General features: G+C 46.6%; 16 protein-coding genes and 2 pseudogenes across 18 annotated transcripts in view; 10 read left to right on the forward strand and 8 right to left on the reverse strand.

Moving 5' to 3' along the window:
* LOC117857806 (phospholipase A1 PLIP3, chloroplastic) overlaps window positions 1–2192 on the reverse strand; it is a 3635-nt gene extending 1443 nt beyond the window's left edge. The window contains exons 1-3 of the mRNA XM_034740674.2: window positions 1191–2192; window positions 121–630; window positions 1–5 (exon numbers count right to left, since the gene is read on the reverse strand). The exon at window positions 1–5 is cut by the window's left edge and continues 55 nt beyond it. Coding sequence (XP_034596565.1) covers window positions 1–5; window positions 121–630; window positions 1191–1793 — 1118 coding nt within the window. The 5' untranslated portion in view covers window positions 1794–2192. The remainder of the gene's footprint in view (window positions 6–120; window positions 631–1190) is intronic.
* A 2318-nt stretch (window positions 2193–4510) lies between these two features.
* On the forward strand, window positions 4511–5551 carry LOC117854910 (uncharacterized). Its single transcript, XM_034737172.2, has 3 exons — window positions 4511–4691; window positions 4785–4876; window positions 4962–5551. Exons 1-3 carry the CDS (start codon window positions 4604–4606, stop codon window positions 5322–5324), a joined length of 543 nt encoding a protein of 180 aa, XP_034593063.1. The 5' UTR covers window positions 4511–4603; the 3' UTR covers window positions 5325–5551.
* A 2914-nt stretch (window positions 5552–8465) lies between these two features.
* LOC117854837 (E3 ubiquitin-protein ligase RSL1-like) lies at window positions 8466–11807 on the forward strand (annotated as a pseudogene).
* Window positions 11808–12824: 1017 nt separating this feature from the next.
* Window positions 12825–15484, forward strand: LOC117854839 (replication protein A 14 kDa subunit). Its single transcript, XM_034737091.2, has 3 exons — window positions 12825–12932; window positions 14084–14341; window positions 15159–15484. The coding sequence occupies exons 2-3, from the start codon at window positions 14086–14088 to the stop codon at window positions 15221–15223; spliced, it is 321 nt and encodes a 106-aa protein (XP_034592982.1). The 5' UTR covers window positions 12825–12932; window positions 14084–14085; the 3' UTR covers window positions 15224–15484.
* A 995-nt stretch (window positions 15485–16479) lies between these two features.
* LOC117854838 (uncharacterized) lies at window positions 16480–18209 on the reverse strand. Its single transcript, XM_034737090.2, has one exon. It carries the CDS (start codon window positions 18034–18036, stop codon window positions 17122–17124), a length of 915 nt encoding a protein of 304 aa, XP_034592981.1. The 5' UTR covers window positions 18037–18209; the 3' UTR covers window positions 16480–17121.
* A 1599-nt stretch (window positions 18210–19808) lies between these two features.
* On the forward strand, window positions 19809–24965 carry LOC117856730 (uncharacterized). Its single transcript, XM_034739105.2, has 3 exons — window positions 19809–23853; window positions 23956–24227; window positions 24352–24965. The coding sequence occupies exons 1-3, from the start codon at window positions 23656–23658 to the stop codon at window positions 24758–24760; spliced, it is 879 nt and encodes a 292-aa protein (XP_034594996.1). The 5' UTR covers window positions 19809–23655; the 3' UTR covers window positions 24761–24965.
* Window positions 24966–25038: 73 nt separating this feature from the next.
* Window positions 25039–30527, reverse strand: LOC117856729 (importin subunit alpha-1a). Its single transcript, XM_034739104.2, has 11 exons — window positions 30186–30527; window positions 28467–28563; window positions 28270–28361; window positions 28055–28186; window positions 27764–27949; window positions 27521–27684; window positions 27329–27407; window positions 26972–27100; window positions 26027–26154; window positions 25551–25920; window positions 25039–25444 (listed from the first exon to the last, which is right to left on the reverse strand). Exons 1-10 carry the CDS (start codon window positions 30384–30386, stop codon window positions 25557–25559), a joined length of 1572 nt encoding a protein of 523 aa, XP_034594995.1. The 5' UTR covers window positions 30387–30527; the 3' UTR covers window positions 25039–25444; window positions 25551–25556.
* Window positions 30528–31376: 849 nt separating this feature from the next.
* On the reverse strand, window positions 31377–33489 carry LOC117858629 (uncharacterized). Its single transcript, XM_034741740.2, has 2 exons — window positions 33047–33489; window positions 31377–32737 (listed from the first exon to the last, which is right to left on the reverse strand). The coding sequence occupies exon 2, from the start codon at window positions 32655–32657 to the stop codon at window positions 31743–31745; it is 915 nt and encodes a 304-aa protein (XP_034597631.1). The 5' UTR covers window positions 32658–32737; window positions 33047–33489; the 3' UTR covers window positions 31377–31742.
* A 2135-nt stretch (window positions 33490–35624) lies between these two features.
* Window positions 35625–36956, reverse strand: LOC117859009 (uncharacterized). Its single transcript, XM_034742177.2, has one exon. The coding sequence runs from the start codon at window positions 36494–36496 to the stop codon at window positions 35942–35944; it is 555 nt and encodes a 184-aa protein (XP_034598068.1). The 5' UTR covers window positions 36497–36956; the 3' UTR covers window positions 35625–35941.
* A 2389-nt stretch (window positions 36957–39345) lies between these two features.
* Window positions 39346–49622, forward strand: LOC117857318 (uncharacterized). Its single transcript, XM_034739917.2, has 9 exons — window positions 39346–39786; window positions 42095–42574; window positions 42825–43199; window positions 43938–44150; window positions 44757–45128; window positions 45282–45525; window positions 45609–45756; window positions 45994–46360; window positions 46999–49622. The coding sequence occupies exons 1-9, from the start codon at window positions 39747–39749 to the stop codon at window positions 49605–49607; spliced, it is 4848 nt and encodes a 1615-aa protein (XP_034595808.1). The 5' UTR covers window positions 39346–39746; the 3' UTR covers window positions 49608–49622.
* Window positions 49623–52694: 3072 nt separating this feature from the next.
* On the forward strand, window positions 52695–57607 carry LOC117859309 (uncharacterized). 2 transcript variants are annotated; one of them, XM_072294263.1, is made up of 6 exons: window positions 52695–52859; window positions 53551–53886; window positions 54495–55005; window positions 55472–55770; window positions 56747–57074; window positions 57292–57607. In XM_072294263.1, the coding sequence occupies exons 2-5, from the start codon at window positions 53572–53574 to the stop codon at window positions 57059–57061; spliced, it is 1440 nt and encodes a 479-aa protein (XP_072150364.1). In that variant the 5' UTR covers window positions 52695–52859; window positions 53551–53571; the 3' UTR covers window positions 57062–57074; window positions 57292–57607. The 2 variants fall into 2 exon arrangements, with proteins under 2 accessions (XP_072150364.1, XP_034598430.1); XM_034742539.2 differs by having other exon boundaries at window positions 56747–57607.
* Window positions 57608–58149: 542 nt separating this feature from the next.
* LOC117859307 (uncharacterized) lies at window positions 58150–64053 on the forward strand. Of its 2 annotated transcripts, none has more exons than XM_034742533.2 (20): window positions 58150–58460; window positions 58543–58577; window positions 58653–58774; window positions 58914–59003; window positions 59119–59238; window positions 59346–59429; window positions 59521–59598; window positions 59742–59867; window positions 59932–60021; window positions 60666–60701; window positions 60777–60832; window positions 61027–61174; window positions 61271–61724; window positions 61806–61897; window positions 61984–62536; window positions 62660–62783; window positions 63019–63060; window positions 63157–63325; window positions 63617–63700; window positions 63795–64053. In XM_034742533.2, exons 1-20 carry the CDS (start codon window positions 58210–58212, stop codon window positions 63888–63890), a joined length of 2850 nt encoding a protein of 949 aa, XP_034598424.1. In that variant the 5' UTR covers window positions 58150–58209; the 3' UTR covers window positions 63891–64053. The 2 variants fall into 2 exon arrangements, with proteins under 2 accessions (XP_034598424.1, XP_034598426.1); XM_034742535.2 differs by having other exon boundaries at window positions 58355–58460; window positions 58889–59003.
* A 333-nt stretch (window positions 64054–64386) lies between these two features.
* Window positions 64387–68099, reverse strand: LOC117859308 (probable glycerol-3-phosphate acyltransferase 3). The gene is made up of 2 exons (XM_034742536.2): window positions 67242–68099; window positions 64387–65410 (listed from the first exon to the last, which is right to left on the reverse strand). Exons 1-2 carry the CDS (start codon window positions 67986–67988, stop codon window positions 64532–64534), a joined length of 1626 nt encoding a protein of 541 aa, XP_034598427.1. The 5' UTR covers window positions 67989–68099; the 3' UTR covers window positions 64387–64531.
* Window positions 68100–74713: 6614 nt separating this feature from the next.
* LOC117855624 (uncharacterized) lies at window positions 74714–76099 on the forward strand. The gene is made up of 4 exons (XM_034738012.2): window positions 74714–75174; window positions 75273–75461; window positions 75607–75658; window positions 75756–76099. Exons 1-4 carry the CDS (start codon window positions 74744–74746, stop codon window positions 75900–75902), a joined length of 819 nt encoding a protein of 272 aa, XP_034593903.1. The 5' UTR covers window positions 74714–74743; the 3' UTR covers window positions 75903–76099.
* A 5197-nt stretch (window positions 76100–81296) lies between these two features.
* LOC117858630 (benzyl alcohol O-benzoyltransferase-like) lies at window positions 81297–83243 on the forward strand (annotated as a pseudogene).
* A 3228-nt stretch (window positions 83244–86471) lies between these two features.
* Window positions 86472–92787, forward strand: LOC117854716 (protein AMEIOTIC 1). The gene is made up of 11 exons (XM_034736942.2): window positions 86472–86607; window positions 86989–87072; window positions 88365–88521; window positions 88633–88709; window positions 88813–89864; window positions 90015–90081; window positions 90620–90682; window positions 90940–91002; window positions 91160–91243; window positions 91357–91974; window positions 92128–92787. Exons 2-11 carry the CDS (start codon window positions 87007–87009, stop codon window positions 92254–92256), a joined length of 2376 nt encoding a protein of 791 aa, XP_034592833.1. The 5' UTR covers window positions 86472–86607; window positions 86989–87006; the 3' UTR covers window positions 92257–92787.
* A 2251-nt stretch (window positions 92788–95038) lies between these two features.
* On the reverse strand, window positions 95039–98059 carry LOC117854718 (zinc finger CCCH domain-containing protein 3). The gene is made up of 5 exons (XM_034736944.2): window positions 97578–98059; window positions 97342–97421; window positions 97157–97235; window positions 96489–96584; window positions 95039–95386 (listed from the first exon to the last, which is right to left on the reverse strand). The coding sequence occupies exons 1-5, from the start codon at window positions 97711–97713 to the stop codon at window positions 95283–95285; spliced, it is 495 nt and encodes a 164-aa protein (XP_034592835.1). The 5' UTR covers window positions 97714–98059; the 3' UTR covers window positions 95039–95282.
* A 137-nt stretch (window positions 98060–98196) lies between these two features.
* On the reverse strand, window positions 98197–102316 carry LOC117854717 (shaggy-related protein kinase alpha). Its single transcript, XM_034736943.2, has 12 exons — window positions 102159–102316; window positions 100896–101089; window positions 100693–100785; window positions 100434–100493; window positions 99963–100235; window positions 99704–99778; window positions 99419–99616; window positions 99267–99317; window positions 99085–99180; window positions 98921–99004; window positions 98693–98795; window positions 98197–98579 (listed from the first exon to the last, which is right to left on the reverse strand). Exons 2-12 carry the CDS (start codon window positions 101004–101006, stop codon window positions 98497–98499), a joined length of 1227 nt encoding a protein of 408 aa, XP_034592834.1. The 5' UTR covers window positions 101007–101089; window positions 102159–102316; the 3' UTR covers window positions 98197–98496.
* Window positions 102317–107991: the final 5675 nt, after the last annotated feature.

Consider the following 107991-nt stretch of genomic DNA (forward strand, 5'->3'; position numbering starts at 1 on the left):
GAGCCCTGCAGATTACATAACAAAATACCACAATGGCGCAAGATAAGCAACAGGACTAAAAAGCATGAAAAAAGAGAGAAAACAGTTGAACCATCACGAGAATTTGGGCATGAGCAGTACCTGAACCACAAAGTATCTTGTGCTGTTTTGATCATCGTCACAAACGAACCACTCGCAGGGGCAAGATCTCGAAGAATTCAGATCATCCGCAACGGCTTGCCTTGTCTCTTCCTTCGCCGCAACCATGGAAGTTACCGAATTTGTTGTGGCCACAAATGAGGCTTCGTCCATGGTTAAACCTTCACCATTCTCACCGTTCACAAATGCCATGATGGAAGCTGGATCATCCTTGACATCATTCCTAGAACCAAATGGCATAATGCCCATGGCCCGGGAATGCAAATAAGATGCAGCAGATGACACGACGTGGTATGCACCAAAGGGGTTTATTCCAAGGCCACTACGTTCCTCCTTGCTCGCCAGTGCAGCATTGTCGACAGCTTCAGATACTTGATCTTGAGATTCATCCTTCGCATTGCTATGCTCCTGCTTCTGATCAGGGCTACTTCTGGCCTTGTCTTCAAACGAAGAAGTCACAAACTGCAAATTGTACCTCCGGAGACATTTTGGCTGAGATGGGAGGTACGAAAGCAAACAATTCCCTAGTTAGGCAGGAAAAAATGGGAAACGGGTAGGATATTTGCAGCAGCAATTCTGTTACATTAGATTAGTAAGGTCATGCTGCAACTAGTAAAAGGGAACCACATCAGAACCAAATAGGAGCTCTGAAGGATCACATGCCTAATCTCTTTGGATCAAATTTATTCATCTACCCATAAGCCAGAAAAGCAGTTCAAGGCAAGTAACCAATCGGCAACAAGACAAATGGAACTCAAGGATGGACTAATCCAAGACGAACTTATGGAAAATTACACTCAGAGAAAAGTAGGCAGTAAAATCCAAAGCAGACCAAATCTAGCTTGAACATTCCTAGAAAAATACCACCATCCGGCACCTGCATTGACGCTGAAAATTCACAGCATGAACAAGAACACGACACCTGTCTGGCACAGCCAAATGCTCATGAGCCAAATTTTACCGAAAGTAATCACAAATGGACCAAATTCACCAACGATGAACTGCGATTGACGCGTTGAAAAAAAAAACAATATCTGCAATGTAGATGGTACCTGAATCTTGGGGATCATGTAGGCGATGTTGCAGAGGTAGGACATCATGGAGTACTCCTTGGCCTCGCCGAGCGACGCCTTCCGCAGGAGCCGCGAGAAGGAGGCGCGGTCGAACACCTCGCCCTCGTCGTACCCCACGGCGCAGCCTTCGCCCTCGCCCCCACCGCCGCAGGAAGCGCACTCATCGACGCCACCGCCGGCCTCCTCCTCCGGTTCTCTGCCTCCGCCGCCGCCGCCGGTGGCCTCCGCGTCCGCCGCCTCCACCCACCGCGGCTGCACCCGCAGCATCTGCAGCACCCAGTTCGAATTCCCCTGCCCCTGCCCGCCCGCCTCCGCCTTCCGCTCCTCCTCGGGCGGAGGGCTCCTCCGCTCCGCCCCGCGAACGGCGCCGCCCGCCGCGGCCGGCCTCTCTCCCCCGCCCCCGCCGCCGCGCGGCCACAGGCGCAGCAGCGGCGCGTGCAGCGCGGCGCGCGGCGGGTGTTGCAGAGGCGGCTGGTGCTGGTGCCGCCGCTGCTGCGCCGGCATCGGCGGTGGCACCGAGGCCGGCGCCACCGGAGGCTGCGGCGGCGGCGCGGCGCCGCGCACGAACCTCAACGCGTCCATGGCCTTTCGGGGCCTCCGGGCGCGCGCGCCTCCGGGACGTGGCCTCCTCGCCTTTAAGCCTCGCGGAATTAGCCGCGGATTAATAATAGCCCGGTTAAGTTTAGGAATTCCCCGACGGCTGACGGGACTCGAGGTCGAGGCGGCGGCTGACTGACGCCTGGTGGGGCTCGCCGGCTGGTGGTTAGCCCTTCTTTATTCGTCTACCTCAGCTCACCTGCTCAGCTGAGTCGATCTTGATGATGGGCAGGGCAGTGGCGGCTGCTGTGATTGTGAAACAGGCAGGCGGCCGGGGAGGTGGGGGAGAAGAGGGATGCGCATTGGAGGAGAGCTCCTCCTATATACGTGGAGACGTGGAGCAGGGGGAGGTGGGTGGAGGTAGGCGACGACCGGGGATCGTTTGCGGGAGGAGGAGGAAAAATCTCTCGGTTGCTTTGCTCGTGAGGGATCCTTTGACATGGATATTTCTCGCTTTCTTGTGGCTCTTTTTGGCCGCGGATTGCAGTTGGTGCCCCGCACAGTTTGCTCTGTATTTTTGGGACGCAACGTTGTGTGCAGCAGCAGCCGCAGCACCCAAACAAGCGTCAAATTTTGTAATGGAGATATACGAATATAATGATCGCAATGCCACTTTGGACTTTGGAGTATTCACCTGGGTTTGACGTGTTTCACGCAAACAGTTTTAAAAAAGGACCAGAAGAAAAAAGAAAAAGCGGCGAGAGCATTAGCGTCGTGGTTTCCCGACTGGAGTTTTGTTGTGTTACAAGACCTCTCTGTCCGTGGCACGAGATTGCAATGCCGTGACGCGATCCAAGCCCAAAAGATAAACACTGGCTGTCAAACCACGGGGCGGCAGCGTGACACGGCGAGGTCGGCAGCGACGCGTCGGCCGGGCGCAGAAGATCCGAGAGTTACTTCCGTGGACGCGTCGACCGCGGCGGGGGAACGGGGCGACACGTCAGCGGATGAGACCGCTGGCGCGGACGTACACGTGCTGAGCGCGGGCGCCATGCAGGATGCAGCGGGCTCAAATTCCGTGACGAGGCGGGGACGTCCAGAAGCAACGGATGGGTGGGCTGGAGATGGGCCGCAGCCCGCAGATGTACTTAGTGCCGTACTAACCAGGCCTATTTGTGGAAGGCCGGAGGTTTGGCCCGCGAAATAGGGCCTAAATATTTTCTTCTACCAGGCCTTATAATGTGTTTTAGGCTGGCCCGCCTGTGTCGAGCACACGAGTCCAGTCCATGTCCAACAAGCTCATTGTACCGGTTTCTCCGGAACAACAGACGCCAAACCTGTGCAATGTCAGAAAATTGTGCGGCCACCTTCGAGAATGACAATTTTTTTTAAAGTAAGAACATTTCTACACCTCAGTAGTATTATAGATCGTCTTATGCGGTGCTACGTAGTGTAGTATTATAGATCGTCTTATGCGGTGCTACGTAGGATTTTTATTGATATGGAGGAGAGATGGTGAGGAGAGAGAAAGAAGTCGTTGTTTCATGAAACAACTGCCTCATAGGCCAGATTTTAGGATTATGAGGTGACTACTCCACCATTGTACGAGTTGTGGTTGCATTGCAACTCAAAATATATTTTTTTATGCGGAAATAGAATTACTATGAGACAACTTAAAACGATAACCTATTGTACAGATTATTTGTCAATGCATAATGTATGAGATCGTTTCACCTGCTCAAGGTACTGACTATTGAGAACGTGCAGCAGGCTAATCTCTATTCGTTGATGAAACAGTCAGTCAGAGATATTAGCTACTCTTACCGCTGGTGCTGGTCGGCGTTGGTGAGATTTTCCTAGGTAGCCCAGCAGACGGTGAACCGTGTACCCGGGCTCGCACTGGCTGGCTGTTGGTTACTTGCAGATGGGTCGCATCATGGTTCGCTTCCCTTTCCACACCCCCGAGAAAACGAACCTGGACACGACGACGTCAGGCGTGCATATGGGTAGGTTCCTCTCGAGCCACCAGATCGACCCTCAACCACACCGCCCACACATCCAAGCCGAAAGCACACGCATGCACGAATCAATCAGCGGCGAAGCAACATGTCATTTCAGGAAAGACAGAAAGCGGATTCAAGGGAAGATGGTCCTGCCTCCTGTGTCGAGCAAGAAAGAGAACGGATCGAAGAGCTCTAGATCGTTGCAGTGAAAGGGACGTGAGTGAGGCAGCGATCGATCGAGAAATAAAAGATGGCATGTGTGTCCGTGCGATGAGCATCTCCGCGCTCTAGAAGGTAGTTGGCCTGCCCGTTGAGTTTCGCAGCAGCTTTAGAAGATCAAACAAACGGTAATTTTTTCGTACAGCTTCCAGTGGAAGCTTAAAAAGTAAGTTTGTATGGAAAGTTGGAAAGTTTAGTTTTATAACTTTTCGTGACTTTTTGAACTTAGAAAGCTAAACACATCTTCTAAAAGTTATTGTTAACCTTTTAAAGTAAAATGACATCAGCAACTTTTCAGAAAAGATCAAAAGCTGCAGCTCCAAGCAACTTTTCAGAAAAGATCAAAAACTGCAGCTCCAACAAACATGGACATACCGGCCGGAGCAGAGGCTCGGTGGAAACGGTCGTGCACTGACTGGGCGGCCGCGCCTGCACGCACAACTGAAAACGAAAGGCAAAACATGCGTGCATTGCTGTGCAACCCCCCACATTATATATTCAGATCAACGGTGTTGTGTGCTCACCCTTCTTCTTCCTCGTACGCTGGCCACACACTACTCCATTCCCCTCGCCGCCGGGCCCTCGACATCGGTCGAGAGCTTGCATCGATCGGGAGCTTGTCAGGAGCCTCCCATGGCGTCCGTTCCCAGCCGGCAGCTGTGCTGGTTCCTGTTGGCGTGCGTCTCCTACTGCTTGCTGATCCCTACTTCCTGCACATCAGGTACCAGTATTACTTCACTACTCCTGCTCTCTTCTCGATCTGTTTGTTTTCCTCGATATGGCCTCACTTCTTGATTATTGCTCATTCATGCAGATGGAGCAGTAGCAGCAGCCACCCTCCATGGCCAGAAGAGAGACGCCGTCGACATAGTCGGGAGAGCCCTCGTCTGCTTCAACGACCGCTACGTGAGTGCATCATCATCATTTCACTATCATGGCGTGTGTGCGTGCATGCGTCTGAAGAATGATCGATGCGACGACGCTGTTGCAGATCTACAGCGGGTGCCAGGGGTCGTTCCGGCTGGGCCCGCAGGGCGCGCTGGACGTGCCGCCGGGGTCGGCCGACGCCTTCTGCGGCGGGCCCTGCCTGGCGGAGACGGAGCTCGTGCTCCGCTGCGTCGACGGCGTCATGAGCAACTTCCGCTTCTACAACGGCGCCACCGCCGCCGACGTCCGCGCCGCGCTCGACCGCGGCTGCGGCCACTCGGGACTCCGCGGCGACTTCGGCGTGCTGAGCCGCCTCGGAGGGGGCGGCGGCGACGGATACTTCTACGGACGCGGGGCCAAGGTCGTCGGCAGCCTGGCGCCGCCGCTGCTGCTGGGCGCGGCCGCCGGGATCCTCGCCTGGGCGTGATCGATCGTATCAACGAAGCGCATGTAGTTTGTCAGTTGGTCAGATCATCAAGTATAGAGTAGTCCTAGGGTATGGGAGTTGATGCATCGAGATAGGAGACCTGTCAATCGAGAACTCGATCGATTTGTAGCAGAACGAGAAGAACTGCTGCTACTGCAAGGCGCCAAGGCCCAAAGTCTGCAAATGCTAGTACTTGTATGAAAAGTCACGAACCGAAGTTCTCTATTGTTCTCTGCTCCATGTGTTTAACACCCTCCTGATAATTCTTATTCTAGTTACTCTTATTTTTGTTGGGAGCTTTCTGTAGCAAACTTTTATCGGAACTAGTCGTACTTAGCATCATCTGGGAGTCTTTGCGTTTCACATAGTTTGATGTCAACCACACGCAGATCAGCACCGAGACCAATTCGAGGAAATAGATGTACTGGTTACATAATTTAGTGATGGGCGGCAATCTCCTTCAAATTCAGTAGGATCACCTAGTATCTAGTATATCTATAGCGCTGTAAGATTTGATTGGTCACCTACAACCATTTTGGTAATTTGCAGCCCACTAGCTTGCAATTCATGCCCAATAGCTTGGTTGCAGCTTCCGCTCCAAGCTGCAGGTAGCTGCTATATATGTCCAAACGAACATAGGGGTGATAAAAGGGTCCTCTAAGTTAACCTAGCAAATTTAAGGATCGGGTCGTAATATTATAGGGTTTTGAACTAAAAATAGATAGGGCTGAGTTGGATCGTGAAGGAGACATGAGAACCGTGATCCATTACCATTAGTACCATGATAAATTAGGCTCCTGTTGACATGCTATTTACAGATTTCAGTGTTCTGATCTGCTTTATGAAGTATTCTGCATATAGTTGATTTTATCCATCTTTGACCTGCACAACTTAGGTTTACAGGTTTAGCGGCAAGGAGAGGTTAGCAAAGTGCTGTACATAAAGCAACACCACGATATAGTTGATTTTAACCACGCTTTGATCTTCCAAGATCTTGATTCTTTCCTCACAAAGGGGCACATTGATGAATCTTCATTCCATTCTTTACCAGAGATGTCCTATGAGAAACTATGACACCAAGTTGTTCTGATTCCATCAGTGAACCTATTCTTGCTAAGAAAAGCCAAAATGCATCAAGATAACTGAATGCTCCATAGTGTACACATCAACTTTGTTACAGTTACCAACAAAAAGAAACATATTGTCAAAGCATGAAAACAGGTTACCTCGATTCACTCCATGCTGATGCTAAATCTTCAACTTCTGCACTTCCCGTTTTGAGGATGCACAAGTATATTAGTATATGTTTTATAACTTCCTTTCATTTTAGACTGATTAGCTGCCTTAAGCCCTGAATACAACTATCATCCTACCAATCCAGCAAGTTCTTCAGATGGGCTCAGAGTTCCATAGAACTAAATACATCGTTTTCCTAAACTCTTTCTAGATTTGAAAGCTATCTAAGGCTCTTTCTATACATATTATATTTTTCTGGCATATCTTTATTTGTCCAGCTGACCATATTTACCGGCTCTACGATGACCCGATCATATAGATGGACCGTGTTATGTACTGTCATTTCTTGCACATTGTTTCTCTTGGTTTTTACCATGGAGATAATGTGCCAACCATTTACTAACTCATTTCATGAAGAAAACATTAGCTTACCTTTTAATAATAACTAACTAGGGTAACATTACTGTCAGTAGGCCGAAGCCTAAAATTGCACCTGTAAATTTGATTATATATTTTGTACCGCTGGCTGTTCAGTATTTTATATGTGATTTACCGATTACCTTCCATGCAGCATTAAAAAAAGTAGTTTTCTACCTTTGAATTATTAATAGAGTTCTTTTTATTACTGAATAATTTATCAACTGGGATACTTCTTTGCTCCCTTCAATGTTTCTTCCTTTGCCTGCATTAGTGAGGTTAAAAAATATTCCAGTGCACTTATTGCATTTTGTTATTACTGAAAACCAAATCAGCTGTCATTCATTCATTCTTTCCCTCCTTTTCTGTTTCCAGGGTTTAGGTTCCTTGGGTACAACCTCTTTGAAGCTTTGGCTGCCTTCCTAAAATAACATAGCGCAGATGGCAGCGATTTGTATGATACTTACTACTGAACATATCAAGTGATATCTCCAGTATCGTGCAGTGTGCTTTTGCCTGAATATCCCATCTTATCTATGAGCCTTCAAAAATATATTGAATTTGTTAGTGCCGGCTTAAGCACGAACAAAAATAAAAGATGGCATCATCATTGCATACTGGCGCGGCGTAGCGCGCCACTCATGCCAGTGGATTACATGTCTCGAACAACCAATCCAAAAAAACATGAACACGTAATTGAAATTCTCTACCTCCAGCATTAGAACTACCGGTTAAACCAAGCACACGTTTGATATGGCATAAGGATCGGATGTGTTAGATAAGAGCTATCCATGATACAATAATTAAAGTGCACCAAGAAAGGTTCCCTGCGGTAGGGCTTTGACTCGTTCTAAAATATGGAGGAGCCAGAGGAGCTATTTTTTTAAGCTTCGCCTTCTTAGTAGAAAATGGTTTTGGCTCCTCTAGTACTCCACACGTGGAGTCGCTTTTGGCTTCTAGTAGGACTCTAACAGAAACCGCTGAAGAAGTTGGAGCCGGACACTACCAAAAGGATAAAAGTTTGATAGTAAATTTCTAAACTGTGCATATTTTAATATCACATCCAAATTCTAAAACTAATTTGCCCTTGAACTATCGTCGGTCTTATTTACCATCATACGACTGACGTGGGGCCACATAAAACAGGCAATGTGGCGCCGCTTAGGCTAAATCCATCATTAAACCTTACCGATGGGGAAATTTTGTTGTTGTAAAATTTGAGGAAGCACGAGAACTGTTTTTTTATGGGGTAAAAAATCAGACTTTAACGATCGTTGAGGAGGTCAAATGGACCTCATTTCCATCTCACAGTGGTTTTCTTAGAGCATAAGGGCCCAAGCCCAACCCAGGCTTGCCCAGCCCAGCCTTTCAGCTCCTGCTCCAGCTCTGCTCGGTGAGCAGAAATTTGGCAACAGCGGCGGCGGTGGTTCCCTTCCCGGAAACACAAAAGCCTCGCCTTTCCGTCCCCACTCCCCATACCGAATTCCGATGACGGCCGCCGGCGACGTCGACGACCTCGCCGCGCTGCGCGAGCAGGCTGCCCTCGCCTCCGCCGCCGCGATTTCCGCCTGCGACCTCGACCATGCCTTCCAGCTCCAGCTCGCCGAGGCCATCCAGGCCTCCCTCCGCCTCCATCCCTCAGTTTCCTCTTCCAATGCCGCCTCATCCTCCTGGACGCAAGCCGCCCCCACGCTCCCCGAGCCCTCCTCGGACGCCGCCTACGCCCTCGCGCTGCAGGCCGCCGACCTCGCGCTCGCCGAGCAGGACCGCCGCGACGCCCTGGCCTGCCGCGCCGCCCACTCCCGAGCTGCAGCCTCCGCCCGTATCGCCGCGCACGACGCCCTCTTCGTGCGCGAGCTCGCCGCCGTACCGGAGGACCGCTGGGCCCGCGACGGCGACTACTTCGAGCGCCCCCTGGACCTAACCACGTCCTCGTCCTCGTCCCGCCCGCTCTTCCGCGTCTTCTTCAAGGGCATGGCGAGCAGCGAGGCGGTGGGGCGAGGGACCGGGACCCCGGCCTGGCGGTGCTGGCAGTGGCCGTGTGCGGGCCGCAGGGGAACGTTGTGCTCAGGACACACAAGCCGGTGGAGGAGGTGTTTGTGGGCGACGGCGAGACGCTGGAGGCGATGGCGCTGCTGGAGGGCCTCCCGCGGCGCTGGAGCTGGACATCCGCAGCGTCAAAGTCATCACCGATCACACGATGCTGCATAACCATGTATGTCATCGTTCCCGAGTTGCCCAAAGCAAAGATTTTTTTTTTAGAAAATGGATAAATTCCCGGCCACCGCACACAACCAGCCCAATGGTCAATACTCAAAAGAGATGCTCTGATTGAACTGATGTCGAGTAGCTGCTGTATTTGGCGATGTTGCTTCCATATGTTTAGGATATTCGCTGTTAAAGTGGCTGTTAGTTTTGTGAATTGTATCTGAACTTTAGCAAATAGGAGTGGAATACAGTATCGTGATTTATACAGAACAACATCTGGGAGGTCACATACCTCAACTTAATTAGACTTTAGCTCACTTGGTTCAAATCTGGTATCTTGGTGTGCTCAGATGCGGTCTAGATAGAGCCTAATCCACTTTGTTTGGCTATTTCCTTTGCTTCAAATTCTTGGTCTCTTTTTTAGCCTATCCTTTTGGGTTGGCACAAACAAGAAATAGGAACAAGTGGGTCGAGCTTCTTTATCGTTCCTGGAGATAGCATAAGGACCATGTTGGATGCCAAGCTTGAGCCACATTAGCCAATTAGGGCGCAATCAGTGTTTTAGTGGGGATATTCGACATGAATTGAGACTTGGAGGTGGTTGACTGGCGTCTTCGAACTTGGATAGTTTTTCATTTTCTCCATTTTTATGATAACTACTTTTGAAATCTAGTACCTTCACTAATGTAAATATCATAAGTAAAGTTGTTATTGGTGACAAAACTCTGTTTTTTTAACACATAGTTTAGGAACACATAATAGTAGAGTGCTGATATTGATGATCTATTGATGATCAAAGTTGTTTATTGGAGACTGTCTAGTGTCGAAAATGCAATGTATTTTCTTGAACAGATCATCTCGGAGTACTTGGTACCGACAAACACTTCGATGTAGTTCAAGACTAAAATGTTGCATCTGCAGCTAGACAACTTTATGATGATTTGGAGTTTCATTATTCCTTTTTTCAACAAAAAATTGGACCTTGAAGGGCGATATCACAGTTTAGTGTCTAGTTCAGTGCCGTTCTTGGTGTTGGGCATTTACATGTTTGTTCTCCTTGTGCATCAGCTGTGGTCTGTGAATACATGAATGTCATGTAAATTGAACTCCTCCAATGCTTGAATCTCTTCTTCTATCTCCCTGTGTGTTCTCCTAGAAATAATAATGAATTATTATGATCATTCCCTAATATCTTTCCAATTGCAGATGCTTGGGATTTGGCGTCCATCAGGGAAGAAGCTAGCAGATATAATCAATCAGGTTCTGTCAGTGCGTAAGAAATTCGTGCAATGTGAAATCTCACTTGTTGAGCCTAGCCAAGTCAGCTATGTGGTAAAATTAGCAAGAGATTCAATAGCTGTTCAGATTGCCAAAGCTCTTGCTGCCAATGCCAAGAAGGAGAAAAAAGAGACTCGCACCATCTGCTTGGAAGATGCTGACGTTACAAAGATTCATGCAGTTGAAGGTTGTGCACATCGCTTCTGCTTTCCATGCATGAAGGAGCATGTGAAAGTTAAGCTACTCCATGGAATGCTCCCAGCTTGCCCACAAGATGGTTGCCCCACAAAGCTAAGTGCGGAGGGATCAAAGATATTCCTATCACCACCGCTGTTGGAGATCATGGTGCAAACGTGTCAGGGAAGGACAGATAGCTCCAAGTCAAAAGATTTATGTCCATACCCCAAGTGTTCAGCCTTGATGTCCTTGAGTGAAGTAATCCATCCAATGCAAGAATCCTGCTCAAAGTACACAGTTGCTGATGCTTCCACCTTGAGGAAGTGTGAAATGCAGAGGCACTTTCTGCATGAGTTGTAAGGTCCCATGGCATGACAGGATGAGTTGCCATGAGTACAAGAGACAGTATCCCCACGCTCGTCCAGAAGATGCAAGGTTAGAGAACCTCGCAAAGCAGAGGTTGTGGCGCCAATGTGTCAAATGCAGGCACATGATTGAGCTTGCAGAGGGTTGCGACCACATGACCTGCGTGTATGGCCCGTTCTCTTTGCTCTTGATGCATAATTGCCGTAGTCTAGTCGGCACCGAAAGATTTCTGAACTGATATGCTTTACAAAGTCTACTGTTGACTTCAACTTCTGAAAAATTTGCTTGTTTGTTTCAGGTGCGGCTACGAATTCTGCTACACTTGTGGGAAAGAATGGAAGGAGAAGAAGGCAACCTGCTCGTGCTTGCTGTGGGACGTACGCAATACCATCAGAACTCGGAGATGATTGCATATGTTAACTAGGCTGGAGAAGGATGCTCTGATTAATTTCCTTTTGGTGATGGAGGGTGTCCTCGCAACCACCACCCCATCTTGCAGGGTTTTAGGTAGTAGAAACTGTCGAGTTGTTAATTGCACGTAGTAGTATATTTAAGCAGTCAACTAGTTGCATGCAGTAGATGAGCAGGACCTTTACCATAATGTCTGGTGGTTTTAGTTGCGTCGACTGAGCAGAATACATTGGGATGATGACATGCATGCTTTACCGTTTGAAACTACTAGTAGTATATGTTATGTAATGACTGGACTCCAGTGAGAGCCCAAGTTACTACCGTTGCTGCTTATGTGTGTACCACTGACACTGAAGAGGCCACGGCGATCCCATCATCTACTGATCTTTCTTTTGTAATTTTGGTTGCACAGTAGAATGCAGCCTATATATGCTTGAAATGACTAGTACACGGTGGCATGATCCCAACTTAGCTGAACTTGCATCGGTCATCTTGCTTGTAATTTATTTATTTATTTTCCTTGATAGACGGCTCTGAAGAGAGTGTCTGTTACCGATGATTCCCCTCTTTTCCATAACCAGTTTGAGCTAAAAGTGTCTGTATTGTTTGAGTTCATGTCAAAAGCAAGGTTTGGGTCAGGGGTGAGAGGTACAGGATATATTCCCATTCATTATGTTCCCATTCAGGAACATACAAAGTCTTTGAATTCATTATGTTCCTGGCTGCTTGTGCTCCCAAAATCTAATAGCACATTTTTCTCCTGATTATAGTCTCTATCTTTGATGTGGTCGACTCCTTAGTCCTTACTGTACTTGTGTTGTAAACAAACCTTTTATTTCATTTTTTTATTAAAAGAATACTAGTGCTACTTGCGTGCGCACGGTCACTGATCAACCGAAGTTTTTGTTTAACCTTTGTTGACAAGTAGTCCCTCCGTCCCAAATTATAAGTCATTCCAAAAATCTTGGAGAGTCAAAGCATCTCAAGTTTGATCAAAATTATAGAGAAAAATATAAAGATTTATGACATCAAATAGATATACTATGAAAAATATAATTGATAAAGAATCTAATGATACTTAGTTGACATCATAAATGTTATTATATTATCATATAAATTTGATCAAACTTGAGATACTTTGACTCTTCAAGATTTTTGGAATGATTTACAATTTGAAACAGAGAGAGTAATTGATAAGGATTGAGTGTGCGAAAACATGTTACGAATTTATATTTGGCCGTCTCCCTTCGGAAGAGGAGGGAGGAGGTTTTGGCGCCAAAACGGTCAGTAGTGCGCGGCAATTGCGGTGCCTTTGGCGCCATCCACATTTTGGCAGGGGCATTCCTGTAATATCCACATTTTACTCTGCCAAACCCCGCACCGGCGCCGCCTCCCTCACCTTCCTCGCCCATATTCCCGCTCGATCCAAGCCCTACCCCCACCCCGCCCCCGCCCCCGCCGCCGCCGCCCACTGCGAGAGGAGGTCGCTTCGTCCGTTCGTCCGCCCTAAGGAAGGTAAGGCCGCTCATTCTTCCTCCGTTTTTGATCCCCGGTAATGGTTGCGACCTGTCGTTTTGGAGAACGGATTTGGGGGCGGGATCGGGGCCCCGATCAATTCAGGCGCTCGGATCTTTGCCCTGGTTTTGTCTCCATGGCCGGGCCTTAGCTTCGCCCCGCGGTCCCGGTGGCATGGCCGAGCGAGAGTCCAGTCCTGACCTACTGGTTGCTGCTGCCATCGCTGTGGAAGAGGCGGAGGCAAGCGGGCACTAGGTTCATCAACGATTCGACGCCCACTCGTTGTCAGGAACTTGAAATTCTGAGAAATTTGTTTCTGGGGATTTTTTTATGGCGATCCTATATTCCAGAGCCACTAGTTGCTGCCGCATCGCCATGTATAGGGGTCGGGCGTTAGAAGAAGCAACCGGCGCGCGCTAGGTCATCAGGGTGCGACGTGGGCATCTTGTTAAAATCGAAATTCCCAGACTGATAATTTTTTTTGTAGAGGATTTTTTTTAATCGTGATCTTTATACGGAGTATGGAAAAACTACCTTAGAAAGTGTTCTAATGTTCCATCTCAGCCGTGAACGGTTTGACTGTAGATACTTGTAGACTGTATATGTTTTTTTCACTACTCGTAAGGCGTCTTGCATGCTTTTCCTATACCATCTACTAGTGTGCTTTTGAACAAGCATGTGTTGTTGTACAAAATGTCTTGCTTTGAGTTTCACACTAATAATGTTGGCAGAAATTCTGAAGGCTGTTCTTGTTAATCTTTAGCAATTACAGATGTTATTGGAGCACATCCATAAGGACAAAAAAGTTTTAGCTCAGTGCTAAGGGTGCATGAATATTATAACCCACTTCCAAGTCGCATCATCAATGCTTTCATCAGAGACTTAGTGGTGTTATGGCCAATGTGACAACACCAAGAATCCCATACATGTTTGGCTGTAGAGAACCTCTCCAAGAAGTTGTTCATGATACTGCAATCTTTGACATGATGGTTTTATGTGACAAGAGCAACTAGATGATATGTATAATTGATTTGCTTCTCTGTTTGCTAGATGATAGTACTAAATTACACTGACAGTTCCTCAAAAATTATAAAAAAAATCCTAAAAAATTACATTGACAGATCTGAAATTCTGAATCTTAACTTTTGCAGAGATGGACACATCAAGCCCTGCAGCAATCGTCAATGGAGAGATTCTGAACAAGTTTGTTGGGCGAAGAGTTCGCACGGTGGTTCAAGTCCAACGTAACGAAGGTGGAATGGTTTTCGGGCAGTCCACTGACGGGCATCAGTTGACTATCAAAAGTGCCATGGACATTCCTGTATCGCACTTCATGGAGGTTTATGGAATTGCTGAGCACAACCAGACCATCCGTGCTGAAGTTTGCACAGATTTTGGTCCCAACTTTGGTGAGATTTGACATGCCTATGGTGGTCGCTTTGCCCCTTTGATCATAATACTGTGAACTGTTAGCATATTCTGCTTGCTGCCATGGTTTAAACTTTACCACATCCAAGTTCGTTAGCTCATATATTTTCCATGACATAACATGAATGTAGTTACCTATTTTCATTCATTAGAGTGCCCTATGAACAATAAGGAGCAACTGAAAAAGTACTCTGTCCCCATTTTCCCTGAACTTGTTAAATGTTTGGGTTTGCTATTCCCGTGTAGGATGAGCAAACATTTGATTTTCCATCCAGAAGTTGATCTGATTTTAGAATATCAGAGCAGCCTGAGTGATTTTGCGTTTGCACAATTGCAAATTAAGATTTTTCCCCTCAATTATTCAATCTGCTGTTAATAATTGGGTATATGGAAATTTGATTTACAATTAGATTCTGGGTGTTTCTTGACCTAGAGCAAAATTTACTTAAGTCGTTACAAGGAATGTTGGATCTTTGTTGTTATTTTTTTCATGTGTTCTAGCTACCTTTAAATGGTGTTAGTCGTATCCCCCAAAATGGTGCTAAATCTGTCAACCATCATCTTAGAATGTATTTGAGGATGAAAACCATGTTGGTTGGGGGAAAATTTAATCATGTTATCTCCAAGAACAATAAAAGAAGCTCATTAATGGCGTGAAGTTTGTATAGATGTATTTGGTCTGCACTTCAGATGCAAATAAATTATTGTACTTATGCTCTCTTTATGCTGCCCCTTAGACAGCTTTATTCTACACAACATTCCATGCTCATTTATCTCATCACCATGTTTATCTGGCAGATGCCAAGGCATTTGATGGGCTGTGCAAGCTCGCGAATGACAAGTTCAAGCACCTGTTCCTGTAGAGGTCATCATCGTATGGAGGACCTTTGGCCAACTAAAGCTTTTTTGAAGCTGATGATATTGCTAGATTTAAGATCTGGCTAAATGTTCCTGCATTCACCCCAGTACTTTGTTACTTATAGTCAGTATTGGACACCTATTAGTATGCATTAACCTAAGCAGTGTTATGACTACGATGACAAGCAAATTCTATCATGTAGTTGAAGAACTTGTGCTCATTCCTGCTTCTAAGCAAAGCAAATCTAAGCTTTATGTTGCTGTCACTTGCATTTGGATCCTGAGCAGTTGCTGTAATGGTCATGCAGCTTGATGAGAGGGGCAAATAATTCTAATGTGCTAATTGCACGCCTTATCTGAAATTTTTGTGGTCTGAAGTTATGGTCTAGCACCTAATTCAGACAGGTAAACTCTTCATTTCAGGTTCAGCTGCTATGAACTTTCGTGGTTTTGACAAGGCATGCAATTATTGGGTTTTCATTTCAAATTATTGGGTTTAATGCTTGTGATTTAAGTTTTCATGCAAGTGATTCTGCAAATGTGTCCCTAAACATACTCCAGTACACATGATGGTTACTCGGTGGCAGCATATATGATGATGCTGGTAAAACTTTGCTTGGTTGTTGGGGTTGTGGTTTCTTAGTTCAAGAGTGTTGTTTTGCTGAGGTCCGTAGCTACTAGTGTCAGCTAGTTTGGTGTGGAAGGCTTTTGCTATTTGGATTCTCCCTGTTTGAGATAACTAAACCGGTGCCAATTCTGTGACATCGTTCTGTTATCTCTCGGCACATATTCTTAGTTGTGATGCACCCACAATTTGTCGCTCTGTGCAGATTTCCTCGGATTGAAGCAAAGTAAACATTGCTGATGACCACTGAGCTACACTGAATGATTCCTATGAATAGATCCTTTGAAGTTTCAACACTAGGATCAAAACCGCCTGCCTTAACAGAGTGGATGGATTGGTGGCATGTAGCTATCCAGTTAAAGATTGATGGCATGGATGGATTGGTGACAATGGATTGGTGGCATCTTACCTATAAAAAGTGTAATCCTGTGACTGTGATACCCCATCTTTCACCTGATGGCACCAAGAACAAATTCAAGAGGCATAAGAACAAAAAGGTCCCTTTTGTACTCTATGGCTTCATCTGGAGTCTGCATTTGTCGCCACCCAGTTCTGCTTCTGCAACAGAGTACTTTGCATTGATGCCCAAAAGAAATAAACAGTAAACTTTGCAGAATAATGGTGATGGCGATAACGTGGCTTAACAACGTTCAGGTCGTGCCTTTCACTTCATTTATCGAGACTACACAAATGGAGTTTTTCAAAAAAGACTACACAAATGGAATTGGTCTAATTGATTCTAGAAACAATCATGCACCGAATTGCACCCAAGCTACAGATGTCTTTGCGCCGTGACAAGTTTATCAATCCCTCCCTCCCGTGTTTCCAACTCCCTTCTAGTCGCCATTTGTGGGATGAGTACGTATTAGCCTATTAGATAGTGGAGCAAGTGTCAGCAGAAGCATTTGTACCATAATTTATCCTCAAGTTGTTGTGTAGGTCGTCTCACTTACTGACCAATCAATTAGTGAAGAGACTAAAGCTTCATCAATCCAAACGAAACAAGAACAAATGGAATTTTTTAGGAATCACCAATGGACAACACAATCCCTTCTAAAATGGAAGACTGATACTCAATAGCATATCATGAAAAGAACAAAATTTCACTTTACATAATTGTTTTTTTGGTCCCATTGTCATGGATAAGAACTACTTGAAATCGAATCATTTTCATGGAACCCTTGCAATTTCTTGAAAACACCGTGAAATGCGACACGCCATGATTTTTTTTTCTTTTTCTTTTTGGCCTAAACACACTTCTTCACCTTCTCGTTGTTTTCACCGGGAGGAGAGGGGATGCATGGACTTGGCGAGCCCGTAGCTCCGGGCCCCGAAGCCCAGGCACCCGAGGACGAGCCCCTGGCGGTACGGCAGCGACGTGGTGCGCCGCGCACTGCCGCCGGGCGGCGCTCTCTTGGCCGCCGGCGCCGCGGCCCGGTCCGACGACGTGGACCGGCGGCCCGGCTGCGGCGGAGCCGGAGCAGGCGCCGGGCAGGGCAGCAGCGCCTTCTTGGACGACCGCGACGGCCAGATGGACGGCGGCCAGAAACCCGGCCTGCTGATATCGGCGCTCGTGGCGCCTGCAGGTGCCTGATCCGCCGCCCCTGCACAATCGCCGGCCGTGCGGCTGAGCAGATCCCGCAGCGATATCCGCCGGCGAATGTTCTTACCCGAGGACGATGAGGATGAAGACGACGAGGATGAGGAGGAAGAGGAGGCGAAGGGATCGGACGGCTCCGCGCCCCCGGCCGCCCGCGGGCTCCGCGGCGGGGAGGCCGACCTCGCGCGTCGAGCCCGCGGCGAGCGCCCGTTCCGCTCGGCCTCGTCGCCGCCACCACCCTCCTCGTCCTCCTCCCAGCAGTCCCCGCCGTGACCCTCGGCCGCCTCCTCATGCCGGATCGGGGAGAGGCATCCGACGCGGATGCGGCCGGCGACGAAGAGCTCCTCGGCGGAGCTCATAGCCGCGCCGCCGCCCGCGAGGCCGCCGCCGGTGCCCGCCGCGCCGCGCGCGGCGAACTCGAAGTCGTCCCCGGCCGCGCAGCAGTCGCCGTCGGCGGTGGCGGCGGCGAGGTGGTGGGCCGCGGCGGCGGTGGAGGAGGGCGGGGACCGGAGGATGTAGTGCACGGGGCTCGCCGGCGCGCTGAAGAAGAAGTAGTGTCCCGCCTCGTCGTCGGCGTCGCCCTGCATCATCATTCCGGGGCGAAGGCCAACGGGCGGAGCGGGGAGTCACTAGTCACGGAGGGAGAGAGAGAGAGAGAGAGAGAGAGAGGCAGCAGGTGGGGAGGCGTGCGGGGTTTTGAAGGGAAGGGATCAAGGGAGGGAGAGCGGAAGCCAAGCAGGCGGAGGCGCGGGCGGGGCGGGGCAGGCGGCGAGTGGGTTGAGGTGCATGGGGTGGGGGAGGGAGGGAGGGAGGGAGGGGAGGCCACGTGTAACCGCGCGGATGGTTTGCTTTGATGATCGTGTGCCGGGACGTGGTCTCCTGGTGGGTCGCGCGCGTTAACTTCCCCTGGACTCCAGGGAGTTTGCATGCAGTTTTGGGTCCGGCCTGGCACGAATTTCGTCAGCTGGCAATTAAAATTACTCGTCAAATTTGCAACATGTACGTGTAGAATATTGCGCGCATGGTGTGCTCCTGCACGCTGCCTCGTGTCAGGATCCTGAAGTTCCTCGCGGCTAGTAGTTTCCTCAACGTTTAAATGGGAGCAATCGGTGGCACCGGGACAATGCGCAGGAATTTCCTCGCAGGATTATTTGAAGAAAAAAAAATTCATCGAACGGAGAGCTACAGCTAGCTCATAAAAGTGTTGCCTTCATTTGCTCGTTCAAACCGCGCGCGGTTTGAATTTTCGAATTCAACTTTCTCCCTGCAACGGCTACGGCTTAATAAAATCTTAATGGATCGCGGAGATTGATATCGCGATTTGACGCACCGGAGGGTCAACAGTTATTTTATTGCCTGACGACTCCAAATCTCCAATCATCGATGATCGATGATACAACGTGAGGAGCACCAGCACCTGCTAGCTAGCCTCCTGGTTGGACGGCACCGTGCGCCGTCCAGAAAATAATGCAATTCCTTTGAGGTTTTCCTTTTAGCTGGTCTCCTTTTGAGCCTGCTACTGTTAAGTGTTGACCGATGCATTTTGTGAAAAAAAAATTTCCTGCACACGCTTCTCTCTACGTACGTCTGTCCATTTGTTTGTCGGCAAGATAAAAGTTGTTATTAGCCTCTTTCAGCTTTCCGGGAGACTCTGAACCCCCAACTGATGATCTTAGCCAAAGTACACACTCCTTGGATTGCAAGCCCGAAAAGGAGCTCCTGCGTGCCGGTTTTCGCTTCAAGAAAAGAAAAGGGATTACGGATCCAAGAGAAAGTCCATTTGGATTTGCACGAGACGACGTCGTTGTTGGCTCGCTCTCGATGATCTCGGGCCCTGTCGGCTTAATGGCGGTGCCGCCGGCATGTTTACTGGCCGCCTGCTCATCAAGCATATATACTATAAATCAATGAATAATCGTCCCCCTAATCTCCATGCCACGACGACGGAGAATCCAAACCACTGCTAATTAGTCCACCAATTTATGGTTCCGTGTTCCCTTATATAATTTTCCGTGATTGTTCTCATTGTATTCTTCCTCTTCCTCGACATCTCTCCTCTCTCCTGCGTGTTCTAAAAAAGAATCCATCTTTTTATATAAGAAAGCGGATAATGGAGCGACGAGAATTTTGTAAAGGCTTAATTGTATGATTATGATAAGCTGGTTGTTGGAGGTCATGGGTTAGATTTGGTTGCGACCTGCTCGCAGCCTCACATCCAGGAGTGAGTCTACGGGGCAACTGCTGGTATAGTGATGCACACGTCCTCTCCAAGCTAACCAATCGATTGGTGTGGGACCAGAGCTTAGAGATAAAATGGACAACCAACTCATCTCTATCCCCCACAAGCATATAAAGAGAACTCATCTCTATCGTCTCTCATTTTACTGGAAGAGAAATGATCTTCCATCCAGCTTCGATAGGGCTCTTTAGCCGGTCAATAATACCAAGAGCCCCTTTAGTCCCAGTTGTAATAGCTAGGAACAACGAGGGAATTTGATGGGGCATTAAGTACCGGTTGGTGTTACCAACCGGGACTAAAGGCCATTCATTTAGTCCCGGTTGGTGTTTCCAACCAGGACTAACCAACCGGGACTAAAGGATGATCTTTATTCCCGGTTGAAACCAACAACCGGGACTATATCCTCTCTTTTTTTATTCCCCATCGGCGGCCTCATCTCTCTCCCCACTACCTTATCATCTTTCCCAACCACCACCAGCCTCTCTCTCTCCCTCCACCGCTTCCTCTCCTCCCTCTCCTCCTCTCTCTCCTTCCTCCACTGTCTGCTGTCGACGCGCAGGGCCTCCCCGGCCGGGGCCCTGACCACCGGTGCACGGCCCTCCCTAGCCTGGCTGTCGGCGCGCAGCCTCCCAGGTCGCTGGCCACGCGGGCGTGCAGGGCCTCCCAGCCGGCCCCTGGGGCTGCCGGTGCGCAGGGCCTCCCCAGCTCGCCCCCTCGGGTGCCAGCGGTGCGGGGCCGGTGGCTCCCCGTAGCTACGGTGGCGAGTGCGAGGACCGGTGCAGGGCCTCCCAGCTCACCCCCCTAGGTGCCAGCTGTGCGGGGCCGGTGGCTCCCGGTAGCTGCGGTGGCGAGCACGAGGACCGGGATGAGGAGCGGCGCGGGCTGGGGCGGGGCCGGTGGTGGGTTCGGCGGAGCATAGCCCCGAGGTCTCCTGTGGGCAGCACGTCGGCAAGGTTGTTGCCTACCAGCTCAGTGCGCCCACGCGGCCGGCGCTCATCCTCCAGCTCGAGTTCTTTCACATGCGTTATCCGTGAGCGTGTGTTTTCTTCTTGGTTCCTGCTTGGTCGTGAGTTTCTTATTACTTTCTCTTTTTTTTTGGTTACCAACTAAACTTTTTTGTTTTTTGCCCCAGTTCCTCCATCTGTTTTTGGATTGTGCCTCGATGGTTATGCTTGTTGCAAACTATTCATTTTCCTTCCTCCCATCTTCTTACTTTTTTGGTGAAGATGAATGCCAATAGTGTACAATAGGTTCTATCATATTTGTACAAATCTCTTGAGAAGTTGTTTTATGAAATATGTTCATAATTATTGGCTTAGTGGAACACATAAGTTGATCAGAATAAAATTAGAAAAAGAAAAGTTTATGGTTGTTAACTCGGTTTTTGCTTGTGTTTTTTCCTCTATGTTAGCAGGTTGTTTTCTTCTAAAGTGAATGTTTTCTTATTTCCTATCTGCAATAATTTAGAAAGGGGGCCAGTATTTTAATTTTTTTTGAGTTCCGGGTGAATGACCCAATACTAAAGAGGGGACCTTTAGTCCCGAATGATTAGTTCCAATTGTTTTTTCGAGAGATATGAGGCTTACCAACTGGGACTAATGCTCATATTTCCACAGTATTTCTCAAATTCTCAATGAACGAACACGGAGCACTAAGAGAGCAGTGCTCAGTTGAGAAGTATTTGGAGTAAATTCCCACAAACCTTATCTGCTGACGAACCGACTGGTGGTATTAAAACGTTATAGATCGGTGGTTAATGAGTGTATGTATGTGTTTTGGTATACTTGATTGTTTTCTTTTTTGCGACTGATATTACAGTAAGGAAATCACCTCCTAGTGCGGTGGTAGAGACGTGAGTAATTCCACCCACGTGTTGAAATCCTGATGTCCACTAATAAATCATACACAAGCGGCCTGTGAGAAGAGAGGCACTCGCGGGTGTGTGAGTGTGACTGTGCCACTGTGGTATGCAATCGTGTATTAGTGTGCACGTACGGATCATCTTATAGTTAAAAAAAAACATAGAGGGATGCAAGTGTTTGAGTTTCTTTACCTGGAATGGAAACGTGTGCGCATTTTGAAGCTTTGTGTTGGCCACTAGCCACAAGCTCGACTACACGACACAGCACGCACGACGGCACGAGTGAAGCTAGAGCTGGGCCCAGACGAACCATTTTTCGTTTTCTGTGGGCCGGCGATTCATGTCGGCAGCTATACAGAGCAAATTGGGCCAGCCCGCAAACTTAAACCAAGCAAGCTTCTCTCCAAAAAAAAATTCTTCACGAATTTTTTTTATTTTTTATTTTAGCATTTTGCAAAAATATATATCCAAATAAAAAATTACAAATCTATACGCATACCGCCGTTTGAAAAGGTTATAGCCGGTTCAATCGGTGAAATGTGCGCTGTAGCAATCTCACCATCGGTTCAACCGGCGGAATTTCCCTTCTCTGAACAACACATTTTTAAAAAATCATAAGTAATTCATATCAAATTGGATGGAGATAAACTTTATATGAAAATTGTAGTTATCGACAAGATCCATAACTAAAGTTCAAACTTTTTTCATTTAGAATCATCTTGGTGCTCCAATAATCAACACAATGTTCAGATCTAGTCTAGATCTGAACATTGTGTCGATTATTAGATCTGAACATTGTATCGATTATTCGAGCACCATGATGATTTACATTTTTATTTGAACATATATTTTTGCAAAATACTAAAATAAAAAATAAAAAAATAAAAAAAATCATGAATGAATTACCTGCGCTGCCACTACTATTCTCAGTGTCCCCCAGGGCCCAGGGTAGTTAGTAGCTCCAGAACTCAAAACTAGTATGATGTTTGATATGTACTAATTAGGACTAGTTAGGACTAAATGTAAAACTAATTCTTAATTGATGATAGAATCTATAGATCCTAATTAGCCTATGATTAGCTCATGCTACACTAAACATGTTTATAAAAAAAGATATTACAAATTTACAATCAAGCATAGCTTTTACATAAAAAATCAGGAATAAAAGGCACGTCGAATATGTGTATCAAGAAAGGTGCCATGATGAGCACGGATGGTTTGCACGTAGTCTCTCCGAGGGTAACTGCACGGGAACTAGCTCCGGCTGGACTGCTGCCGCAAGCCATTTCAGCATGGAGAGCGTGGTGCTGCTCAAACGGCACCTTGCTTTAATGTTCTGGTCCTCAGTATTCTGCTTCATGAATCACCCACCGCATCAGCTTTGGCACGAACCGGAAGGCACCGCTGCAAGTCCCTCCCGTTCCAAAAGCGCAAAAGGCGCTGCCCGATCGCGTCGCGCCTTTGCATCATCGTCCCTTTCCCGGAAAGCTTAGGTACGCGCCGCGGCATCGTCGACGGCGATCGACGGCGAGGATGCTGCTTGCTCCGTGCGTGCGTGCCAGGGTCGTGCCGGCCGCGGGTAAAAGCGGCTGGCTGGCTAAAGAAGGCGCGGGTGAAAGGCGCGCGGAAGCGAGGAATCGGAATGTCGCCTCCAGCAAGGCACGCACGGGGAATTCCACTCCACCAGACCACCACCACCCCGGCCTCCCCCGTGGATTATATTCCTCCCGTGCTGCCTCGTCCAAGGCCTCCTCACTCCTCGCGGCCGGCACTGCAATTCCTTCCTCTCCCCCGATGCAACGCCATATTCTCACTTGCCTCGCCACCTCTGGGCTGGGCGCATCCATCGGCAGGCGTCGCCTGCAAGTAGGTAGCCCATAGCCGAGTACTAGCTGCGTACGTACAGATCCAGTGCCCCATATATACCGACGCCCCCGCCCTGAAAGTAGCCGCAGGTTCTTCTTCTCCATTCATCTGTTAGGTACTAGCAGGCTAGCAGCCATTGATCGATCGGGTAAGCTACCTGGTTGGCGAGGTTGTTGTTGCCTGGCTATAGTGGCTAGGGAGTCGACGGCGGACGGGTAGGTTCGTCAGCTCCGCCTCGCTTCATCCATGCACGCGGCGCCGACGACGGCGGCGGTGGCGATGCCGGCGGCGGTGACCCACGACGACCTGTCCCTCCGCAAGGCGCAGGAGCGCCGTGCCGCGCGGTCCAGCGGCCAGGTCGCCGTCGCCCTCGTCGCGCTCTCCGTCATCTGCGGCCTCGTCGCCTTCATCCTCTGCCTCGCCGCCGAGGGCTCGCGCTCCGAGGCACGTCGTCGTCGCGTCGATCACCGCGCCACCACGCCTGCTCTGCTCAAACTCTCCGCTCTCCATTATTGCTGACAAACCGTGGTGCCTGCACTGCTGCAGGTGTCGTACTACCTGATGAGCGTGGGCGGCAGCCAGGACCAGCTGGACGTGTGCTTCTACAACAGCAGCGGCCGCACCGCGCTCGCCTACGCCGTCGGCGCCTTCATCCTGCTCGCCGTCGCCATGTTCGCCGAGCACGCCTACATGCTCGTCGCCGTCGCAGTGCCGGACTCCGCCTCCGCCGGCCTCGCCGTCGCGCAGGACCACCCGCGCGTCGCGTCGTCCGCCGCCACGCTCACCTGGCAGACCTGCTGCCTCTTCTTCCTCACATGGTAACGGTCACTACTTACTACATCATCAGGCTGCTTCAATTCGTCGAACACAATGCCGCTCGGCTGTTGATTCCAAATGGCAAGGTGACATACCCACCCGTGTGTCTGTCCAACACCCCCGCAGGATCTGCTTCGGGCTCGCCGAGGTGCTGCTCATGATCGGGATCGGCATCGAGTCCGGCCACATCAGCGACTGGCGGAAGCCGCGGCCAGTGTGCCACCGGGTGCGGCCGGGGATGTTCGCGGCCGCGGGGATCCTGGGGCTCATCACCGTCGTCGTCGGCTTCGTGGTCTACGTCACGGCCGTGCAGGCGCAGCGCCTGCGCGGGCAGCAGCACTACGGCGGCGGCCACTTCGTCGGCCACGGCGCTCCCTACCCGGGCGTCCAGCACCAGCACCTCCGCCCGCCGATGCCGCACCCCCACCCTCATCCGGCGCCGACCGCGCCAGGCGCGCCGGAGATAACGGCGGCGCCGTGTCAGGTGGAGCCCAGCCGTGCGTCCCTCATCACCAAGGAGGTCGCCGAAGTGTGAAACACTTGCGAGATCAAACGTCAAGCAGAGCAGTAGCACAGCTAATGCTACATTCTTTGCCGCCTTATGAAGTTTGTTACGCACTAATATTATTTCTTTGTAAATGTAAAAAAATCATTTTCAAGTTGGGAATAGATTCGCATTGAGTTGTAAAAGGCTTTGCATCAACCTTTCCAAGAATAATCGTGAGATTACAGTACTCCAATAGCATCAGCTACCGCATTGTTTTTGTTACGCATTTAAGCACCAGCTAAACTTGAATAACGCAAATGTGAAAGTAAAGCAAAGTGGCAGTTTATAGAATATGTAAGATACTTTGGGCAACGCAGCCCATTCCTGAAGAAACTCAAAACCAAACCATTCAGGAATGTCTTGCGGACGCTTCGGCTCGGGCTATACAGTAGCCAGATATAACACACCAAACTAAACGAACAAACCCTAGAGAGTAGCCTTCTCAAAAATCCAGACTCAGGTTGACAAGTATAATCCTGTTACAGACCCTGCGATACTGATATCCATGACTCACATGGGAATAATGTTAACCCAGCTCCCTCGAAAACTCAAGCTTATTGTACCCACCACAGCCATTATCCCAAACATGGAATCAAACGTACTACATTGACTACTCATGACAAGCCAACTCCGAAGCCATCGCCAGGGAATTGCCACCCTTTGGTTAAAAGACTGCAGAGCGAATGTAACAACCATTAGTCTGTTTGCAGAAACAATACACATACCGAGTGTTGGTCAAGCGCTCTTGGTACAACAAGCAACTGAGTGTTGGGAGCACCTGTATTTAATTGAAGCCAGCTGGAGGGTTGCCACCTTGGCCAAAGTCAAAAACAGCGGGAGCAGCTTCCCCAACAGTTGCCATTGCGTCATCTTCCTCCTCCATCCAGTATGCCTCAAGAAGCTTCACAGCCTTTTCATAGATTTCGTTGTTATCGTGGCTCTGTAGGTTCTCGATCTTTTCCAAGCCTTCGTGTTCATCAATCATCTGAGCAAAGACATTGATGTCACCTGTTGCGCCCGCGGTCTTGTCATGCTCACCAACTTTGAGGATGTTCTCAAGACCCTCCAAACACACTGTTACAATTCTTGGATCAGGGCAAACAAGAAGGTCACACAATGGCTTGATGCAGCCCTCAGACACCAAATACCTAGACAGGGAATACAGTGTAAGTTCTCAATGATGCTTAAAATAAAAGTAAAAAAGTTGCAGTGCACACAAGCTGAATAACAGTGCAGCAAGTTGAGAGAACATACTTGATTTGCTCATGGGAACCACCTGAGGTAGCATTTGAGATGGCCCAAGCAGCCTCTTTCTTAATATCAAACTCTGCTGTTTGGAGCAGTTGCAACAAAGGGGCGATAATTCCAGCATTTATCACAGCCTAAAAATTCAGTATAGTAATGTGAGTAATCAATGCTTGACATTTAGAACATATGTTATCAACAAGATTTATGCTTGACGTATGGCACGGGCCATCATGGAAAATATGATCTAATAATTAAATTATATTAGCAACGCCATATATTTTTCTTCTTACATAGGCCCCGTTTGGAGCCCTCGGACTAAAAATTAGTTCAATATTTGGATGCCAATTAGGATGACTAAATATGAGCTAATTGCGAAACTAATTGCATAAGTCATAGCTAATTGATGAGTAGAATCCATTGATCCTAATTAGAACTTGATTAGCTCATGTTGTGCTACAGTAAACATGTGCTAATCAAGGTCTAATTAGGATCAATGGGTTCTACTCATCAATTAGATGTGACTTATGCAATTAGTTTTGCAATTAGCTCATGTGTAGTCATCCGAATTGGCATCCAAACATCCGACTAATTTTTAGTCCATGGTCTCCAAACAGGGGCCATATTAGGATGTACCGACTAATAAACAATGCTCAGATTAAGAAACATTATGCTAAGTGCTAGTTTCCAGTTAAGATCTACAGGTCCACACAATTTGACAAAACTGAATTTAAAAAATCTCCAGGATTGGCTAGGCAGTGCTTACGCACTTTTAAAAAAACATTAGCTACTCTAGCCTAATTGCATTGCAGTATGAAAGGCCAACCAGACAAATATGTGGTGCAGCCACTAGGGACACTCATTCGCAATATACTACCCTACAGAATTTTTTGGTCGCCCACTGTGTGGTTTCTGAAAAAACAAACAAGTTGTCTAGGGTTCTGTATGAATAACCTGTATCTGGTCTTTGTTTCCAGCAGTAATATTTGAAATTGTCCAGCAAGCCTCTTTCTTAATGCTTTTCTTGTGGTTCTGCGTCAATAGGTTCAGGAGGCAGGGAAGAGCTTGATGATCAATTATGCACTGCATGAGTACAATAAAAGTTAGTAAACTGTAGAAAATGCCCACATAATTGCAATTTACTTTCATGCTGCTTCCTTAAGCACCACAGTACAAAGAACACAAATTGACAGATCGACTTATCTTATGAAACATGCAAGATGATGAAAGATAGCATGACATGAAAATAGATCTTAATGTGAGATTGAAAGGCTATAGTAATTGCTTGCACTACCAAAATTAGTGTCCAACCTGTGTTTGCAAATCATCTCCAGTGACAATGTTTCCAACAGTGCGTAGAGCAGGTATAAGCACCGACGGTGATGGATGGCTGCAAGGTAAAAAAAAAACACACATCACATAAACACACAAATCAATGTAAACTACAGAAAAAAAAACTATTTGGAGTATTTAGCATAAAGTTGGTGTGCAAGATTCACATACAGGAGGAGCTCTACAAGGCGGGGACAAACACCAGCTTCAATCACAGCTTGGATCTTGTCATTAGTGCCATCAGATAAGTACGAAAGAGCCCAGCAAGCATCGGTGAGAACTTCCTCATCATTGGAATGGATAAGTCGAGCAAGTGCTGGCAGAGCAGGCTTAGTCTGCACAACCAAAAAACAAAAGGCTTAGTAACCATTGCTAGGCACAAAATAAAACAATATAATAATGGTTGTCTAGAACCTGATCAAATGATGGCTGCGGCTTTCCCCTGCAGAAGTTTGACAGAGTCCAGGTAGCATTCCTCAACATGGAGAGCTTAGCATGCTCATTCAGCTGGGCTAGCAGAGGCATCAGTGCACCATTGGCGAGAACAAGGTCACGGCACTTTGGAGAATCACCAGCAACATTGCCCAAAGCCCACACAGCCTTTTGGATTGTTTGAAAAAGGAGACTCATTAATGTCCAATGATACACTCCACAACAAGAAATAAAAAGGCATAAAGCTTAGCAGCCAAGCAACAGAACAAATACCTGTTCACGAACGTCATCACTAGCAGACTGAAGAAGCTGCACAAATATTGGAACAGCCCCATGATCAATTACAACCTTCGTATTTTCCGAAGTTCCAGAAGCAATATTTGTAAGTGCCCATGCTGCTTCAAACTACAAAAAAAAATTACAAAGGTCAATGATAAGAAATCCATTTTCATATAGCAGCAACAAGATTTAAAACTATATCAACATACCTGCAGTTGAGGGAAGTCCTCTCTGGTGAGGGACTGCACAAATCTAGGAACAACACCCGATTGGATAACTTCTTCAATCGGGGGGCTCCTCTCTGATTCAGAAATAATGCAAGTTCAACAGGTGTTTACCAAATGTCAGTGATGGGTCGTCTTTAACTAAGGAACAAAAAAAAACTGAAAAGTAAAAAAGCCAGTACCTATAGAGAGCAACTTGCGGAACTGTGTTGTGGCCTCAAGCTGAATGTTGTTGTCATCCGAATAAACTCCACTAACCATAGCTGGGAGGCTTTCAAGCTACAAATTCAACACGCCACATGTCAAATAAAGCATTACCAGTACCAAAACCACCAAAACAAAATAACATATGCAGAATGCAAGAGGTGAAGCAAGATATTTGTACAACCACTACATCAGGGACAATGAAATAAACTTGACAAGGATACAAGCAGCATGGCAGCATGCTAGCCTTTTTCACCTAAGATACAAAGGGAGTACAAACTAAAACCTCAAGAAAACATTGATGCCAATATAAATTGTATCAGTGTGACAATGCTAAGACATGGTTAAGCACAACCACAAACAGAACAGAGTTATTATTTTCAAAGGAAGTTATGAAATATTCAAAAAACTAAAAACTAGTTTCAACAGCCACGTGAGGCTAGCTCACCGAGGGACAGAAGTAATTTCTAAAATAATGTGAACTGCAAGATAGGCATCTGCAGTTATAGAAGTATAACTCCAGTTTCAGTTGTCAACAACAAGGATGATTTCTTTTGTCATCCTTGCTCACATTACTGGAAAAAAAAAGTGTGACAAAGCATTAGACCCACTAGAACACTCTTGTCAGCTCAGCAAGAAAAACAAGCCCCTAAAAAGCAGACAAGTGACTTCAGAACCATGATGTTAGCTCATAACAGTAAGCATGCATCAGATCATGATAATACATAATATGAAACTGAACAAAATGTGCACAATGATAACAAGCAAATAAGCACAACAGTAACATGGTAAGGATGAGTTCGACTATACAGACTGATTGCAAACATTAAAACAACATCAATTATCAAGTGCTGTAAGCCCAACAAGATAATAGATTAATAAAAAACACGAAAGCCAAAGTTCTGTGGGGTGACTGTCAATGACTGCAACAACATAATAAAGCGTATAAAAAAAAGAGTTTTAACCCCTTGGTCTAGTAATCGAAATCGAGACAGAGTGACAGACTCAGAGATGCAGAAAGTACTGGTCACAAAGTGCAAAGCACGCATTCATGACGCTAACAAGAATAAGAAATCCTGCTTAAATAAATTAGATATTTGAGACACTAACAACTTGGCAAATCAAATATAACATGTTCTACCGAAATACCACCCTAAAATACAAACAATCCACATCTCTAGAACCAAATGCGTAAATGCTTTTTCTCCTGAAAAGTCATAATGCTTTGGGTAATAGGTAATACCGAACAAATCACAAGCATGAAGCAATAATAGCCCTAAATCAGTACCAAACACTTATGAAAACACCAACTAACCTTTTTCCTCTAAAATCTAATTTCTAGAGAGGTAATTCAATCATCCAAATCCCCATAGTAGGATTCCGGTAGCTCAAAATTCAGCTGCAAGCACCGAATACTATCACATACAAACTTGCGAGAATAACAAAGAGAAAGTAATCAGATCAACCAGTGGGTATAGCTTAAACGTCGAACCGATCTACCACACTTGTACGGAACACCTGTCCAAGCGCAACACAATCCCAACACTCCAATACTCGTAGCAGTAGCGCAACTACAAATCAGAACGCGGAACACCGAGATGGGAGGCAGTTGGAGTGGGGAGCAGCGCAACTACAAATCAGAACGCGGAACACCGAGATGGGAGGCAGTTGGAATGGGGCGCGCGGCGTATCCTCACCTTCTTCTCGACACCGGAGGCGGGGACGGGGACCTGGGCCTGGAGCCCCTCTCGGCGCTTCTTGAGGAGGCTCTCCTCGCGGCGGTTCTTGCGGATCTCCACCATGTTGTCCTCGCGCCGCCGCCGCCCCTCCTCCGCGTCCACCGCCACCTTGTAGCGGTTCCGCCGCACCTCGACCCGCTCGCTCGGGCGCAGCGACATGGCTGAAGCTCCGCTCGCTCTCAACCCCTGGGTCTCGCTCGCTGCAGCGCCGGCGGCGGCGGCGGGGAGGAGGCAAAACCCTAGCGGGGCGTCGGGGAAGTGGAGGGGGAGCACAAGGAGGGGAAAAATAGAGAGGAGAAACCCTAGCGGCGGGTGGGAAAGGGGAGTTAAAGCTCACACCACGATCGAAATATTCCCCTTTATTTCGTTTCTTTTTCTGAGGCCGCTAAATTGCGTGCCCGAGATTCGGGGAGAAAAACGCGGAACTGAAAGCCCACCAATTGCGTGGCCCAAAGGATTCGGCCCGGCCTGTGCTCAAGGGATGAGGTGATAAAATCATAATTAGCTACAAAAATAAAATCAATTGTTTCAAAAACATAAAATTAGGATTACGAAGATCCTGAGCGAAACCGTCACTTCATCAGTTCTCTTTTCTAAGTTCGGCGGTTAGTATGATTCAAACCATCGAGATTATTGGCTTAAGCACCTTTGTGTTTAAGAAATACTTGGCCAATAGGTAGTCTGCCGGTGCCACCCACAACTCCTACGGATGTCAATGTATAGGCCAGAGCCAGACACTTTTTGTATCAAGCAACAAGCATGTTTTCTTCGTTCTGCGAGTCTAGTTCCAAAGTCCATGGCATCCTAGGTTCTTGAACATAGCTTTCGCTGAAGAGCAATTCAAAGAGTTTCAGTAGCATCCTCCATGCTTCTTTGACCCATTTGCATTTCTGGAACAGATGATGAGATGACCCCAATCACCGCTCACTCCTCGGAATGGAAGAAGTGGAAGAAGACTATTGTGCCCATATAAGAACAATTTCACTTTGCTTGGTGATTGTAATTGCCATATTTAGCCCTGGCTAGATATATTGTTTCCTAGACTAATCTGTAATCAGTTTTCTGGCCAGCAATTTAGCTGAGCATGTGAACATGTTTCCACACACAAAAAAGGGCATAATAAACCAACAACGGGGCAGCCAAAACGCCGGAATGTGTTTATATATACGGCGATCATTGTCCGTATGGCAAGATGATTAAAGGCCAAAATCTGGTTGGGAGAGAGTTAGCTAGAGTACAACATGATCATCATCAGATGATCCTCTTTTTTGCAGAACCTGAACCGTGATTCAGATTTCAGTCTGAACCAGAAATGTACATCCCACCTCAATGCGCCTCTTCGTTTCAGAGACCAGACTACAACACACATTGTACGGCGATCAAACTTTTTTCAAAGCAAATAAACTCAGTATAGCGCATCAATGTCGCGCGAGAGCACGCAGCGACAACCGCGCGAGCTATTAGAGGGCCCACCGGGCGGCCGTGTCGTCAGCCTCTGAGCGATCGAGATGATCATCAGATCATGTTGGAGAGCGAGCGGCAGTTCTCGGACATCTCGACGAGCGACTCGTCGAAGCGCTCCATGGGGTTCTTCTCGCCGATCTGCCTGAACTGCTCGTCGCAGTTCTGCATGTCCTGCGCCGCCATGCCCATGGTGGCGCGGATGGTGACGGCGTCCTTGAAGCCGATGGCGCGGCGGCAGGCGCCCAGGTTGTCCAGCACGTCCAGGTACAGGCTGTTGCACAGGTCCAGCTTCGCCCGCGCCGCCGGGGACGCCGTCTGGGCCGCCTCCGCCACGTGCGCCCGCGCTGCCTCCGTGCGCTTGGCGAACGCGTCCACCTGCATCTCCAGCACCGTCAGCGCCTCCACCACGGGGTACCGCTTCGCCTGCTCCCCCGCCGTCGTCGTGCACAGCGCCGGGTACGCCGTGCCCTTGCACACGTCCGCCACCGTCTTGGAGCTGGCGGTCTGGGAGGGCAGGGTCGCGGCCGCCGGCGGCGCGGCCAGGAGCGAGCAGGCCGCCGCGACGGCGAGGAGCAGCGGCGCGCGGGGTCCCATGATGAGAGCGTGCGTGTGGGCTGGGCTGGCTGCGTGTCGGAGGAGGAGGCCGGGGAGGAGAGGTGGGGCTGCTCCTCCGACGGGGGAGGACGGAGGAGATAAGTACGCGAGATGCCTGGTTGCATGCGGCGTGCGTGAGCAGCGGGAATGGCGGCTTGTCCTCCGTTGCCCTGGTTGCCTCTGTCCGTTCGTTGGTTGCCATTGCCAAGCTTTTAAGCTCCCATTTTTGGTAGCCCTTCCGCTTGACGGGTGTAATTTGGAAGAAAATTCTCTGCAGCGGTGCCGCACCGCGCGTGTGGTGCGACACCGCCCAGATGGCCAACGCGTGTCCACGAACATTTCCATCAGCGATCGAATGAGTCGAGCCTGCATCTCCTCTGCTAGCTGGTGAAGCTGACTTGGGACATCGAGCTTTCTTCTAAGCTGAGCGCTGGGCGGAACCAAATCAAATCCTGCAGCAGCACTTCAAACATTCAGATTAATTGGTACTGGTTCAAAATTGACACTGCATGTCTCCTCTACAAATTCCAACAAAATTTGCTACTACAGAATAAATTAAATCAGTACCGAACCTACACTACAAAGGCTCAATAACTAGAGATTCTAAACCAAATCTTCTCCTGAAATCTAAACTCCATCCTCCGTCCATCCGACAATATGCTACCAAACATCAGGATGTAAATGCCCGGTATGGTTTTGCTGCCGGCAACAAGGCAGCAACCAACAACAGATGAAGTCTGAAGATGGTAGTATTCCTTTACCTTTCTCTTGATTTGCATCTACTATGGTTTGCCCCGGTACATGAGGATGCCATGGCTGCAGGAGCGGGTCACTATAGAGGTGGCCGCCGGCGTGGTTAACGGATGGAGCTGACGAGTCAGACGGGATTGGACACTGTGCGCTCTCAGCCTCTGAATCGGTGATGTTCTGCTTGATCTGCACCTCTTGGACGCACACAACTGCCCAGTTGCACCTGCTCCAAGCAACTAAAGTCCACGTGCAGCCGCGACATCAAGCTCGACGGCCAGAGGTGCCGCTCACCACCAGCGACGAACGCCTGAGGACAGGGGCGGCTCGATCTACTTTCAGAGAGCCGATTTGATTTTTGTTTTCTGCTTTGTAGTGGAAGTTAGCTCGATCTACTTCGCGGAGGAGACCCCGGTTCGGCTTGGTTCGCTGATGGAAAGGATGGGTGCTCCGTGGACACACATCGGTCATCTAGGCAGTGTCGCACAAGGCGCGGTGCGGCACTGCCGTAGAGAATTTTTTATCCGTGTAATTTGCATGAAAATTAAAGCAGCTCGGTATCCATGTGGAGAATTTCATCTTTTTTTAAAAAAACATTCTAATAAAGATTGGCAGCTCAGACTGCTAATGCCATGCTAGAGATTGAAAGTAAATGGAGCAGAGCTCCATGGAAGGAGATTGCCTTCGGGAACTGGCCTAGCGTCGTGCACAAACTTGGTGAGCACATTGGGATGGGGATGTCTAGCAAGAAAGAAGCCCAAGCAATAAGATGATCTCCCCTTACATGAGCGAGGATGCAGGAAAAAAAAATGCCCGACCAAATATGTTGAAACTTGAAACCTTAGTTGACCCGGTCAAGTTTCAATATGAATCTAAATTGGATTGTTCAAAATCCTAAAAAAATTGCATTGTTCAACATTTAATGGGTGGTGGTGCCCTCAGGGAAAAACGATTCGACCACATTGGGTATTAGGATAAAATAATATTTAAATTATTTAAAAATAGGCTAAACGGGATAGTAATTTTTGAAAGCACCACCTCACTAAAGTTGAGTTTTGGAGTATCAATTTTCGGAAAGCATTCTTTAAATTGTCACTCTTTTGATGTGGTGCTTTACAAGTTCTCATGTTCAAGGGGAGTATAAAGAAAGGGATTGTATGAGAAAGTCAACTTTAGTGGACACTCAAGTTAGATTTAATTTACTGTCCAATTTAAAACATATTATCCCAAAATTATCATCACTATAAATATTTTTTCTTTCTCTAAAAATATCTATGCATGGATTGCAAGAACGAAGCACAACGCGCACTATTTATTCGTAGAGGTTTCAAGTCTAGCTATAAAATGGTGGACCAAGCACGGTGAAGATGAAAAGGAGATTGTACATGAAGATTGACCGGAGCGAGGCGATGATATTACGACCACTGAGGAGTGAGGACACTGATTACGTGATCGATCCTGCGAACCACTCATGATGACATGAAGAATTCATTTGTTGATCCACCATTACAGGAGGCAATGCCTTCAAACTCCTCTTGGAGCTACAGTGGGCATTGGTGTTGCGTATCTGCAGGTTAGAGCCTATGCACACGTGTGTCTCTAATGGCAAGGCACGCATCATCTCCTGCCATCCTTTCTTCTTGTAGCTCGTCATCATCATGCTCAACGGCGTTCTCGAGAGTCCCCACTCCAGGAGTATGATCGCCATCATGAGGTTGCAATTAGCATAGTTTGTTATGGTGAGGAGCAGATATGCCGCGATCTACCGGCCTCCTTGGCCACGATATCATGGCCATTGTTGTCGCCATGCTACCATCGACACAGAGAAGGTATCGCGAACAAGAATGTTAACGCTATGGAGTTCTTGATGCATCATGCGTTTGCGAAACCTAAATGCCTCTCCCGATTGGTCACCATACTAGGCTCATGGGATACCCAATTATTATTTGGCAATGCGTGATCCTACAACCCAACTCATGCAGATACTTGGTAGATGTTCGATAGGCTGCCGTCGTCAGTCGTTTCATGGCGTCCCTAACCGAGAGGTTGCGGAAGCACAGACTCTTCGATGTAGTGTTGTGTTCTACGCATGATGAAGGTTTCCGCAAGGTGATTTGGGAGTTAATTATATTGCTCGAGGGTAATTCAAAAAGTGTGGCCGCTTCTACGAGGGACCCCTACTCCATGGCAAGTCCTATTGTTGCTGATATATGAGGATTTATACTGTTCGTTTGGGCTCTTCTAGATGCATAGCTTTTGCTATGGATCTAGATGCATGCATGTCTAGATACGTATCAAAAAATTATGTATCTAAAAACTCAAAACGAATAGTAATTTGAGATGGAGGGAGTAGCGAGCAACTTTGTTTCATTTTCTTTTATCATGTAAGGTGCAGTGCTAACGAGGCTCGTGTGTTGGGCAATTGAGTATATATACTGCTTTCTCAATCTTTCGACAGTAGTTGCATCTGGGATGTTGTAAACATTGCAGAATGTTTGTGTTAATGAACAAACCAACCTTGATATATATAAAAATCACACGAACATGAGGAACGACAGTACACACGATGTTTTGTGCTGTGGAGAAATGAGAAACATTTTCAGTTGTATTGACTGTCTTAGAAGCACAAAATTAGCAGGTTAGGCCGCGCCCTGCAAGCGCGCCATGCCGCTCAACGAGCCGTGCCATCCCACACGGTCCATCTCAAGCTAGCCATGCCGCGCACAATTGGGGCAACGGAAAAGAAGGACGCGCTCCGCATGGACTGAGCAGAGGCAGAGCATGCGTGCGTCCAGCTACTGACGCGCGCAGCCATCACATGCTGGCCGCACTCGGACGCTACTGAACAAATTACATCGGGGCAAAAATAAAAATAAAAGCACAAAATTTCAAGCGAAGCGAAGAGCACTTCAGCTAGCAGGGATCATGTTGGAGAGGGCGCGGCAGTTCTCGGACATGTCGACGAGCGACCTGTTGAGGTCGCAGACGGGGTTCTTGGCGGCGGCCTTCCTGAACTCCTCGTCGCAGTTCTGCATGTCCTGCGCCGCCATGCTCATGGTGGCGCGGATGGTGACGCCGTCCCTGAACCTGATGGCGCGCTTGCAAGCGCCGAGGTTGTCGCCGGCGTCGAGGTAGAAGCTCTTGCAGAGGTTCAGCGCCCGGCGCTGCTCCGGGGTGGCCGCCGCCCTGGCCTCCCTCTTGGCGCGCCTGCTCGCCGCCCTCACCCGCTTCTTGAACGCGTCCACCTGCATCTCCAGCACCGTCAGCGGGTCCACCGTGTCGTACTTCCTGGCGTGCTTCTGCGTCGAGCCCGTGCACAGCTCCGGGAACGGGGTGTTCTTGCACACCTCCGCCACCGCGGCGGTGTTGTCCCTGCCGGCCGACACCGGCGCCGCGACCAGCTGGAGCGCGACGGCGGCCGCGCCGAGGACGATGAGCACCGCGCGGGCTCCGGCCGTGGCCATGGCTATTAGCTAGCTGCTGGTGTTAGGCCGGCGGCGAGGGGAGGGGCCGGGAATGCTGGATCGGGCGGGGGCGAGGGAGATAAATACTACGCGAGGCGGGTGGCAGGGGTGGTTGCATGCGTGCATGAGCCACGGAAATGGCGGCTCTCCTCCCTTTGTTGTCGCTGGCGTTATTGGGACGATTACTAAGCTAAGCTGCCCTAATTAAACAATGGCTAGGAGCTCAAGGCCTCATTTCCATTAACCGATCTGGTGATCTGGGATAATGGGATGGTACCTCTGGTATCGCGAGGTCGATGAAAACCTGCTGCAGCCTCTGTGGTACTCCTCATTTATCTTCTCCTCCATGCCATACCACAGACCTTATCATCTCCCTGCTCCCATTGCTACGTACAAGGGGAAAACAAGAGTATATCCATGTGTCATTCCTACCAGAATATCTGTCGAGGAATTTAGAGCAGAACCATAAAAGAACAAACGATCGAAGATATGCAAAAAAAAATCTAATAATACTTTTATAACGGTTTTGGTCGTTTCATCCGGTCAGCCCATTCAAACGCTTAATTAACACAGTTATAGCTCTGTATCTATTTTTATTCTCTTCAGTAAAAAAAGGGTGATGTAATAGACATGGGCACTTTTCCTAAAGCCAATTTCATCTCAATTTTCCATAGTAATATATTTACAAACCATAGAAAAATCTAAGACCATGATTCTGTTTTTTAGTCAAATATACTTGTACCATTTCAACTATTTTCAATCTCAAACAACATGAAATGATTGATAATCAATTTTTTGATAAATTGCCTGCATGGAACCCACGATGTCACTATTTTCTAACTCCATGGAGTATTGACAATGCCACAATGGTATTTCTAGAACAAAATATCAACTTATGTGGCATCAAATTGGCAATCCAAAAATGGTGTGAGAAATTGGAAGTATTGACCAACTGACGGATTTAAAGGTCTCTTCTAGAAAATACTAGTAGTTAAGCATGTTACAATTTACGAACTATTCCCTCCAAATGGAAATACTTAGTCCTTTCTATTGGTGTTTCAGGTGCAATTTTGACCACTACTTTGTATTATATGTTTATAAAATCTAATAAATCTATAACATTATTATATTTTACATGCATGATTTTTATGTTTCCAAACAACTTAAAATATTTAAAATCATATACGGGCAAAGTGTCAGACGTTTGATCAGATCTTATCCAAAATATGATTGCTTGTCACAGGAGAGAGTATTCACAATAGTGAGAAACTTCGTGATCAGAGGTAGGAATGGATTGTGATCCAAATCCAAATGCAGAAGACCTACTCTAAATAAGAAAGTCCATAATCCAATTCAAGTCCAAAAAAGACTATCTAGTGTCGAATCCAAACGCTTTAATCCATGTCCATCTAAACTTGATATACCGTCGTAGTATAGTCAGACAGCTTGAAATGAACATTTAGTTTGTTGCCACATCAAGTTAGGCGTTTTTCCACAACCATACCAGCAGTTAGGTACTCATAACTTTCGCTGAAATTCACTTCCATCAGCTGCAGAAAAGAACTCTGACCTTGACACATCCTAGACGGATCTGCGGTGTTCGCGTATCGTCAGACAGTTTAAAAGAAAGTCGCAAGTTGTAAGGAAAAAACAGAGGAGAGGCATGGCTCCCTGCCATGGAGGTCAAAGTATGCCCAACTGAATTCAGCCAAGGACAACGACTTGCTGAACTGCACGAGATCATCTGATCCAGTCGCGGTCTCAGTCTCACCCACGACGAAGACGGGGGAAAAAAAACAAGTAAAAAGTATCGTATCAGCATATCAAAGTCCAAACTAAGAAATCCTCCCGGCACAGAAAATCAGCAGAAAAAACACACCATGCATTAATCAAATCATGGCGCTCATGGTCCAGGATCGGCGACGGCTTTGCTTTTGCCACGCTTTGATCTTTGAACCCCCCGGCTGTGGTCGTTGATTAAAGAAGAGGTAAAGCGTCGTTGTCAATCTGGCAGCAGCGAATGGAATGGAGCGATCGACGCGAGCACGGGAAGGGGAGAGCCCCATGAAGGCGCGCACACATGAGAGGTCGACGTCCACGGCTACCGGGATCTGATACGCGGCTACCGCGCCTGTGCGTGTGCTGGGCGTCGTCCTCGGACCCCGGCAGGGTTAAACTAAACAACTCGTCGTAGATTGACAGATTAGTTTGTCCCAAGCTGGTAGTACGGTGTAGGACTGATTTTAGTTAAGCGTAGGCGCGTGACCCATCTTTTGTTGCCTTGCACATGAGTAAACGACGTAGCCTACCTAGAATAGTTGGGTTTTTTTTTAATCCGTGGCTGATTTGATTTCTTTGGCCGGTGTGCATGTGGACTGGCATGAAACAGACCTCTCTCTCCGCTAAATGCGCACGAGCAGATGCAAGAACTTGTTTGGATTCCGAAGGGAACTTTGCATGCTAATTCTGTTTTATAATTCAATTTGGGTAATCTTGATCTCTGCATTGAAAAATTCTCATCTTCACATCAACTCTTTTGAGAAATCTTTATACGAACTCGAATCACTGAACAGTTGGTCACCCATCGTCTCATTAGTTATTAGGTTAAATGACCACTCAAACAGTAAGGTAAACAGCCGTTTAGCCGTACAGATAGAACAAGCACCATACTGTTAATTTGCTAGCCTAACCGTACTCTGCCATTGGGGATTTCAGGACGTTCTGTGCTCAGCATTTTGCAGTGGCTGCTGAGCTCTCAGGCGGGGGAGAACTTTGACCGCCTCCACTTGCGTCGGCTTCGACTTTTGGAGTAAACCGCACTGGACACTCACTGAGGTCTGAGCCAACTCGGAGTACCAGGTCGTCCGCAACGGCGAGGAGAGGGATAGAAAAGTCGCAGGAGGTAGGGAAAAGAAAGGCAAAGCAGCGGCAGCGCAGGCGCAAAAAGCAAATCAAAGCCACCACCGGCAGCTGCCGAGAGACAGCCGAGCCCGCGCCGCGGAAGGAGAGCTGGAGAGGAGAGGAAAAGGAAAGTGAAATCCATCCATTCCAACCCCGCACGCCGCCGCAGCTCCCCGCAGGCGCCGTCCCCCCCCCAAACCCTACCCCCCCTCCCCTCCTTGGCTCCTTCACTCCCGCGCGCATGGGCCCCGCCTCGCCGGCGCCGCGACGAGCGCACCGGCCCCCGCCGGTCCGGCGCCGGTAACAGCAGCAGCAGCAGAAGCAGCGCCGCCGCCGCCGCTGCGGTGGGATGGCGCGGCTCGGGCGGGCGGGCTGCCGCCCCAGTCGAGGTGAGTTCCCCCCTGATCTGAGCCCTACTCTCCGTGCTTGATGCTAGGTGGTGCGGTGGACTCGAGTACTCGGGGGTTGTGCCGCGACTATGCGGAGCGATTTGAGGTTTCAGCGGTGGGGAAATGGCGTCTCCACGGCGCGGTTTGAGCTAACCCGTCTGCCGCAGTGGAGTTTGCTTTAGGATCTTACTGTACTTACCAACCTACCATTTGATTGCGCAATCGGGAGCTCGCCTGAGAATTCGGGTTTGCTTGGGGTCGCTTGGTAACTAGTAGGCTTTGCTTTGCAGCATATCTGGAGACTGAAGTCGGATACTAGAATGTAGAGCTTAGAGAACCTGAAACCATGAAGATGAACCCGTCCGTTGGATGGAACATCTGCTGCTTTGTTGGTTTTGAAGATTGAGATTGCTGGGCCTGGGTGTTGTTACCTAGCAATGTTTCTGTATCTTGATGTATGATTACGTTGTTTATAAATGTTCTCGGCTTCTGTCCTTGCATTCACCTGATCTTATTTGAGCATTGGGCTACCAATTTATTACCACAGTTGAAGAAACTGTATTAACAGATCATCATTTGCTGAAAAGGGGCGTTCCTCATATTCTCGTTTCTAGAGTACTGCGCCATGCTTCAGAACCTGTCCTATTTATGTGAATATAACACTTTTCACTTCTTCCCCAACCTTTGTTGGGGGTGTGTCCTAATAGTTGTTCATTGTCATCACGTCGCCCATTAGTTGTCGTGTTGACCTAGCAGCACCAATAGGATTCATCGACTCGACGTACTTGGCAAGTATGCTGATATGACATCTTGATTACCGACTTGGGTTGCTAGTCTTAGATAGACCAGGCTGGTCCTTTATTTGGGTACTTGGTCCCTTACGGCCATCAGGCCCGGCTCAATAGGGACAGAGATTGAGATTCGATTTAGCTGACAGGCACAAACCTAGACAGACTCCAAACCCTAGTCCCTAGGTGCCAACCATCACTGCCACATTAGCCACGATCACTGTTGCCACAATCCTTGTTACTGGCTTGTGCTCCTATCTCCATCACCCCATTGCTGGCTCCGCCCTCCCTCAAGGGCCTTTTTTGCGATGGGATGAAAACTGAAAACTCTAGTCGTTTGCCCGTACCATCAGATGCTGCCGGGATAGTTGTACTGTATATTGTTACCGAGCTGCCAAGTAGGAACACATTGTGGGCTTTTTGCAGCAGTATAAATTATCTATAAGCTCCCATTAAGTGCTACTTTTTACTATTCCTGAGTTTTAGCATGCGCACAACATTCTTTTACGGTGCATGTGCTGCCCATTTAGATCGCGAGTTTAAACAAGAAGAAACCTTTGTTTGGAGAGTGTCCTTGAAATGCTAATATCATAATAATGCTGAAGAAAATACTCTGTGCCTGGAAAATATAGCCAATTTTTATAGGACTAATTATTGTCTGCCAATATGTATTAAAAACTGGCTTAGATATATTTAAACCACCATAATAAATAAGATTATGCTTGCATATGTAGTAATAAATATCAACATTTATAGGATGTAGTTTAACCACCATTTGTCGCGACCATCTTGAAAATTTAAGGACTTAAAGGTGAGTTGTAATCTTTACCAGTACTCTGCCAGGCACCAGCTGCCATGAATATGGTAGATATTTAGTAGCTTGTGCATAGCAGCATAATGACTCAATGTACACTGGAGCAGATAATAGGCAGTACCATGTTCAAATTCTGTGGTCTGCGTGTTTGAGGGAAAAAAAGTAATCTTTGTGGTCTGATGCTTATATTTTTATTCAAATACATTGTTTAATTGGATGCATATTAAAATTGATGAATGCCGGTTGTAGAAAAATCTGAATGAGGTGAAATAATCCTTTGGATAATGAATCATAAAAATGGCATAGCTATCCTGTTTAAATTAGTAATGGCAAATCTCGACAATATTAGAAGATCTATCATAAAATAGTTTAAAATGAGTGGGAAGATCATACACTAAAGTTTGGGCCAGTAAACAATGGTTGGCTCATCGGAACAGAAGTAGATGGACACAAATCTATCTTTACATACACATGGGCATTTCTATCTCTACCTACATTTGAGGCATGTGTAAAGAGCACATGTGACCTTTTGGTTACTACCCTAGAAGATTTTTTCTTTGTAACATTTTTATGTTGTTTCTTAGGTGCCAATGAGCCATGGTCATCCAGCATCTACTGTCTGCACTAATATTGTATACCCGTTCTGCTCATTATACATAATTCGTAAAAGAAGATTCTGACAGGTTGATGTACAACTTGTTTTCAGGATTTTCTGAAGATACTTTGAGAAATCTTGCATTCAATTTCTTGGCTGCTGTGTTGATCCTGGAATTTCTCAGTGGGATCAGTTTGGTTGTTCAAACTTCAGCTCTAGAAGTAGTGGCTCCTGCTATGCCTCCATCTCAAGGTTGGAGACCATTTCATTCCATGGCATCTCAAGATAAAGTCCTCATAGGTGTTTCAGTGCAACCAGCAGATGGCCAGCAAAGACAAAAGAAGCTATATTCATCAACAGTTGCCCTGTCATCCGCACATCCTCCTGTTTCAGTGCCTAGCTATAGTTCCGTGCCTGGCACTTTAGATCTGGCCATTTATTCCTCAGATCTATCACGTCCTTTGGTGCAGCATGACAGAATATTAGCAACGGCTGCTCCTGCTCATGTTGATGCTGACCCTCCAGATGCAGCTTCCAATTCAAGCGCAGCTCCTTCTGGATTAGTGCAACCTCCAGTATCCCCTCACAATGGTAAGTCTATTTGCCAGGGCCTTGGAATATTGTAACTGTAAATAATTTCTCACATAGCTTCAAATTAGACAATTTGATTGACGGTAGGCTATTTGTCTATTCAAGAAAAACATCATTTGTACATTTCGTTCTGACCTATTTGCTCCAATCTTTATGTGGCTGATATCGTTGACTCCAATAGTATCCGTAATACTACTGAGGTGTTCTGGATATGCTGTTAACCATATTTTAATTCTTGTTCATTTACTAGGCTGTTGTGCACCAAACATGGTACAAAAACGAGGCACCCGGGACTGCCATTGTGTTTATCCAGTGAGAGTTGAGCTCTTCCTTCGTAATGTTTCCTTGATTTCAAATTGGAGCAATGACTTTCTTCAAGAACTTGCTTCTCAGCTCAACCTGCGTGTTAATCAGTTCGAGATTGTAAATTTTTACGTTGTTGGAGCTTCTGGACTAAATATCACAATGGATATAGCACCCCATACCGGAATTAGCTTTGCAGCCGATCAAGTTAACACAATGAATTATTCACTTACTCAGCATACAATTCGGATTGATCCTGTGTTGGTCGGGGACTATAATCTTCTTAATTTAACATGGTTCAGGCCATTGGCCCCAGCCCCAGGTAATAGCTTTTGATCTTATACTTTATGCTTGTTACTAGAATGATGACAGTTTTGTTACTGTCCAGGAAGGGAAAGAATGCTGCTTTGTTTTTGTTCTTATTGTTTGCTTAATATGAGATTGATATTATAGGTGTAGATGTAGTGTGAACCACCAACAGGTTATGGAAATCTGGAGTTTTCATATATCAAATTAGCTCAAAAGTGTTAAAAGGAAAAGAAGAGACACCATTTGGTAAAAGGCACCATACTCTTCCCTTGTCCTACCTAATTTTTTCAATATGAAGAGTTAAAAATGGTAATTATGGTAGAAGAGTAAGGAATAGCTACATTCACTATTCTCTTCTTTCCTTCTAAATTTATGTACTTCTGTTGTTGTGTTTTTCTTGTTTATAACTGTGTATACTCCCCCCTACACATGTAAGTTGCATCTTAATAATTTATCCGATTTGCCTGTATGTATGTCCTATGCCTTTAAAGTATTTGCCACCCTGGTGAAAAGTTGTACAGAAATTTTCCTTTGGTTTCCCGTCCAAGGCATGTCTGTTGAATTTACATGTCTATCACAAAATGTTCTTGACCTTTGGATGCCTAGATGTTATGATACAAAAATGAAGCTCGTGAACATGATAATTCTTACATATATTATATAAATGAGCTTTAAATGTGTATCAGTCTATCTTGGTTCTTTTTTAGTTACTACTCCATATTCTTAATACTGCTATCTGTATCATTGGCAGCTCCAGCATTCACAATAGCACCTAAGGCCTCTCCATCTACATCATCTACCATACCAAGTCCGAGTGGGGATCCCAGCAACAATAGACATCCAAGCCTGATTACTGTCATTATCATATGTGTTGGTGCTCTAATTGGGGTCTTGCTGATTGTTTTAACAATTTGCTTCTGCACATTTAGGAAAGGGAAAAAGAAAGTGCCTCCTGTTGAAACACGTACGTATCTTACTATCCACTATGTGTTATTTTCTTGGAACCAATACACATTTGGTGTGTTCCTAATGTGATAGTGATTGATTGTTTTTATTTTCATTTTTCTAAAAAAATGTTATGCAATAGTTGCAAAAGGTGTGATGAGTCCTGACTAGAAAGATAGCTATTATAAACTATGTAATTACTATTTAGTTAAGGCACTGCATAAAACTGTCCAAACCAGAAAGCATGAGGTAAAACTATGACTACAGTTCACACCAAGGGGTTTGTGGGCTTTTGTAATCTGTGGCTATACTTTGTTGATAGGATCCAGTAAATTAATGTATTTTCCCTAAGCATTCATATGTTTGTCATGTTAGGAGAAATGCATCTCCAGTATACTTTGCAGCCTTTTGAAATATAATGCATTTCCGAAGCTGTGTCATGAGTATTTTTAGATAATGGAGTATTTGAGATCCCAACCTCTACACCCTAGCAATGACATTAATGGAGATGTATGTTGTGTCTGAATTCAGTCAACTTGAAAAGATAGATTAAGTTTTCTGGGTTCTTTCCTGGTGTTTCAGGAACAATGTTATGCACGTATAACCCCATAATACTTTTATGCAGCCAAGCAAAGGACGCCAGATGCAGTTTCTGCAGTGGAGTCACTTCCTCGCCCCACCAGCACAAGGTTCCTTTCATACGAAGAACTGAAAGCGGCAACAAATAACTTTGAGCCTTCAAGTGTGCTTGGAGAAGGTGGTTTTGGCCGTGTCTTTAAGGGGGTACTGGGTGATGGTACGGCTGTTGCTATAAAGAAGCTTACTACCGGAGGGCACCAAGGAGACAAGGAGTTTTTAGTTGAAGTGGAAATGCTGAGCAGATTGCACCATCGAAATCTTGTGAAACTCATTGGTTACTATAGCAGCCGCGAGTCATCACAGAACCTTCTTTGTTATGAGCTTGTTCCCAATGGAAGCCTTGAGGCTTGGCTTCACGGTATGATCAATTGCAACTTTTTCCTGTACCCTTGCTGCATAGCCTCCATTTTTAGTTCCACCACCTGAACCTATTATCTAAGTTTTTTTTTTTGGATATTGTAATTTCCAGACATAAGAAACATACTTCTAACGATGAACTGCATTTTATCAGGTGCACTAGGTGCTAACTGCCCCTTGGATTGGGACACCAGGATGAGGATAGCACTTGATGCTGCCCGGGGATTAGCATACCTCCATGAGGATTCGCAGCCCTGCGTAATCCACAGGGATTTCAAAGCCTCTAATATATTGCTCGAGAATGATTTTCATGCTAAGGTGTCTGATTTTGGTCTGGCAAAACAGGCGCCTGAAGGGCGGGCTAATTATCTTTCAACTCGTGTCATGGGCACTTTCGGGTAATCTAAATGGCCTTTTACCTTGAGCAATTGCCCAGCTATTTCTGTTCTGAATTTGTAATATACTTCTGGTGTGTTTTCAGGTATGTTGCCCCCGAGTATGCGATGACAGGGCACTTGCTTGTAAAAAGCGATGTATATAGCTATGGAGTCGTTCTACTTGAACTACTAACTGGGAGGAGGCCTGTGGATATGTCACAGCCATCTGGGCAGGAAAACCTAGTGACATGGGTAATACTTCGTTCTATTATATACTATATGTCACAGTAGTTCTTTCATGGTTTACTGCTGAATCAGAATCTTTTTTACACTGACTATTAGGCAGACAGCTAATTGTGTGTGTATAGGTGGTTTTTTCTGCAGATAATAATATGTGTAGGCAGCTGGCACGAGGAAATTAAGTGAATTTGTTCATATCTGTGATTATTTCACTTATTTGAAGGCATTCTTTCTCTCGATTGACTGTAGGCACGGCCGATTCTTCGAGATCAAGATAGATTAGAGGAACTAGCTGACCCCAGGCTTGGCACCCAGTACCCGAAAGATGATTTTGTGCGGGTGTGCACAATCGCAGCAGCCTGTGTTTCACCAGAGGCAAACCAAAGGCCAACAATGGGTGAGGTGGTGCAGTCACTCAAGATGGTTCAAAGATCTGTAGAGTTCCAGGAATCTATGTCGACACCGCCCACCCGCCCCAACGTCCGGCAGTCTTCGACGACCTATGAATCTGATGGTACCTCATCCATGTTCTCTTCCGGCCCCTTCTCAGGCCTCAGCCCCTTTGACACCGAAACCATTCCAAGAACTGCGGTTTTCTCAGAAGATCTCCATGAAGGTCGATGACTGATGGGGGTGGTTGCCTTGCTGAGTTGTTTCTCTAGAGGCTGTAGCAATGTAGTCACCCATTGGAGGGCTGGTGGTCCAATTGGCCTGACCAGTCATTGGGAAGAGGTACATGTAAATTCCATTTTCATTCACCGTCTGAAAAGACTAGATTGTTGTCACAAGGACGTTCGGTGGCTTTGTATGAAAGAAATGATTTTGTTCAAAGTTTCTTCTTCAGTCCATAGCTCCAGAATTATTATGTGGAAAATCCGGCATGCTCTGAACCTGGATATGGAGAACCATGCAGCCAAACACCATGTGTGGGTGGACATGTTTGTAGGATTTCTCAGCTGCATGCCCCTGCGCCTTGGGTTGCCTTCGTTCCCGGAGTAACCTCCCAGGCCTGCCGTACGCGTGCCTTCAACCCCTTCTCCCGCGGGTGTCGAACACTCTCACTCTCATCCCCCAAACCCTTCTCTCTCTTCCCCTTTCACCAATCGCTATGTCCTAGTCACCCATCTCCTCTACCGTTTCCATTGGCCGCCGGGCTGCCAAGCTCCCTCTCCACCATCTGCATCGTCGTCCTCTCTCGGCGCATGGCTGGCACAGCTCGGCGCCCATTGCTGGTGCTGCTTCTCGTCGCCGGAGCCGCCGCCATCGCGGAGTCCAAGCCGTACGCCCCGGCGGACAGGGTCCTGCTCAACTGCGGGTCCGCGACGGACGGCCTGGATGGCGACGGCCGGAAGTGGATGGCGGACACGAACGACGACACGTGGCTGACCGATTCCGGCAAGTCGTCCCTGATGATGGCGGCCGACAGGATGGACAACGGCCTGCCGTCCACCATCCCCTACATGACGGCGCGCGTGTTCACCATGGAGGCCGTGTACAACTTCACCGTGAACCCGCGTGACCGCCACTGGGTGCGCCTCCACTTCTACCCTTCCTCCTACAACGGCCTGGCCCCCGACGGCTTCCACTTCTCCGTGACCACCTCCACCGGCCTCACGCTGCTCCGCAACTTCAGCGCGTACACCTACGCCAAGGCGCTGAGCCAGGCGTTCATCATCCGGGAGTTCTCGCTCCCGCCGACGCCGGCGGGGTTCCTGTCCATCACCTTCACGCCGATGCCGGTGGGTAACGACACCTACGCCTTCGTCAACGGCATCGAGGTGATCTCCATGCCCGACCTCTTCTCCGACCCGGCCACCATGGTTGGCTTCGCGGACCAGACTGTGGACATCGCCGGCGCCGCGCTCCAGACCATGTACCGCTTCAACGTCGGCGGCATGTACATCCCGCCGTCCAACGACTCCGGCCTCACCCGGCAGTGGTACGACGACACGCCCTACGTGCTGGGCCCGGTGCAGGGCGTCATCTACAAGGCCGGCCCCCACTTCCAGCTCAAGTACCCCAGCGAGGTCGCCGAGTACGCCGCGCCGCCGGAGGTGTACCTGGGCACCCGCTCCATGGGCTCCGACCCGCGCCTCAACCAGAACTACAACCTCACCTGGACCATGCCCGTGGACTGCAACTTCACCTACGTCGCCCGCCTCCACTTCTGCGAGCTGCTGCTCAGCCGCCCCAACCAGCGGGCCTTCGACATCTACGTCAACAACAAGACGGCGCAGTCCGACGCCGATGTGATCGGGATGACGACGGAGAAGGGCGTGCCCATGTACAAGGACTTCGCGGTGTCCGTGGCCGACGAGCCCGGGGACGAGGCCATGTGGGTGGCGCTGCACCCGTCGGTGGCGCTCCGCCCGCAGTTCTACGACGCCACCCTCAACGGCCTCGAGGTCTTCAAGATCAACGGCACCGACGGCAACCTGGCCGGGCCCAACCCGGACCCGTCCAGGCTGCTCGCCAAGGCGGAGCTGGGCGCGGGCGACGAGGGGGTGCCCAGGACCCACGGGCACCGCAACATGGGCACGGTGATGGGCGGCACGGCGGGCGGCGCTGCCGCGCTCGGGCTCGTCGCCGCCATCTGCGTGGTGTGGTACCAGGAGAAGAAGAGCAGGGAGCTGGCCGCCGCCGGCGGGTCGCACACCTCCGGCTGGCTGCCGCTGTTCCACTCCCACACGAGCAACAAGTCGTCGGGCCACCTCGCGGCGAACCTGGCGGGCATGTGCCGGCACTTCTCGTTCGCCGACATCAAGGTGGCCACCAAAAACTTCAGCGAGTCGCTGGTGATCGGCGTGGGCGGGTTTGGGAAGGTGTACCGTGGCGTGGTGGACGGCGACACCAAGGTGGCCATCAAGCGGTCGAACCCGTCGTCGGAGCAGGGCGTGCACGAGTTCCAGACGGAGGTGGAGATGCTGTCCAAGCTGCGGCACCGGCACCTCGTCTCCCTCATCGGCTTCTGCGAGGACGCCGGGGAGATGATCCTGGTCTACGACTACATGGAGCACGGCACGCTGCGGGAGCACCTCTACATGGGCGGCAAGCCGCCGCTGTCGTGGCGGCACCGCCTCGACATCTGCATCGGCGCCGCGCGGGGCCTGCACTACCTCCACACCGGCGCCAAGTACACCATTATCCACCGCGACGTCAAGACCACCAACATCCTCGTCGACGGGGACTGGGTCGCCAAAGTCTCCGACTTCGGCCTCTCCAAGTCCGGCCCCACCACGGTCAACCAGACGCACGTCAGCACCATGGTCAAGGGCAGCTTCGGGTACCTCGACCCGGAGTACTTCCGGCGGCAGCAGCTCACCGACAAGTCCGACGTCTACTCCTTCGGTGTCGTGCTCTTCGAGGTGCTCCTCGCGCGGCCGGCGCTCGACCCGGCGCTGCCACGGGAGCAGGTCAGCCTCGCCGACTACGCGCTCCTGTGCCAGCGGAACGGCACCCTGAAGGACGTCATCGACCCGGCGATCAAGGACCAGATCGCGCCGGAGTGCCTCAAGAAGTTCGCCGACACGGCCGAGAAGTGCATCGGCGAGCAGGGCATCGAGCGCCCGTCCATGGGGGACGTGCTCTGGAACCTCGAGTTCGCGATGCAGCTGCAGGACGCCTTCGAAGGGGGCAGCTGCGGCGGGCGCCGGCCCGCCGGCGAGGGCAGCGGCACGGCGGGGCGCTCGGCGGCGGCGCTCGAGCCCAGCAACAGCAACGGGAGCGCGGCCAGCGTCACGACGCTGGAGACGTCGTCCACGACCCGGCCGCCGCACGAGGCGTGCATCATCGTCGAGGAGAACGACGACGAGGTGGCCAACAGCGCGGCATTCTCGCAGCTCGTGCGCCCGACTGGCCGGTGACGACACGCGGACGGCGGCGGAATTTCGATCCCCAGTTAGTGCCGGCGGAATGATGCCAATACGCGCGTTCATAGTGCTTGATGATTAGCAAAAGCACATCTGCTCAGTGTTGGTGGTGCTAAATTAGTAAATTTATTTTGGTTTCTAGTGGATTCATGTATGTAGGCATGTAGCCAAGGACTTGAAAGTTTTGAATCTAGAATTAGCATGCCATTAATAGTGTACCAGTGTTTAGATCAATAGGATTGTCATGCTCAATGCTGCCGTCGTCATGAAGAGAACATGGTCGATGCACGCTATCATCAATTACGACGTTCACCGATATGCTGGCATCAATTTTCAGTCTTTTCCCCCCCCCAAAACACGCATACAAGCACGTATCCTTACGGCACTACCAATGGGGTGTTTGGTTCCACCTTGCTAAACTTTAGTTGCTAAAATTTAGCAACTTTTAGCCGCTAAACTGCCAAACACCATTGATAAAACTTGCTAAAGTTGAGTTGCTAAAGTTTAGCACTTTAGCAAGTTTTTAGTTGCTAAAACTTGCTAAAAGGTGGGCTGGACAACCTATACCCCTCATTTATTGTTTGTCTCCCCTCCTGCGTACCATTAATAAGGGTAGATAGGTCTTTTTACAGCTCATTAAATACCTTTTAGCAAGAGTATCCAAACAACTTTTGCTAAAGTTTAGCAGGCTGCTGAACTTTAGCAAGAGTAACCAAACAGGGTCTAAAATTTTTTTGTGTAGGCACTTTTTTTTTTCCGATGGACCAGCTTTTCACGCGCTCCTTAAAAAGGATGTAGCTTCCGATTCGTCCCTAAAGAAGCAATTGCAGATCGGATCACGGCGCATGCCGCCTCTGGAAATGGAGGCCATTTACGGCGCTTTGCTCTTTGCATGAGTGGGCTCGCAATGAAGCCACCTCTTCCGTAGGAGGCGTGCTCACGTCACTATCTCTGTAACGATGTGAAAGGCAAAAGGAATTGGAGGAAATGTCCTAGATGCCAACGGGTGAAGATTTTGATTGCCACCATACTAGTATCAACCATCAGGATCAATTAGATGGTTGAGACTGAGATGAGTATTACAGCCTATATGCTTAAGTTTTTCGGATTTAGGAGTAGATTCTAGGTTGAATCTGTCGAGTAGTTTTTCATGTACAAGTGATTCAGTGTTGCTTTTGTAAACTGATTCTCTAAAATTAAGGCCTGAGATGATAGAGCACGTCGTATATATGGTAAGGACCGCGATGACGCACGACCGCGATTCCATAGGGAGAAAGCGACCCCTCCAACCAGCGGATGATAGCTAAAATACCGCTAACCGACCCGCATAATAAACCAACCCATATTAGCAGGTGTCGCTTTCATATGACATCAGCTATGATGTAACCATATTCCTTTTGAACTAGAAACTTGAAGTTGCTATTACTACTTCGTTTGTTATCGATTTTAAATTCTATTTGTACCATTGCGTCATTGTGATGAGATCTTCAAAACAAGACCAATGTTGCATATATTTGCAGATCGATTTATATGTACTGGCAACTTGTCATATATACTGGTAGTAACTTGTGTATAGATCAATAGATGGGTGACAACTTATTCATGGATAGGTTCCATATATATCAAAAAGACATCATCGTCACCTATTTCTATTAAAAAATGTATTGTGTGCTTATTTGGTGTCCACTTATATCGATATATTGCATAAGCTTATGTAAATATTGAACTTTATATTCTGTCAACTTATATAGATAACATGTGACAACATACATAGAGGCATTATATTAATATTTATATAGCACATGTCAACTCATATACATAGAGGTATTATATTAATATTTATATAGCACATGTCAACTCATGTTGCATGGTCTAATATCAAGGTATGTAGAAGATTCGCCACTAAAATTACACGTAAGCTGTTAGCACCATTGCATATAAGTTGATAGAACAAATAAAATAACTTCAAAATATATATGATGTGGGTCTTGTTTTGTGGATTTAATTTTAATGAAATAGAAAATAGAATAAAAATGAATACCTAAATGAGAGAATAGTGACCATCCAAAACAAATTGAACAGACTAGTATCAAACATGTAGTTTTTACCGTTGAACAGACTACCGAACCTCGTTTTGTCTAGTTAGCAGCATTCCACCCAGGCATAATTATTAACTCAGCTCACAATTAATTAGTACGACCCACCTAATTAGCCCACCTCCTAGGAGGTCATGCGCGGGTCGCGCGTTTTTCCATACGGTAACTATTTGCTAAGCTGCATGGATACGAATACGTGCATCCGTATCAGCCGGATACGGATACGGAAATACGGCATTTCTTTTGGAAAACCCGATACGCCGATACGTTTCAGTATTTTTCGATGTAAATAAATACCAATGCAAACAAAATTCACAACAAGAATCAAAAGTATTTTCTCCCACATCGCACATTCTTGTTTCTCCCGTATTTGTATGTCTCTATTCCTTTTGACAAATACCTTGGATTCAAGTGTACAACGACTAAACCTTCAAGAATGGATCGGAAAAACCAGTACTAGCATAGTACTGTTTGAATTTGATGATGCTATCTACTTGCAAAAGATCAGGAAGGGGATCGAAAAAATCGAACAAGAAGGACTCAAGAACTATAGAAAAAGAGTAGATCGAGAGAACTAGAGAGGTAACGGCCGCCGAACAAACTGACGGAGAAGAAACAGGTCGCCGGCCTGCTGCAGAGTCGCTGCTGGGGGCGGAGCAGTCGCAGAGCTTCAGCTTCTTCGCGGAATCGCGGCAGGCGGCAGCGCGCGTGTGTCGCCGTGCGGGCGGGCGCATGGGCGGCGGCGCGATGCGTCATGTGGCCGTCGGGGGTCGGGGAAAGGGAAGAGAGCGCCGAGCGCTACAACAGGGGTGTGGCTGTTGTCTTGTTGGGCTGGGCCGTATCGCTAAAACCAGCCCAATGCGTATCCACAGACGTATCAAGTTTTTCTGTGTATCGGATACGCGATACGGCACCTCGGCCACGTATCCGTGTAACGTAGACTATTTGGAACTATAAAAAAGAGAGCCCTCCGCTGCCCTCCGGCCCAAGACGGCCCGTTGTTTTTTTTTCCCGTCCGCTGATTTCCTTTTCTCCGCTCCACTCCTCGGCCTTTCTTCCCTAGTGGCGACGAACAGGGCGAAGCGGCGGCCGCCCTTGGCAGGTCTTCGTCGGGCGCTTCGCCGGCGACGAGCATCCGACAGGGCGGCAGGTATGCCCTCCTATTCCCTTCCCTTCCTTTCCGGCACCGCGAAGTCGGATTCCCCAAACCCTGATGTATGCTATTTGTACTTGGATCTGACCATGTAGTCACCTGCTAAACTTTGATTTTTTTGCAAAAAATTATCAGATGTAGTACACCCATGTCCTATGCTGGGTCCGCTCCTGCAGAGCAGGAATGCAAGTCATGATTGTGGTTGCAGTGTACGGTGTTACCATTCAGTTAAACACGCATAATTCATTGACAAGTGCATATCGTATCTTATATGTGGTTATTGGTTAAACCCGTGAGTGGACATTTACTGGTTGCTTTGGGTGACTTCCTGAGAAGCCAATCCTGATTGAGTGTCGGGAGTATGTGCAATTCCTCTAAAATATTCTGGAGGGCAAAATAAATTGATTAGTCTGAATCTGTTCTCATGCCTAGGTTTTATGGAGACATAACTTATAACAGCATGTTACTCTAAGGATGCAATCTATATCGTCGAGGACTGGGCATAATGTTAGAATTAGAAGCACCATAATTTGTTTTCAGCCTCTCGTATATCTGCTACAACAATGGTGCCTCAATGCGTTAGTAGTACTTTAGTTTCCAAAGCTTCAATGTAGCTTGGAAACGTTTTCATTTGCCTTGGCTAAACAATTTATTTATCTTTCACCTCGTGTGCTTGCAATTACTGTAGGTCAAGCAAATATTTTTGCCAATGGCAAGGGAACCTAGTCCTGAAATAGATGATGAACTTTTCAATGAAGTTTATGGGAAAGCATATAATGGTCCAGTTGCATCAGCTACAAATAGTGTGATGCCTAAAGTAAATGATGAGAAGAGGCCCCTGTCTCGTGATAAGTCAGATGACGAAGAGGAGGCCCCAGATCCTAATGCTGTTCCTACGGACTTCACTAGCAGAGAGGCTAAGGTCTGGGAGGCTAAAGCTAAGGCTACAGAAAGGAACTGGAAGAAGAGGAAGGAGGAAGAAATGATCTGTAAAATATGTGGAGACTCGGGCCATTTTACTCAGGTGCTCTTCTTTCTGTTGAAATTACAACTTGCATGAAACCGTATCGAAATATAGGCATGTGACAACATACAAGTATTACTGGCGGTTATTATATGTTTGTAGTGTTAGCAATTTTATTAGCAATGGTGTACTGATACTATGGAATTTAAACAGCAGGTTTCTTTTGCAATCAGCATCATATGACACTTCTACTAAGTGCTGGGATTATTTGGTGGCATTGTTTTCTATTCATTATCTGCGATTCAGAGTGAATAATAAAAAAATGCTTCAAAATTTTTAATAGCAGTATATGGCAATGCGAGTCATATGAATTAATGCACAAAATCACACTTCACCTTTTGACACTTTTATCTTGTGTTTTTTGCCCTACATGGTTAGTGCAAGGTTAGAAAGTAAGCCATGTTGCCTGGTCAGTGGAATCCTGCAGTTTTTGTTTTTACTATCTGCTTTGTATTTACCCTTTTTCTTTGGTGTATCCTGGGTACTCCTTTTTCTTTGGTGTAAACTGCAATTGACGATACCATTTTTATTTTATCCTCTCCTGCTAAGTGCTACCATAAGAATGTCAAAGCCTTCTCTCCATTTAACATTGCCCCTTTTCTGAACAGGGTTGTCCATCCACACTTGGGGCAAATAGGAGAAATGCTGACTTTTTTGAAAGAGTTCCAGCAAGAGATAAGCAAGTCAGGAATCTTTTCACTGAGAGTATGATAAGCCAGATTGAGAAGGATGTGGGGTGTAAAATCAGAATGGACGAGAAGTTCCTGTTTGTCAGTGGGAAGGATAGGTTAATATTAGCCAAAGGTGTAGATGCTGTGCATAAAATTATTCAAGAGAGTAAAGGTAAATATAGTCAAAGCAGTCCAAAACGAGATCGCTCTAGGTCACCTGTACGGAACACCACTGAGTTTCGTCCCAGACACTCTGATTCTCATCGGTCCCATAGCCCAAGAATTTCTGATTCTCGACGGTCCTGTAGCCCAAGAATTTCTGATTCACGACGGTCCCGTAGCCCAAGAAATGCATCACGCTCTCAAAGTAAAGGATACTATAATGAAAGGCATCTAGATGGCCGATTGCATGACAGTATGCCCAAGTTTTCAAAAGGATCTCCACAAGGTAGGGGGCTCAGGCACATTGGTCTCATCATCTATTGTATGAGCATTAGGAGCCAGAAAAAACAACAATTTGAGCTAAAGAAAATACCTTTGGTCCGTTTCTGTTGGTTATTGCCGTGCTAGTGTATAACTTGTTTGGTCCTTTTGCAGCTCGAGGTAAGTTCAAGCCTTTTATGATCAAATATGAAGTGTTTCTACTTGATTATTGATCGGCCAAGACTATCTCGAATATATGCCCGAATATGAAGTGTTTCTGCCTGTTAATTGATCAGACAGACTATCTTGAACGCAATGTACTATATGTTGAAAGATTTTTCAGACATCTGAGTTGGATGGCCTGCAATTTGTGTATTGCTTCTGGCATTGTTCCTCCTTTCAGTATACAATAAAGTCTACTTAGGTGTCAAACTATTTTAGCCATCTGGAACTAAAATGCAATATGTTGCATCTTCTTCCTTTTGCTGAAGCTTATGCCAACTTTGGAGCAAAAGGCCGTCCAGCCCAATCAAAATTTCCACGCCATTCCTCTTATCTTGATGTTTCCCCTAGAACACATGGTGAGAATAACCAATTTGCGGCATCAAACATGGCCAATAACTGGGGCATTGAGAGGCATGAAGCAGATGTCCGTTCAAGCCTTAAGTTTGATGTGCCATCCCATCAACAAACCTTGGAAGAGCTTGAAATGGAGTTTAAGAGGGAAGCTACAGAATTAGCTAGAGCCCGTAATCAAGAGGAGGATGAAGAGAACTATAAGCATCGAGAGGTAAAGTGCATTTAGTTACCATGAATGTCACTTTGTTTCTCTATCCATAATTCACTGTGTAATGGTTACTGGTCGTATCTAATTTTGACCACCCTGTTATCGTTTGATGTGATTTGTCCGTGGTTGGAAAGAGTTGACAAAGTTCTTTACCTATTTTTTCCCTACTAAAGTTTCAGATATTATCTGTATGACTCTTACTTTCACGTATGAGAAAAGTTATATCTTAACATTAATCTCGTCCCAATGTTAAACTGGAAGCTCAGGATGTTCTCTGTTCTGCTCGTATTTTAGGTCGAAATATCCTGAGCTATAAACCAAATAGCTGTTGCATTTCACATTCTTGTGTTATTTGCCACATCTACTTTTAATAGGGTGTAGCTGGAAGTGGAAACTTCTCTCTCGGTTCATCTCAGGGTTGTATTCATTTTCGCTTCTAACTACAGTAATTGGATGACTAACTGTTTCAACTGAAAATTGGATTTAGAAAGAATCCACTTAGTATTTGTGATTCCAATATGATTTGCTAGCTCTAGCCTACTTCGTTTCATGTATGGACTGCATGCACATGATACGGTAATGCACTATTTTCCTTACTGGATGGTAGGATGCAGTAAGCATGGTAAATTGTTTATTTTATCTTTGTAATAATTCCATCTACTTATTTGAATGAATTTTGTGGGCTGTTTAAGGCCTTGCCAACTTATTATGTTTGGATCCTTTAGTTACAATATTATTCTGATTATAGACAAAAAAAATCTTCTTTTACTTTTATGGTAACATCAGCAAATAATTATGTTCAATTAAGTCAAGTTTGCACATTTCGTTATGTTTGCTTAATTTAAGTTCCATAATGTGTTCCAGTTCATGACAAAAATATCCATGAGTGGATAAATACCAAGTAGTGCGTGGCATAGTAATTCGGCATATTTATGTCTGCCTTTATTATTTCATAATATCGATCTTCTTTCCAATGCAGTCGCTGAGAGTGATGCGAGAAAATTACATGGACAGAGTGACTACCATGAGGAATATGCATGCAAGGACATGGGAAGAATTTTTTGAACAAACCTTTAAAAGGCAACAGCAAGCACAAACTTCTTACTCCCAAATAGGTTATCCAGGTTTCGAGCAGAGAACTACACATATTTCAGCTGCACTTCAACCAATGGATTCAAAGAGCACATATCCATATGCTTCTGATAACTATTCAGCCCCAAAGGCTCATGCAGCATATGGCGAGTTTCAGCACGAAAGACATGGTGATCTTGGGAGGACCTATGGGCGATATTAGATGTTGACTAGTGGTGAGTGGACACTCATTTTAGATTTTGACGTTAAGATCTGCAGTTCAAATGTATTAAGAGGTAGCATTTTTGTGGTTTGCCGAACTGACACAACGGTAAGCTAATGTTCCACTAGTTAGGTTTGTGACTGACTATAGATGCAGACTTGGTAGCCTCCATCTTACGACAAATGTTCCCATCTATTTCTGAGTCCTAAAAGCGGTTCCCGCATTTTCAGGGTGATTGTGTGAGGAATCAGTGTCAATGGTGTGCTACTTAGACCCTCTTAGCACCTATTTGCTGTTATGTAGTTTGAGGAGGTAAGGACTCATATTTTTGCAGAACTGTCTCTTCCAGTTGCTTCCTTTTGCAGCTGAGGTAGTAGCATCACAATGGGCTGTTGAAATTGTCCGTGGAATCCAGATTATTTTATTGTAAAAAGCTGCTTTTCAATGAATTTTCTGATTGCTGTAAAAAATATTAACTCCGTATCGGTTATTCCTGCTTTTCATCTGCTGCACAGAAATTTCCCATGTTGATTTGGGTTTGTGCGAGTCTATTATCTTGCTATGTTGATCGGGAATTTGCGTTTATTTATTGTGAGAAAGATTTCTGACAAGTTTTTCTATGGTTTCTGACATGCTCTAAGTAAAGATTTTGATCTCTGTGCTACTCCCAACTTGTGCAGAGCGATTTTCTGAATTTTGGTCAAAATTTGATGACAGTGTATCATAGTTGATCATGTTTACTGATTGTACCAGTTCCATATTGCGAGGAAAGGTTCCTCACGTGTCAAGGACTCATAGTGCATTGATATGGACTTATTTATATATTTATACTTTGTAAATCACGGAAACCCTTGAGATGGACGCTCGATTTGAAATGGATGCACGGAGAATGGGAGATGCATCACCGTCATATCGCGAGCTCAAGCCTAACAAATTCCAAAAAGGATACAAATCTTTAATCTGGGCAAAGGCCCAAAATGGCCTTTGAGCTGTATGCAGGCCCATCTCAAGATCCCGGAAGGAACAGGCCCATCCTCTCCACGGGCAGCGGCCGGCCGCCTGGGCTTAACAACGCGGAGGCCCACTTTGCCCTCCATCCATGACCACACCGTAGCGCCCTGCCGCCCGCCAGATCGAAATCGGAGGCGATGTCGCCGCCGGCGAGCCGCCGCCGCCGATCTCGGCTCCTCAGCTGGCCGCTGCTGCTCCTCGCGATCCTCGTGGTCCACTCGCTGGCCGTCTACCTCTTCACCCGCGGCTTCCTCCTCACCCGCACCGAGCTGGACCTCCACAGCAGCCGCGATGACCGCCAACCTCAGGGCGACGTCTCCACCGGGTGCGCCTCCTGGCCCCCGCCCGCCGTAGACCGCCTCGTTATCGTCGTCCTCGACGCGCTCAGGTGTCCTGTCTTGGATCCCTCATCATCAACGTCCCTGGTCGTTTTTCTAGCTTACGTAGTTGTGCGTTTTGTTGTATCGCAGGTTCGATTTCGTGGCGCCGAGTACCTTCTTTCAAGGTGTGTAACTCTGAGCAACAAAATTGCGATGCTGTGCTTCTGCTAATTGTTAGCTAACCGCGAGATTTTCTGTAGAAAAGCACCCGTGGATGGACAAGTTACAGGTCTTGCAGAAGCTTGCTGCCAATGAAAAGACCTCCGCAAGGATCTTCAAAGCACTTGCTGATCCACCGACCACCAGCCTCCAGCGCCTTAAGGTGCCTTTCGCTTTCAAATAGTATCATGATATAGGACTTCTCCTGAAAATGATGTCTCATATGCAAATAATGTAATGCCATTTGATCCAAAATGATACCTCATGGGCTTAACAGAATTGTTGCAAACCTCAACACTCAGGCTCTCACCACGGGTGGTCTCCCTACCTTTATTGATGTTGGCAATAGCTTTGGTGCGCCCGCAATAGTAGAAGATAATATAATGCATCAGGTTCATCTCACCCCCACATTCAATTTAGTACAGACTCGGTCGTATCTGCCTATAGCTCATGCTGAATTGGTAGCCATGATGGTGTTGTGCTGTCTGTTTCTTTGTGATCAATCAGTTGGTTAAAAATGGAAAGAGAGTAGTCATGATGGGAGATGATACATGGATACAGCTGTACCCTGAACACTTCAACAAGTCATTCCCGTACCCTTCCTTTAATGTTAAAGACCTTGACACGGTATGAAATCTTGTCAAATCAAATTCTTGTTCTTCCCTTTTGATGAACTTGTCAGTTCTTTCCCCTGGCTTCCTTAAATTCTTTGAGTTGTGTCATGATTTTATCAGGTAGATAATGGTGTAATTGAGCACTTGCTTCCATCTCTTCACAAAAATGATTGGGATGTTCTTATTGCACATTTTCTTGGTGTGGTAAGTTATTATGTATTCAATTTGGCCTTACCTACCATTTTTCATCCTTTTCTGTTTTGAGCTGGAAACTTGTGACATCAACTTTGTTTAGGACCATGCAGGGCATATATTTGGTGTTGACTCAACCCCGATGATCCAGAAGTTAGAGCAATATAATCAGATCCTGGAGGTCAGTTGTTTTGTGCATATAATATTCTTTTCTTCTGTGTTTTTAGGAGGCATTTAGCTTTACCTAATACAGAGTATATACCCTTCGTATTCATATTTCAAGCTTCTGAATGTTGTACAATCCATTCTTATTTTCTTCTATAGGGTGTTATTGACACATTGAGAAGTCTGTCCAAACCTGGTGGCACCCATGAGAACACTTTGCTTTTGGTAATGGGCGATCATGGTCAAACCCTGAATGGTGATCACGGAGGGGGAACCGCTGAAGAGGTGATCTGTCTTGTGTTTTGCTGCATGTACATGAGAATTATAACTAATCCTATGTCAAATGTAGGTTGAAACATCTCTATTTGCATGGAGTCCAAAGACCCCACCAGATGCAGTCTTGTCTGTTCTTGATGATAGTTCATGCAATGTTGATCTGGTATGTTTATCAATTACATTTTGCACCTTGATAGTAAACTATTTGTTCTTCTGATTTGTGCCAATAGAGGGGTTCTTAGACAGGTTAAGATTATAAATAAAATTACGAGCAACAAATAGTGAACCCAAAGTATTTTTTGGACAAGATTTGGGAAAAAAATAGCATTCAGTATAGATTATTCTTTTCTTTGTGTAATTCTTTCGTATTCCATTTGGGTGGCATATAAAGTCCCGGAGAAACATGTTGTAAAGGCAAAGGAGGGAGTTAATCTTTAAATACTTTATCTCCTTGCACTATATCTTTTGGAATGGAAACTAAATGCAACAGCTTCATATGTTAATATTTAGTTTCTGAGCATAATAGATCTGTTAATTTTAAGATATTCATAAAAAAAACTCAACCATGGGGGGAGACTCCCCCGGGCTTTGTTCTAAGAAGGCGCCATGCTTCAAACCCGGGTAAGGACAGGAGTTTCAGTGACCCCTGGATTTTAACACTCTAACCGGTCCACCATGAGAAGCTTTGCAATTTAAAATTATTTAACAGATTAATATCAGTAAGATTCCTTGCTTCTATTTGTATTTGCAGCGACATAAATACTAATGTCACAAATTCATTTCCTTATTTTATGAATTAACATCCAGCACGGGGAAGAGGTGTGCATCAGCACTATGCAGCAGGTCAGGGTTTATTTGCACTCTCCCATGTGAATGCTTAGTTTTATTTGGTGTTGCTTATTCTCTTCTTGGTTTCAGCTTGATTTTGCAGCGACTATATCAGCACTTCTTGGCATACCCTTTCCCTTTGGAAGGTGTGTTAGATAAACTTGGTGCTTTTTCCACGATTTAGTTGTCAGTCAATGTTCTTGCTTGATTGTAAACTGCTATGTATTCTTGTTTGTCTACCTTTTCTTCTTTACATGCTGTTGTTGCTGTTTCTTCATCCTTTGATGATTGTTTATCTCAATCCATTAGCTGCTAAATGGCTCTCCTGTTTCTTAAATAGCATTGGGCGTGTAAACCCAGAATTGTATGCCTTGAGCACCGGGACATGGGTTAATCAAAGGATGGGTACCAATGCTTGTACATCGCAGAATGATCTAGAATCATGGATGAGGAGATATGCTGAAGTTCTCTGTGTAAATTGTTGGCAGGTAATATGAAGCTGCATTTCTAATTCCATTCAACTTCCCTTGTTCAGTTCATCTAGGTATGTGGATATTCCTTTTGACATTCAACTTACCTTGTAGGTAAAGAGATACATTGATCAATACTCTGCTACTTCTGTTATTGGTTTTCCATCAGAAGACCTGCAACATATCATGAATCTGTATTCAAGAGCTCAGGCAAATTGGTCAGCTTCTCTGAGAACTACTTGTTCATCAGATACGGGTAGTCAAGAAAAATCTGAGGGGGAAGATTCAGTTCTGCCGCAGCAAATTGATGCATACACTGACTTCTTGCAGACTTTTGCAAAGCTTGCTCGCTCTGCTTGGACAGAGTTTGATTTGTGGTCGATGAGCATGGGTCTTTTACTTATGATATTGACAGTTATTATTCAGTCTTGTACGCTTGTAAAGCTGAACACCATATGTCAACCTTCAGATCAGAAGAGGGCCGGTTCAAGCATCATTCCCAAACTTTCCTTTGCTTTTGCTTTAGTTGCGATTCGAGCAGCTAGTTTCTTATCAAACAGCTATATATGTGAGTCAGATGAACTAGTTGTACTGTACGCACTTCAATTTATGCATATCTGTTTTTCTTACTTTTTTTCCTGTTATGCAGTGGCAGAAGGTAGGGTTGCAAATTTTCTTTTGGCCACGAGTTGTATCACCAGTGTGTGGCACTCAATGGTGAAAGGGAAATTCAGCATAGAAGTTAGTATTCCTGGACTTAAATTCTTAGTTTTTTATTTATTCTTTGGTGCAATCATGTTGACATCCTTTACTCTATTTATTTGCAGAACTTGGTTTTTCTTCTTCTAAATATTTTCGCACGGTTTGGAATTGAGATTGGGATGTCAAAACAATTGCCTGCCCCAGCAATTACAAAGGATCACTCTGTGAGCGCCTTTTGTAAAATATTTGGTGTTAATTCTTGCAACATCCTCTTGGAGATATTCCCCATCATATCTCTTGCCATTGTGGCTTACATTATATTGAAGTGGCTATCCCATGCAATCCATCAGAGGTTCTTGAAGTACTTTGTTTTGTGTGGAACGATGGTGAGTTATGTATCTATAGTGTTTCATTGGGCTTCGGAGACTACTTTCTTTTTACATTCTGGAACTGTTCAAGAGTTTGGAAGAAGTTTAGCTCCTCGCTTTGTTTATGCTATTGGAGGTCTATCACTAGCTGTTTCTGCACTTTATCGGATATTTAGCCCAGCTGATCATTTGAAGATGAACATAAGGATAACTATTTTATCAGCTGTCATGCTATGTTCTTGGAGTCCAACTATCTTGATCCTGTTGGGAAGGCAAGGCCCATTTGTGGCATTAATTTGCATGACAGGAGGTACTGTGGAAATCACTTTATGCTCAATTTTGAAATATTGCAACTTTGCATGACAGAAGGTACTGTGGTAATCTCTTTATTCTCTTACCACTAATTTTTTCTGTTGCCATCTCTATTTTGTAGCTTGGTGTATCATAAAGTTACAGCAGAAACATCAGAGAGAATCAGAACTCTGTGTGGCTGACCCTGTTTCAGTGACTCAGTGGAGCCTCCTCGCAGTTTGTTTATTTTATCTGACAGGTCACTGGTAAGTTTCATGCTGTTTTCCTGCCTCTCTATGAAAGAAGTGTTTATATGCATATTATGTTACGACAGAAGCACGAGTACTTGGCATACCTATAACACATTTTGTTCACTGATCTATAAAGAGTGCACATGTTATTGTCTATGCTAATATGCATATTGGTGGGAGTTTCTGGTTTAACTGATGTCGATGAGGTGGCTAGGAATCCACCATTGCTAATGTAAAAAGTAAATTTCAGGTGTACGTTTGATGGCCTCCGATATGGTGCCGCTTTCATTGGGTAAGTCTGATTGTGTTCCTAGTAACACTGTGACCGCAAGAAAAAAAAAATTCCTTGCATTATATGCACTGATGTTTGCTATGCTTCAATGCGCAGTTTTGATCATTTCCATATCATTCGACAAGGTCTTCTACTTTCCATCGACACCTTTGGTGTTTCTCATATCCTGCCAATTCTAAGCCTTCCATTTATTGGCATGGTGTGGTACAATACCACTTCCAAGGACAACAAGCTGAACGGTGTCATTCTCAACAATATAACTCAGGTAGTAAATACGGCAACTCTTGCAATCAAGAAAAAACCTATATTCTGGAAGAGGTTTGACTATACAAATTCAACAAACGATAATCCACTTTCTGGGCGTGCATATTGATGCCAAATTCAAATTACTGAACAATTAAACAAAAAAAAACTATGTTGAAGATCCCTAATATTCACTGTGTACTGGAATAGTATATTCATGCACCCATGTAACTTTCCTTGTGGATCTGTAACTGGTGTCTGGTTCTTTGATCACTGATCCACATCCCACACCTTTTTTTTCTTCCAAACTTAGGTGCTTTTGATGTATGGTCTTATAACAGCAATCCCTGCTACACTGACAATCATATGCGTCACTATTCAAAGGCGTCACTTAATGGTAACTATTGCTCCCACCTTATTGAACAAATTACCTTGGCCTTTTGTAGTTATCTAGCTTTTGACGTGACACTGTTTATCGTTCAAACTTTCAGGTTTGGGGTTTGTTTGCTCCAAAATATGTATTTGATGCGATTGGGCTTCTGCTGACAGACTTGTTAATTTGTTTGGCATCTCTCTACTACAGCTGATTTTGCTTCACTTCTCAAGTTAGACTGCTAACCGATAACACAGAACTGACATTACCTTTTTCTCAATTCGTTGTAGCTAGAGCTGTTCTTTCTTATCTGTACTATAGTGATTTTTTAGTTTAACTGCATACATTAAGTTTACATCAATCAAGACAATTGTTTCCTTTTGGTTGTGTACTAAATTTTTACAACGAACAAGTAAGCAGAAAAGATGCAATCGGAGTTGTTCTTTCCAGCAAAATGTACTTTGTCCATTTGACAAAAGATATACGCATCTATCTCTTGAATCAGAGTTGTTCTTTTCCTGCAAATATCTGCCCATTGACAGAAGAAAAATGTGTCCATTTCTTCTTGTCCATTTCAAAATGGTTGAGATCGTTGTAGTTCCCTGCACTTGTCATGACCTTTTGTTTTTACTAAGCTTTTCAATGGGTTGGTGAACTTTACGTTAGCATGCATAAACTTTTAACATGCAAAATATACACTTTTACACGAATAGTCGAATATAAATATATATTTCTTCACAAACAACTTGACCATAATAATTCATAACCGTGCTTAGAGAAGTCCTCAAGTTGACACAAGAAAAACCACATGGTACCAGAATATTGGTGTGTACTCATCAGACGAACAATACAATGTCAGTTGTTTTTGGGAGCGGCCGGCACAACGCCTTCGTTGCCGGCGAGCGTCATGTACTTGTCCTTCCTGGTGAGCCCGGTGAGCTGGAACCCCAGCGCCTTGCCGAGCTCGCGCTGCACCCGGTTGGCGACGCCGATGCTGTCGCCGCGGCCGGCGGCGGCCGTAGTGGCGCACGGCAGGAACTCCACCCGGTACGCCGGCCTCGGGTTCATCATGAAGTAGAAGGGGTCCATCCACTTGGCCCCCGGCTTGGTGGAGGTGCCGTAGAACATGCCGACGCGCGTGTCCAGCGCGACGGGGTTCACGCCGGCCCCGAGCTCGGCGAAGAGCGGGCTGAGGCGGAGCAGGTACTCCTCCCGGCACGTCGTCCCCTCCGGGCACACCACCAGGTGGTCGCCGCGCGCCAGCAGCGCCGCCATGTTGCGCCGGTCCTCCTCCCGGTCCCGCGTCAGCCGCGCCGTGCGGATCGGCGCGATCAGCTCCGACACCGGGCTCAGGCTGTACGTCACCGCCGTCACCGGCTTCCCGAGCGCCGCCGCCACGATGATCGGGTCCAGTAGCGTGCGGTGGTTGCACACGTACAGGCGCCCGCCGCCGCCCGAGCTCTGGCCGGGGACGCGGCCGCCGACGAGGCGGTAGTGCATGCCGGTGAGCGCGCCGACGGGGAAGCAGACGCGGTACGGGAGGAAGGAGAAGGCGACGGTGCGGAAGGTGACGAGCGCGACGGCGAAGGGGAGGAAGGTGTACATGGCTAGCGCGGCCGGCGGCGTCGGCGCGAAGGCGAGGCGGCCGTCGTGGAAGACGAGGGGCCTCGGGTACCTGTCCCGGGGCAGCGGTCGCCATCCCCGCGCGTCGGCCTCGCTTACAGCGAAAGTTTCCTGCAGGGACAGAGAGGGTGCACGTTGTACTTGATGTCAAGGGCGCTGGCATGTGTGCTGTCGCCAGGATCAGCACGGTGTTAGCTAAATGTCCAAATTCCAGAGACATGAATCTAGAGCGAGCCAGCTTTTTTGGGTCACTAGTTGACTAGTTCGGCGAGAAGCAATGCTTCCAATGCGTTTCACAAGCTAGTTTCCATGCATGCTTTTCTTTCACGTAGATTACTGATGTTATTAGGAGCTGGTTATGCATAGGATATAAATAAAGTTTAAACTCCTCATCCAACCAGACTAGCTTGGGTTTCAAGCTCTGAAGCTAGCTCATTTTAAGTTGCTTGAGTTTGTGGTCAATTTTGTTTCTCCTCCTTGTAATTTTTGTGATAAAAAATATTGAAAATACATCATTTATATTAGGGGGGCAGGGATGGTCAAAATCCTCAAAAGGAAACAGGCACCGAAGGACTAGAAAACTTGTTTAAATATTCTTGTAATTTTTCTGTTTTAATACCAGGAACATATCATGTGTTGCCTCCTTCAAAAATCGTCTATTCATGTTATTGACCTTCAATAATGATGTCAAATTCAATATACTTCCTATGATTCAAAATAGATGTTGATTGGGATATAGACACGGTCTACAAGGTGACACTTCCATCGACAATTTCTACAAAAGTAAGATATTTCAAATAAATATAACTAAATATTTTGAAACTATTTTTCATGATGACTCGAAGTAAGATTTATCTTCTATTGTTATTATGTGAAATTCTTACTATAGTCAAGGTTAAAAGAGTTTAACTGGCAACCACGTGTCAACAGCTGAAGTACATATTTCCAGCAGCAACTGCAAATGCCGTCCTCATTAATATGCTTAACACTGACCTTTGACGATCTGCTGGAAACACGTCAAAATAAAATGCAAGTGATGTGTCTACCGTTTGTTGTACGTCATTTCCAGTGAACCTAATTGAGTGCTGTCAACCATTAGCAAAAAAGGCACTTTTTCATGGCAAGACTTTGAACCAAATTAAACCAATGATGGTTACATGCAACTATTATACACTTCAAAAATTTTCTTGATATGCTCAGTAGTATCACTTCAAGAGTTGCTGACTGCATTTCTCAGGTAAAAACCTTCTGTCGTAATTACCTGCTGCCACTACAACCATGGAGCTATTTACCAAGCCACACCATTGCTCGCTTTATTTTTATTGAGATTATAAGGAATTAAGGATGATCCACACGTGTACACACTACACCTGAAAACCTCCATTTGCGCATGATTCATGTGCGCTAAGATTTAAACCTGGGTAGATACTCCCACAGTTACATTTAGGACAAGCTACTTAGTTCATTTTAACTAGCTTGTGTTAGAGGTTATTAAATTCCCACACCATTGCTCACTCCGATCCTTCCTTTGAAGTCAAACAAGTGAATTCTAGTCCTAGTTCTAGTTAGTAAACCTCGAGCCTAGAAAGCTTGCCAAACAATTGAAACTTATTATTTATCAGCTGAGTGGTACTTCCTCCGTCCCAAATTATAAATCATTTTGGATTTTGTAGATTCATATCTTTTACTATGCATTTAGACATAATATACATTTAGATGCATAGCTAGCAAAACCTATAAATCTAAAAAAAGCTAAAACGACTTATAATTTGTGACGGAGGGAGTATGTACCAAAGTTATGTGTATCTATGATATATTGTAACACCACATATACAAGATTATGTCTTCAATTATCCCTTTTCACGACTCAAATAAATAAATAAACTTAGTAAAGAAGCAATTTAATAACTGGATTATGGGAGTAAGCGACGTATGCTCTCACCTTGCAATAGTAAGAAGAGAAAAGGTAGTGCACCCTACCGCTGCTCGCCGCCCCGACGAGCCCCACGGCGCCGTTTCCGGCGTCCTTCTTCCCCGCCGCCTCCAGCTCGGCGCCGAACAGGGCCCGGAGCCTCTTCGCCGCCATCTCGGCGGCGTCCTCCTCGTCCACCAGCCCGGCGAGGACGCCGCCGACCGACCTCACCTCCGGCCCCACGACGGCGTCCACGCCGACGTACTCCCTCAAGAACCCGTCCACCATGACCCTCGGGAACGTCGCGCTCACCGCCACCACCCGCGCCGCCGCCCGCACCGCCGCCACGCCCTCCGCCGCCGCGGCCTCCAGGAAGAACTTGGGCAGCACCGCCCTGCCGACCCGGGCGACCTCCTTCTCCTCCACGCCGACGAGCGCCACCGTGGCCATGGCCCTCGCCCGCGCTCCTTCGCCTAGGAGGCACAGCAGCGGGTAGAGCAGCAGCAGGAGGAGCCCACGGAGGAACCCGCCGGCCTCGACGGCGACGAGCATGAAGTACGGGAAGGCGCAAACCGGCGGGCGCAGGATCCACGCCTCGACGTCGACGACCAGGGTTCGGCCGTGTAGCCTGTCCAAGCTCGGCAGCGGCGGCGGAGGGGGGTTCGGCTTCGTCGCCGCCATCCGGCCGCGATGGTGCCGGCGGCCGGCGAGCTTCCGCAGGAGGAGGAAGAACAGGGAGAGGAATGGCTTGGAGAATGATGAAGGCTTCATGGCCATGGCCAGCTATACCTGGCCGGGTAGAGTAGCTACCTGTTGCCTTGGCGCGCCCTAGTCCCTGTCTAGGTGTTGCACGTAGTTGTCCTCTCGCGCTTCGATGGGCGTTTGCATCTGCTCAGGAGCCACAAGTGGAGAGCTCGCCTATTTATACCCGAGTTAAGCGTGGTTTATGCTTTTTGCTAGCATGGCTACCGCTGTTGATGATGCTTCAGTAAGTTTACTGGAAACCGAATTTTCCTGTGTATGTTCAATTATTCTGAGATTTTTCCGAAACGCACATGTAAATTGGCATTTTCTTGTCGGTTTTCAAAACACACAGGAATAACTAAACTTACATGAAAATTTGAATTTCCCTGTCGGTACTTAAAAAATCGCAATTATATATAGATTTCTCTGTAGGTTTAGTAAAACACACAAGGAAGTTAAAAACGCACAGAGAAAAGTATAGTTTTCTTGTGTTATTAGTCAGCTCATGTACTAATTATTTCCCCTATATTTTTTAGACAACGATGAAGTCGATGACTGTGATTGTAGTGGCATGAGGTTAAATCTGAGTCTATGGGTAACAATGTTAAATGATAGTGAGTTATGTATTGTGATGCAAGGACTTGTAATGATCTTAAAGTGACATATTGTATTTGTCAACTCACTATCAGTTTGGGTCTTTTGGGTGCTCATTTTAATCTTGATTTCTTGATGGTTTTCAGGCGTGCCCCTGGCAGACAACAACCCAGCGTGCTCGCAAAGGTGGTCGCAAGCGAATTCCACCACAACACCGTGCTGAAAATTAATAAAAATTAGCCCAAGTGGAGTTGTCACGGAAGACTATCACTGTAAAAAACTAGTATCCTGATTTTTTCTAGGACGGGTGAAATTACCTCCCGCGCTTACAAAAGGAGCGGGATTCAACTGACCCACCTCTAGAAAAGCATTTGCACGGGCGGGTCACCCCATTACCCGCCCCTGAAAATAGGAACCATTTCTAAGGGTGGGTAATGGCATCACTCGCTCCCAAAAATGATTCCCAGGGGTGGGTAATGATATGGCCCACCCCTAATCCTGTGAAAATAAATTCATAACTTTTTTATATGACCTCGGATGAAGATAAACTTTATACTAAAATTATATAGCTTGATGAGGCCTAAAACTTTGTAGTTGAAAATCTTTTTATTTGAGATTGTTTATTACTCCAAAATATCATTCTAAGTTCTCTAGTTTTGAAATCTAATTTTTTTTAATTTCAAATGACTTTGGCTATACATAAGCTCTACATCAAACTTGTAGAGCTCGAGGAGACCTAAAATTTTGATTAATACTTCAAAATATCATTATAAGTTCTCTAGTTTCAAAATCTAAAACTTTTGAATTTTTCAAATAACTTCAGCAATACGAAAGCTTTATTCAAACTTATAGAGCTCGACGAGACAAAAACTTTGAAGTTAACAAGCTCTCAATTTGAAATTGAATAATACTTCAAAAAATGTATAAGTATATGTGAATGTATGTGTATATGTGTGAGTACATGTGAATGGGTTTAATGAATCTATTTTTTCAATACAAATTTTTTCATATCATCTTGGATGAATACAAGCTTTATATCAAAATTGTAGAGCTCAACGAGACATTAAACTTTGCAGTTGACAACTTTTACATTTGAGATCATTTAATAGCTTAAAAATATATTTTAAAATAAAAACAAAAATTGAGAAATAATTGTAGGGGCGGGTGATGGCGCCACCCGTACCTGGAAATAATTTACAGGGGCGGGTAATGGCATCACCCACCCCTGTAAATCATTTCTATACGCGGGGGATGGCATGACCCGCCCCTAGAAATGATTCCGCGCAAAAGAAAATTATAACTTTTTCATACGATCACGAATGAAGATAAATTTTATATCAAAATTGTATAGCTTGACGAGATCTAAAGTTGTAGTTGAAATTTTTTCATTTGAGATCATTTAATGGTCCCAAAAAAACATTACAATTATACAAAAGAAACACACTTTACCACCTCATCAGTCCACACCTCAAAAATCGAGTGCTCCTATTGGTCCTTGCCCTCTCCCACCATCTCCCTCGGCTCCGCTCCTTAACCCTCCCCCCTCCCTCCCTCGCAGACAAAGCTGGCGCCTTGCCTCTGCTCCTTTCCTTCTCTCTTCTCCTTGCCCTTCTCTCCTCACAGACAAAGCCGGCGCCTAGGGGCCCGGCGGCCGGGCCGCGGGGGGCGCGCGGCGGTGCGCCCGGCCGCCACGGGTCTACGGCGCGGGGCGCGGCGGCCGGCATGAGTCCGCGGCAAATACGCCTCCCGGACAGCGCCTCCTGCCCGCCGGCGGCCCTTGTCAACCAGTCACGAGATGGAGTTCTTCTCTACGGCGGCAGCGGCCGGTCCTTGCCCAACGGCCCGTGGTGGGGTCCGAGCGGATGGCTGCCGACAACGACTGCTGTCCATCTTTCCTTTTTCGGCTATCCATCTTTCTTTCTTTCTTCTATCGTTTGTGTAGTGTGTGATTCCCATAGTTGAGGTATTGGCAGGCAAGCGTGCTACTGCTGCTGTCCATCTTTCTTTCTTCTATCGTTCGTGTAGTGTGGGATGAGACCTGTGGTAGTCTTCGAGGTGAAGCTAATCGGCGTCGACAACGATGGCCGTCGGCCGCGACAACCGGTTGGGGAGTGCGCGGCTCCACGCGGGGGCCAGCAGCCGGCACGGCGCACGGGGCAGGCGGTCGACGAGGAGCCGGCGCGCCGGCGCTCGGGGTTGGCAGGGGCTCGGCTCCCCGCGGCAAGCGCTGACAGGGCGCGAATTATTATTTATTTTATTTTTTTAATCGATCACTAGCGGCGGCGAGTGATAACGTCACCGAAATACACTTTCAGCCATCACCCGCGCTAGAAATAGTTTACACCCGCCCCGGAAATAGTTTAGCAGGAGCGGGGTAGTTTAGCAGGAGCGGATCTGTAAACAGATAATTGTAGTAGTTGCGAAAATTAGAAGTGGATGGTGCGTTCGCCTCGTGCAAATATAGTTTCAACCGTCCTGAGACCTGCTAATACTAGTAGAGAATTGGTCTTTAGTCCTGGTTGATAAGGTGCAAATCTTCCGAAAATCCATCCGGGATGAACCAATCGGGACAAAAGGGGGTCATTTTATCCCGGGTCACTCAACCGGGACAAAAGACCTCCTTTTATCCCGGTTGGTATTACCAACCGGGATAAAACGGGTCACCACGGCAGGCACTGCAAAAAAAAAATCCCAGGCTCCCAGGAGCCCCCCCAACCTCCAACCTCGCACGTAGCTTCCTTGCTATCCCACCTACACAGTAAATCTGACTATATAGGGGATGCAATCCTTTTGTATTAACTCGTGGGGACCCTTTTATCCCGGTTGGAAACACCAACCGGGATAAAAGATCCCCTTTTATCCCGGGGTCTTTTTTTTCCACTAGCCTTTGCAACCAGGATAAAAGATCCCGTTTGGTGAGGCCCCCACTAGTGACCGAGTTTTAGTCCCGGTTGGTGAACCTTTTGTTCCGGGCCAACTTTAAACCGGGATAAAATGGGGTGTATGGAAGGTGAATTCTCTACCGTGTAAGTGTATTTTATTCTTCACAATGAGCTGCTATTGTCAAATATCACCGTTGCGTTAGCACGGAAAATAAATGAGTTATATAACGAAATTCGCAATCATGTATCAGGCCACTTAATTAGAAAAGTATAAGCCGAAGCACAGTTATATTTTCTTTATGGTGTTAACCAATACTAGGTGATTGTGCTGCAAAGTGCAAGTGTCAACCGATGCAGGCACGATACTGCAGAATACATATACGCACATGTGAAAGGAAATAAACGCCTGCTCTAGGAGTTGTTATCAATATTTAACAGGCTTTCCATGATGCATATATACAAATCTTTCATTGTTGTGATGTTTGGCTCACGGGGCAACGCCCCGGTGTCAATACCACTTGACGTAACGTACTCAGCTGGTAAGATTCTTTGTGGTGGAACCTACTCACTAGAATTCGAGTTCTCGACTCGGCACTGCTACTCGTATTTTTCTGAATTTATTTTAGGATTTAACCGGCGCTATTCTTTCAGTAGGCGACGTGCCTGTCGACAGCGAGGCGCCAGTGGTGACTTCGTCAATCTTGAGGATTTGACAGTTCAATCTTTCAGAGGTGCTCATAGGAGTAGGGTTGCGTGCGTGTGTTCGTAGAGGCAAATGTGCGTACTTGTATGTAAGCGTCTGCGTCTGTACTGTGTGATTCAAAAAAATATCCTATAATAAAATATTGGACGAGACGTCTTTTTTCTCCAATATGCAAAGAGAGTTACGGCAAGGAATGGCTTTGGATGACAGTGAGAGCTCCTTATATCTCCATGGTCATGGATAGGTGGGCAGCCACCGCTCTCCCGTTGTGTTTCTTCCGCTCTGTCACGGTATATATCGCTGGTGTTTCTTTCAACTTGCACGGACTAGTCTACTCGCTTCGATGGAGAGGTGTAAAGTTGCATCGATCATGAGCCACAAATGCATTGGCCCGGCCGTCTCTTTAAGTATTTACGTAGATGAGTTGTGTTTTAATTAGATTTAATTTATTGCTTGGTCAAATTTCTTGATGTTTCAGTAGGGAGTGGTATATGTAGGGAACTAGGGATAGCTCCCTTCGAATGCAAATATATATTTTTGTTTCCGAGGCCCTCTTTGGCATAGTTTTCAAAGCTGATTCTCTGCTGAATTCAGTAGGAACTCTGCCAAATAGTTTCCAGAGAGAATTGATTCTCTTCTGATTCTGTGAAGTGATTCTCTAAAATGAACTAAGAGGTTGGGAGCTAAAAAAAGTAGCTTCTCCTGAGTCTGTGAAGTGATTCTCCATCCTGATTTTAAGAGTTTATACTAGAGAATCAAAAAGAATCACTTTCAACCACAGAATTACTTCTCTCAGAGAATCAGCTCCCATGAAGAATCAAAATGAGATGGAGCTCTACCCAACAAGCCCTGAGTCTATGATGCTTAAACTACAGGCTGGTGTTCCCTACATCCAAAAAATAAGTTATTCTATGATTTAAAATTATCCTAATTTTTTTCAAAAACAAGTCATTGTACTTAATTTGCAATGCGCATGCCAAATATAGATAATAAATAGGGGACAATTACAGTCATTTTACCTCCTTATTAATCTGTCCTAGAATTTCTTAGATAGCTTTTTTTTTGGGACGGAAGGACTATATGTCACATTTTGGTATTGTTGAGTTCAGGGGCGGATCCAAAACGGGGCTGCACCCCGGGCTAAGTTGCTGAATCACAGCCAAAATAGTCTAATCTTGCCTCATGAACCTCCTTTTATTAGGCTAAATACCACATATGTTAAAGGGACTACATTGGCTCGCCCCGGGCTGCAGCCCGAGCCCTAGATCCACCCCTGGCTGAGTTCCCATGAAATGCCCCATCAATCTATGTTTATGTTTATGAGGCAAGGTATAACTTAGCAAGGTCTTCCAAATAACACTTTGACCATTCATTTATCTTATATTATATTATTTATAGTTATAAATTTATAATCATTGTAGAGTATATTTGATTACGAATCTAACCGTGTAAAGTTTACATTATAAAAATAAAAAGAATAATAGTGAAATTATTAGTCAAAGATTGAGTTTGAATCTTGAAATGCATGTATGCCTTATAAATAAAAATAGAGGGAGTAGCTTGGAAACGATCACTAACAAAAACATTCATCCATACCGATTTTATCCGACCCTGTAAAATTAGAGACGGCATGAATAGACCGTAAGCTGGCCGTGATAGGTCTCTCAAGTGTTGTATTCAATACCTCGGAGACTATCCGCGCCAGCTCCTAGCTAGCAACAGACGGCACGCATAGTACTCTACGATGTATCCCTTTCTGTTTTTATTACAAGATGACACGTACAGTTAGGGGGCGGACTCAGGAGTTTAAGAGTGTGTATTTAAAAGTTCAAAATATACAAAAATTTAACTGTTTTAAGCTTATTTTTTTAACATATAGTGATTATACCCTTAAATATATAGATTAGCACAAATAATGGGTATTCAATAAATACCCCCTGGGCTCACCTGCATACAATATACTCCATGCGTCCAAAATTATAGGTCATTTTGATTTTTCTAAATATATATCTTTTTGCTAAGCATCTACGTATAGCAAAATTTATGTACGTAAAAAACTAAAACATTTCGAAGGAGTATATTCCAGTTGCACCAATCGAGTACACCAAGCACTTGCGACTTGGCAGAAGTAATTGACCACAGGACACTATTATACACACAGCTGGTTTGTATTTGTATGACCGGCTTACGACAAGACCGCCAGAACCACAATGTGTGACTGAGTCACCAACAAGACTTGTATCATCACTTTGTTTTCCTCGGAATATTTGTGGTTTTTGTGACGGTTTTTTACCCTTTACCAGGGACGCCATTTAGCATAAGATGTGGTTTGAGTTGGCCCACTTGCAGCCATACATCACGACTTCACGAGCTATACTCCATAATCAGTTGGCAAGCTAATCATGGTATTAGAGCAAATGGTTGGACTCAACTAGTCAAAACAAGATAGGCCACAGTGTACTCACCCAGATCGGACGGCTGTGGATTGTGGAAGAAGAACAGCAAGGCCCTTGGGCCGTTGATGGATCACGGCCGTTCAAACTGGCCAACAAAGTACGAACAAACTGGAATACGCCGCGTGGCCCAAGAGCTCGCCCACAGGATAAGAGATGCGCGCCAAGCTCGCCGTCCTCGCCGCCGGCACCCCTCCGCCACCGCGGCGCCCACACCCCTCGCCGCGCCAGCGCAACAGACCGCCGCGTAGATCGCTCAGACCGATCCGCTCGCTGTCCGGCGGCGGACCGCCGCCGCCCCCGGCCCCGGCATCTCGGAGGCGCGCCTGGCCGGCCGTCTCGGCGGCGCTCTTCGGCGCGGGGTTCCTCCTGGGCCCGCTCCTCGACGGGATCCACTCCCGCGTCGGCCTCCAGGTCTACGGCAACGGCGCCCTCGACGTGGGCCCCCTCCACACCCACGTCCTGGTGCCGCCCCTGCTCGGCGCGTTCTACCTCACCGTCGGCCTGCTCCACCTGGCCCTGGACCAGAGGGCGCTCCCCAAGTCCAAGGCCACCGGCAGCTCACAGAAGACGGCGACGTCGCTGCTGTGCGTTCCAGCTCTGCACGCTGCATCCACCGATCTACCATTGAACGAATGATTCATCGATGACGTGGATTGTATCGTGTGTGACTGTGTGTACGCAGTGTTCTTGCTCTGTTCATCGAGCTGAGCGCGGAGCTGTACAGAGCAGGGGTGCCCAGCAACGTGGAGGCCTACGTCCTGTTCGCCGGCGCCGAGTTTGTGTGGCTGTTCCTCGACGGCTCCTGGCTCGGCTTCGCCCTCGCCTGCCTCGTCGGCACCGTCTGCCCACTCGCCGAGATCCCACTGATCAAGTAACACCGCTCCTTTCCAGTTTCTAGCAGGACCAATCCCTTGCAAATTCCAGTGTGCACATGCTCTCTGCTCGACTCCATATCTGTTTTGATGTTTGCTGACATTGTCGGCACCGCCGCTGCCGGTGTTGCATTGCGTACGCAGATTGCTCGGGTGCTGGAGCTATCCGAACGCCGACGTCCACCTGCTCGGCGAGGTACGTTTTCCTCTCCTCCCGGCGACGGGATCGGGATCTCTTTTGTCCTCTGTCAAACAGCGCACATCACGTCGTCTCGTGCGGGGGTTGTGCTCAGGGGCTGGTGAGCTGGACGGCGACGTGCTACTTCGTCTACACCCCGTTCCTGGCGAACCTGGCGAGGTGGCTCGACTCACGGCTGGCAGCAGCAGACGACGGCGCCGGCGCCGGCGCCGAGGGAGACGACGGAGCGGCTCCACCGTGACACCGGAAGCATCGCCATGCTCATGCCCTGCTCCGATCCATCGGTTAATCTTCCAGGATTCCAGACTGAAGGAAAAAAAAAACGTTGTGCACCCCATTGTACAGTTGCACGATCATACATTCAGACATCCAGAGCTCGCGGCATTGCGCGGCGCCAAGTGTAAATGCTGGTTGTTGGATCATGCAAAGGTTCGCTGAGAGCATGTCGAGAATGCCGGGAGCATATCCCGGGCTGTTTTCCGATGAGCAAGCGTCTGACGGCGACGCGGCCTTGATTTCATGGTGGCCGCGCGGATCCCGGCCGGAGGGAGAAGACAACGATGGGCGCGGTTGCGCATAACTTTTGTGATAAATGGTATGGAAGCATGCCGCGTTGATGGTGATTAGGATTTGTCTTCAGGGAGGACAGTCGTCCAGCCCTGAAGACAGTCCAGTGGTGTACGACTGTACGTGGCTGCAGATTGGAAGAACAGCTTACTCTGCTTTTTGATCGGTTCAAGACTGATGAAGCACCAACTGAATTCTGTTGTGTTTGGGATTCTATCTTCTTTAATTTATGTTGATCCAATTCTAAGACGTTTCTGTTCCATTTGTTGCGTTATTAGTCCAGTGCAGAAATCAGTTTATTACCACTAAACGATCTCATTGACACTTGGGCCTAGAGTTAGTCAGAAAATTAGTGGCAAAAATTGGATAAGAGGCCTCCCAAAAAGAGGAAACGGCCAGGATTTTATTTGTTTTCCAAAATGGCGTATCTCATTCGAGATAAAAAGCCATTGTCACCTGAAAGTTAGTAGGATTGCCCTTCTGTCGGCTTAACTTGGACTCGCAGGTTTTGTTGTTACTTTATAACCTGAATTTACGACTTACTTTTAGCACAAACACCTATGCGACTGAACCTATCAAATCGACATGTTCTATTAACCAAAGGACACAGCGTAATAACATCATAAACAACCGTGTCATTTTTTTTTCAAAAAGGAATAGATTCTTGCCTTGCGACCACACACAAGCCAAATTTTTACAGTATGTTCAGCTCATAAGCTGATGATAAATAAAAGGTATAAGAGTACGCAAATGACAGGAAAAAAATCAAATGCAAAATCTATTATTACTTTTCCATCCATACATTGCTTAATAAAAATAAGATCATAGAAAAGTTGAGTTGTCTTGGAACAGTACAGTCCGGCAGTTGGTATGACCAAGGCAGTCAAGACGTACACTCCACTGGCCAATGCAGCACACGAATCTAACGAGCGCCCATTTAATTTCAGTTAGGTAGCATTAACAAAAAATAAAACCACATGCAGATCAAACAAACTTTGTTGGGTCGTGGATGAACGAGCACCAGCACACCGACACAGGAGAATATCTTGACAGCATCAGTCGTCCCAAGCACCAACCACACCCCAACAACCCCGACCATGACCTTGTGTGATCCACCTGACAAAACAACCTTGCAAGAACACAACAAATTTCTTGCAAGAAATCCTGATTCACCTGAGACCAGTAAAAAAAATGATGGAGCGCTCCAGAGCTCGTCAGTCATCGTTATATGCAGCTGCTACCTCTGTTCCTGTTTCCTGCGATCTACTCCTACATGCGTTCTGGGCAAGCCTTCTGTGTAGATTGATCCACTGATCGATGGCCTCGCTCCTCCTGTTCCTTCGAGTCATCGTCAGTGGCAACGACGAGAGACTCACCGGCGAGCAGGAGGAGGAGGCGACGCTGGAGCAACGGCAGGAGAAGGGGACGTTCCCGCCGCCGCGTCCGGCGACGGCACGCGGTCGCGGCGACGCCGGCGGCGCGGAGGAGGAGGAACGGTGGGTGGTCGCCTGCATGGAGTGGCCTCGCGTCGACCGCAAGTCCGCGTGGATGCAGATCGTTTGACGGCCTCGGGATCGGGTCCGAGCACGCTGAGGAAGTGAGGAGACAACCTGTGTGTAACAACTCTTCAGCTCGATGATGGATGGTTCACCTTGCCCTTGCGATGTGTTTTCTCTAAGATTTGGATGATTTCCGTGCGAACTTTTCCATGTTGTGCTGCCAAAAATGTCCTGAGAGCCTGTGTTCCACTGCCTTGCCGGTGTCGACACCACTATCGTGACCACCACTCGAGGGTCCTGACGACCCGGGTCGGTCCCGGCCGACACCAGACGTTGCAATGCAACGCCCACGGTTGCTATCGCGCTACCAGACGCACGTTGCGTCCCCCCTAGACCGAGGGAGCGCACCCTCCCCGTGGGTTACGCCGGGACCAGGGGATTCTCACCTGACAACGGCCGCCGTCTCGATGGCACGGCACTCGCCGGGGTCGCCAGATCGCCGCCCGCTCTAAAGCAGGGCGCGGAAACGTGCTCGAAAGCATGGCAATAATTTTTTTTTGAGCAATTAGTGGCAGGTGTTCTGCCCATTCATTATAGTAGAACTTCTGCGTCTTTCGTGTCTTTCTTCAGCGCTCTCTACTCCTCTACTTAGTAGTGCTTTTGGTCTCACTCGACAGTTATCAACAGAATTTCCTTTTTTTTCTCTAGCACAAAAGTTGCATCATGGCATGTTATGCGCATAAGCATTATCCATGATAACGCGAATGCAAGCAGCATGTTCTGGCGGCTCCAGTTTGAGAAAATTAAGAGTGCTTAGGGAATCTTTTGGTTCTAGCACCCTGTCTAAACACTGAAGAGCAGGGAGGGGTGCAAAGCTATAACCAGTGCATGTGACCTCATCTTGGCCTTGCCTTCGGAATTCAGGTTGACCAAAACAGCCCCATGGGCCTTTCTTTTTAGACCAAAACAGCCCCATGGGCCATGGCCATTCGAATTCTGAAATCTGCACTCAGCGAAGCTGACGACAGCCATGTAGGTGTCCAGGCATAATTTTCCAAGCATTACCCTTTCCTGAGTTTGAATGGTAACCCAACTCTTAAATTGACTGAATGTATTCAATTCGAACCTTGCGTATCTGTATTGTCAAGTACTGATCAAACTTCTGCTAAAATGAATTGTTGGACTGAAAATGAATTTCTGTATCTGAGTTTGTGGGATTTCATCTGAATCGGAAAGTTATTGGATGGCTTTGTGGACTACAGTGATGTGCTTTTACTAGCTAATTTTACTAGGACCTTTTACTGAAACAACACTGCTGAAATGATTTGCATGTGGCATTCTTCTTTTGTCATAGGCATCACTTACATGTTATCAGAATTAGTTCCCTTTGCCTGCTGCCATCCTATTTTACTGTGGCTTGCATGCAGGCTATTCATAGAAGCTGTTTGGGGATTGCTGCAGCTCAGCAGCAAAGCAGAGGCTTGAGTAGTCACCGCAATCTGTGAACGTGACTATTCCAGCACAAGCAGACGAGGACATTCCTCTTCGCAAAAAAAAAAAAAAGGAGGACATTCCTAATAGCATAGGCACTCTGAAGGTGCATGGATCCCACCCTTGCTGACATTGGCGATAAGAAACTATCTACGTCAATACAGAAGATAGAGAAGTTGGTGAGCAAAAACCTGAAGCAAACACCAATGGCTGCACAAGACTCCAGGAGGGTCATGTAGAGGCGATGTATGAACGTGGATGTACCCAGCGCTTCAAATCCTTTTCTTGTTGTTTCTGTTGGCTCTTTCTATTTACAAAGCTTTTTCTAACGGCTATGTTGACATGAAACACTTATAATTTCAGTGCAATCGCAGTAAATGAAATTCGGGTTTGACCAAGCGGGAAAAAGGAAAGTAAATCACTGAGTTCTATTTTGTAGTACTTGGATGAAAATATTTTTGGCAATCCAGAGAAATCATGTTTATATTGTGGAAACTGTATTTTTTTTATGGACTCAGCTTTGCAAAGCTGCACATAGTCACGTCAAAATTGTTGCTTTCGAACATAACTACTTTTTGGAGCTGTAGAGCGCCAAATTTACATATCTTACAAATAATCACATGTTATCTCAGCAAGCCATGGTCGAGAACTATTTGTTGACATATAGATTAATCAAGATGATAACTGAGCTGACTTGATTAAAATATTCTGTGGTCTTATATACCAGAAGTTTTTAAGTGGCACATACATGTTGCTGTCAAAAAGTTCTTGTTGACTTTTGGCACTGCAAAATATTTATTGATGTGTTGATGTTTGGAAACACTGGAATCTTCAACTTTTAGTCTGTATAATAAAGCACATCCAGAGGAAAACCTGATCTATTACTGTATCTTTTGTGGTGATTTAGTGAAAGCAATTACAATACTTTAACTTCTTTAGTTACATGTAAAGCTTGTTTAGTGAGTACACTATTAATATTGCAGAGGCAGGCTGCAATCCTGGTCTTATACATTCAAAGATGCTAATGCTAGTATTTGCTTTAACTGTTACATTATATCTATTCTTGGATAGAAGATTTTGTTCTTTTGTGTATGATCATCTTCAATGTTGGCCATGCTCATAAGTTGTGCATGAAATTGGCTGTTGTTAACAGTTACCCAGTACACCAAGTTATGTACTTTTTTTTTTGTTAGTTCTGCCAAGATGATCAAACAAATCTTTGCTATGGAACATGATTTTCCGCTAGTCCTGTAAGCCCAAACATTCACTATTACTGGGAAGCAATCAACTGAAGGCCAGCTTTGATAAATTATCATCACCTTAGCTGAAACCTGGGGCTTATGATGTATTGATGTTCTGTTGGTTCTATCTCAGTTGTTTTTTTCTTTCCCTTTCTTAGCTCCAATCCAATACTGTATAGAACTATAGAAGCATTTTGTTCTTAGATATGCTTTAAATCACAAGCACGCATTCTCACATTTTAGGTTCTGAAATTGAACTTGACAAAGTTCTGACAGACATTTGAACATAGAATAATTGGCAATGACTTCATAGGTTATTTGCATTTCATTATCATAGTCGCCTGAATTTTTGCATTGTTTTATGGAGTTTGGGCTGGCTTTCCTGAACGAGGCAGGGAGGGTGACAAATTTATTGTAGCTTAGGCCAGTCTCAGTGGAGTGTCATGGAGGATTTCATGGATATTAAATCCCATGCCACATCAGCAGTCTTGCTGACTTGGCAACCTAATTATGAGGAGAGAGGAGAGGGAAGTTTCACCTCATGAAACCCAACCCAGCTGGCGCAGTTACCAAATCCCATGAAACCTAATGAAACTTGCACCGAGGATGTTATAGTTTCATCGCATGGCACAATTGATCATAACTCCATGCAAAAATTAAATGTTGTAGGTTGTCTATGAAACTCTGCATTGAAATAGTGCATTAAGAGTGACAGTTTCATTTCATTGAAAAGATGACATAGCAGTTTTGGTAATAGAGCAATGAAACCATGCACTAAGAATTACGTGGGCTTTACTGTGCAGACTCCATCGGAGTGGTGACTGAAAAGCGGAAAATTCGAAAAGAAAATTGTATTGGGGAGTTTGTATTTGATCTTCAGATATGAAATTTATTGAGAGTTACCATCCTTCGGGATCTGTTCTTTTATCCTACAAGATCATCTTGACATCTTCCTGAAAGATTGAAAATTGTAACACGAGGCATCTTAAAACTAAAAAAACTATGCACGCGCCTTGCGTCAACTAATGACAATTGTGGCGTGAGGAAGTTGCTAAGCAGAGGAGGACTGGAGGAGCACATCCAGGCCATGGCGGTACTCACCTTTGCTGTGCGGCGGCGCGATCCGGTGCTCGTGGGCCCTGCAGGGCCGACGCCCCGCGAGACGAAGCGCCTGTCCAACATCGACGACATGGAGGTCCTTCGTCGTCACATGCCGAGCGTCTGCTTCTACCGAGGCGGGTCGCGGGTCGACGACGACCCGGCAGCCGTCATCCGCGGCGCGTTCGGCGAGGCGCTGGTGCCCTACTACCCGCTCGCCGGGCGGCTCAGGGAGGTGGAGGGGCGGAGGCTGGTCGTTGACTGCACCGGCGAAGGGGTGCTGTTCGTGGAGGTGGACGCCGACGTGCGGCTGGCGGAGCTGGAGGCGGCCACCGGGCTGCGGCCACCGTTCCCGTGCATGGACCACCAGGCGACGTCGAGGGCTCCAGTGGCGTCGTCGGCAGCCCCTTGCTGCTCGTCCAGGTGACCCGGCTGCTCTGCGGCGGCTTCGTCGTGGCTTTCCGCATCAATCACGTCATGTGCGACGCCGCCGGCGTCTCCCAGTTCGTTTCCGCCGTCGCGTAGCACGCCCGAGGCCTCCCGGCGCCGGCGATGCCGGCCGCGTGGTCCCCCGAGATCCTGGAGGCGCGCAGCCAACCAAAAGCCCGCGACTACGACGCAGTGCCGCCGCCGCCGCCGCCGCCGTCGTTCAGCAACATGGTCCAGCAGACCTTCACCTTCAGCCCGGCCGACGTCGCGGCGCTCAAGAAGCGGCTCCCGCCGCACCTCCGCGACAAGGCCATGGCCTTCGATGTGCTCGTGGCGGCCGTCTGGCGAGCCCGCACGGCCGCGCTGGAGCTCCCGCCGGGCAAGGACGTCGGGCTGGCGTTGATGGCGAACTTTAGGGGCCTGAGCGAGCTGGGCATTCCCGCCGGCTACTACGGCAACGCTTGCATCGCCCTGATGGCGCAGACCACCGCCGGGGCTCTGCGCGGCGGCTCGCTGGGCGACGAGGTGGCGCTGGTGCGGGAGGCGAAGGCGGCGATGACCGCCGAGCACGTGCGGCCGCGCTCGGCGCTGGCCGACGATTACTTCGTGTCGGATACCAGGCACGCGTTCCAGCGCGCGGACTTCGGCTGGGACGAGCCGGTGTACGCAGGACCTGTGGCCACGCACCCGCTCGTCAGGGCGAGCTTCCTCCTCACCGTCAGGAACGCCGACGGGGAGGAAGGCCTGGCGGTGACGATGGTGCTGCCGCAGCTGGTGATGGATCGTTTCGCGTCGCAGATTGAGATGCTGCTCACCTCGCTCGTTGCCCCGGCAGTGCGAGGGACGAAAGCAAGGCTCTGAAGTTTCCCCGTGATCGAGTGGATGAAATGGATGCATCAATTTGTTTTCCAAAATGAAAGCATCTTATCGTCTCGATATGCACTACTTCTCTTTTGAAAAATACTAAGTAAGAACACTACTTTACTGCTACGGAAAATGCAAAACTACTTGTGACCATATAATTTATCTCGAACGTTGATTTCTCTTCATGCTACCGTTGATCCATTATTTAACCCATGTACCTCTCACCTCATGATCCATCTCACCATTGATTTAAAAATGGATGGATTGGATAACCCATATGGTCACCTATGTGAAAAATCCATACTTGACGAGTACGAGTATTTTCCAATTACTGCTAGTTGACATTTGGTTGGGCTGGCCAGCGACGTCGGATACTGGCCCATTCGATGTCCTTACCACCCCTTTGATGGAGTGCAAAGCTTTGCACATTCCAACTTCTATTTGAATTACCTCACTGCGAAGAAAGGGGATAGAGAGCTGAGATAACGTGAGTTTGATTGGGTATGGGCTGGACACAGTTTTAGGGCCAGGCTCATTCCGAAATCTCGGAACCCAAGCGAAAAAAATAATAAAATACTTCCTCTGTTTTAAATTATATGTCGTGTTTCTATATACATAGTTTTTAATATGATCTAGATATAATGTAAATTTAAATGCATAACAAAAGCTTTATAGTAAAGCTAAAACGTTCTGCAATTTGAAATGGAGGGAGTAGTTAATTAATTGGTGGTTGATTTAAGATTCATGTCTAAAAATAAAAAAGTAGTGCCGGAATGGTTTCAAAAAGTATTGGCAAATCATAAAGTCAACACGAAAATATGCAGGAAGTGGAACATTGGTCTAGTGCTATTTGTATTTCCACCATGTAATGTGCAATGGCATTTACTTACAGTAGAAACTATACACATTTTTATGTTTTTATTAGAAAAGAAAATATATTGTTTCCGATCCAACCATCTTTTTTAAAAAAATAGAAAGAAACATAAGAATAAGAAAAAAAATATCCTACTTTTAAAAAAAACGTCGAAATATTTTAAAAGTTAGAACGGTTTAGTTGTTTAAATTTAAAAGATGAATCAAGTATTAGCACTATTGTTTGATAGTAAAAACTTATGCAAGTAAAAATGAGGTTAACTACTTAGATTAAGTTGGCTAGCTTTGAGCAATGTTATCAGTATCCCGATACGTGTTCTTGTATCTTATATGATACTTCAATCTACATATAGTATATTACAAATCTTGTATAAAAATGTACTATATTTTATAAAATCTCATAGTATTCTAATACCGCAATCTTGTTATTTGATCTGGTACTGTAAGCCTAGTATTCCAATCCTAACCATCTTGGCTTTGAGCACGAAGCTTGGTGCGAGCTCCAGCCCAGCCGAGCGGCCGATGGATGGAGCAGTTAAGAGCGCGTTTAGCAGCCTGCCTCAGCTAGGCTCGAGTCAACCTAATCAGATCCATAGAATGCAGTGATGTTGATTGGCAAATCTGCAGCTCATGGTGCTAGTTAGACTGAGATAGTATTCGTTAGGCTGGATGAGTTGGTATTACACACGAGTCAAGGTAAACTTACCACCCATCCTTCTACCTCCTCGGTTCTTCTCTCTCAGCAAGACTCCATAGCATCACCGTACATCGCTTGCCGCCGTTGCTCGCGCCACCGCGGCCGCATCCTCCACGGCCGCGTCCTTCACGTACAGTTGCCGCCGCCCACACGCATCCCATAGCCACGCACTGCCGACCACGCGCCTCCGCAGTCTACGGCCGCACGCCGCCCTGGCCTCCGCCGGCCGCATCCGGGCGCGCCTCATGACTAATCTGATAGACACTCAATTGCACGTGAACCGCAAACAAACCAAAATTAATTTGGAAGGAAGGCAATGGAACGGCATCCAAATCTTCAACATAAGCTACATAATGAAAGGAAAAAATTAAGAATTGTTTCACGCACAGAAGATTTGTTAACGAACTTGCCTTCTAATGCAAATCCAAATCGATGACTGTTGGCCACTGCCGCACCCTCTCCCTAACTACTAGCCTTGCCGGAGCTGCAGTTTTACGACGCTTCAGCTCAATGACGGCCGCGGCCGCGCATCATTGGCCGGCAATGGAAGGCACGTGAGCAGCTCCACGCAAGCATCAACGCTGCTTGTGGCGCGTCTTCCCGTACTGCCGCACGCCACGGCGGACCCAGCCCCGCAGCCCCCGCACGCGGCGCCCTCCAAGTGCCGCCGTGGCCCCTGCGCCCCGCTCGCTGCCCCGGCCTTCCAGACCTGCCGCGACCCCCCGTGCGCCAGCAGTCGTGCGCTGGGCGTCCCATGGTCACACGCCGTCACAGCCTCCGCCGTGTGCCCACGGGCGCGCGCCTCCCCAGCTGCGGCGGCCTCGAGCGCCTCTGCGGTCTCGCAGCCCCGCACACAACGGCCTAAGCGCTGCCGTGGCCCTGCACCCCGCTCGACTCCCCGACCTCCGAGCACCGCCGCTGCCTCTGCAGGTGGTATGTGTTGGTGAGGAAAAAACAATCCACCGGAAGTCAACGCAACGACGCCCTCAAGCATGCACCGTGTGGGATGATGGATTTTCCCGTTCCACGCTATGCATGCTCCAAGATGCTCTGCGAATCGGGCCATCCAGGATAGCAAACAGACCACGCCCACGGACCTGGCCCAAAGGCAATACACCCTACCAAACGGCGGTGCGAGCGGGAGCGGCTTGCAGCAAATGATGGTGGCCCCCGGGTTGCCGGGCCTGCAACTTTATTTTACCACGCGAGGGAGATAGATGGGGACGGAAAATTACCGCCCGGTAACCGGAGAACTCTCTAGACCTCGCGCACGGAGCATGTCAACGCACGCGCCCAAACACGAGGCCACGACCACGAGCATCACAGAGTCCAGCCTGATCTGGGGACCACACGCCCGAGCAACAGAATGGACCCGCTGCGTGCGCGCGTGATGTGAGCCTCTCCCTGCCACGGCCAAGCTCGGTTCCATCCAAGCGGTGCCTGCTGCGCGGGCGTGGTGGTGTACTGGTGTGGTGATCAAGCCGTGTAACCGTTGACTAGTGTTCTAGACTACTCCAGTAGTATACTCTGGTTGTTATAGTACCGTTGATTTTTTTTTTATAGTGAAAAAATTATGCGTCAAAACGAGCAAGCCTACGATTCGGGCGTGCACAAGATGGGAGTGGTAGACTAAGCAAGCTAGCGGTATAACTCGTAAGGCCACGCTGGCTTTGTGCTTGTGCTCGTGCATGGGCACGACCGCACGAACCACGCGCGCGTGCTAGCTCTAACGGGCCCGCGTGTCATAGACTTGAACCCCCCACGGCAGGCCACAACAGGACGGCCGTTCCGTCAAGGCTGCTGCAGCTGGCCGTCCTAGATTTTTCCCTCTGCAACAGCGTCACACACGCACGCTGCACCCCCTCCTCCAGTTTCTCTCTCTAGAAAGGACTCTCCCACACGCCTGTAAAAAAAAAGGAAAAAAAACCAGTAAATAGGATCAGCAATTCGCTGCCTGGTGCCGTTCACGGCTCACCCCCTCCCTCTCATATTCTCTGCTTCTTTACCCCCGTTCCCTTCTCTCTCAGACCTCTCTCTCCTCTCTTGGCCTCCTTTTCCTCGCGGCGACCGGCGGCGCCGTTCGCCACGTCTTCGCCGGGCCCTTTCCCGGCGGCGGCTGGGCGAGCAGCGGCGCCATTCGCCACGTCTTCCTCGCCGGGCCCTTCGCGGGCGACGAGCGCCCACCAGGTACGCCCTTGCCCGTTGCCCGCCCCTCCTCCTCCCTTCCTGCTGTTCGAGACGGAGCACCCCACCCCGCTGTTGCAACCTAGCGCTTTCGAACACTTTTTGCCCCCGATTTTATTTCTGGATCGCACCAGTTCGATCGGAAGACGGCAGTGCCGACGTGCAGTGATTGTGTCTGAGTTCACTTAATTTTTCCATGCGAGCCAGTGCATTTAATTTGGTTGGGTTTCGCAAATTTCTTCTGGTCTCGACCGACGGAAGTTTCCGGCCGGCCATGGGATCGGCTAGTTCTCTGGAATTCTCGCTTTTAACCCAGTGTTTGCTTCTTTTTTTTTATCATCCTGTGCTGATAAGATGGATGGGTTGGTTTGGCTTTCGCTTCAGCAGGGAGCACGGCCGGGAATGCAGATGGACGCGGAGACGGTGCAGGCGGCTCCTGCGCTCGCGGCCCGTCTGCAGAACTCGCCGGTACGTACGCAGCCGCTTTGGGCAGTTCGATTACTTTCTGCATGGCTTCCGTTATCTGGGTGCTGAACTGCTGATGATCCGTTTGCCTTTCCATTGATCTGATGCTCTGGTCAGTTGTGCGTGCTGCTTTAGTTTGCTTTTTGGGTGATTCGCCCGGATGTGTGTAATTGAGATGCTGTTGATGTATGCTTTGATGCTCTTGCAATTGCAAGACGTGCAGTAGTACGGTTCAGTGGTAGTTTTCTGAATTCTGAACTGCAGAGTTGCTGGGTTAATCAGCTTGGTGGAGTGATCTTGTTTGTTTATGTGAGTTGCATGCATGCTGTAGGTTGCCAAAAATAAGTGTTCAATCAGCTAGAATTGGCCTAGTATTCTCTCCATGCATGAACCTTGTTAAATCTTCTGAGCTCATTTATTGCAGCATGTTTAATTTGCTGAGCGGGGTTTAATCTGGAATGGTGTACTGCTACTTTTGTAGTATTAGTAATTTTTGTGAGGGGTGACTGGATGTTAGAAATTATGTGGATATATGTGGAACAACTACCGGTAGTTTATTTAATTATGCCTGTGCACGTTGTAGCTGGAGGAAATATAACTGCTAAAAGAAAATCGTGCAGACAAGTATGTTACGAAGTTTCCAAATTAAACAGCACAGCTATGTTGGGCTTTATGACTTTTTACTGATGGTAATTAAAATGCATATTCTCTGAACAACTGTCGATAGGAGATAAAGCCACGATTTTATTGATGGATTGGTGTTATATATTGGTTTGTTTGAATCCATTCATGCAATTAGCATAACTATATAGTGTTTGTCCTGAATAAAGTACCAGATAGTTGCACAATTTGCCACTGTATCAGTAATTCACGTGTCAGCACATAAACATTTAAAGTTGACTTTGATAATTATCAACATACGTAATTTTGGTATGTATATAGATATATAATTGTTTAAATCGTATATGAAGATGTACACAATCGTGCATGTGGATCAAAACTGGACCAACAAACCTTTGTATGTCAAAAAGTAGACTCAATTTGTCAGGTTGTCATATGGAAAGAGAAAAAGGTTCTCTTTCTGTATAGTTGCTTTTTTTTTTAATTTCTGGTGGTGTATTATTGTGTTAAAATGATGCTGATTGATGTCTCCCTTTCACGAGGATATGTTTTCCCATGTCACACACACAGCACACTGCACGCGTTCACTCCCAAAGCTTTACCATTTCAATCTTCTCTCTTTTCTCTCCTATGAAACATACACATCTCACCTGTTGTTTCTGTGACCATTGCAGAAGCCACAGGTCAGCAAGTACTACTTCAAGAAGAAGACCAGTAGCCACAGCAGCAGAAACGGCAAGGATGATGCCAACCACGACTCCAGGATCCAATCCAGGTCGCCCCCGAGCAGACAGAGCCTGACCTTCTACGACACCCCCACCTACCACACTGGTGAGCACGGCTGGCCATATATGGCGCAACGCTGCCACACTCATCCATTATTCTTCAGGACACACTCATGACTCACCTGACACTTTGTGTGAATTGATCTGGTTTCATCAGGAGCCTTCTACGAGATTGACCACGAGAAGTTGCCCCCCAAATCTCCAATCCATCTGAAATCCATACGTGTGGTAAAGGTGAGTCTTTTCTTTATGGGATTCAGCTGCTGCTCTCGATTTATTGATCTGTTTGGCATGTTTGATATGTTTTTGTTTCTGATCGTCTGATGTCTGTGTGTAGGTGAGCGAGTGCACACACCTGGACGTCACGGTGAAATTCCCATCCCTCCAGGCGCTGCGCAGCTTCTTCTCCTCCTACCCAGCGTCCGGAACCGGACCAGAGCTCGACGAGTGCTTCATCATGAGCAACAACCACGCCACGCGCATCTTGCGCCACCGGGTAGCCGATGAGGAGCTTGAGGGCACGGTGCACAAGGACAGCTTCTGGCTCATCAAGCCCCACCTCTACGACTTCGCCACGTCCCAGCAGGCACCACCTGCTCCACCGGCGGCTAAGGTGGCGCTGGTAGCCGACTCCTGCCTGCTCACCACCTTGAAGTGTGATGGCGCTGGGTGGGGCATGAGGCGCCGTGTCAGGTACATTGGCCGGCATCGAGATGAAGCTCCCAAGGAGGCTGGAGTCAATGGTTATGACACAGAGGTCAGCATCAGAGAAGAGCAGCAGCATCCAGCCATGCAGGAAGTTACGAGGAGCGAAAGAAACTGTAAGAGGAAGCGGGAGGCAGAAGGAAGCAGCAAGGACAGGCACAGAGATGAGGGCAAGACGAATCGCAAGGTTCAGGGCAGCAGCAAAAAGAGTTCGAAGAAGGCAAAGAAGCGCACAGTGGAGTCCAACGATGGTGACCCTCGGCACGGTAAGGACCGGTGGTCAGCCGAGCGCTACGCCGCAGCAGAGAAGAGCCTGCTCGATATCATGCGCTCCAACGGTGCTCGTTCTGGCGTGCCGGTGATGCGGCAGGTGCTGCGGGAGGAAGCCCGTAAGCACATCGGCGACACCGGCCTCCTTGACCACCTGCTCAAGCACATGGCCGGCCGGGTGCCAGAAGGCAGTGCTCACCGATTCCGTCGCCGGCACAATGCAGATGGTGTGATGGAGTACTGGCTGGAGCCGGCCGAGCTTGCTGAGGTGCGGCGACAGGCTGGTGTGTCTGATCCATACTGGGTGCCACCACCGGGATGGAAGCCAGGTGACGACGTCTCCCTCGTTGCCGGTGACCTACTAGTCAAGAGGCAGGTTGAGGAGCTTACCGAGGAGGTCAATGGTGTAAAAAGGTGTCCTTTTCTGCTCCTTTTCTCTCTGTCTGCACTCTGTAGTTCCGTTGCAAGTTGCAATACCATTGTTGTATAAGTTCTTACATAGCGTGAGAAATGGAATATCTTCCTAGATTTATGCTAAATTTGACTTTGTGGTGGTATGTGAAGGCAAATGGAGCAGCTAGTGGGCAAGGATGAGAACTTTGATGCAGAAAGAGCTTACAGTTCATTGAAGGTATGCAAAAGATCAGCTCTGTTATCCTCTCAGTAGTCAATCATCACTTTTGTTGTTGTCCCATTTAATTTTCAAGAAAGATGGCATTTTGCTGTTTCTTCTGATTTAGAACTGAGCAAAATATGTAATTGCATTGATGTGAAAGTTTCTATATATTTGGATATGCATTTTCGTCTTCATTTGAAAAAACATAGGCACTTACAGCATTTGCCGAGTTTCTGTATGTTTGGTTGTGCAGCTGCCTTCTCACGTACAACATTTTCATCGACTGATGGGAGATTGTTTTTTTCTGAAGTGCTAGAATGCTAGTCTTGGTTCAGAGCCTGATGTTTTGATATGGTTGCTATCAACTTCTTTTCCGGTCACTGAAATTCAGAAGCCAGGATGTACTGATGTACATGATCTGACTAGCATGAAAACTTATAACTGCAATTCCTTTGTTTTACTTCCCCCACTTGTTCTACTGTGGAACCATAACCTTTTTTTTCGCATGCCCATTTTCAATGCACTGATGGAAGTTATTCAATTTGTTTTTCAGGAGAAGTACCAGAGTGTTATGAGGGATAATGAAAAGCTTGAGAAGCAGGTGTTCTCTTTGAAGGTAAGTACATGCATGCAGCAATTTTTCTCTGCTTGATAAAATCTGGCAATTAATTTCAAACAACATCAAAACCGAGACACCAATTGTTTCCAAAAAAAGAAGGGGGACACCATGCCTGCTAATTTGTCTTTAGTGATCCACATTTCTGAACCTGTTTCAGACTTTCAGTAGATGCCTGGAATACTTCATGGTGAAGCAGTGACTTTGCTAGCATTGCTTGCTGCATTTACAGAAACGATCTTGCCTTTTATTTTCAGGATATGTGTGAGAATGTGGTTCAGATGAATGGTGAGCTGAAGAAGGAGGTGTTATCCTTCAAGGTACATTCATGCATCCAGCCATGACATTATCTTCTTCATCTGTAACATCTATTGTACTGTAATTTCTAATAAAGCATGGATGATTTTTAGGTCCAGATCTCCGCACTGCTAGCTCTGTGCCGCTCTGAATACAGTTACTGACTCTATCTAATTTCAGGATAAATATGAGCATGTAGCTTACAAGAATGATAAGTTAGAGGAGCAGGTTACCTATCTTTCCAGCTCCTTCCTTTCTTTCAAGGTAGCTTCTTTGCATGGCAATGTACTCTGTTTGTTGATTATGCTCAGCCTGTGCAAATGTACATTTGCCATTATCCATGAGTACAAAGTAACAGTGCCAATTGGATGGTGCAGGATCAGTTGGTGCTGGCGCTAAAGACAGGAACATCTCGTCAGCTGGGATTGGCTCCCAGTGATGGCAATCAAGAATCTGCTCCCCTCACAGAAGTGTACCTTGCTTCTGGTGACCAGATGACCCCGCGGGCCGACAGCACCGTCATCCAAGGTGTCCCGGACAGCCTGGCAAGGAAGAGCAGCTTCCGTGTCTGCAAGCCACAGGGAACGTTCCTGTGGCCCAGCATGGCGTCCGGCACGACCATCAGCGGGGGAGCCAGCAGCAGCTGCCCGGCCACGGCCACGCCAGGCCCAGGGATCCCTCGCAGCACCAGCTGCACCACTAGCGCCGGGCTGGGGCTCCAACGATCATCGCGAGCCCCAGCAGTTGAGGTGGCGGTATCGGCAGTGTCAGCAGTGTCGGGCCTGGACGAGCACCTGATGCTTGGCGCCCTCTCCTCCACGCCGCCCTCGGCATCATCCACTTACACCACTGCCACAGCGGCAAAGCTGCAGCTGTCCCTGTCCAGCCCGAGGTCGCCACTGCAGCCGCAAAAGCTGTTCGGCACTTCTGCTGCTGCTGCCGGGTTTAGTCCTCAAAAGCTGCTGCATTTCTCTGGCCTTACTCGACTTCATGTGGTAAGTCCATTTGCTTGCATGATTCTTCAGTCTGGTATTCCGCAGCATGATCCTGTGACAGTTAATTCTTGTTGTTTGATAGTTGTCTGTAAGCATTGGTAGTTCAATGCAGCTGCAAGCTGAATCATGTTCAATTTATCATGGCCTGTGCAGGACACGTCCTCATCGTCCGGGGCCTGTCGCGCCAGCCCCCCGGAGGGGAGGAGGGCCCTTTTCAGTGCAGACGCCGGCCGGATCAGCATGGTGGGCACCGAACTGGCCCTGGCTACTCCCTCTTACTAGCTGAGCTGCTCGTACCTCCACTTCATCACCTCTCTAGTCCCTCCACATCCGCAAGCAGTCAGTCTTTGGCTTTTACTCGACCTCGGCGTGCACCATTTTTTCTTAAGGAAGAGGCAGCACGCAACATACATAACATGCATACAGGAAAAAAGAAAAGAAAAGAAAGCAAAAAATAGGTAGAAAAAAAAGAAGAATAGGAAGTCACTTGAGGATTCTTGGTTGCATAGTTCGTAGCCATTTGAGGTTTAGTCAGTCCCTGGTTAATTTTTGTGTCATCGAAGCATGTGTTCTGGTGGCTAGCTAGTACTTGCATTGGATTGATCCCTTTAGTACATATATTCTGCCGTCTTTGGTGCATGACACATTTGGAGTAGAATGTGTCAGTTTTCCTGGCTCCATTGGGCATTTATAGAGTTATTATAGACTATATATCCTGTTACTCTCATGTGGCATAAAATCAATGCCTCGTTGAACCACATACATGCTTGGTAATTTACTGTTGCTCGTATATATATCGGTGGTGTTCCTTTATGATCTGTGCAGTTACTGATATCGCTCACAGGCACAATCCTATGCAGAAAGTCGTGTTTGCGCACGTGCTACCTTTGTGATTATGATTATTCAAATATTATGATGATTAAAATTAAAATGCAATTAGCTACATGGAATTTGATCTTCTTATCTTCAGTTGGAGTACGGAATGTTTAAGTTTATAGCTTCTGATGAAGCTGGCCATGACTCATGTACTGACATATTTCGTTAACATGACTACTGCCTCATCACAATTCACAAGGAAAAAAATCAATAGACGTATTCAACTAGACTAGAGAGCAAATTGGCCAGAAACCTACATGAGCAAGTTTCGTAGGTGCCAAGTTTCTGAATTGCGTTTTTTTTTTCCTTTCCAAAAGGACGCGTGGGTGCCAAGTTTCTGCGCCGGACTTTCTTGCCACCACCAAATCGAGCGTGATTTTAAGCTTCGTCTGTTTCGACTCCGGTCCAAATTAGCTTTCTTGACCTACCAAAAAAGGAAAAGGACGGTCCCAACCGGACCAACACCTTCTCTGGCCTGCCGGCCCCAAGGCCCAAGCCTTTTCTGCCTTCCCACCCAAAAACTCCCCAAGCCCCCCACCCTAACCCGCCAGTGCAACGGCGGCGGCGGCTGGGGACCCTAACCGCTTATCAGCCTGAAATTGGCGACTTGAACTTTTAGCGCAACACTATGCGACTGAGTGAACCTATCCAATTAACATGCTCTACGTATTATTGTATTAACCAAAGAGCATTTCAGGATACTCCGTGTAAAAAAAAAAAGGAACACTCAGGATATGAACATCACAAATAACCCTTGTCAGCGACTGAATAAAGTTGAGTTGTCTTGGAATAGTCCAGCAGTTGGTATGACCAAAGGGCACTAGTCGAGAAGTGCACTCCACAGGCCATTGCAGTGCACGAATCTAACGACCGTCCATTCAATACTCCGTTAATCTTTCGGGAAAAAAAAACAATACTCCGTTAGGTAACATTTGCAAAAAGAATTCAGTCAGGTAACAAACGCACTGCAAAACCACATGCAGAAGATAGAAAAAATTGTGCAAAGTTTGAGAAGAAACACTCTACAAGCACAACCTAGAACGTTGGATGAGTGAGCACCGACACAGCAAGGACCAGGAGGCCAGGCAGAATATCTCCACAGCATCAGTGCCAGGAACCAACCGCAGCCCAACCGGCTCACCTAGAGTGCAGCAGACAACAACACGACCACATCCTGACCATGGCCTTTGTGTGACCCACCTCACGAAACAACCTTGCACGAACACTGCAACAAGTTTCTTGCAAGAAATGCAGATTCACCTGAAACCAGTTTACAAAAAAACAGAACTCACGGGTCGTCACTATATGTAGTAGCTGTTTACTGCTGTTGGCGCATGCTTGAGTATTGCCATTTAGTATATGCGTTCTGGGTAAAGCCTTCTATTTGTGCAGATTGATCAAGTGATCGATGGCCTCGCTCCTCTTGTTCCTGCTAGTCATTGTCAGTGGCAATGATGACGAGAGACTCACCGGCGAGCAGGAGGTGGAGGCGACGCAGAACAGAGGCTGGAGACGACGGGACGCGGTTGCCGCGACGCCGGCGGTGAGGACGACGAAGAACGGTGGGTGGTCGCCTGCCTGGAGTGGCCTCGCGTCGATCGCAAGTCCGCGTGGATGCAGATAGTTTGACTTCACCACTCTGAGATACATACCTTGTGTGCAACACAGAAACGTCAGGTCGATGATGGTTGCGATGTGTTTTCTGTAAGTTTGGACGAATTCCGTCCGAACGTTTCCATGTTCTGCTGCGCACAACCCAAAATGGCTAGAGAGCCTGTTCTGTTCCACTGCCTTGCCGGCCTCAACACACCAAACGTCACTCACGGCGTCCCAGTCCCACACCCGCTTGACCGCCTGACGACTCGGGTCGGTCCCCGCCGAGACCAGACGTTGCAATCGTGCCACCAGACGTAGCGTACCCGCCTAGACCGAGGAAGCGCCCGCCCCATGGCCATGGATTGGGCCTGGACCGGACGCCTGGTGGCCGGTGCCCTGGTCCCGGGTCCCCACCTGAAAACGACCGCCGTCTCGATGGCACGGTACTCGCCGGGGAGCGTCGCCGGAACGTCGGCCGCTCTAAGCAGGAAGCGGAAATGCGCCGAGCAGGCCGGTGCCGGAGACGAGCAGCAGGCGGCGCGCCACACACCCAAAATGAGATGAGCAAGCACAAGCAGGCGGCACATCAACGTTAACCAACAAAGCAAAACGTCCCACCTGCTAGCAGAATCTTCTGTGAAAGCCATGTGCTGTTCAGTGTTCACCACTAAGTTTTCAAGTGCTACTCGTACATGGATGACAACTTCCCAACTGCCAGAAGAATCCCATTGGGACACAGTATGCAATGCCGTGCCGCCATGCTCTGCAATTGCAAACTTGGAGCATAGGGGTTTTAGCAATTGACCAATCGGTGTTCAGCATGAGGTGACGCTCCTTCAGCCCCAGTCGACGAAAGGAAGGGGAGGATAGCTGCCTTCAGGAGGGGGTTGCAGCGACGGCGGTAAGTTGCCCCATGAGGAGTGGGCACCCAGTACGTTCCCTGTGAAAACATGGCAGAAAGAAATGGATCATTACCAATGGCAAACTTCCTAAAGATACCATAATTATGGCAGACCCAGGATGATGACAACAGCTCTGAACCAAACAAATTTAAGGTCATTAATCTGTAGGCCCTTCCTCCATAATTATCAACCGACAGGCCCGCTTGTAGTCGAATAGCCTTCCAAATGGCGCCTCATCAGTCAGGGTCTCTGGGAGGTATCAAGTCACCAACCAATGGACCTGCTGGGTGCTGGCACATGGACTGGGTGACTGGACTATACATTGCATGATTGTATTACAAGGGACCAATTCGTGGCTTGACAGATCACCAAGACGAAAACATGATGACCCGCTAGCTTGTCGCATAGTGGAATTTTCGTTAGAAATGCAGAGCTTGCCAGAATGGAGGAATTGTTTGTTTTAAGGTTGGCTGTTTGAGGTAGCTTCAGAGAAAACAAAAGAAAAAAAAATCTTGTGTGTCTTTCGTCACTTTCTTCAGCGCCCTCTACCTCTCTAGCGAGTAGAACTTTTATTCTCACTACAGTTATCGAGAGACTTGCCTTTTTCTCTAGCTCAAAAGTTGCTTCATGGCATGCTATGCACATAAGCATCATCCATGATAACGCAAATGCAAGCAGCATGGTAAAAGAGCTAAGGGAAACTTTTGCTCTTAGCACCCTGTCTAAACACTGAAGAACAGGGGTGCAAAGCTAAAACCAGTGGACCCAGTGCCCAACTTGCCTTGCTCCCTTTTGACCATAAGACCAAAAAAATTTAAATTAAAAGGTGTCATGTTTATTCTCGGTTGGTGGAGAGACAACTATAGTTAAGACACATATGTCATACTTAACAGGTGTCAGATTTACTGGATTGCATATGATAACTCGAATTTTCCTACTGATTGTTTTAATTTAGGTTCAGACTTCATAAAGAATACTGTAATCGTCTCTATAAATCAAGTAGAATGCGAAAATTCAATGTTTCAAAACAGACCCCAGCTATTAATTCCAATGTGAGGCAGTCAATTGTCAGGACCAGCCAGACAGTTAATTATAACAATGTTGTGCATGATAAGAATCTAATGAAATAAAAAGGCTCACCTGAGAAAGAATTTCGTTCTGCTGCCTGGTATCCAACAAGATTGGGTTGGCTGGCAAGAAAATTAGACTGATGCACCATGGCTCCAGGCCCAGGCCCTGAATGATACAAGTTGATTTGAGGTATAAGGCCTATCATGAACTAATCAACCTTAAAACTAAGTATTATTCAAACATTTTTCCATGTTATAAGAATCACGAGGTAGCAATAGTTATTGTAAAAATGAGCACTACAACGAATGATAACTAGTCATAATTAACAATTTATATCTAACAAGGCAACAGGTTTCAACACTCCAGCAGATTTGTGTACATATCATCATTCCGTTAGGCAAATGTGTTAGTCCCTCAACACTCAACAGGGCACTGATGTAGGCTAAAATAAATTACAGTGGCAATTCCTCACGTAAACTAAAAGCCATCATCAATCAAACAGTATGCTAAATCAAAATGTAGGAACCTGTGATGGTCTTCAAGCAGTGTTCCATTCAAACATAATGTAGCCCAAATGCAATTTATAATTCAATGGGGATTCACTTAAAAAACCAAAAAAAATAGTATTGAATAGAAGATGTTAAAACAGCCCCTAAGTTGCAACAGTAGGCAATATACACCCTTCCTGACTTCCAGATGTGGCAATCACATTCAAACGATACTGTCCAAACCCTTACCTGGTGCAGCTAACGATGGATTTGCACCATCTGGCTTGGGATGGAAGTATCTACATGAATCCCCATACTTGCAAGTCCCCTGCGAGACAAGAAGGAATAGACCTCAGAATTAAGAACAGACTCCTCTTAGCAGTTAGCATACCTGCGACACCAAATTACCGAGGCAATGCGAGATGATGACTCACCGTGCGGACAAAGTGGTGGCAGACGCCCTTGGCGAGGGTGCCGTCCGGCAGGAGGAGGGAGGAAGCGCCGCCGTGCTGATCTGCCGACGACGGAAGAAGAAAAAGGGGTCAGCCGGACCCTGAACCGACCCGGCCGCGGTGGCAGGCGAGATGCTCGACGAAACGTGCCAACCAGAGCGACGACCGGGAAGAGGGAGGAAGAAGAAGATGACCGGGAGTGGAGGGTGCCAGCTGACCTTGGTGGCGGACGGTATCGTACCAGAGGGCGCGGGCGCGCTGGTGCTGGACGCCCTGCAGGTGGCGCTTCCGGGCGGCGGGGGTGTCCTGGAACTGCTTGTCGCAGTAGTCGCAATAGTATTTCCCCAACGGCATCTTTCGCTGCTCCAATCCCCGGTTCTCCGCCCTTACCTTTCCTCCTCTCGTGCTGCTGCCTTCGGGGCAAGCTTTTGGCCTTTGGCCGTAACAACGAAGTCCAGAACCAGAAGGAATTTACCAGAGATGGAAATTTCCTTGGCTGACCAAAATCTACACACACCCTAAACGAACACAAACGCAGGAAGGTCTCGGAAAATTGCCCCTGAAAAGTCTCAGAGGCCTCAAAATCTGACCTGATGAGAGGCATGTAGCGTGCATACGTTCACGTTCGTCAGAATTGTCGTGCAGTTCGGTTGCAGCACAACGCTATGGTTGCAGAGAACGCCAGGGAAACAAGCTACAACATCACTTCTTAAGAAAATTTGACAGCAACCAACGCAAGAAATCATCGCAAGAGCAAAGCCGATAGGCCAACAGGTAGCAAGTGGTTCAGAAACATAAAACAAGGTAGTAGCAGTCTGGATCTGGAGACGAAGGGACTAGGAAAAACGAAGTGAATCCATACATAGATCAAGCTACAATAAATACATTCATACTGCTCTAGAACATATTACAAGATCAGCTATGGCAATCTCAGGTGAGCGTCAGTTAGTAAGAGGTGGGGTGCCGTTACATGTCATTGCGACATACACTACTCAGCTACGTACACAGGCCACGGCTGTCGTACAAAGCAGGTAACCTAGCATCTTCAACGACGGACAGGCCTGCATGCCACCAATCATCCAACATCCCAAGGGAAAATGCACACTTGCAGAGTTCCGGTCTCAAGGCACGATCATCTCACAATCCAACATAGGGGCATTGCTTCTTTGCGTGTTCTGGGATCAATTTCGCGACAATGTCTGCTGGGACTCCTTTCAGTTCTGCAGGACAGCAGAAATGGGAAACGATGTAAGTTGATGATACCATCCAGAACTGATTGTAACAGCTACAAGCCTACAATACCAATGGTGAAATGAGTAAGCATGAGACATACCATGCGGCTTGAAGTTGAAAAGGGGTGGTAGAAAGCGGCCATTTGGAAGACGGGTATTAGGGTCTCGAAGCTCATCAAAGAATGGGTGAACAAGTGCCTCAACCTGGACAAAAGATTCAAAAAAGATCTTAGTGAATCATAAAGTCAACAAGGAAAATGCAGGAATTGGAACAGTGGTCCGGTGCCATGCGCATTTCCACTATGTAATGTGCAGTGACATTTACTTACAGCAGTGCATCTCAGATTGGGGGAGTACTGGAGCAGCCGGGAGACCAGATCAACAGCTTCTGGTGGCATCCTTTTGTGAAACACCTGAAAGATAAAATGTCTCATTAGTAACACAACAGTGAGAATTTTTTAAAACATTGTAACAAATGTAGAAAGACTTGCACCTTGTGCCATGGGTGTGCTTTGATTTGTGGGAATTTAAACTCTGTGTAGTTCGGGTTCATGCATTTAATTTCTTCCCTTGTAGGGGTACCAAGGACCTGAAATGCACAATCAAATTCAGGATGGAAAAAATTTATGCCTCTGGCAGGAAGATAATTTACAATTCACCAGAATCAACAACTACCTTGATGATTTCAACAAGTTGGTCCACACCACTTTCACCGGGAAACAAAGGCTGTCCAATGGAAGTTCTTGTAAGTCAGTATGAACTGAAAGGCTATACTGCTCTTGAAGAACACAACTTTATTTTTTTAGAATGCACATAAGACTGCTTACCTGCCCTAGCATAAGCTCAGCAAGAACACATCCAGCAGACCAAATGTCAATTGCTGTAGTGTACTCAGTGGCACCAAATATGAGCTCAGGTGCCCTGTAGTATCGGGAACAGATGTATGATATGTTGGGTTCCCCCTTGACCAGAACTTTTGCACTTCCAAAGTCACATAGTTTAAGCTGGTGAGTGTGTGGGTTCACCTGTAGTGAAGTTCAGAAATCAATTAAGCGTATGGAACATGTCTTCTAGTATATGATACAGGAGCAAAGTAGGGTTTTCCAACATACCAGAAGGTTTTGTGGCTTGATATCTCTGTGGCAAACACCAATACTACCATGAATGTAAGCCAGTGCCCTACATATCTGCCAAAAACCAATACCAAATATTAAAAAATCAGCATACAACAGAGTTATCAATAATTAGGTGAAAAGACCTTTGTTTCTAAGTTTATCAAATATAATTTAACAGTATCCGGAAAACAGAAGGCATTACAGTGTAACTTGACAATAGCAAAAGTACCCAAAATGGAACAGGACAAATTATTACCTGGTACATATACAGCTTCACATAAATAAGTGGCATACGTTGGTTCATCTTGTTGTGATGTTTCACAACTCGATGAACAGTCTCAGGCACATACTCAAGAACCAAGTTTAGATACAGTTCATCCTTCTCGGTAGTTGAAAAGAAGCAATGCTTCAAAGCGACAACATTAGGGTGGTCAAGAAGGCGCATGGTCTGCAGCTCACGGTTCTTGTAACGCTTATCCTGAAGAACCTTCTTTATGGCAACAGTCTCACCCGTCTCCAAGCATTTAGCCTATAGAATTGTGAATTGGCATTGCAAATTAGCATAGGCACCTGATTACTAATTAAAGTATACAAGACAGTATACACAATAAACTGATCACAAGAGGCCTTATCGCCTGCATGATATGAAAGATCTAAAAAAGTCAATCGGAAATAACAGGTAGTTGCCAAATAAAACATATCTCAGCCACAAGTTGTTGCAACTAACCTGGAAGACAATCCCAAAAGAACCTTGGCCTACAATGCGCTCAGCCATGTAGCTCACCGTCTGCAAGTTCAACCAATAAATACATATTATTGATCATGAAATTAGATTGAACAATCTTATTTGCTAGCATCATAAAGATATTGGCAATATTCAAAGCAAGAAGCACACTGCACCAAGGTCTAGGCTCCCAATTATTAAGACTGATACCCACACTAAAAACATGTACTAAATCCTCATCAAATGCAGTAAAAACACTCACCTGTTTCGGTTGACCATTCTTGCCACCAGTAGTAGTCACAATTATGTGCCCAGTTTCTGTTCCTTTCCCATTAATTATGGTTGCTTCAACTTCCTGTGTTTGCCATTCAAGTCAAATGTTACAAGGACGTCCCATTTTCACACAATCCGGAACAAATTACAGTAAGCCCAAAACAAGATGCCAATGCATCTTCAGTTCCTCACCTTATCATCTCTAATCTTTAGCTCGTTCATGTGATCCTGCAACTTATCAGCACCAACGTTGGTGCTGCTGCTGTGCTTGTACCCAGATGGGGCTACACCTGCTGAAGCCATCTCTGAAGAAGAAGGGGCTTACACCAATGCCAACTCAGCTTTGCATCAACCCACAAACAGCTGTAGTAGATCTAATGCGCTACCTGCGAGAGCATCAAAGATAAGATTGATCAAAAGGGTGGTTATAGATATTGCAATGGCAACACCAACTAGGAGAGCTTTGTTAACTAATGCAAACCATCCCTCCAATCTAGGGAAGTGCAACAAGTGGGAATAAGTTCAATGTAGATTGCAAATCATGAAGCAAGCAGAAAACACAGGGCGCAGAATCTCGCAATAATTGACACACATTGCAAGAAGATAACATTTTCCAATAGGCATAAACCTCAGAAGGTAGTTACTTCGTATATACTAGGCCATAGTTTAACCATGGGTAAAGATTAAGAATGGCCTTCTTATCGTCAGACTCTCCGCCCCAACTATAACCTTAAGTAGACTGCCAGATCGCAAGGATCCGCACGATGCCATGTTCACCCGCGAAGCAACTTTTCCCCCTTCTAAATCGCCAAACTTAAAATGGAAGGAAAAGCTCGGATGCATATCTCCTGGCCAGAACTAAAGCATATCAGCGCAGGCAACGTGCTGCTAACTCTTGCAAAGTCAAAAGAAATTAATCCTAATTTAAGAACACCCTGAGCCTGCTCAGGAGCAAACGCAAGTATCTGCGCCTCCGGTAAGGGGAACGAGCAAACCAAACAAATAACCCTAAAATTTGGGCACGAATCGATCGCATAAACGACCGATTTCTCGCATCGGAAGCAGAGAGGAGGACGTGTCCTGAGATACGCGTAAAAGCGCTAGGCCGACAAAACATCAAGACAAACTCGAGGAAAGGGCCGCATCTTCCCCAGAACGATGCCAACCTCCTCAAGAACAGAGGAAGCCCTCCCAGAAATCGTAGCTGACCCGCGGGACGAAGCGGCTGGAATCAGCCATAGACTGCGGAAGGCCCGCGCCTCTCACCGGGAAAACGCAGATCCGACGAGAAGGACGGCCAGCGCACCCGGAAACGCCAGTGGCGCCCGCAACCATGGACCAAGAGCGCATATTCGCGGCCACAAACCACCAGCGGAGAAGCACAAACCGAAAAAACAAACAGCCAAATCCAGAAGCAAGCACGGATGGGCGCCGGGCAGGCCGGCGGGTCCATACCTCTCCAACCTCCTCTTCCGCTGCTCTTCCTCCTCCGCCACGGGAATCTCTCGGCTCCCCTCCAAGATTTGCTTCCCCCTTCTCTCTTCCTCCTCTCCCCCCCTCTGGCTGCTCTCGCTCCCGCGTCCTCCCCTTTCCTCCCCCTTTCTACCTCCCTCCCCCGCCTCTTCTTTCCGCTTGTCGGGACGCAAGCAAAGCAGAATACTGCTCCCAACGCGACGCAGCGGCCGAAATGATATGTGCCTGCCCCTCCCTGCCTGCCTGCCTGCCTACTGCCGAGGCACCCACCACCGCCACACGACACCCGCGCGCACCCCCTCGCTCCCGCCTCACACCCACAGACACGTGGGTCACCGTTTCCTCGTGGCCCACCTGTCACCAACATCACCTAGTCCCGTCTCGCGTGCGCGGAGGGGCGCCGGATCCCTTGGGGTTTGGTTGGGCCACGCCTTTTGACCGGTCAAATCCGCGGGGCCCGCTCCCCGGACCGCCTCCCCGTCTACTGTTTCGCCCGCCCGGCCTCCCCCCCCCACTGCCGCGTGGACCCCGAACGAGACCGGGCCCACCCACCGGTGGGTGAGATCCGCGGGGGCGGAGGGTTTTGCGCTCGCCCGTTACTTCTACCGCATCTGGGCAGGCGAGATTCGAATACTTGGGGTCGCGCGGGGGCGGGGAAAAGACGGTCGTGCCCCTGGGCGTGGTTAGATCTGGGCACCTGTTTCCGAGCCGAGGCGAGAAACGGTAATCGGCGGTGGGGTGGTGCGTGGCGGGGGAGGACGGAGGACCACCGGCAACAGCGGGGGACTGTTGACTAGAACGGGTGGGTGAGCTGGTGGTGGTGGAGTGGGGCGGGGCGGGGTGGGGCGGGCTTTTCCCAGGACCGCAGGAGCAGGTGCTCCGAACCCGGTTTCGAAATTTTCAAACCTCGCTAGTGAAATCTGACCGAGAGGACAGGGACGAACCGTGGCGACTAGGAAACATGTTGTCGCTGCACGAGTAGAGATAGATTTCGGCCCACCCGACTGATTCGGCTTGCCTTTTTTTTTCCGCGGCCCAACTGATTCAAGTCAGACAGCCTATACACAGGTAAATATGGCAAAAAAAAAAACACAGCAAAGGGGGTTTCAACCCGGGACCTAACAGTTCAGAGTAAACTAAACTATCACTACACCATTCATTAATTTGTGACAACATGAGAATTAAGGGTCGATTTAATAACAAACTTTTCCTTTTTCCTTTTCCTCTATTTTCTTTTCGGTTTTCTTTATTTATTATTATTTGTTTCCATCTCGAATTATTTTTGTTCACGTGGTATTATTCATTTATTTCTTATTAACTTCATTTCTTTTGATTTCCTTTTCCTTCTTCTTCTTCCTATTCTCATCCTTTATAATTTTATTTTACCCTCGTTTTCCTTTTCTATTTTCGTTTCTTGTTTCTTTCCTTTATTATTTTATTTTCTTTTCATTGTTCCCGACTAGCTATTTTATCTCAAGTTCGTAATAATTATTTATTATCTCCTTTTATATTATTTTTCTTTTATTTGTTATTTGTTTTCTCCTTGCAGATACTTATATCTTTCATGATGATTGTACTACTCATTAAGACTATATTGTTATTTTTTTCTTTAATATATTTTTATGTATTCGTGATGGTTGAACTATTCAGCAGCGGACCATGATTTTTTTTGTGATGTACAATATTTTGTACAATTATTTAAGTAACAATTGGTTTTGTTATCATACATGTAGAATTATTTATTCGCATGTTAAGTCATATGTTCGAGATGCAGACTCATTTGTTTGTGTCAATTTATTTTTGTTTGATATGTGTAAATACTTGTTCTATGAGTTCCTACAATTTATAAATATTTTGTTCCATAAGTTTCTACAAATTTTTATTCGGTGAGTTCATATAATTTATTCTAGGTGTATAAATACTTGTTCTCTGAGTTCCTACAATTTGTTCAAGGTATATAAACCTTTTGTTCTATGCATTCATATAATGTGTTCGATGTGTACTACTATTTTATTGCGTGAGTTCATATAATTTGTTTTAGGTGTATTTATTTTTGTTCCATGAGATTATATAACTTGTTCGATTATTATAATATTTGAGTTCGTATAATCTATTTCAGGTGTACGTATCTTAAAAGAATCTTCAAACTTAATGTTCATATTCTACTGTTTTATCTTCCAAATCAAATTTTGAATCTTTTGTTTACAATACACTATTATACGTCTATTTAATTTGCATCATGCAATCTTCGTGATGTTTAGTATTTCATTCACTGTTTATAATCATTTGTCCATCCTGTTATTTTAATTTTGTTCGCGGTAGACAATTATTTGTTTTGGTTATTCAAGTATTTGTTTGTTGTATTCAAATTTAATATTTCATATTTAAAAAATATTTTAAAAAAAATCATCTAAACATAATCGGGTGTGATCTTGTTTTAAAGCTCTTATCATAAGAAACACAATGGTGCAATCGGAATTTAATTCCAATGATTGGTTCATGATTTATGACTTTTTTAAATTTCAAAACTGCATGCATGTCATCAATCTTGTCTTTGCTTGCATGCATCAAGTCAAAAATCTTACACCGAGCATCAAAATTAAATTCCAATTGTACCATTGAATTTGTGACAATAAAATCTTTACAACAAGATCCCACTTGACTATATTTGAAAGAACTTTTTTTATTCATAGTTTTTAATTAAGGTTGTATATTTTGTGAGACAATATACACGTGGAACAGATTATACAAACTCATGGAACAAAACAATTATACGAATCGAACAAAATATATGAACTTAAAGAACATGTTTAATTTTTTGTTCGCAGAAAATAGTTATTTGTTCGTGGTGTTCAATAATTTGTTCGCAGTAGTCATAACTAATTAATCCGTATCTAAAAACTATTTTTTTAAATATATTCTTCCAAACATAGTCTAGCAGAGTCTTGTTTTGAAGATCTTATTATAAAAAATTTAGTAGTACAATCGAAATTTGATTTGAAGGGCCAGCTCAAGAGTTATGACTTTTTTAGTTTTCGGACCCTCTTGCATAAGGTTGACATCACCAACTCTGATGAGTTGTTACTCCACTCGATTCTTTCACCCGCACAGCTCAATAATCATCACGTGGCCCAACAATCAAGCTGCAGGCCAGCCACAGAAGGTGACAACGGCTGATCTGTCGCCTTCTGCGATGCATAACTGCACTTGGAACGAACAGGGACGACTTGTTGCAAGCCAAACAGAAACAAGCTGGCGAGTTTACGTTGTACATTTGCCAAGTCGGCACGTTTGGAGCACCATAGTGTGCTCGTTTTCCTTTTTGAGATTGCTATTTTGAATATGAAGTGTTCCTCACTGTCCTTGCTTTTTTTTCTCCTTCTATTTTCTATCCTGTAATACTTGTCCGCGGTCGATTCGGACGAGATTTGATCTGTCTTCTCCAACTCGGCACGAGGATGAGGAGCTCGGGTTAATGTTTGGGATGTTTGGCGGTTCCGAGTTTTTCACTTCAACGATCTTCTCCGTCCTCAACCGGGGTGGACAGGACAGTGGATGCCGCCAACTAGAGTGGTGAAGGGAATAACGATAGAGAAGTGTAGAGCATTAAATAGAGATAAATACTAATAGTAAACACGTTCTGCACTTATCTATCATCATTTCCTTCTTGTTAATGTTACGTTCTCGTTGCCTACTGTACTAATTAACTTGAGCCACTTTATCATCCATTCTTGTAACATTATCATTTATCAAACCTCTTGCAATCGATGATTGTGCTATGGGTCATTTCATCAACGGTGGAAACATTTCGCTCCTAGTGATAGTTGCGATACATGAGGGTATGATGTTGGAATCCCAACAAATTACACTGAAGTGGTGGTAATACATACTACCTTCGTTCTAAAATATAGTTATTTCTAAATAGGCATTGTGGTCCCTGAACTTTGCACCTAGGGTCAAGTTCGTCCTTCAACTTCCATATCGGTCAATCTAGTTCCTCAACTTTTTTTTTTATCAAACTCGTTCTTTGTGCTGATATGGACCTCCATATTAGCATGAAATTAATGCGAAAACTCTTATATACCCTTAGATCCTTCTTTCCCTCTTCAATTTCCACTGTTAGAAGTACAATAATAATATGATCCAAAATAAATATGAGCATATATGTGTTTATCGAGAGAGTATGAATACATATGTGAACCATATATACAGTACCATACCTATATGAGCACATGACAATTTCAATTTTAAAGTATGTGTACATACATTGAATTGTATATATATACCAAAATAATATGAGTACATATTTTATTACATACATTTTGCATATCAAATTCATATGAGCACATGCAAGACTTAAAGAGTATGAGTAGAAAGAGTATAAGTAAATACGTTTTTTAGAAATCATATTTTGTATTAGTTAAAAAATATATTGTTGTGTGTGTGTTAAGGCAGTATGACCACATACGTGTTTGACATACAAGAGGCAAGGGCAAATGTGACTTTTTTATGCTAACATAGAGCACCAGATCAGCATAAGGACGAGTTTGACCTATAAACGAAAGTTAAGTGACTAAATTGGTCAATCTGAAAGTTGAAGGACGAACTTCACCCTCGGTGCAAAGTTCAAGGACCACAATGCCTATTTTGCCCATTTCATCCCATAATATATCTATTTTTTGAATTCCCAAGTAGGTTATTTGGCTTAAGATGTCTAAAATACCCTCCGTGTATGCACATCAATTATGTTAGGGTGTGGGTATACAATCTTACCCGTGGGTACCTATCGGGTACCTGAAATATAAGTATTGTGGCCTGGTGAATTCATGTCTTTGTAATATTTATGTCTCATTTTTTAATGTGATTGTGTGAACTATAAGAAATTAATATGTGAGATTGCATGAACTTTAAAATATGAGAGTGAGATTTTACTTTATAGTACCATTAATTGTTGCATTTGCTCGAGAGGAAATATGGAAATACTTAACGGGAAATTGAATGTAATTGTTTTCATCTATAAAGCAGGTCATGGAGTGAATACAACATAATAGAAAACAAAAGTGTTTAGTTCTCCTATTTTTACTATTTCCATTAACTTTGTGGGTGGTAAAATCGAATTATACTTGTTTTTTATATTTATGATGATATATTTTTATGCTATCATAACTAGATCCGAACTCGTCTACGAGCACGGGTACGAGATCTTACCCGCTAGGCTTTGAGGGTACGGGTACAACTTGAGGTTTCAGGTATTCACGCGGGCGGGCATTTGCTCTACCCGCATCTTGCTTGACCCGTTGCCATCCCTAACAGGGTTCGAGTCCTCGACTCGGAACTGGTATTTGCATTTTCTAGATTTATTTCAGAATTTAACTGGCGCTATTCTTTCAGTGGTAGGCGACATGCCTGTCGATAGTGAGGCGTCAGTGGTGACTTCGTCAATCTCGAGAATTTGCCGGCTCAGCCTTTCGAAGGTGCTCATAGGGGTAAGGTTGTGTATGCATGTTTGTAGAGGCGAATGTGCGTGCGTGTATGCGAGCGTCTACGTCTGTATTGTGTGATTCAGAAAAAAATATGTTGATGGGTCATTGTGGATTGGTATATTGCGTGTCAGATTGGGTCCATCAGGTCATATTGCGTGTGTACTTGTCAACAAAACCATGCCACATACTAAACAATATTTTTTCCTTTACAAGGTATACGGGTTGTATTTGCACAGCTATTTTGTATCCTCACTTTGATTTGTGTTTAGAAAAAAATGATTATTGGTCCTTAAGTCACCGTTATTTTTTACCTCTTGTCGAACTTTTCACCT

The sequence above is a fragment of the Setaria viridis genome, chromosome 5 (genome assembly GCF_005286985.2).
Source record: "Setaria viridis chromosome 5, Setaria_viridis_v4.0, whole genome shotgun sequence".
In the NCBI taxonomy this organism is placed as follows: Eukaryota; Viridiplantae; Streptophyta; class Magnoliopsida; order Poales; family Poaceae; genus Setaria; species Setaria viridis.

Coding starts and splice junctions, on each gene's coding strand:
- LOC117854838 (XM_034737090.2), bottom strand. CDS start 18,036: ATGATGATGCAGGGCGACGCCGACGACGAGGCGGGACACTACTTCTTC.
- LOC117856730 (XM_034739105.2), top strand. CDS start 23,656: ATGCACGCGGCGCCGACGACGGCGGCGGTGGCGATGCCGGCGGCGGTG. Junction 23,854..23,955: donor CCGAGGGCTCGCGCTCCGAG/GCACGTCGTCGT, acceptor GCACTGCTGCAG/GTGTCGTACTACCTGATGAG. Junction 24,228..24,351: donor TGCCTCTTCTTCCTCACATG/GTAACGGTCACT, acceptor ACACCCCCGCAG/GATCTGCTTCGGGCTCGCCG.
- LOC117854716 (XM_034736942.2), top strand. CDS start 87,007: ATGCAGATGGACGCGGAGACGGTGCAGGCGGCTCCTGCGCTCGCGGCC. Junction 88,522..88,632: donor CACCCCCACCTACCACACTG/GTGAGCACGGCT, acceptor TGGTTTCATCAG/GAGCCTTCTACGAGATTGAC. Junction 88,710..88,812: donor AATCCATACGTGTGGTAAAG/GTGAGTCTTTTC, acceptor GTCTGTGTGTAG/GTGAGCGAGTGCACACACCT.
- LOC117859308 (XM_034742536.2), bottom strand. CDS start 67,988: ATGGCCATGAAGCCTTCATCATTCTCCAAGCCATTCCTCTCCCTGTTC. Junction 65,411..67,241: donor TCTCTTCTTACTATTGCAAG/GTGAGAGCATAC, acceptor CTGTCCCTGCAG/GAAACTTTCGCTGTAAGCGA.
- LOC117854717 (XM_034736943.2), bottom strand. CDS start 101,006: ATGGCTTCAGCAGGTGTAGCCCCATCTGGGTACAAGCACAGCAGCAGC. Junction 100,236..100,433: donor CTTTTGGGATTGTCTTCCAG/GTTAGTTGCAAC, acceptor ACAATTCTATAG/GCTAAATGCTTGGAGACGGG. Junction 99,318..99,418: donor CTGAGCTTATGCTAGGGCAG/GTAAGCAGTCTT, acceptor TCCATTGGACAG/CCTTTGTTTCCCGGTGAAAG.
- LOC117859307 (XM_034742533.2), top strand. CDS start 58,210: ATGTCGCCGCCGGCGAGCCGCCGCCGCCGATCTCGGCTCCTCAGCTGG. Junction 59,430..59,520: donor TTGCACATTTTCTTGGTGTG/GTAAGTTATTAT, acceptor AACTTTGTTTAG/GACCATGCAGGGCATATATT. Junction 61,175..61,270: donor TCTGTGTAAATTGTTGGCAG/GTAATATGAAGC, acceptor CTTACCTTGTAG/GTAAAGAGATACATTGATCA.
- LOC117857318 (XM_034739917.2), top strand. CDS start 39,747: ATGGCGCGGCTCGGGCGGGCGGGCTGCCGCCCCAGTCGAG. Junction 42,575..42,824: donor TCCAGTATCCCCTCACAATG/GTAAGTCTATTT, acceptor TTCATTTACTAG/GCTGTTGTGCACCAAACATG. Junction 45,526..45,608: donor CGTGTCATGGGCACTTTCGG/GTAATCTAAATG, acceptor GTGTGTTTTCAG/GTATGTTGCCCCCGAGTATG.
- LOC117856729 (XM_034739104.2), bottom strand. CDS start 30,386: ATGTCGCTGCGCCCGAGCGAGCGGGTCGAGGTGCGGCGGAACCGCTAC. Junction 27,950..28,054: donor GTGATGACGTTCGTGAACAG/GTATTTGTTCTG, acceptor ACAATCCAAAAG/GCTGTGTGGGCTTTGGGCAA. Junction 25,921..26,026: donor GGTTCCCATGAGCAAATCAA/GTATGTTCTCTC, acceptor TTCCCTGTCTAG/GTATTTGGTGTCTGAGGGCT.
- LOC117858629 (XM_034741740.2), bottom strand. CDS start 32,657: ATGCAGGCTCGACTCATTCGATCGCTGATGGAAATGTTCGTGGACACG.
- LOC117859009 (XM_034742177.2), bottom strand. CDS start 36,496: ATGGCCACGGCCGGAGCCCGCGCGGTGCTCATCGTCCTCGGCGCGGCC.
- LOC117855624 (XM_034738012.2), top strand. CDS start 74,744: ATGCGCGCCAAGCTCGCCGTCCTCGCCGCCGGCACCCCTCCGCCACCG. Junction 75,175..75,272: donor AAGACGGCGACGTCGCTGCT/GTGCGTTCCAGC, acceptor GTGTGTACGCAG/TGTTCTTGCTCTGTTCATCG. Junction 75,659..75,755: donor ACGTCCACCTGCTCGGCGAG/GTACGTTTTCCT, acceptor GGTTGTGCTCAG/GGGCTGGTGAGCTGGACGGC.
- LOC117854718 (XM_034736944.2), bottom strand. CDS start 97,713: ATGCCGTTGGGGAAATACTATTGCGACTACTGCGACAAGCAGTTCCAG. Junction 97,236..97,341: donor GCCACCACTTTGTCCGCACG/GTGAGTCATCAT, acceptor CTTGTCTCGCAG/GGGACTTGCAAGTATGGGGA. Junction 96,585..97,156: donor TCCATCGTTAGCTGCACCAG/GTAAGGGTTTGG, acceptor TGTATCATTCAG/GGCCTGGGCCTGGAGCCATG.
- LOC117859309 (XM_034742539.2), top strand. CDS start 53,572: ATGGCAAGGGAACCTAGTCCTGAAATAGATGATGAACTTTTCAATGAA. Junction 53,887..54,494: donor ACTCGGGCCATTTTACTCAG/GTGCTCTTCTTT, acceptor TTTTCTGAACAG/GGTTGTCCATCCACACTTGG. Junction 55,006..55,471: donor TTCAAAAGGATCTCCACAAG/GTAGGGGGCTCA, acceptor CTTTTGCTGAAG/CTTATGCCAACTTTGGAGCA.
- LOC117854839 (XM_034737091.2), top strand. CDS start 14,086: ATGGACACATCAAGCCCTGCAGCAATCGTCAATGGAGAGATTCTGAAC. Junction 14,342..15,158: donor AGATTTTGGTCCCAACTTTG/GTGAGATTTGAC, acceptor TTTATCTGGCAG/ATGCCAAGGCATTTGATGGG.
- LOC117854910 (XM_034737172.2), top strand. CDS start 4,604: ATGGCGTCCGTTCCCAGCCGGCAGCTGTGCTGGTTCCTGTTGGCGTGC. Junction 4,692..4,784: donor CCCTACTTCCTGCACATCAG/GTACCAGTATTA, acceptor TCATTCATGCAG/ATGGAGCAGTAGCAGCAGCC. Junction 4,877..4,961: donor TCTGCTTCAACGACCGCTAC/GTGAGTGCATCA, acceptor ACGCTGTTGCAG/ATCTACAGCGGGTGCCAGGG.